Genomic DNA, 144,179 nt, shown 5'->3' on the forward strand with positions numbered 1-144,179 from the left:
TGAATGTCTGTATTGTCTGGAAGGCCTAAGACTAGGTTCTACTGTTGCAGGCAGCCTGGAGAAGAAAATCTTTGCATGACATTTTTCTGTGTGCTAATGCAGTAGAAAGTTTTATGCTATAATTAACTCTAATAAAGACAAAAGTTAGAAAAAAATCTTAATTGAGGAACTTGGAACTCAAGGTACTTGCCTGAATGATTTCTTAAGAAATTTCTGAATTAGTATGATAATGTTTTGTAATTGGTTTATAAATATTTTATAATTTGGGATTCATAAACTTTGCAACATGCAGAGTTTGATTAGAATTTTCATGGGCTTTTATTCTCTACTGGACGCGTGTTCAGATCCCAGATACTACTGGAGAAAGGCTTGAGACTGTTAGGTAATGAGTTTGCATGATTCATTATTTTGTAAAAACAAATTTTAGTCATTTTTTTGAATAAAATTCCTCTTTCCATCATTCTTCTCTGATAAAATAAATGTTGGTCAGAGTAAGAATTTCTTTCAAGTGAAAGCAAATAGCCGTTGACAGTTTGCTATGTATCTTTTTTCCTCTGGACCAAATATATAGTGCTACCTATAGCACAAAAAGAGCTGTAAAACAGTAGATTATAGTCCCAGAATGAAAAAGGTGTATTTGATGAAAATGAAAAAAAATCCTTGATATTTACCTAAATTAACATATTCTGCACAATAGCATCACTTTGAGTAGAAAATGACATCCATTTTGCCTCACTGTTCAAACCCATGCGTGTGCTGCCATTTTCTTCTAGGGATTCTGCCTCTACACTATACTAGACACAATTAGGCTTCGCATTAGGCTCCTTATGTGAAGTCATAGGAGTCATAGAAGTACCTGTTCAAACCAAGTCTGTTATCATCAAGTCATTCAAACCCACTCTGATTTCACTGACATAAAAAAAGAGTACAATGGGGAAAATTAATCAGAAATTCTCCTGATAAGCAAGAGAAGAGAAACTTACTCATGTAGGTAGGTCAGAAAATTACTAAAAGCTGGCATTTGAAGGGACTCCATAGTCTCATTACAGTTTGTTTCATAGCTGGTTTTGCTTTTTTGTAGTAGTGCAGAACTTGAGTAGCCCAAATTGATTTTAAGGTAAACTAATAATTTTTATTAAATATGAATGTTTGTTATGATGAGGCTGTTTCCTTTAAAAAGAACATCAGAAGGTGCTCACAGAAACTTAAATTCATGTGTCCTGTTCTCTAAAATGCACCTAAAGTGTGTTTACTGACTCAGGATTAGTAACACCATTATCAGACTAATGGTCCGTCTATCTATCCGTTATGTCTCTTGAAGCAGCCAACCGTAGCAGTCTGGAGCATAATAACAGGCCTGAATATTGTAGGATCTACTAATGTGTGAGCCAGTCTCCCTCAGACAGTTGTGATTTTTTTTTGACTTAATAGCCCTCAGTGTATATTTTTTTGTTAAATTGACCAATACTTTCTAGAATTCATCTTGAACACAGATGAACTGTTACCGTCCACAGCCTCCTGTGACAAAGAGCTTTTTGCAGTGTGTAAATAAATGTTTGTTTCTGAACCTGGCACCTGCTAGTTTCATTTGGTGCAAATAATATTTGTATTGTAAGATACATTAAGCTTTTGATCTTTATTCATTTTTCCATGTGGCCTATGTAGACCTTTGCCATGTTGGTTGTCTTTTCTGGAGTAAAGAGACATCATTAATTATTTCTTATATGGAAATAATCAGTTATTTTTATTGCTGTTTGTACCTTTTTCAGTTTTACTATATCCATGAGATGTGGGATCAGAATAATGCGTGTTCTAAAAGCACTACGAATCTATTTGGCAGTGTTGTGATGATTTTTCTCTCAAGAATTATTTCAATTCTTGACTGTGATTTAGCCTTGTACTAACTTTTTCATAGAAATAACAGTTGTAAACCAAATACAATTTGATCTGTAAATTCAATCCATCGTATAAGACTATACCAGAATAGGATGGCTCTTCAGACCTGATCTTTAAGGCAGATTATTGAAACCAGTGCAAGTCTGGCACTCTCCTCCCTCCGTACATTTTCTACTTTTGTTTGCTTTACCTCTCTGAGAAATGTAGAAAGACAAACTGCTATAATGATTTCGAACATGATTATATTTCTCATTATTTTTGTGCATAGAATGCAAGCTTAAGTCTGTATGTTAGGTCCATGATCATCTTAAACAAGTTTGCACACAAATAAAAAATGGTGAGTTGTTGAGGAGGCCACTTTTGCAAACATAATACAGATTATCTTCTATTTTAAATATTTTCCTTGAAACTATAGTTTGTTGTAAAACAAACTTTAAGATCTTGATAAACACGTCTTCTTTTTTCTTGGCTATGTATAGCTCATGGGCACTTAGTACCAGCACATACGTTGAGATCTTATCCACATAATATACTGGTATTTGTAGAATTATTCCTCACTCCCTTGTTTTTAATCACATGAAGCAGTAAAATAGAATATCGGAGAGGGATTAGTCACTGGGTATTATTATGTATCACAGGGTGTCCTGGTTATAATAAGGAAATAGTGGAATTATGGTGGAATCAATTAACAGTGCATAAAAGGTAGGTATTTTTAGCATTACATTCAGTTTTAACTAAGGAGAAGGAATTGTTTACATCTATTTATAAAAAACTTAATCAATTCAAATCAGCAACATGGCAATACTTGAGGCAAACTGGCCAGTATACTGCAGTTCAACTACACGTTATGCTTTCAAAACACTGTTCTTGCTTATGGAGTGCTTTTCTGCAAGGTGATCTTGGAAGGACCTTTAATAGGCAAACTCTTTCAGGCAGGGGAGACCAGTATGAAACCGTTTCCCTCTTTCCGTGGCCCAAGAAATTGATGCAAAACTATAACCTTTTTTTTAAAAATAGCCCATATTTAAAGTGAGTTTCTTACTTCGGTGCGTGGAATGCAAGTGATACAGCTGGTACAGCAGCCCAGTCTTTGTATAAGCCACACCTTTGACTTTATCTCACTGTGGTGGCCAGTAGAAAATGCTTAGCAAAAAGAACATGAAGTAGATCAAGTGTGAATATATACATACCGGTATGTATACATAGCCTCCAACAGTAATCCCAGGAGAATTGTGTGAACTCAGCCTGGACTTGTGTAAGAAGAACAGATTCTGCACCCAGGGATTTTGGTATTGGAAAACGGTGAGCAGTAATTCAGAGAACAGAAAAAAAAAAAAGGACATAGAAACAAAATTGCTTCTCCAGTTTAAGTGGTGGTAGGAGAGGTGCATGAACCCTGCTAGAAAGCGTAAGTTTTGAGCAAGGAATTGACTGTGAAATACTGTTTTTGTCCTTGCTGTTGGTGAGGCCAAAAAATGAGGTGTAGAGGATGCGGACTGCATATCCTGGGGATTACAAATGTAAGACTCTGTCTGTGTCAACACCAGAAATGTTCAGGAAGAGATTTCTGGAGATACAAAAAATGAGTAATTTATTCCAAGGTAGGCACATGATACCTTTTAATTCCTTACAAGGACTGGCCCATGTGACTCCAGCAAGAGTGGAATTTACTGCTATCACCTGGCAAAAGTTTTCTGGGGGAACTAGAGAAGACAGTAACGGTGGCTTGTAGCTTTGGTGTCAGTAGTGTTGACACATTGAATTCTACATTCTCCCCCTTTTTTTCCTGGTAGAATAGGGCTCAGTAGGCTCTGGTTCTCTTTGGATGGGTAAATTTGAGAGACCGTTTAGGGAGGATGAGGATGAGATGGACAAGGGTCTGTCATTCATATTCCCATGAGCACAAGGCATTTAGGAACATTGCTACCCTCAAAAGTGTGGTCTTTCATATTTGCCCAAGAGTAGAACCTATGTGGTCAAAATGTCTTGAAGAGCTAGAATTTTGCAGCAAAGGAAGTAATAGTTGTTTTTGTTCATTAGAAACCAGCCGACACTTGAGCCAAGGACTTTCTGGGAAAGGAAGTAAACTGTAAATTGGAGGATTGTGTAAGGATGCAGAATACAAAGGGTCAATTCCAAAAGGTGCACAAGGGCTGGTTTTTAGCTGTCAGCATGGATGTGTTGTGTAAATAGTAGCTGTAGACACCTTTTTAAAGTCTCCCCTGCTGCTACTTTACCTTTATTAATGTACATAAAGTTCAGTGCTGATATGCAGCCAAAAGACAACACTGGAAACTTTCAAGCACTTTTCAGATTTAATGGTCAACAAAATCTGTTCAATGAAATGGTGTGAACATACAACAGCCTTTCAGTTTTGTTGCACAATAATGTGCAGTCAGCAGAAAAGTACACAAGTAAATGCTACTTCTCCAAAGCACAAAGGATTTCATTAACCTTTCTTTACGTAAGAAGTGAAAATAAACTTGCTTTTAAAGGCAAGAAAAGGTATTCTTAAGTCACATAAGTACATGCACATACACCAGCAAAATAGTGGATATTTTACCAATATTAGACATAAATATGAATCAAAATAGAATGTTTTGTTTAACTGAAAAATTACAAGCAATATGGTTAATACTAGTACAGTTTTTGAGTCCAAGATAGTCTGTCTACATTCCCAACTGCAGCAGGTGTTTAATCAACAGAGATTGTTGAGATCAATGTCACCCGATTGTCTTGTCAACCAGCAGCATATGCCAGTCCTGTTACACTGGTCTAGTGAGACTCCAATAAACCAGTGCTTCCTGCAGAAAGTCCTTGGTACTTTCTTTTACCATAGCTCTCTGATGTGTGCAGTATATACGCTATGGCTCTTGTCCCCTTGAATGTTTTGCTACATGTCCTGGGTTCAGCAGTAGCAGTCATTTTTTCTCCTTAGTAGCTGGTGCAGCGCTGTGGTTTCGACTTTCGGCCTGGGAACAGAGCTGATAACACCGATGTTTTTAGTTACTGCTCAAATATTTAGTCTGACCAAGGACTTTGTGAGTCTTGTGCTCTGCCAGGGAGGAGGGGAAGCTGTGAGGAAGGAGAGACAGGACACCTGACCCAAGCTAGCCAAAGAGGTATTCCATACCACAGCACGTCATGCCCGGGATGTAACTGAGAGTTACCCCAAACGGCTGGTTCACTGGTCTGTTGGGCTGGGTATTATCGGTCAGCTGGTGGTATCGTATTCTCTTCCCTTGTTATTTCCCTTGTCATTATTATCATTGGTGGCAGCAGCAGTGGTTTGTGTTATGCCTTAGTTACTGGACTGTTCTTGTCTCAACCCATGGGAGTTACATTCTTTCGATTCTCCTCCCCATCCCTTCGGGAGCGGGGGGAAGGAAGAAGGAGGGGAGTGAGCGAGCGAGGCTGCGTGGCTGACTGAGTTTAAACCACACTACATGGTTCAGAATGCCAGGAATATTGCCCTTGTCAGCACCGGCTGCATTTTGTCTCTGTGCTGTGGCTGGGATGGCTGACCAGTATTCTGGAGTCTTAAGACTATATTGAGGCTTACAGCCTCATCAGGATGTAGATGATCCAGCAGGATCATACAAGGAATCCAAACACAGACAATGCAACTGCTGCTGCCATTGTAATTTACTAATTTGACCAAAACACACTGTGTCCATGAAAGGCCTTGTTTCCAAGTTGTTCATTGTATCTACATGATGGTTGCATGCATAGCTGTAGATATTGGTAAGCTCCTCTTGATCAGAAAAACTTTGATGCTTACTTCTCTCATGGAAGCCATTTAATGCAAACTAGTACCAAGCAGAGCTTCATTCTCCAGGTACAACCAGACACCTCACTTTGTCAGCATCCCAGGGGAGAACTCAAACTGCCCATGGGTTCTTTATTTGCTCATTTGGTGGAAGAAAATAAAGCACAAATACCATGTTTGTTGAGAATTATAGTTGTAATACAAGACATCTTATAGCAGCCTGATTGGAAAGTGGGTAAAAAAGGAGGAACAGGAGATCTTTGACTTTTGCACCCTTTCTGTACAAAAATGACCATGCCAGAGAAAGCATAAATCAAAATTTTGGTGAACATTTGTTACTCTGGGGGCATATGACTGTCTAATATGACAGCTTTTCATGGAAATTTGAGAACTCTGCAGTATGTTCTGCATGTGTGGTAGCTGCAAAGTTTCTCTTCCTTCTTAAGGGGACAGCCCTCCTAGAAAATTTTAGCTTGTCTTTAGTGAATTGCAGTGTGATTGAATGTAATTCCGAAAGTAATTGTAATGTAGCCCGTTCTTGCAGCATGCAACTTTGGCAGCTACAGGTCTCTGGCTTTCAGATTCTGATCTGTCCTCTGTTGGTGTTTTTTAATGGATCAGCAGGCAGCCTCTCCAGTGTATCCTCATTCAGTATAGAGTCAGATTGAAAAATGGAATGTGTGGGAGTGTTTAGCGTAACTGATGAAGCTTCCACCTATATAATACAGACTTCTATGAAGCTCTATTTCTTGCTCTTATTTCTATGCACTAATTAAAATCTGAGACTACTGTCTGTGTCTATAAATTATAGAACACTGCTTTCACAGGGAGGAAAACTGGGAAGGCTGAAAACTAAAGATGGTTTCCAAGAGAGCTTACCTATCCTTTAAGTGTCTATAAATTAATGTCGGAGTTCAACAGTTCCAGCTCTGGCTGCTGAACAATTACAACAATTTGGCCTTATGTAGTTCTGGAAATGTTTCTACTTGATCAGTGTTAACTTTCTCATGAGCTTCTGAAATGGCTGGTAACATGCTTAATGCTGATATGACTGAAAAATGTGTGGGATCAAGTAAAACTGTTTGAACTCTAAGTACTTCACATCTTTATAGTAGTTCATCTTTATAGAAATTATTTCTTTTCTCAGCCATGAATGCGTATGTCAGCTCGATTCAACTGTGGCACCACACAGTCTTCTGAAAGGATGTTGCCTTATGATAGAGCTGCGGAGTACACAGTTGCTAAAGATCATTAGCCTCAAACTTTAGCTTACCAGATCTGCAAAAAATAGTCAGCCATTGTGTTCTACATCTCTGGAGCTGACTAGTTATAATCTGGCATTTTGTGTATTTTCCTGTGTATTTTTCTTCTTATCACTAAAGAAGTCCACAGAATTTTTTCCTTGAAGGTGTATGTTGGAAATTACTCATATTTCTAAATACAGATTTCTAAATACAAATAGCTACTAAATTTATAAAACCAGACATATTTATTACCCTCTAACAAGTACCTAATTTTATGAATTTGTATAAGCTTTTATTAAAAAAGAAACATTTCCAAAAACCTATGTCTTATTATTTATCACCATAGTATTTATCATGATGAGTTTGTGTAAGGCAAGTAAGTCTCCCTTGTATTTAATTTTTTGTTTGTTTTAAAGTGCTTGTGTCTGCCTATTTGATAACAAAGAACTGGATTTTTTACTGGTAACAGTTAAATGGTTCACGAAAATAGTTTTCTTCTGTAACTACTTCTCATTTTAACAAATGTTCAGTTTTAGCTGCCTCCTGCTTTGAGACATCAGGTCTTGGGTATAAATGTGTTGATCAGTATATAATCTGGCAAGTAAACAATAACAAAACAGGCTAAGTAAACAGTAACTTCCAAATGTGTGTAGCCTAATTTGTTTGTATCACAATTCTTTGTTTACTATTACTGCTAGTGTTCTATCAGCCTGAAAGAATTGATATCTTGGAGCCTGCTGTCTCCTGTATTCTTCAAGGAACATGGGCTTCCCACATTTTCTTGTATTTGTTTCTTCACATTAGAAACAGATGACACATAAAGCTCTGCATCTGACAAGTTCTTTTACTTTCTTACAAGACTGCCAGAAGGAAGCTAAACGTCATCATCACTATACCCAGTGACCTGTATAAAATAACATGGACTCTAAATAGAAATTCCTGGATTGTCTGGATCATGTTTGGTGAGGAATTATTTCATTGCAAGTACATAAACAAGTGATGTGAGGTCTGCTATAAACATAGTTGCTTTTTGCTGGTTAATGGAAGAACTGCTGGTAGGGAAAATGGTTGTTCTTTGTCACAGGACATGTAGTCAAATGATTTTGTCTGTTTTATGACAGATTCTTGTACATTACAGTCTAGGGAATAGTTTAGAGAATAAGTGGGAAAGATGAAAACAGCACTTTCTATTCTGGTTGATACTCCTTGGTATGTACTTATTCTTGGTAGATCTGTGAAGGATGCAAGATCCCCAGACTTGAGTACAGTGTATTATCTGGTGACAGGAAATGAAAAACTTCAAACAGCAGCACATTCAGATTTATTGAGGCTTTTCAAGAACCAGTTCTGTAAACTGAGCAGCAAAAATTCCAGCAACTGTTAGTGAAAGCATGTGATGTTTTTCACATTATTTTAGCCTTAAGAAAGTTAAGCATGTGCAGGAAATTAAGAGGGAGCATGAAGAAATCAAATCGGTTTAAGAAAAAACTCTAAGATAAATTAGAGTTTAAGATCTCCTATTATGGTGAATAAGGTGGAGGTGAGTGATCTGCAGCGATTTTGTCATAAGCTGGTGGAGCATCAGGTACCTGTGGTAAGGAAAATGTGTGTGAAAGACTGAAAAAACAGGTAGAAGGAAATTATGACATTAGTTTTTGCTAGTATGGTCTTTGGTTTTCATTCAGATTAAATGAATATTGTTTGAATCATTCACCCAAAGAGAAAATTTTTAGTGTTAAAAGGACAGGAATCTTAAAGGATTTTTTTCTATTTTTTAATTGAAAATTTTTAATTAAAAATTTCAATTTTTAATTAAAAATAATAATTTAAAATTATTATTTCAATAATATTGAAACTTTAAGAGTTATGACACAGGTACATTGTCTTATTTCAAATAGTAACAACTTGGACAGCTTATTTAAAATTGGTTGTACATTAGCCTTTTCCCTATTCTAAAACTATTAAATACACCATTGACATATATCTTTATAAATTAAGTTACTTTAACTTTTTTAAAATTATGGGTTTGACTGTTCTTCTTTCCATAATGATTAGAGGAGCTAAAACCTTGAAGCTTTATAATGTTCCCTGATAATCTTTGTTGGGGTATAGTGTACCAGATACAATCCGTCTGTTGTTTATCAGAATGGCAAAGGGGACACCTGCTCGCGAGGTGTTTGTCTATTCAGTACATTTCAGAAGTGAGGTGTTACAGCATTCTAATAGATTGCATAATGATCATACAACTTAAGAATAAAGGTAGGTGAAAGGAGAGACTTTTTTAAAAGCAGAATTTTCCACAGTGGGCTTAGAAACCCCTTTTCCCAGTAAAAAAAATAGTTCACAATAATAGTACTTTTTAAGTTAATGTAATGTAGAGGCACTGAAAACCTAATATAGAGAGCACACCCCAAGAAATAAATCATTGTTTACTAAGATTGTCTCACCATGTTTTACTGTGTTGTAAATAAATGAAACTTACCACAGAATTAAAGTTTCTGTACTCCTGCAGAGCCATTTTGCAGTCCAGCGTTGTTCCTTCACCTACTGCGGTTCGTATTGTGCCCACGCCAGAACTTTTGCTCTGTGACAAATAATGAGGAAATACGCAGAAGATGAAAGAAAGAAGAAAATGTGAAGTTGGAGTAAATTATGCAGTGTTTAATACTTGACAGCACATTTACACTATGGATTAGAATCTAGGGTTAGGGATAGACATAGTGCCACCAAGTAAGAGGGGTTATCTAACTATCTGTTCTTCCTGTCTCTGCTGAGACATACTGTCTCTCCTGTATTATTCAATTGCATTGCCAGAAAAATAAGGATCAAACTTTTTAGGTCCAGGGCTGCTGTAGGAACTGACCTGCTCACATACCTGAATGCTATCTCCTTTTTATCCCACCCATTTCTTTCTTTAATTTCCAACCTTATTGTGTTCTATTCTTCCATCATTTCTTTTGTATCCATTCTGTACCAGTTCTCCCCTAGCCAAAAAACCTAACAAAAATTTGATTTTCAAAACCAAAAAGCAGCATTTTGCAAAGAGAAGGAATTAAAAAAGAGATTGTGTTTTTTTTCCCATGAGGTACAAAGCAGGCATGAAAGAATTCTGGTTTGCTTTTCAAAGGAGGTGGGTTTTTTTTCAGTATTACCTTCATTTTTGAAACATTTCATTATGAAAACTTATGTTTTATGTATTCTGCTAGTTGATACACGTTTAAGATAGGTCACTGGAAAGGTAATAAGACAAAGTTATCAGAAACAGCAATGAAATGGGTTTGCTGACTTAAATGAGAGGTATGATTTTTAATTCCACGTAGTCACATCTTTTCCAAAATATTAGAATAACTAAAATATATTTACTGTAAAATATATAATTGGATTAAAAGTGACCTCTCTTTCATAGTAGAGAGAGCAGAACTTCAAAGATAAAGCTTTGAGACTTCTAATAACAGAAGTTACAAGATGGATTGTACCTTTTTTAATATATTTTAAGAAGACACTAAGTAGTGTTTAGAAAGCAAACCTCAAACCTGCCCTGCTTTTTTGTACATGTTAAAATTGCATTTTGACTTTTATACAAATAATCATGCATTGCCCATACACTAACATAGTATTTGCTTACTTACCTGTAACAGTTATTTTTCTGCTTTGCTTCCCAGATTTACTCTAAATATATCTGTCCTTATTTAGGGGTAAATCTTATGAGCAGTGAATATGTTATTTTTATTTAAATGAAAATACACAGAAAACATCTTGGGTTTGTGTGTTAAATATAATACTACAATTAGCTGCATCCAGTGGTGTGTTGGGCAAAGTTGGGCAACTGGTATCATCTCCCTCTGCTCCTGCTTCTTCTTACCACTTTGCCTGACTGTCAAGTTCTTCAGGGCAAGCTGTGTTTCACATTGTGTTGTTTTACCTGTGTATATGTCAGTGTATATACTGCCTGAGACAATGATGTCCTATTACAGACTCGATGTTCTCAGCACTTACATAATGCAAACAACAATAATACATCAAAATAATAGCAAACTAGAACACAAACTGCCATGCTTACCCGTAGACTTTTGTAGCCACTGCGTCTTTTGTAATACCAGCAGCCAAAGATAAATAAAATTGCCAGCACCAAAAAGAAGAGTCCAATACCCAGGGCTCTGTTGGGAAAGCAAAACAAAATAACACCAGAACTAGGTGCATTCATCTGGGAGCAAGACTGATGGGAGCAAGTTTGTAGTTTGTATCAAGTATCCTTTTATCAGGGAAAGGAATGGAGCATAATTCACCTCAGAAACTGGACGAAATACCAATAACTTTAGCCAGTCTCTACATTAAGCAGTTAGCTTAATTCTCTGATATGTTCTTAAGCATTTTAAAATGAGGAATGCATTGGTTCAAAGATAATGGTGTAACAGTGACTACTGCTTCTAAAAAAATCCCTGCATTGCAATAATGGAAGACAATGTGAAATTAATAAATGCCACACCTGCAGAGGCACAGCTCATGTTCATTTGTTAAATTTCTCTAGGCAAAAAGTATTGAGAAATGTACCCTAATTGCATTATATTGCAACAGCTACTGGTGACCGGAGGGGTTTTTTTGGGTATGTGAAACATTACGCAACCTCAAAACCAGAGCAGGAAACTTTGAATTATTCATAGAGCTGTGTAATTCTTCAGTTCTTGTTCCATGACATGCCCGGCACAGTACCAGTGTCACTGGGTCATTTTAGGGAACTTAGGCTTTGCAAACTGTGCTGTAAGACATCCTTCCCACTGCTTACCAGGGACATGGGAGAAGCAGCGCAGCACAGTTCCACTATCTGTCAGAAAACAAGCTGACAAAGTAATTGCAAGTTTCCTAGTTACAAAAAAAACCTCCTCCTCCCTCGTAAGACATATGAAATTCACTCCCCCTGTTTTTTGTTCTTCACCTGTTCAGGAACAGAAGAGTCTGCAAAATGCTTAAAGGGAACAGAGGACAGTAAAAAAAAAAGACCACATGAGCTGGGACAAACCCTTCCTAACACACTTTTACATATCATCTGTTCAGTTGCCCTGCAGGGTGTATTTTTGCCAGGCTTTTCCATTGGGACTGAGGAGTTGGGTATGTGACTTATCAGAGACCCTCTATATCTATTTGCTATCATTTTCACTGACTCAGAGTCTCGTGAAGGAGTGATTCCTTGTGACCCAAGAAGCCTGAAAGGAGATGCAAGCAGATGGCAGAGCAGGCTGTTTCTTCATCTGAACTGCCCAACTGCTGTTTGAAGCATAAAGCCCCATGGACCCAAAGGGATTTTTCTTCTTCACAAATACCTGAATCTTGCAAGTTGCTCCTGCCCCTTCAAGACTTTGTGTTCATCTGTTCAACCCAAGAACAGAGCTCACGGCATCGACTTGCTTCCTGGTGCAGTTGTGTTGCAGCTGATCTTCAGACTTACAAGACTGCTCCACTGGTTTTGTTCCTGTCCCCAGCACAGTTAAAACTTGGAGGGACTGCTTCTCCAAGCAACTGCTGCCTTTCTTACATTCTACATCCTACATATACAAAGTGCTTTCTGCTTTTCACGTGCACTCTAGTTTTAGCTGTTCGTTAGCCTTTATCCCCTCCCCAGGATATACCTAATTCATGGAGTTGGTGATTCTAACTGTGTGTTTGCCATCTAACTCCTTCCTCACTTGCTTAAGAGGCTAGTATGAAAAGCATGTATGCAATTTCTTGCAATTCCAGTTAAAAATGGAGCTGTGCTATTAGGAATCTGTGCTTATATCTGGAATGCTCCTTTTGATACTGGGAAGAGAGTCACTTTTCCCTCACATACCTAGAAAATCTGCTTACAATTGCAGCCACTGGAATTCATAGCAGTTACAGGTGAAAGTGCTTAGTTTCAAGTGTTGAGACATAAGCAGCCAGCTTTTGGAGAGCTGAACTACTCTGAAAGCACTATGAGAGAACCTTCTCCTTTGTTTATTCTCTCTGTCTAGGGTTGAACATGGAGAAACAAGTATCTTGCTGTATGTGTGTGGCACAAGTCACCAAGTTTGGGGGCCACTAACCCACTAGCAGAAGCACATTTCACATAGACGTATCCCAAGCACATTGGAAATACTTATCTAAAATAATAATATATCCCCAGTGCCACAGTGTGTATAATAATCAAAGACCAAACATATTTTATTGTCAGACAAAACTAACAAAATATTAGCCTGAATTAGTTCTGCTTAAGTGGAGTCTCACCAAACAATTTACTGAGGGTCACATTTGTATGGCATTGATGTCTCCATCTGCTTTTTGATGATATTTTTCTGTTTCTCTAGGCTTTTCACTTACATGATTCTTTAGGGTGAGACAATGTCCCTTTGAGGTCCTGCAGAGAGGCATATGGATCTGGAGATAAAACTCAGTGAAAAAGATCACCTTGCAACAGCCTCAGAAGAAAATTCTGAATAAGTCTCAATAAACCTGGTAATTTTATTGTAGAGGATAATGACTTATCATCATATGATCAAAATCTAGATTCTTGAAGTCTGATTTTTCTTAACCTTTGAGGGCTCTTAATGATTCTGCAATGACAAAAATTACCGGATAGCTAAAATGTACTCCATATATATTCAACAGTGACGTTTTCTGATAATATTTTGTACATTTCTTTCAATGTAAATGTTTTTCACCAGCTTACATGCTAACATAGGTTTTGCTTTATGCTTACTCTTCTGCTGCAAGATAGCCATGTCCTTTCCCTCTGAAAAAGTTGCCATCCGTATGGTGGTTTCTTCCGGGCATGTTGTGAGCTTGGTCCTGCTCAAGCCTGCAAGATGGAAATACAGTGCCTCAGTGCAATGATAAAGCATATTATCAACTTTTTTGTTTTAATGGGAGCATTCTAGGGAGGCAGGACAATCGGATATCGTCAGAATCAAGTAGATTCATATACATATGCGACAGTCTCGATTTCAAACTCAAAACTGCAACTGTAGTCTATGTTTGAATAGCTATACTGACGTCAAGGCATTTGCACCTGAATGCAACAGAGAAGAATTTGGCATGGTTTCTTCAGGTACTAAGTGATGGCTGACTTCTGAAGTGAAATCTCTCAGGAATATAGAAAGAAAGGCAAATTACCCAGACAAGAAAAACTATTCAGAAGAAATGAAATTAAAATTGTCCTTTCAAGTAGTGGAAGTAGTTGTTTCTTTATTTCTGTTATTGCCTGTAAACGTTCCAAGGGCCACATTTTGAACCAGCATAAACACTCAGAGATCTGTTGTTTTTCAGATGGTTATACTAATTTGTGTCTGATGACAGTCTATAGTTAGATGTGCAGGGAATTTGTATTATAATCTTAATTTCCAGTCTTAATGTAATAATCATCCAGCTAAATGTCTGAACAATTAAAAATCTTATTGATCAAACAGTAAAGAAGAATTACAAAAATAATTTTTCTGTCATTTAAAGAGCAGAACAGATCCTACTTGATAGTATCCAGCTTATCTGCCTACCTTACACAAGTAAAGTACAAAAAGCGTGTTAAAGTATATAAAATCTAAAGGAAACAGAATATTTTCAGAGTTCCCTTAGAGGCAGTTATATCTCTTCTCAAGCACAGTTTTGAAGCAACACAGAAAATTTTGCATAGAATAAAAAATTACAAATCTCACCTCTTTCAGACGTGTATTCTGTCTGTTAACTGAAAGGCATGAGCAGCTTTCTTCTCCTTGACTTGCTCTGTTTTTTCTTCTTTGATCTGTTCTCTTATGACTATCACGAGTTTAAATTCCTCTCAATACAGCTTCTGAATGCATTAATTAGCATGAAAGAGGCAAGGAGACGACTTTTATTTTTTTTCCTAGAGTCTGCATCCTTCCCTCCTGACAAGCAGCTCAAAAAGTTTGCTATGTCTTCATTTATTACATATCCTCTAAGAAATGGCTCAACATTGTTTTACCTCCCTAATCAGTACAAGCTGCCAGAGTGGGTTGACTACTTCTAAATTCAAATCTGTTTTGATTTAGGGATGATTATTTTGTGGCAGAGGGCTGGTGATTTCACATGTTTAACTGTAGCTCTGTTTATGCACACTTTCTGCACTGTTTAGCACTGTGGAAACCAGTATAGTTGGGGCAGAACTCGTAGATGGATGCTGTTATTCATGATAGAAGTGTTTAGATTAAAGCAAGTGCAGTTTAATTCTGTACTGGTAAGCAGCTGCTGCAACAAAAAGAGAGTCTGCCCCATGAGCTGCAGAACTAACGAAGCCTGTGCTTCACTTTTGTGAACTGCCTGTGCTCATGCTGCAGTAATTCCATTTACAATACCAGGCAAGAAAAGGCAGTCTGTGACTAATTCTGAGTCTGGGTACTGTGTTAGTTACTGTCATATTAAAAAAAATCTAAAAAGGAGAGCCACGTTATGCTTGTCATTTTTCCCAATTAACCATTAATTTCCTGCCACTTTCTAGGGTTTTTTTAAGTTTGAAGGACTCAAACTTAAACTTTGAAGTTTTCATTTATTTTTGAAGCTGTGAACCTGGCTCCAAATGTGGTTGAAAATGGCTGACAGATTCAAAAGTTTACAGGAAAGAACAGAGAGTGTGAGAGATCAACAACCATTTCCCTAGGAAATCAAATGAGAAGTCTTGACATCAATGTTCTTAGCTAGTGCAGGGCTAGGAAGAGCCAGACCATTTATCTGCTTCTACGCTTTGCCTAACTATGGTAAAAATCTGATCTGGTTTTGGATATGTTTTCACGGTGGTGCCCAGAGTGACAGTGACAGGGCCAGAGGCAGTGGGTGCAGAGTGAAAAACAGGAGGTGCCCATGAACATCTGGAGACACTTTTTTACCATGAGGGTAACTGAAACCTGGCAGAAGTTGCCCAGAGAAGCTGGAGAGTCTCCCGCCTTTGAAATACTCGAAAGCTGTCTGGACATGGTGCTGAGCAATGGGATTCAATTGATCATGCTGGAGCAAGGGCTTTGGATGGCATGGCCTGCAGAGAGCCCTTTCAACCTCAGTCACTGTGTGATTAACACCAGAAGGATCTAATTGTTTTTGCTAGACCCATTAAAGTTTGAAACAACACATTTTTTGCAGAAGGAAAAATAACGGGAGGAAGAATGATAAACATTAGTAAGGAGCATAAACTTGCTCATTTGACCAAATGTTTGATTGTTGCTCTGATATTATTCCAGAAGAACTCAATAGAGTTTCAAAAGTGAAAGAAATACAGAGAAAGTTTCTGTAGATACCCATGTCTGTAAAACGGTAAGTGTATGCCATCAAGTCTATTAAGTTCCCAAGCAACAGTAACTTCTGTAGCACTCTGAAAATCCAATAGTGTTTATCATAAATCATCTGTTTTCCCACAGAAAATCTTCACTTCTGGGAGAGGATGATGGGTACCTTTTGTTCTTGTCAGAATCAAACTTCAGACCTAGAGAAAATCCATGTGACACCAGAATTATTGCCTGCTCCTTCCTGCCTCCAGCACCGGCAGGGATGGGGCAAAATGTCAATATTTTGTATTTGACTGGGTATTTTGTGTTCTGAATGACTCTTTTATTAATAGTCTAACAAGGAAGGAAAAAAAGATCAACTTTCTCATGGATATGCGGTGCCATCTGGTATGTAGATACACGATGATGCTATTGAAGAATTGGATGGAGAAGATGAAATATCATGTCCTGGTCCTGATCTCAGTTTTTTTTACAAAACCTTATTTCTCCAAGGCAGTGCTGCTAGCTCTGTCAGTGCTTTAATTTTGAGTTTTATGGAAATTTCAATGGAAAGGCTCAAGTATTTCAGTGCTAAATCTACATTAACAGTAACAAAAGTACTGTAAGATCGAATAATGATACTATATGTTTTCAGTTGGTGCTATAGATCCTCATTTCTCCATGGTTTGGTGATTAAAGTAGGTATTATCTGGCTTCCAGGGCAGACCATTTCTACTAGAGGTCTGATTTGGAGCTTTTTGAGAAGAAGTTGTTCCTCAAATTGCTGCTGCCTCAACTGAGGCACCTCCAGGAAGCAACATGTTGTCCCGTGGACTGCCTTGTACAGACACCTTTAATGCGTTACTGTGCTGAAAGCCTGGTTCACGAATCTAAGTTCCCCCTCAAATGATTTCAAAGTGAAACTGTGGTCCTTAGTGTCAGACCCATCTCCCTTTGCTCCATCTCTGAACAAAGTACAGTAAAGAAGAAGTGGTAGTCTTAATCCTCTAGTAGCTATGCCAAGAGGATGCAATGAATGCAATGGTGCTTGTGTTCCTGTATCTTGTTTTTCCAAAGAAAAAGGATTGGGTAGTTTTCTGGCAGTGTTTTTCTGCTGCTACTTCGTCCATGGTTGACTGCAAGTTCTGAGGCCAGCTGATTGTTCAGATTTATGGGACTATTTCCATGAGATGAAAGATAACCAATCATGGGTGTCCCTGCCCATGGCAGGGGGGTTGGAACTTGATGATCTTAAGGTCCTTTCCAACCCTAACTATTCTATGGTTCTATGATTTTATGATTCTATGGGTGAGAACCTTTTGGATGCAGTTGGGCACTATCAAAGTGAGGCACAGCTATGACTTTCCTTGCATGTAATTTCAGGAGGCCATTCAAGAGAATGATGGCTCTTTCTGAAGCCTCACAGTCCTGTTTAGCCCAGTGAGCATCTAACTGGTTTAGGGTCAGAAACTCCTTGCAGGTAAGCTGCTGATTTAGGTCTCTAAGGCAATCTCAGAAGCTCTTTGTTTGAAGAAACTGAATATAGGCAACACTGACTGACTACATCATTAGCAGCTTGGAAAAAAAAACAGCCCTTTGCAAATAATTCCTACAGCAATAGTCCAGTGAAGCTCAACTTGGAATATTGCTGAAGTAAAAGCAGTCCCAAAATTAATGTGAACACTAAGACTTCTTTTATGATATTAAACAGATACATAGACATCAGCTGACAAGAGTGACCGCATGATCAGTTCCATTTAGCAAAAAGGAATAAAAGAATGACTTTTTTTGTCTCCTTTCACAGTGTCACAGAAGCCTGTTCAGACTGGTGGGGTCCTGGCAAATTAATACTAACACTAGGTGGTACTTCTGTGCTATTAAACAGATACACAGCCATCAGTTGTACTTTGTCCCAAAGCAGAGGCACAGCTGTGGAGCAGAGAGGAATATCACCTCCCTTAATCTGCTGTATGTTCCCCTGTTCACACAGCCCAGGATGCCACCAGCCTTCTTTATGGACTGTGTCAGATGTCAGGGCATAGCAAAATACAGGGCTTGTAAATAACTCATGTAAAGAATTTTAACAGAAACTTGGAGGTGGAAGCTGCATCTATTAAACATCTCTCCATTTCTCCACCCTCCAACAATTCCCATTTCCTTTCACTTTAGAAAATGAAGAGTTATTTTAAATTTTGCAACACTGCAGAAGACTGGAGAATAATACTTTCTAGAAGAATCTAAGTTTTTCAATTAACAAGATTGAAAAATGTTTTGTCAGAAATTTCAGGGCCTTGTTATAAGATTTTGCCCACCCAGTTGTGTCCCTTCCAACATGTGTTCCACAATCAAACCCTTACAGTTAGTTGACTTATTAGTGGTTCAGTAATTTTCCTGAAAGTTAAATTAAATTTTTGAAATAATTGATACTCTTATGAGACAAAAAAAAAATATTTTAGGTAAGTGAGTTACATTTAAATTTGACTTCACATGTTAAGTGATTTAATGGTAAAAATTTCTGAAGTTCATAACTAAGGCAGCCATGGTATTTGTAATAGTTGCAAAGCTTTCAAGTGCTATGTTTTTTCCCTTTTACTGTTCTGTGTTGGTTTTTTTTACAATATGACCTAACCCTTTCTCTCTTCTACATTTTCTCTTCCCCCTGGTAAAATAAAATGAACCAAAACACTGTGATTTGGATACATACTTTTTTGAATCTCATAAATTGCATATTTGCTCAGAGAGCCTCAGGATAGCGAAATGTGGGACTAAAGAGGATCTCAGGAAGTCATCTAGGCCATCCCACTGTTCTGAAGCACAACTGAATATATTTAGATTCTCTCCCATATCTTATCTATTTTCTAATACCTCTGTTTTCATATTCTCCCTATAGTCTGTTTCTATGCTTAACAGGCTACAGTGAAGATTTTTCCCCTATTACACAACTTTGCTTTGCTGCAAATTCTATCAATTACTAATTACCTTAACAAGGAAAGGAATTAACTTTGTCTTTTTTATCTCAATTTATTATGGATTTGAAGGCTGTTCTCATGCTCAGTAAAACATTTGTCTTCTAAATCAGACAAACTTAATTTCTCACACTTTTTCTTTAGGCTGCTTCCTTAACCCTTCTCATTCTTATTCTGCTTAATTCTTTGCAACTTATATACCTCTTCAAGTTGAAGCCTGACAAGCACCATTATCTTCTCTATCTTACAATAACACAGGAAGACATTTACTGTTATTAATACAGGGTTGCATCTGGGATTCTTACTTGGTTTGAAGTCCACTGTAGCCTTATGTCTTCCTCTGTTTTTCATCAATCGTTCTCCATTTTATGCCTGTGTGTATTGTTTTTTAGTTCTGATACTTCTATTGTTCATGTAACTTTCCCCAATTATCAGGTTTACTTATTTTTCGGATTCCAGCTCTGCTCTGTAGAGTACCTGCCTTTAGCTCAAACATATTTTCATGTACTCTTGCTTTCACATCCAACTTGTTTACTGGAAGTACTGAACACTATTTCCCTACATTGAAAATCTGTGATGATGACACCTCTTCCTATTTGATAGTTATGGCTGCAGTCTGTGTTTGGGGTTTCTACCTGCTGCATATATGTGTCATGTGTTCATTTAGACCACAGTTTCCCTAGTTTGCTTATCACAGCCCTGGGGGACTGTGTTGAAGACTTGTAGTCAAAATGCAACTCCAACATCAAAATAATATGCTAATGGTTACTGGTGTGGTTTCCTTGCAAGCTAAATTATTTTCTTCCTCAGTTTCAAACATTCTGATCCAAAACTTCCATCATTTTATAAATCCGATTTATATTGAGTTCAGAGAAAATACTTCCGTATCTCCTGAAATGCTGTAAGATATCCAATACAGTACCACCACTACATCATGTTATTGATACCTTTTGGTTTGAAGTTTCAGGAGATGGAGGGTAGAATAGTGTAACATCGAGTTTTCTTGTTTAGTATTGGTCTGGGTCCCTTTTTCTTTTCTCTATTGGATCTGATCTAAAGTAACTAAAAACACAGCTGATAGGATAAGAGTTGCTCCTGCCATGTAGAAGCCTGCTCTATAATCTCCAGTCATGTCCACGATCAGACCTGAAAGAAACAAATAAGAGCAGTATGGTTGATAGAAAGCAGGCTTATGTGAATTATCTCAGCAGTGTGAACACATCCTCTCACAAAGTGAGTATGCTGACTACATCAGCTTTCTACATCAGGAGTGCATGGAACATTACCCCATTATATCGTTTTTAAATCTGAACACAACTTACATCTCATTTACTTTCCATATGTGAACTGCTACAGAAATAAAACACTATACAGTTTGAAGCACTTTCCAACCTAAACCATGGCAGACAATAAAGGCAGAAAAAAACTAATCATGCAGCTTTGTGTCTGAGTAGCCCCATGTTCTGTGGTGTAGCTGCCACCGGTTGCTATAATTTGGAACCATAACAGTACAGCATGAGAGAGGTTAAAGAAGAAATGGAGAAGCATCTGCTGGAGACACAGTTGGAGAGGTTGCCTGAAGCGTTATGGGCTTTCCTGTTCATTATTTTACAAAGAGTCACAGATGTTAATAAAATAGTCTGGGGTTTAGGTAGTTTTAAGCCAACCAAAATACTGAATGCAGTACTGCAGCAGTATATGTAGTAGAATTGACTGCTCTGTGGGTATGATGGCAGGTTCATTTGTGGGCTCATGAGGGCTGCTTGCTTGGTCTTCCATTGGGAAGTTTGTCCACATTAAGTGTATTCCCTAGTCCCCATTCCCCATTTGCCTAACATCAGTCCTGTTAGGCAAAGGAGCTCTGGATCCAAATCTTATCGATTTTACTTTTAACGAAGGGGAGGAGAGCTCAAGGAGCATTTATGATTCCATCCTCTTCCACACTTTCTTTTTAGCTTACTATATATACACAAAGAGGTCACAAACTAGTGACCAGGCATTACATAAATGTCTTGTTACTTTTGTATTTTATTCAGATATTCCCAACGTACTTCTGGAATTGCTCTGATTCAAATTCTCTATAAATCTTCCTGGGTTTTATTTTTAAAAGTGACTTAAAATGTTCCAGCATTCAGTCTAACCCATTTTCAACCCATTAGTGGTGTCATTACCACAAAAGTTACTGTAGTGCATGAAAAGTGGTCTTTGGATTAGAACTCAGATCCTCGTTTTACAAGTCACACTGGTAATTTTCCTGCCACATCATTTTGTAAAGTCTCTGCAGCTTGCAGCTTGTTTGTCTTGCTTTTTCCAAGATGATTTTGTTTCATTGCCAGCCCATAAATCCATGTGCTGTCTCATTGTCTGCTTTCTCTTCCCACTGTTTTTATGTGCTGCCTGCCCCATTTATTATATTGGTTAGCTCAAATGCTGCCTGAAAACAGCAGGCATCTTTGTAATATTTTCCTTGAGGCACACATAGCCTCATGTTTCAAGCTGTTCCACTTGACGCTCTGTAGAAACCCTCCCAACAATACCAGCATTTATGCAACATCATTAGTTTCAAATCTCAGTTTCTTCTCTGAAAATGTGGATCTGCTGCTTGTCCCAAGGTTACACTTTCATAGCAAGACAATGGGAGTCCACTAAATGGGATTCTGTGGGATTCAGAAAGCAGAAACACCACCATGTGAACTCTGCCATTTTTCCCTGCTTTATGTTGAACAGGTATCTCTAAAATCACAGATAAAATGGGAGAAAGATATTTTGGAGAGGAGTTAAATTGACTGTTTTTATACACTTTTTGGTCCACATAGTCCTGAGGTATAAAAGGGGAAAATTCGGGTCCAGATACAGATTTTTTCAGTTTGGGTCACCATTCCCCTTTCTTCTTGTAAACTGTATTTGGCAGAGTATCATCTTAACTTACCAGCAAGAGGAGGTCCCACAAAACCTCCAGTGCTTCGAATGAGCATGAAAAGCCCTAGAGCACTGTCAAAATCTGGCATGCCTACAACATCTGCTAGCACTGTAATATGAATGGCGACTGTTGTACCAAAGAAGAATCCATAGAAGCCAGTGAATATTGCCAAGGACAGGTAACTGTTAGCCAGTGGCAACAGCATCAGGGAAGTGCTGATCAGTGTAATTGTCACTGTCAGCAAATGAACAGTTTTGGTAACGTGGAGATTGGCGTACCAGCCGCAGAGCAGCCTGCCTGCAAAGTCCACTACAGCTAAAATGGATAGCAGTGATGCAGTCCATGAGTCGTCTATTCCGAGGCTGTAACTAAGTGGAACTAAAAATAAGGGAGGAACAAAAAAACTCATAGCAGCTAATATGCCAAAAATGGCATAAAGTACAAACTCCGTTCGTCTCAGAAGCATCCAGTTGAAGGTTTTGTTTGCGGTAGGAGACTTATCTTCTTTGTCTATCCTAGATTCGCCATTGCCAGGTGGTCTCTCAGTTTCATAATGTCTAGCCTCAAGGAGGCAGCTGCTTGCCAGGGGTCGCATCAGTATTCCACAGACACAGATATTGAGTTGGATGCCACCTATGATCAAGAGAGCACCTTTCCATCCATACTGACTTATCAACCACTGGAAAAATGGCCCAAACATGAATGCAAAGACACATTCTCCAGCACTGGCAATAGCACTGGCCAAAGCTCTTTTCTTGGAGAAATAATGGCTCACAATGCTAATGGCTGGTATCCATGAAAAGGAAATCCCAAGTCCTGAAAAACACAAATACAAATAGCAGCAGTCAGACACTGTTGAGGTATTTTGTGAAGGTGGAAATTAAATCAAGCAATGCTCCTACATTTGCAAAGTTGAAAACTGATAAAAGAAAAGCAACTTTACTCTTAGCAAGAGCATGAGCTCCATTGTACTATTTGTAAGAGTCTATTTGTGGTGTGTGTCCTATAAGAATACATTGTACACCCAAACAAAAAAGCAGGAGTATGAGGTGTACACTTCTATATTCTTATTATGAAAAAAACCCAAACAACATTAGCTTGACAGGTTTCCCACTGGGTGAGAAATCACATGGCTATGTCATTGAAACTAGATGGATCTCAGAGTGTCTGTGCTATCCTAATAAGGCTGGTACTAGATCAGATCACTGGGTTAAGCTGAGCTGTATTTAGGGTAGAAAGTGAGGGAGGATGTGAAGGAAGTTGCTGTGTTACCTCTGTTTGCTCTTCATTTTCTTGCCTGACTGCTTTGACCGTGCTTCAAACTTGCTCTAACTTACGCTGATTTTAATGGCTGCCTAGAAACTATTTGGCAGCCCAGGACTGCCAAAGGGCTCAAATTCCAGACATTTTCTCAGGCATCCAGCATGGAACTGGGAATGCTTTATTTTATTGCCTGCCAGCTTCACTTCCTGTTCCAGGAAAATCTGCTGGCTGTTGGAGACAACTTTCTGGCCTGTTTTTACCTATAGGAAAGAAGGGATTGGAATCAACTGAAAGCTTGGGGGTGTGTACAAAACAGATTATTTGATAGAAAGCACAAAATTTGGAATCTTTATGTTTCCATGTACTTCACCACTCTTTATGTTCTTTAAAACTTCACAGAATTCTTGGCTCTAAGTGAAAAATAAAACACTTTCAATTTTCTGATTGCATATAATATGCAGGTGAAATTTACTAACATTTGATTATCCACCTTTTTGGTCGTTGCAGGTTTATAGTGCAAATTCTTCTTTCCAGAGTGGGACATGAGAGAAATTACCTTTAAGGGGGGATATTGGTTCTAGTCACTCATAAAATCAAAATAGAAATCAGATTTTCAAACTCCTACCATTAGTACCCTCAAATGAGATCTCTGAGCTGCTGGTGAAAGAAATTCATAAAGCCATAAAGTCATACCCTGTAGGAAGCCAGTTGTTGCGTACATCCAGACCATGTTGAGTCCAAGAAATCCCAGTGTCATTCCTGAAAAAGCCAGGAATCCTCCAGTGATCACAACTGCCCGATGGGTGTAGCGTGCACAGAGCGAGCTGGCAGCAGGGGCTGAATCAGCAGCAAAATAGGAGAAAGATAAATATGTTAGGAACATTAGGGTGATCAACAGGACTGAATAATCCAATAAAGCTTCTGGAGGAGACAGGGGACAGGGGTGGTCAATCAAGACTTTAATATTGGATTCTTGCTGATAGCGGAATGACTGTCCCTGTGGCAGAGATTTTAAAACATATTCAAAGTATATGGGTGTTTTAAAGGGAAAGAGCATTTCAGTACCTTCATTGCAGAACAGTCCTTCTGAATTTCTGTAAGGACACAACTAACAACATGACAGCAGTTTGTGTAGTGTTTTAGCAGAAAGAAATACCCCGTCATAAGAATCTCCAAGTTAATTCATAAAACAAAATCGTTATTGATAGAGTATCAATGATATGGCTGGCATGAAATTTTCTGGAGAAAACTTTATCTTTTAGAGCTTTGAAAAATCATCTGTTCACAGAATTTCGAATGTTTTATAAAAGACAAAAATTGAGGTTTGTTTTTACTTTACTATTTAGTTTCTTAAATTTTTATTTCAGTGGTGGTTTCCCTGCGCAGACTGCAGGAACACCTCAACATGAGGGCAAAGTTGCACCAGGTACAGATGTAATCTGGTACAGCAATTCCAAAGCACTGGTGCCTAGGCACTGTCTGGAAGCACCTGAAACGTTAAGGATATTTTCGCATAATTAAGGACCAGTTGTACTGCCTGGTATTTTGCATCAGTGAAACAAAACCAAGGCCATCACCGAAAGGCTCTCGGCTCTGCAGGGATAGTTTCAAACTCCAAGTATGGGATGTTTTCCATGGCCATTAGAGGGCTCTCAAGAGTCACTTGACAGCACCAGTTCTCCGCCGGGTTTCGTGATGCAGAGTCAGCTCCCTGTTGTTTGTTAATATTATGGAAATTGGAGCTCGGGGATAAAATAAAATCCAGATAAAGAGGATCACGCTTATAAACTTAAGTAAGTGCGAAGACAATGAAGAAAAGGCCGTCAGAGTTTTTGTAGTCGTTTGTAGGGGCAAGTTGTTGTACATTCACCTGTGTTAAGATAAGCAGGAAGAGAATTTGGTAACTAGGACAAGTGAAACAAACCTGGCAGAGAGATTATTAACGTCTGCAAAATCTGCAGGACGTACATTGCCTGATAACAGGTAGCTGGCAGAAGTTATACAAATCCCAAAAGTGTCTCGTCAGCATTTACAACTAAAATGCAGTGATTTGGTAAAGATATAAAAAGCACAGTGGAATTCAGTCATGGTCTGCAAGATTAAGTGGCAGGAATGAGCCAGGATAAAGCATGTACAGTTGGAGAAACATACACCTATGATGAACAAAATGAAAGTAGACTCAGGAGAGATCGATGGAAGATCCTAAAGACAAGGGAAAGATCTGCAGCTGGAGCAGAAATACTACCAAAAAGCAATTTTTAAAATACAGAATGAGGAGAAGAAATAGTCAGAAATTGAACATGGGATAGCAGGAGGAATAAAGAAGCTAGCCAATGAACTGGAAATTGAGAAGATAGGTAGGGTGCAGAGTCTGAATGTATTAAGGGCAATATACAGAAAAATTATAAAAAAATGGAAAGGAATGATAAACACAGTGCAAAGACAAAGGTGATGGATGTACATCAACACCAAGAGAAGGCCTATGTGTGTGATGAGGAGAATCATTGCTGTGGTAAATTGATCAGCCTGTTGCAGGTGCAAACCCCAAAAGTAGAAGTATGCGCTCTCCTTCCACACAAGACACAGAACTGCTGTTGAAAGGATCCAAATGGGAAAAATTAGTAATTCACTGGTCATCCTTGACTCTGAGTCAAATGACTCTGAAGGTTTCCCAGAGGAACATATTAAGAAAGACTAAGCCAGGCCAGGAAAGATGCTCAAAGAACTGGAGGTTCCGGTGATCTTCAGCAGACAGTATTCTTATCCCTATAAATGAAGCAAAGGCAGGAGAAGATAAGGAAAATTAACTTACAACTTGCTAGGCAAATACAGTTTTGCTGGTTTATGGTTATTATTTCATATGCCTTATCCTTGATACATTCCTATGGATATGTATATGTAAACATATATTAAAACAAAACAGGACTTTGAGTTCTTTTATCCTTCTGTGTTGCCTTTTTTTTTCATGACGTTCATATGACAAAATAATATAACAGTAAGTCTGTGGTAAGTCTAATTTTTAAACCAAATTGATAGATTCCCATTTATTAATTTCTCTGTGAAAATTAATAAATCTGCAAAGTAGGTGAAAGATTAGGTTTTTCATTATTTGTGATGAATTATTTTTGTCAGGATGGATCAAGCTCTTATACCGCAAATTAAAGATACCAGTTTATGGAAATGACAATCTTTTCAAACCATGAGTTAATTTAGTTTATTACTTTGACTTTTAATTAACTGGTTTGCTCCTCTGAATACCTTTTTCAAAGAAAGATGAGTTTCCCATGGTCTTTGGAAGTACTGAAATTACAAGCAATAATACTGATCGGTGTGAAATGAGTAGGATGCACGTAATTATAAAGTGTATAGGCAATGAAGTGTCTTCACAAACAAAATTATTATAGCATTTATTATGTAAGGATACTTACCTATTACAAGTATGTACCTACATGAAAGTATGTAGACCAGACCTCATGAATTCTGTACAGCTCATGCCTGCATGTGTTTGGAAACCTCACCAAATGGTGAAGGACCCTCCGGTTTACAAGGGCACAAACGACTCTGTAAACAACTAAAGTAAGAATCAAATGCAGTATGTTTGATATGTTTCCCTGCTTCATTTGGTGAGGGAATTCATACTGATCCCATAGCTCTTTGCCTTTGATGGGGATAGTTCACCCTCACTTCTTACTCTCTGCTTGCATGGTCTTGTCTTCCTTATGCCATGAATGAACTGATTTTTATATTTTTTTAGCTCGATGAGGTTTCTGTTAGATCAGTCACTCAGAATATTTGTAAGCAGGGGGAAAGGAGAGCCCGAACTGGTGGTTCTGGAAGGAAGCGGGATCTTGGTGAAGACAAAAAGGCAAAGAGTGGGAAAGCAGGACTGAGAGTCACCGTTTTGGTAACAAATGGCTTATCTGCTAGGCAGAGTCACAATCCTTACATCTTAAAACACTTTGAAAAAGTGACAGTTGCTGTGAGATCAGTGAACTTGCACAAACTGGTTTAAGAGCTTGATCCAACAAGCCTTGCATTTCTGAGGATTATCTCCAGTGAGTTTGATTCAATGCCTGTGTAAAATTGAGTCATGAGTCTATGTACATGAAGTTCTTTAAGGCAATCAGGTTCCTGTGTATAACCCATTTAATGTCTGAGGCATGAATACACTTTTATGAGAGGAAGCAAATGCCAATTTTCTGTAGAGGCAGAAGGAGGAAGTATTGGCCTTACATATTTTAATTTTGTGGGTTTTCTTAAGGAAGCTCTTCAAAATTTCTTGACATTAAAATAAAGTGCTAGAGGAGCATTTCTACCTACCTCCTAAATGAAAGACGGTAATAGTTACTGATGTGATCCAGGAAGTGGTACTTGCAAGTTCATCAAAGTGCTGCTGGATTTCAACAAACAACAGACCGAAAGTCTTGAGGACAGCAACAGTGAGGCCCATCACTGTGAAGGCTGATGCTACCACAACCCATCCATAGCCACCATCTGGTGGATTGCTGGTTTTGGCCTGCATCTTTACTAATTCTCAGATCTTCTCTCAGGATATTTTGCTGGGGTGAGGGTGGTGAGTGAGGATTTTTAAATCTGCAAATCAGTAGAAGAACCAGTGTAAAAGAAATCAATTACAAGATTCCAGGAATGGCTTGCACAAGTCATTACCAAGTGAAAATGCAATATGCACTTGTGTGATTTGACTGAAAATATTATGTGGGAAACATGCCCCAGGAGACAGAAGGCAGATAGATAAGAAAAAAAATTAAAAAAGATGAAGGAAAAATATTCAGGTAGGGAGAGAAGAAAGAAAGAAGCATATAGACGTGGAAATAGGAGAGATGACAATGGGATAAGAGATTATGCAGACACTAAGATTTTCAAAACTAGTAACTTCAGGAACCTTATACCACTCACTTTTCAAACCAATGTATTATTGTAAACAACTAGAAAATTAATTGCCTGATAGGATACCACACTTTGTAACATTTTCTGGACACTGCAATAAACTTTATGAACTTTAAGCCATCAAGGCAGTTGTTTGTACCCATTAGCATCTTGTCATAATTGTGTCCATTGGTAAAGAATAATTACATTCACTAAGTTGCTCCTATGCATGATATCACTAGTGCGAGAGAACAAGAGGTAGAAAAATAATATTCCTAACCTGAAAAGGGTGGGAAATCTGTCAGTTTCAGTCTTCTGAATATCCACATAAATGGAAATAAATGAAAGCTACTTCACTTATCTGGAAGTTTAAACCTAGTGGGCTCCCCATTCCTGAAATAGCAGCCTTTCAAAGAAAGATTTCGCTTTCCGTTTGGCAAATACCAAAATGATATTTAAAACCAGAAGAATTCAAGTTGAAGGTACTGACTAGGGGTTCCTCACAACCTTGATACTCTAATCATTGCACAAGTTTCAGATATACTGCAAACCTGTTTTTTCTGTTTGTGCTTGGTCTCTAAAATCCCAGGTGGCAATTCTGAATAAAGAGTGGGAATATATAAATGTAATACCAACTCTTGTTCCTGTAAGCCGTGCTCTATTCAGAACCAGGACAATAATTTCTTAGTAATTCCAGTGTGAATAGGATGTGTGTAATATAAAAAAAATTGTATTCTGCATGAAACTGAATGTTACCCTTGTCTCTGAGGTGTGTATTAGAGAACTAGTATTAGACAGGTACTGGATGTCTGAACACTAGATGTACGCTATGGAATTTTGGACCTCCCTGCCATGTAACACTATGGATACTAAAAGTTTACATGGAAATTTTAGATAAATCTGTGATGTAAAAAACTACTGAGGATTACCAAATGGTTAAAATTGGTCCCTGGCTCAGGAAGTCTTCAAGCTGCAAGTAAGTCAGACACTGGGAAGTATCACTTTATGATTAGCCTAGTCTTAATCTTAAACATCCCCCTTTGGCCTGACCCAACATAGCCATTTTTATGAAGTAATTTGCAAGGAACGCTGCTTACAAATTTAGGGTCCTCAACATTTGAGCATTCACTTTCTTGGTTCCAACATTACAAAGCATTTTTACTGAAATGGGGCACATGCTTCCTTGTGAAGGCATCTAAATAGGCAAGCATATATTACTAAATGCAAAACCGAGAGTGTATTTCCCCTTAGAAGTTCTGTGACAAACTCAGAGTAATCATGCAGTACAGAGAGGATGTAGGATCTGGCTGAAGGAAGGAAACAATCCTACTCTTTTCTTGTTTCTTCATGGGCCTTAAATTCTGAACACACATGTTGTACAAAATGCAAAAGATAAAAAAAGACAGGAAGCAGTTTTGTTGTAAGAGGGAGAATGTGACCTAAAGATAGCTAAAGATGTACTATACTTAAAATTCCCTTTCCTGTAGGCAGGTGGGAAAAAGGGAGAATTAAGGGAATCCACAACATTAGAGATCATTCAGTACAAAGCAGCAGACACTAATCCCATGATTTGCTCCACTGAGGTACATGATCTCAGGAGGACTTAAAACACTACAGCACTGTGTGGGAAAGAAGCCATCAGAGCCTTGTAGGCATCAGAAGAAAGATAATTCTGCTGCTGTGTCTGGCTCAAACTCCAGACTAACATGTGGCACTGGACATATTTGCACAAGAGACACAGCCAGACAGGTTTATCAGTTGCACAAGGTCTCAGACAACTTTCTGAAAATCTTGAAATTCAGCCGCAAGAGACACACTGCCTTGTGGTTGATGTTCATATGGAGAAATCTGGTTTTTGTTCCTCCGGTTTCTGGGTGACTTTGAGAAAGTTGTTTGATCTCATTTGCCTCTGTTTTCTCAGTTGTCAAATGCAGCTAATACTTTCAAAATTCATTAATTTTGTGAGGCTGAAAACATTAATACTTGTATTAGTGCTCAGATACTATGAGAAAATACAGAAGCTAGATCAGGCAGTATCCATATCATCTGATATTGCTGGGCTTAAGTGGCATGGTCATAATTTGCTTTGAAGCAATGAAGAACGTAAAAAAGGATGCAACATTCAGGCTTAAAAAGCCTCCCTAGGCAGAGTGATACTGATACTACTACACTCTGCATGGACACGCCTGGGCAAAGGATTATGATTTCTGCCACAAAACAGATGATAGAAAAAATCCTGTTACTTACAAGGCAGCACCCAGACTAAACAGGCATGATAAAATCTGCTGTTTCCTGACACCACCCACCTCCCGTCATTAGACGAAATCTTCCCTAGTGGGAGTATAAATCAGGCCCTACCACTCACAAGACTTAAATGAACAGTCTTTCCTGACCACAAATAACATCTTTCATGTCACAGCTCAGAATTCAGCCTCTAGTCTCTTTTAATGATCACAGTATTACATGCAACTCCAAAATTAAATTACTATCTTAGTTGTGTGATTAATTAATGAGGTTATCTCCCTGGAGCCCTACAGATTTGAAAGCAGTGAAGCTACATTCTGTAGAGAAGAAAGCATAGATTTTGCAATGGGTGGATATGTTTCTCACACCATGCTCTGCCTTCTTCTGTCATTCACTTGCAAGTGAAAGTTTACTACAAACATGTAATTAGGCAAAAAAAAAAAAACACCACAAAAAAACCTAACCTGAAAAAAACACCCAGGATCTCTTTTCGCTCTTGGCTAAGAATAGTAGCAAATGGTAAGGTTTTAGTATCTTTACCCTCTTGTCCCTGAAACCAACCTTTAAAAGAACGAAGGAAAAACCTGTAGGGATACTGGCCTTCCTTTTGTGCTTGACCACACACAAGATCCCTCGAAGAATGTAAAGCCATGCCTAGAACCATTAGCATTCTGCCTAGCATCCCACTGCCTCCTACCTCTAAGCTTTCCCATGGCAGTTGGAATGAAGGTCCTTTGAAAGAGAGGTTTCAGCCAGAAAAGCCATAATGCTGTTATCTTTGCTTGGTGTGTGCATTAACAAGAGCAGACAGCTCTGCCAGCAGTATCACTCCCCTTACGGCAAAATTTGCCAGCAAGGACATGCAGGCAAAGTGTACCCTTTATCCTTGCACTTTCTACACAAGCTGCAAAGGTACTTTCTGTGGCACTGGGGGTGTTCCTCTATCCATGCTTTCAAGTTCCCCAAGCTATTTCTGCTTTTATCCATTTCAACATTGCAAGTTTTACCAGACAATAATAAAAGTAAATTCTATGAAGCTTATCTGACAGCTTGTATTTTAGGGTGCTGTATAAACTTGTGAAGACTGGTACTTGTGTTACTTAGTTCTCTTATGTTCCATGATCCAGTTTGCTTTTTTACAGAAAAGCAAATGAGTTTTATACATTTGCTGCACACTGAAGAACAACTTGGTGGTGGAATCAATAGAAGACTCATTACCATGAATCCGTGTCTTCTTGTTTTCATGCAACTCATACATAAGTCTTCACAAATAACTCTCTCTTATAGGCTGAGTGGACTCCCTGTGAGCTGGTGATATTTAGCACTTTGAAGAAACAGTTTCCCCAAGAAGACAAACTCAAGCATTACGTTTTTTCATGTTAGGGGAAGAAAGGTGACTTGTTAGTGGGGGGGTGGTTTGGGTTTCCACTACAAGCATGGTACTTTACCTTGCAATTGGATTTATCGAGTAAAAAAAAAAGAAAAATAAAAAAAAAGAAAAATACACTTGATATGCGCAAAGGCAAAAGGCTACCAAAGGCTGATAATGGAACAGGATCACCAACTAGACTACCTTGAAGTAGGAACCATGCAGCAAAATCAACTACATAAAACTAAACACAAAGCAGACCTTTAACAAATTTACAACAGATTAATTTAATTTTGGTTTAATTGTTGCATTAGAAGAAAGATGGAAAGAAACATGGAAATAAATTACAATTTATGCTGAAACTTCCTTTGCACATGTGCCTTGGTACATACCCATGGAACAGGTTTATTCCACCCAGATATCTTCTGGTCTTCATCTAACACTCAGACTAACTCTGCTGATGCTCTCATGCTTCAGATACAAGAATCGTGCTAGTTAATGGTCTTCAGACACAAACTCAAGGAAGCTCCTAATAAAATTCTCCGTTCAAACTTCATCAACATCATTTAGTAAGAGCCAGTCTAATGAATATGATCTATAACACAATTTACTGACAAAGCATGTAAGGATGGAAATGAGGGGCTGAATGCTCAGAGCAACCAGTTTGAAGTAACAAAAATAAAGTATTGCATAAATAAATTACCTTATTCAGGTAACCCAGGCTTGTATGAGATATGAAGCTCTTCTTTCACCTTCCAGTTATATTTAATTGTGCAGCGAACCACCAGGTCATCTTACTCATTTTACCTTGTATACACAGTCTATCTGAACAAACCAATCTGTCTCAGTTAGGATGCGTAAGCTGTCAGATTTTATAAGATTCCTCTCCTTCCCTCCCCAAAAATCATTTGACTCCACCTACATTCAGAAAAAGAAAGTTTGGTCCTGACTAGACATTAGAGAAAACAAAATTAGGGATGGGTGGGAGGAACAACAGAAGGAAGGAAAATTTTATAATATACCTGCACTGTACTTGTACCAGATTTGGACTGCTGTTCACAGTTTTTATTGAACTCAACTGCTGGGTCAACCAGAAAGTTCAGATGTGTCAGCCAACCTTAAACTCCAGTGTTCCGGGGCAGTTACTGCCAATGTTTGTTCAAATATTAAATTCATTTGTGGCTTCTCTATGATAGTGCTGTTGGGCAGACGTTGCCACAGCTGAGCCATCACATACCCTTGCAGCAACTACAGAAATAATAGGAAGCTTGAATATGCATTCCAGGTCCCAAGCCTGCAACATGGATGGTCAGAACCTTTCACCAGACCAGAGAAGTTCCTTTGTTGTGTGATCATTTTTTTAAGGGCCTCCAATCCCTTACATACCACTGGATCTTGTAAACTGGTAGTTAATTGTAACTGATTTTATGTTTCCTAACACTTTGCCTTGCACTAACATTGTGATGGCTATAGCTTGCTATTGTAACAGTCGGGGGGAAGGGTGGGTGGTTGCAGTAGTTTGTCACTTTCTTGTAATCTTTTTATTTTAATGCTTGTGATCTTACATGATGACTTGATCTGTAATCAATGCAGTTTGTGTGTGCTAAGGGGAAGTAGGAATGTATGGACTTGTAGTTGACTTGCATAACTAAGAAACAGATGTATTTCATATTTTTTGGCATTCCTGCAGGGGGAAGTCAGCAGGTTTGTGTGGTGACATTCTAATTTTCTTTCACTGGGAGGATTCTCTAGGACTGCTTTGTAGGGCTGGAGAAATAAAAGCATGGCAAAGAAAAATTATGGGGTAGTTTTTGAAGTGTATTTAAGTGTCCACTGCTGATAGAAAAGTTGCTGCCATCCTTTCCTCACCTTCCTGATACCATGTGGGCTTTTATGCACCGAACAAGACGGGTAAACTGACCTAGCTGGGCAAACATTGTGCTGAGGGAGTTCCTCAGTTCAGAGAAATTCATTGTGTGCCTTCACAATGCAGAAGGCAAAAAACCAAAAATGTCCAAGAACAAAAGTTAGCAGATGGGGCTGCTTAATCCAGATGAGAAATACACACAATTGTAGCACAATTACTATATTCACACACCCTGTAGAACTGTGAGCCTAGAAACTCTGTCTTCCAGACAAGTAAAGGTAGGTGACTAAGATGGTGTCAATGAGGAATGGTAACTGAATTGTGGACATAGTTTAAGACAAAGGTTCAGAGTAACTCTTCAGCAGTGACACTGCTCATGTCTCCTTTCCTCCTTCCTCCTCATGCTGGAGGGAGTTCCGTGCTATATGCTGCACAGCTTCTGAGAAACCTGGGAGGCTGTGAATGGAAAGATGTCTCTATGCCAGATTTTCTTATACCCTGATGCACATAAACTGGATTGGTATGTCTGCTTCTTTTACAGGCTTGCTTTCCCTCCTTGCCCTGGAAGCCTTTGTTACCTTCTGCAGCCCCACTGTTAAAAATTAAACTATGTAACAATTGTATGTGCACAGATGGAAGACACTAAGCTTTACTGTGCAAGACAGAGATGCATATGACAGCAACAGTGACAAATAAGACTACATTTCATACACAGAGTAGTAAACCGGATGGAGACAAACAGCAATCTAAATGGATTTTGTTGATCACAGCAGAGATGAAGCCTCTCCTGACAACCTGCACCCGTGTTGTACCACTCTGTCATGGTTTAAGCCCAGCTGTAAATCAGAACCATGCAGTCTCTGTCTCACTCCCCCCCTTCCCCACCCACCACCCCCCCACCCCACCGGCTCTCGGAGGGATGGGGAGGAGAATGGAAAGAATGCAACTCCCACAGGTTGAGATAAGAACAGCCCAGTAACTAAGGTATAACACAAACCACCGCTGCTACCACCAGTGATAATAATGATAAGGGAAATAACAAGGGAGGAGAATACAACACCACCCACCGATACCCAGCCCGACTGAGCAGTGAGCTAGCCCTTCTGGGTAACTCTCAGTTACATCCTGGGCATGATGTGCTGTGGTATGGAATACCTCTTTGGTCAGTTTGGGTCAGGTGTCCTGTCTCTGCTTCCTCCTGGCTTCCCCTCCTCCCTGGCAGAGCATGAGACTCACAAAATCCTTGGTCAGACTAAACATTACTTATCAGCAACTAAAAACATCAGTGTTAGTGCTGTTCCCAGGCTGAAAGTCAAAACCACAGCACTGCACCAGCTACTAAGAAGGAGAAAAATGACTGCTACTGCTGAACCCAGGACACACTCTCATTGTGGCTTCTTCCCCTAATATCTTATTTGAATTTTCCTTGCTGCGGCGTATGACTTTGTCCTTCTGTCATTTTCCTGTGACTCTCAATCGAAAGCAAAAGACAATTCTTCATAAGCCTTCTGCAGGCCTACAGAGGGTTCTGAAGACTGTATTCCCAGTTGCACTGAACTTCTGAAAATACTGCAGCGTAGAAAATGAGGTATAATGGTGAATGAGGGAAGAATAGTTGCTTATAACTGCCAATCCTAGGAGCTACTAAGTAAAGATATGCCATGTAATCAAAATTACAAGATTTCCATTAATAGTTCAGACCCATTTTTTTTTGTATTCATTTTAAATGCATGAGATGTGTTAGCATTTGGGAATCAGAAGTTACATCAGCAGTCCGTTGAGAAGAAGCCATTAAATGTTAACAATCTCAATGGCTTTTCTTGTGTCTGGTGAAATATATGGGACAAGAGCAGTATTCATTCTCATGAAGATCCCTGGAAAGACTTTGCTATTTTGAGTTTGTTACTCCTGAAGAATTTTTCATTCCACAAGTACTGTGTGGAACAACCAGTCAGACCGTCAGATTAGGTTTTATTATTCTGAAATTATTGGAGATTATGTGCAAAGGAATAATGTTATGGCCTGTCATGTCTGTGGCTTAAAAACAGAATGGTCTTATTGATAGTACACTGAATGTTCACTTCTTACAGTCCTTCCTAATACATATATTTAATCTTTAGTCATATTGTTTAGTTTGGGTTATCCAGAACTACTGTAACGAGCTACCACTATAGCAGCTTTTGATTAGCTGATGAAGCTAAAATATTATTTTCACAATTTTCTGTCAAAGTATGTAATCTTTATGCTACACCTGCAGTTTTGTACAATACTTCTCCCTGATCATCTACCATTTTTCTCCACATTTTACATTTCAAAATTAATTCTAAGCCTCCCTCATTTTTCCTTAATAAGAAAACAAAAACCCAACAAACTGTAGACTACACTTTTGTGAATGTTACTTACATTATTTCCTGTTTTGTATTTAAGCATTTTAGAATACTCTTTAAGAGAGCTTTCCATTCATACATTGGAGAAAACAGTTTATTCCAGGTGGCAAGAAGAGTCACTTCTGTTCAGATTTAGTTTGTCAGCTCAGCTTTCACTAAGTGCACAGGCTAGCTTCAGCTGTAAGTGCTTGAGTAAGCACAAAATATGTTCATAAGTACACTGCTACATGAATTACTTGGTGTGAACGAAAATGAAAATCTGCCTGGAACATCTGTACTTCAGAGAATAACAGTGATTCATGATGAAGAAGAGATTATGCTTAAATTCCATCCAACCAGGTCATAAAGAATTATTTAACCATCCAGGAGTTAGCTGTCTCTTGGCTTGCAGATCAAAATTGGCTATGTTTTAAACAGAGGCTGACTATACATGCTTTTTGAAATGTCTTTTTCTCAATAATCTCAAAACTGAAATTAGTGACTGTGTTCTCTGCTGCTGTAAATGGTTTCAAGTTATTTCAGCCTTTTCATCACCAGATAATTTTTCAGCGATTTCTCAGTGCTTCTCAGGGCCTCTTTTGAGGAAGATACAATATAGCTACCTACTGGCTGTTTATTATTATTGTAGCATATATTAGTAGTCAAATGTTACTGTCCTTGAACAGGCAGGGGTCACCAGTATCGAGGCCATATTGCTGAAATCGCAGCTGCGCTGGGCAGGGCACGTCTCCAGGATAGAGGATCACCGCCTTCCTAAGATTGTGTTTTACGGTGAACTTGCCACCCGCTGCCGCAAGAGAAGTGCCCCAAAGAGGAGGTATAAGGACTCCCTGAAACAATACCTTAGCCTTGGCCATATTGACTACCATCAGTGGTCCACCTTGTCCTCTAAACGGGAGACTTGGAGACACACCATACGTAACACTGTTGTCTCCTTTGAGAACACACACAGAATTAGTCTAGAGGAGAAAAGACAACGTAGAAAGAATCATGCCTCATCTATACCACCTAAGGAGACCTTTCGCTGTGCTTTTTGCAGCTGGATTTGCCTATCCCACAGTGGCCTTTTTAGTCATCAGTGAGCTTGTAGTAAGCGTGGGTAAAGCCCTTTCCAAACCTTCCCAAATCTTCGTTTCCAAAGTCAAGCCATCATCAGCACATATAAGATGTGGGAAACAAGTTTCTGGAATTTAGTTCATAATTAAATAACTGAACAAATGTAAAAGGCCAGACTGCCATAAAAAACAAAAACACAGAGAGCCTGGCAAAGTCCTGTAGCAGTCAGTTGTGCTCAGGCAAAAAGCTAGACAGCTTTCAAAACCGTGCCTCCTATACTCAACAGTCCCTGGTGATCACGCTTGTCCCTCCACCTGGAACTACCAGCTCTTATCACATACACACTCCAAAGCTTTTTGAGAGCATTATACAAACAGATAGTAAGGCAAGATAAAATATTGCCAGATTACATTTCTCAACTAAGAGAATATTTATTAACATGACTAAATCAAAATTACTGTATCTTTGGTTTGTGGTGTTAAATGATTGCTGATGTAATATGGGTAGCCTGAATATTCATCGCTGACATGTACAGTGGGATTGAGTGCACCCTCAGCAAGTTTGCCGATGACACCAAGCTGTGTGGTTCGGTTGATACACTGGAGGGAAGGAATGCCATCCAGAGGGACGTCAACACGCTTCTGAGGTGGGCTGATGCCAACCTCATGAAGTTTAACCATGCCAAGGCAAGGTTCTATACCTGGGTCGGAGCAATCCCAGGCACAGCTACAGGTTGGGCAAAGAAGAGATTCAGAGCAGCTCTGCGGAGAAGGACTTGGGGGTGTTGGTTGTTGAGAAAATGAACATGGGCCGGCAGTGTGTGCTTGCAGCCTAGAAAGCCAACTGTATCCTGGGCTGCATCAAAAGGAGCGTGACCAGCAGGTCAAAGAAGGTGATCCTGCCCCTCTACTCTGCTCTTGTGAGACCTCACTTGGAGTATTGTGTGCAGTTCTGGTGTCCTCAACATAAAAAGGACATGGAACTGTTGGAACAAGTCCAGAGAAGGGGCACGAGGATGATCAGGGGACTGGAGCACCTCCTGTATGAAGACAGGCTGAGAAAGTTGGGGCTGTTCAGCCTGGAGAATAGAAGGTTGTATGGAGACCACATAGCAGCCTTCCAGTATCTGAAGGGGGCCTATAGGGATGCTGGAGAGGACTCTTCATTAGAGACTGCAGTGATAGGACAAGGGGTAACGGGTTAAAACTTAAACAGGGGAAGTTTAGATTGGATATAAGAAGGAAGTTCTTTCCTGTTAGAGTGGTGAGGCACTGGAATGGGTTGCCCAGGGAGGTTGTGAATGCTCCATCCCTGGCAGTGTTCAAGACCAGGTTGGACGAGGCCTTGAGTAATATGATTTAGCGTGAGGTGTCCCTGCCCATGGCAGGGGGGTTGGAACTAGATGATCTTAAGGTGCTTTCCAACCCTAATTATTCTATGATTCTATGAAAGGACTGGGAGACTGTTATAGAAGACATAAACAGGCTGACATTACTGCCAAAACAGCTGACACATGATGTTAAAACAAACCAGGTATGAAATGTAGGTAAGTGTGGAGAGACTTGAGGTCTTCAAGGAGAAAAACTAGATTGATCTTGATGTGATTAAAGAAGAACCAGGGAGGTGACTCAGTTGCATAACTTCGTTAGGCTGATGGAGGAGGTAATTGCTGTTCTTGCATTTTATGAAGATAGGATAGCTGGAGTGACAGCTGGTAGGCATCAGAAGGGCTAGAGAAGAGGTAGAAATCAAGTGACTGATTACAGTTTGGCCCAAGTTGTCAGTCTGTGCAAGGTGAGATACTTAATATATAAAGGAAGAATAAATAGCTTACATTTGTACTGGATTCCAGTTATCCTATTATCAGCTTAACAAATTAGTATAAGGTGGACTGAACCTTTCCAGGCTGGGCACAAAGGAATTAAAAACCCTCTGTCCTGAAATCACAGCAGACATCACTCCCCTCTCCTCTCTACAGAGCAACATCATGCCCTGGCCTCCCTTTAAAATCAAAGGGAATGCTGAGCCTGCATGGAAAAGAAAGTAAAGCATCCACAGGAAAGAGATGGATGCTCTTGAAGCTCCTGAAGACTGACTTGGCTGTGACAGCTGTGTACCTCTATCTGAAGAAAAGTTGTTTTGTTTTTTGACAATCGTTGATTAATTTTCTCCATGTAATTATTGGTTGTGATTACAGCTCCCATTACAAAATAACAGGGTGAGAAAGAGAAGGAGCACAGAAAATGAGTACTGCTACACAAGGAAGAGGGAAAAGCACTGCTTAAGCTTATCAGAACAAAAGGTGAATTACAGTGCTGATGCATGCAACCGTCTGTGCTTTATCAATCTAGAATCTGTGGGTGTTCTTCCACTTCTAGTTCTGAAATGAGTGATCAGAATTTAATCATTCTCCTTTAATTATTGGACAGTGGTGGAAATGCCCAGTTCTTGGAGTGCTGATGTATTTTCTGTCCTTGTATCTTGAGGTCTAGACAGATATATTTGGCTAAATGAGCCCTAAATGTCCTCTGGTTGATGTCTGGGAAAGATTTTTCCAAGGATTCTGCTGAGAGTAGAGACATCAAGGGAGATAAGCTCATTAGGTTGTCTGTGGCATTTTCTTAAACTGGACTACCACACACAATGCCATCCATGGCTAAGTGCTGTATTGTGGAGTTACATGATGATGTGAGACAGCAATGACCAAGAAGAAGAAATGCAAACTTCCTTGACAGCATGAAGAGTGCCTGTGTAGGAGCATTCTCAAAGTGAAGAGCTGCTTATACCTGAAATAAACACAGGCTATGCAAAACTGTTGTGTTTTTTTACAAGGGTAGATTCTTGCACTGAGTTCTTACAGTGTTCTTTCTGGTTTCAGTTTTAAGACTATGACAGCTACAGGTAACCAAAAAGAACACTTGTTGGTTCAGGGCAATACTGAAAGCTTAACAAGTCTGCAAGGCAAACATTTTCAAGCTTACAGTATATAGAATCAAAGGCAGGCCATAGTTAAAGGAATGGGGACTGGATTGTGAGTAGTAATGACAAAAACCAACCTTGAAGATGGGGTAAAAAATTGATTCAGTATGAGCTTCCAGTTACAACACTATAGCTATAGGAGTGAGGTAACTGGTAAGTTTATGATCCAACACTGACTTCAGTGCAGGGAAGCTAGATTTTTCCATACCCACAGGTGTCACTAGGAAAGGTTGACACAATAGGCCCTGGAAACTCAGGATGTAAAATCTGATTTCTCCTCCTCACAGGCTTTCCTGCTCCCTGCTGAGTTTTAGTTTCCCTGAAAGTTGGTCTGGAAGATCCTGCCTCTGAGAGAAGCTATGGGACACTGAGTGGATGGCTGGAACACACTGTAGTGACAGAAAAAGATTTACAAGACAGCTGGACAAAACTGACAGTTCACAACTGTGGCAGCAGGTTTATGTTAAAGCAAACAAACTGCTCTGCCTCCCTGCAGGGTAGTGATTATTTTACCTTTGTGTTTGGCACTGGTGTGGGCGCTGGAATACCACTTCTCCTTTTCATTCAGCAATGCAGGGAGTTACTAAAAAAATGGAAATCACCAGAGAACAGTTAGTAGGAGGATGAAAGGACTGGACAAGTAACAGTTTCTGAAGCTCAAGATTGAAAATGAATGTAAGAAAAGTCTTCATCGTGATGTATTAGTAACTTCAGTGGACCAAAAATCTTGTAACAAAGGGATTTTCAATTTATCAGTCAATGGTATAAGAGGATCCAATGGATGGAAAACTGAAGCTAAGAAATGAGTACCACACATAAGTCACATTGAATGAGAAAGATGACCATGGGAACAGTTTACCGATCATTTGATGGATGCTTCATCATTGTTTATTTTTAATCAAAACTAAATACTTTTCTGAAGACAGTGTTCTAATCCTCTTACCCTGAATTGCTGATAGTGACCTTAACCTATAAAACATTCCCATCTGTATTTATTTGTTAAGCAAGAATGTTATCCTGCTACCATTTAACTTGATTTTGCTACAAAGTCAGAAAACAAAGCAGGCTCGTAGTCCCTGTAGATGGGTAATTGTTTTTTCACTTTTTCTGCATAAAAACTAGTTTACAAGTATAAGTCACGCTCAGTGAAGAAGGGATTTCCCTCCATGGTTAGATGACAGTGGATTAGACTAGCAGTGTGGATTGCAAGATACTAGGTTCAGAATCAGCCTTCTTCGCATAAAGTCAAACCATTCTATGCTGAATCATTTGTTTGGAAATTAGATCCAATTACTTTAAATCAGTCATTCCAGACTAAGAGAGCAATAAAGGGCACTGTATTTGTTGATGTATTTAACTCTGATGTTCCAGTCATGTCAAAACGTGTATATATTATACTTCCAGCAAAATCCACATCACGCAGCACCCTCCCAAATGTAGTGCACAGAACGGATGATAAAAGTGCTGTCAGTATTCCTAACATCAGAAGTCTTTCTGATCTAGAGCAGAAAATTACTTTTGAATTTTGAATTGACAGAATATTGAAAATGGTTTTGACCGGTAGAGTGTGACTGTCACAAACAATCAGTAGTCAGTTTTTTTCCTTAACTGAGGGGGTTTTAATGTTCAGATGTTGCTCAAAGAATGAAAGGGAGAAGACCATTGAGGATTAAACTCTTTTGCAGTTCTAATAAGTTTAGTAGTATAATCCGGAGTTGTAAATTATAAACTTTAAGCAGTCATCTTGTCTGCACTGGGAGTGCAGTATAACAAAGGAGAAAACTCACTAAGCCAGAATATGGAAATTTACTAAAACACCTGAGCTGTGCAGACAGCATAGTCATCACATTTTCACACACCACTCCTTCAGGCTTCTTCATGCCAAGGAGTATTGCACTCCTGTTAGGAAGCTTTCATTTGGCAACAGAGAGGTAAGAAGAAGCAACGTCCCGTGTTTATCTGTAAAACTGGGTATATTGAAACAGTTCCTCTGGATCGTGTCACCACATATTTTGTTTCCAGGTTATGCTACAGAGCACAAGAAACAAGTATCTTTTAGGATATATTCAGGAGTAGCCAGGTACATTGCAAAGCAGCGCGGTAAAGATAGGAAAAATGACCATCAAATAGCTCGGTCCCATCACTCAAAGGCACCACAGGAGCGGGAAGAAGCACGTTCCAGCAGGGAGCAGCAAGTAGAGTGCCGCAGGAGCGATGGTCTGTGTCACAGCTCAGGACCCCACCCTCACGGGTTCTCTCCGTGTCAAGACTTCACTGCAGGCTGCTTTCACCGGCATGTCCAGGCAGGCGTTCCTGCACTTCACCCTGGGCTACCTCGGCTCCAGCCAGGGCAGTGCTACAGCTACCAAATGCCGAAATGCAGTGTGTGTAAAGAACAGCAACGCTCGCACACCGCTGGCGCCTTGACTTCATGTCAGCGCGGCTCCACCACCCTTCACCTATGGTGTGGTGGTTGTGGTGCTCCCTACTGCTCCCCCACTGACACCATAGTTACTTGCGCACGCTTTCCCTTGTGCTTTAGTGTTAATAAAGAAAGCTTTAACAAAATGCCGTGAAACACGAAGGCCCCTACATCTTTGTGCGCTGCCCGCAAACTGGGGCTACCCTGGGCCAGGAGCAGGGTCAGGCCGCGGCTCGCCCCGGTGCTGTCCGCCCGAGGTCTCCACCGCTACTGGACGGGCACCGTCCACCGACAACCGCCGCCGAGGGCCCGAAAGTCGAAAAGCGACCACCACCGACACCCCGGGCCCCGTGCACATTGCCCAATACACCCAAACCGCCGGCGGGAGGAGACGGGGACAGCGCCCCGCCCCCGTCCCGCCGTGCCCAGCCGAGGAGGAGCCCGGGCTGGTTTTGACCCTCGTCGGTGTCCGTACCTCCTGTCAGCCCGGCGGAGCTCGCGCCGGCAGCCTTGACTGAGCGTGTGGCGCATGGAGCGCGGCGCGGCTGCCAACGTGTGGCGGCTCCGCGCGACCGGCGGCCACCGCGACCGCCGCCACTCGCCACCGCGGGAGGACGGCGACCGCGACATGGTCGGGAAGAAGCGTGGAGGGCCGCGGCGGCTGGCGCTGTCCGAGGCGCGGGGGGCGTCGCTGGTGCTGCTGTACCTGCTGGCGCTGCGGGCGCTGGTGCACGTCTCGCACCGGCGGCTGCTGAGCCAGCCGCCCGCCACCGGGCCCCGCGACTTCAGCGCCCCCCGCGCCAGGTATTGCGGGGGGGGGGGGGGGGGGGGGGGGGGGGTGCAGGTGCTCCGGGCGGGCGGCGGAGAGCCGGGCGGCTTCCCTGTGCCACGCCGTCCGCGGGGCAGAGTCCGCCCAGGTTACCCCGAGGGCGGCCGGCGGTGGCTTCGACTGCCGTTTGCTGTGCGCCGGCGGGAGGCTCAGCGGAAGCGGGCGCTGTCTCCGGGCGGCCGTACTGATCGGTCTGCAGCGACCCTACCGTGGTGTGGGGGCAGCGGGTGTGCGCTGTGGGGGTCCTGCGCGCCGGCCGAGCCAGTGCGGGCCTTTGCCGTCACTTGCCGGTCGTGTCCCTTGCGGAATGCTTGTGTCTTTCCCTGCTCTGACAAGAGGCTGGGCGCTTGTGTAAAGTAAGTAAAAATACTGCAAGTGTGCCAGCTGTCATATTGGCTGTCTCTTAAGGGTGCTATTTTAGGCCCGTCAAGCAATGCATCCTACATAGTTTAATTCTGGTACTGTTATAAAGTACTTGGTGTCTGGGAAAGCTTCTTTGCAGTTTTTTAGCTGGTGTAAATCTTGTTAAGAGTGTGCTTATTCAGACACCCAGGGAAGAGCAGGTATGCATATGCAGAACCTTGCTAAAGATAAAATCTTTAGCTTCTCCATTCACCCTTTTATTTCTTTTGAGGTTGATATGTACAAACCAGAAAACCAGTTTTTTGGTTTAATATCATGATAGGCAGGATGAGGAGCCCTCACTAAAGATCAGTACTATATGGCCATTGCCATAATGATCTTCAGCATCCTGACTGCCATTGCTAGTTGTTGTCTTTAGTCTCTTCCATATACAGTGAGTTTTGAAATAGAACTGTGTCCAAAAATGGTACAGTTAAGTCACATACTAAATGAATATGTTGATGCTGAATGTGTAATTTGTCTCTTCCAGGGGATATCTTGACAACATAACAGCAATTGGGCCCAGACCAGTTGGAAGTCCAGAAAATGAAGTTCTTGCAGTTAACTACCTCTTAGAACAAATTAGGGCAATAGAAAGAGAAAGCACAGGTGCTCACAAGATATCTGTAAACATACAGAGGCCCACAGGCTCCTTCAGCATTGACTTTTTAGGAGGCTTTACTAGTTACTATGCAAACATAACCAATGTTGTAGTGAAGCTGGAACCCCGAAATGGAGCTGAGCATGCAGTGTTATCCAATTGTCACTTTGATTCCGTACCAAATACCCCAGGTAGGTCCACGTGTTCATTCTGCATTTCTCTATATTAAATGAGCCACAGAGCTTGGCTTGCTGTCTTTCTCTATCAAGTAGCCTTATAAACCATATGCTAGAATACTGCATGTGTCGGTCTGCTTGATATCAGTGAGATTCAGTTTGGTTCTGAGAGAGCTTGGTTCTGTTAACGTGAGGATTTCACTGTCGCTTTATGGGAGGCAGCAAATTACAGACTTGCAGTCTAACTATATTTAGACTTCTAGAAAGTTTGGTTATACCTACCTTTCTTATAATTCCTTGCTTATGCATGTAGTTCATGTGCTGCTTCCACCTGTTGTTCAGGTCTTTCATATTTCCATAGTTGGGTACTGATTTAATCCTGGTTTTTCTTTCATGGGATGCTTTGTGCCACAGACTGTTCCCACCCTCACTAGTCAGACTGTATTTGCCCCTCCCTTTGCAGCTGTCATACTTTATCTCTTTATCTCAGATTTTTAGTGTGATAGCCTTAAGTTAAGCCTTTTTTTAATTTTTTTTTTTTTCATTCAAAGTTTCTGTCTCAAAAGACTGTAGTGATCAAAGATTAAGGTTCTGTTGCCTTGGTGGTGTCTACATCTTGCCAGTACTTCCCTATTGCAAACTCTCTTATACTTGTCCCTCTGCATTTTATAAATCTAATCATGTTATGTAATGATTGCAACAAGAGTGTGATACATGGTTTTAAGAGTACCAGAATGGTAGGGAACTGAGCACCACACGAAAATACCTCTTGTAACACTCAGCCACAGGTGTGTGCCTGTTATTGTTTAGTTCAGTCACTAACAGCACTGCTTGTACTGTAAGTTTCTTCATTTACACCTCACATGATGTCATTATTTTGACAGGTAAACCATTTGTTCTTCAGCACATGCAAGTAGTTTTTATTACTGAGAAAACAGTTATTAACTAAAGAAACAAACTCTATGCCTTTTTTTCTGTCAACCAGTAGTATGCAGAACTTCTCTTTCTCCTTGGTCATGTTTAGACTAGGTGAGTTTTCAAAGGAGGCTTAAGAACTGCATTGTTATTACACACACTCTAGGATTTATGAACCACAGAGATCCTAATTACTGTATTTGTAGTCTAAATATGGCTGCCTAGAATTGGAAAGAATATTGCACAAGCATAATACAATGATTATTGAAACTGTCATTAAATTGATGCCCTATGTAAATTGTGCATCTCTTTCTGTGGGTTGTAACACAGGATTATGTCTACATCAATTAGTTTCTTTACAGTTACTCAGACAGTAAAATACTTCACCAACCTTGCACAGAGGTGCCAAAGAATATTAGTGTTTTCTGTAGGATTATACAGAAACCCATGGAGGAGCTAGAAATCAGCCTGTATGCTTGCCCCTAATCACAAATCAGACTCACCTTTCACCACAACAGTGAGGAACTGGTCTTTCATTTTCTTAGTGCACATAACATAAGCCAGAATGTTTTCTGTTCTCCTGTATTTATGTAAGCTATTTGCCTACAGTTTTTTTCACAAAAAAAAGAGTTATTTAACCAGAATCAGCAGGACTCAGTGATCAATGTATTTGAAAATCAGGTAGTAAAACATAATCTGCTGCTGATGCTTATGCATGTAAAATAGTAAAGATTTTGGGTTTGTATATTTATTCTAAAATACCTCCATACAATAAGCTAAGGCTAAGATTTGTGTTTGTATCAGGAACATGACCTTTTTGTGGAAGGGGCAGATATGTCTGAATCTTGCCAAGTTACAGTCTTTGGAAGAGCTCATTTTTTTAATGAGTAAATCAAAGAGTTAGCAGCTAATAAGTCTGCCCTAATAGCATGCTGCAGCCTGCCCACACTGTCATTGACATCTCAATGCATGTTGGCATCGTATGCGCACCTGGGCCTAAAGGAATGAAGTTAAATTTCTCTGTTTGCTCTCAGATTTTGTGGATTAGAGTGGTATAGGGAGATGGTACCTCTTGCAGCAAAACAAGGGAAATAGGGAGAACTTGGATAAAATATGGATGCTTAATTAAGATTAAAAAAATAGCAGGATATGGGAAGTGAGAGTAAGTCTAGAAAACTGTTGCAAAAGAACTGTCGTGGTTTAAACCCTAGCCAGACAACTTGTTCACTCACTCCCAGTGAGTGGTGCTGGGTTGAGAGCAATCGAGGCCTGCCCCCCCCCCCCCCCCCCCCCTTCCCCCCCAGGGCTCTTCGCTTCCCCGCTCCCAGAGGAATGGGGAGGAGGATCGAAAGGGTGCAACTCCTACGGGTTAAGACAAGAACAGTCCAGCAACCAATGTACCACACAAATCACCACTGCTACCACCAACTACAACAATGGTAAGGGAAAATAACAAGGGAAGAGAATACGATACCACCGGCCAAGAAAACGAGTCCCACCCGGAAGCCCGTGTCCTTCCCGGTAACTCCCAGTTACCCCCCACCCCGGGCATGACGTACTGTGGTATGGAATACCTCTTTGGTCAGTTTGGGTCAGGCGCCCCGTCTCTGCTTCCTTACAGCTTCCCCTCCTCCCTGGCAGAGCATGAGCCTCACAAAGTCCTTGGTCAGGGTAAACATCACTTAGCAACAACCGAAAACATCGGTGTCACCAGCACTGTTCCCAGGCTGGAAGTCAAAACACAGCACTGCACCAGCTACCACGAAGGAGAAACATGACTGCTACTGCTGAACCCAGGACAATGAGGAACTTAGAACAGACCACTGAGCTCAGAGCAAAAGGTGTTTTCTGCAAAGAAGGGTGGTGGAAAGCATCTGATAGTGCAAATACCATATTATAATGTATTACTTGCATTTTAAGAATGTTTTAAAGGTGTGAGTTCAAAGCAAAGGTGTTTGCTTTATTTCACAATCTTGGCCTTACATTGCTCTGAGGTTTTGTCCACTTGGATGCTATAGTGGGAAGCCTTGTGGGCATGTTTATTTTTTTTAAACTTGTGTATGCTGGAAGTGAAAACTGTGCCCTTGTTTATTTGTATTGTTCTTAGAAAAATAGCCAGCGATCACTTTGCTTGCTTAGTGACCTGGTTAGTCTGCTTTTCTGGAACAGTAGTACTAGATCTGCTCAACTTCTAACATCATTTTGCTCTCTGCTGTTGCTTTTAACTAGTATAAACATAGGTTACAAGCAGTAGCAGAAAATATACTAAAGCTTGACATAACTGTATGTCAGATTAAGTCACTTAGAAAGCATAAAGCTTTTTTATACTCTTACTTTGTTGCAATTCTGTGTTTCTTGTAAGCCATATTATTCTGATTATTTTAAGGTGCCAGTGATGATGCTGTTAGCTGCGCAGTGATGCTTGAAATACTTAATACGCTTTCAAAATCATCAGAGCCCCTGCAACATGCTGTCATATTCTTATTCAATGGTGCAGAAGAAAATATTTTGCAGGTGAGAATATGCTGGAATTATAAAATATACATGAAAGCTGTGTATTAAGACTCTCACAAAGGAAAGAGTAACTGCAGGTATGGCTTGTATTTAATCTGTTGAAATATTAGTTAAATGCCAGTCTTAACAGTCTGAGGAAAAGGCATTTGCTTTCAAAGGGAAAAATGTATTTAGATTAATACTGACCATCTTAGCCTAATTGGAGGACTTGGATTTTCTGCATCTGAGTTGTAAGTGACCTGTCTGCCTTCTCCAATCTTGAGTTATGACCGTACGTGATAGAAAAATAGCACTTCAGCTGGTCTGAAAGATATTTGACCTGTATTTTTTAATTTTGTTTTCCCATCAAGGCTAGTCATGGCTTCATTACACAACATGAGTGGGCCAAGTCAATTAGAGCTTTTATTAACCTGGAGGCAGCAGGTGTAGGAGGAAGAGAACTTGTTTTTCAAACAGGTATGAGCTTGTGTTGTGTTCACTTTCTACACTGGGATAATTTGATAATAAATAATATAGAGTAGAAGGATTATTAAAAGTGACTCATAAGCAAAAGATGGGAGAACCTCTGTGCCTCTTTCCCAACCCTGTGTAGTAGATAAGTTGCTCTCCATATTTAGATGTGTGTAGGCTGAAGCACTGCCACAGAAGTTGCCTAATTGGTGGGAAGCCTTTGTAGAACTGAATGACAGAAATTGTATTTCCCTTTCACATCTAGGTAACAAGGAGAAAAAGAGATTTGGATATCTTGTGTATCTTGTGTACACATGCTTTCATATGCTTTATTTAATTTTCACAGCAGTTCTTTAAAGTTTTTGCAGGGAGGTGTTGGTATTAGATCTCCATCTGCTGCCCAGGATGCAGCAGTACTTCTGTGTTTGCAGGCTACATTTAAGTTCTGCTCCACCCTAATTGGACTGCAGACTTTCTTCTACTGCTGGGGCTGCTTAACTGTTTACTTGCAGGAATGCTTTAGTGCAGAGACTTTTCTCTAAACAGTTTTGAGGTGTGATACATAGATGATAAACTGGAAACTCTGCTAAAGATTGTGACTTCTTCATACTGGGTCTTTTTTGAGAAACAGCTGATCTACTCTGCCACTGCACAGACAAGGCATCAGTGTTGGGTTGTTTGGCTTTTTTCCCCCCAGTATACCTAGTTATTTCTCCCAAGTTTGAGTAATTCAGCCAACACAAGTTCACTTAGTATATCACCTGTGGGGCAACAGCATTTTGAAATTAGTGAGTTTGTTTGCATTACATACCTCTTACCATAAAGATACATATCTTAACTGAAGTTTGAAAAGTATCTGTTATGAACTTTCTGCTCATCTTTTGTTAGGACCTGAGAACCCTTGGTTGGTGCAAGCATACGTAGTTGCAGCCAAACATCCCTTTGCCTCTGTGGTAGCACAGGAAGTATTTCAGAGTGGTATTATCCCAGCAGATACAGACTTCCGTATCTACAGGGACTTTGGCAACATTCCAGGTATTTTACCAGAAGACATGTCAATGTGCATTGTGCAATCATTTATTTTAAGTTTATAACAAGGAGGCTGTTCTGCAGTTCTTGTGAAGGTCCACAAACTTGATTTGTCTTTCAGTTTGGGAGCAAATTTTCCTGCTTATTTTCTAGGGCAAGAGCCTTTAAATTTATTTTGTTGTGCAGGTTGTTAAGAATCTTTTTTGGAGATTGTTGTTTTCCAGAAAGTTTCCTGAAAATCCCGGAATTAACAGTATGCTGTCAAACATTCTGTTTGTAAACATTTTGATAATGAAGCTAATAACCTGTTTGTGGGAATTAAATGTTTGTATGTAATGGATAAACCAAACCCACTTTTTTTTAAAGATACTGACTTAGCAATGAGTGCATTTTCATAACTTTTATTTGGTCATAATCAAGCACAGGACAGCAGTTTTTTAGCTTTGCTAATCTGTTTTATAGTTTGCTACGAGTTCTGCAGAGAATTATCAGTGGAAGACAATATGGAGAGCACAGTACAAACAATTCAAGGGAATGTAAACTTCTGTAAATACTTGCTGTCTGGCACAGGTTGTTGATGTCTGTTGTCAGTGGTATCTCTGCAATGATTCTTAGAACAAAACTTGTTGGCATATTCTGTTCCAAAGAATATGCATGAACTGTTGGCATGAACTGTTCCAAAGTATGGTTTTAGCCTGAAAATAAAGTAACTGATTTTGTACAATGAGTTTTTGTTTGTTCAGAATCGTACCTGCATCATAAATGGTAAATGAATTCTCACTGACATCTGTTTTTTTTAAACAAATACAAATGAGGTTAGTGAGTTAAAGAACTAGTTTATTCTTCTTTGCTGATAGTATTGAGGTCTGATTTATTAAACCTCTGCAAAGTTGTGAGGATTCAGATGGCAGACAGCAACTTTTTGCATATGCAGCTGAAGGCATATGTGTTTGGAATACACTGAATGTATAATTAATTTTGCAGAAAACCTATTTTGGTAATTTAATTTGAGAATTTTCAGACTGTCTGTTTGAAAATCTGCTTACAAATGGGAAATAAAAATAACACACGTGGTATTTTGAGAAGGTGTTTCTATAGCTCCACAGTGCTGCTTTTTATTACTTTTCAGTGTGTATCCCTATTGATGTTTTACTAGTAAATGTTTGGAATCAACTTGTTCCTCTTCCCTGAAGCTGAGATGATTAATAATGTTTTTGTTTCTCAGTAAATATCAGTTTAATTTGCATGACATCGATAAACAGTACACTACAAAAGACATACTTTAAAATGCTTTTAAAGTGTACTTTTTTAAACACACACAGAATCCCAGTTAGTCTTCCTTCTGCAGACTATTTTGTCTATCTTTAGGGATAGTGAGTGGGCTGCAAAGTAGCACAACATTTTGTGTAAAGTATATCTGAGGCTTTCACGTTTGTTTTGAGGTTTTAGGTTACATAATTTCAAATATCCTTTTTCTGTCTCTATAGGAATAGATTTGGCTTTTATTGAAAATGGCTACATTTATCATACAGAATATGACACATCAGACAGAATTTTAACAGATTCCATTCAAAGAGCAGGTTGGTATTTCAAGAATTTGGTTATTTACTAAACTTGCTGCTTTTTCATTTTGCTGTTAAGACTATCAGTGCAAGAAATTCGTAGTTTTAATTACACATTTAGCACATGCTAGACATGTTCTTGAAGAACAAAGAATTAACTGAATATTTGTGTCTTTAAAATACAAAGGTTATATGTTAGCTCAACTTAGGAAGATAAACTTTTTCAGCACCCAGTAATGTTGTTTTGAGAGTAACTGTGGAATCTAATTAAGGTTAAAATCTAGTTATTGATACCTGATTGTTCAGTGGTCTGCGTTCCTTTTTTCTCAGTAAGTACCCTTACTGATTGATGTTCATCATGGGAAGCTTATGGTTAAGTTGGGGGCATAGGGACTTGATCTGCCAGCAGGGGGTTTTCTTTTAGAATGGATCTCAGTCAAACTTAAATGTAGCACATGGACTGTTGATAAACAGGACTTATTTTCTACTAACAGGTCATGCTCAGAGCAGGCTATTTGACATACTGCAGTAAAGAAAATTACAGCAAGACCTCTAGTTTCTCAGGAAAACTAATGTGATTCTAAGTGCCTCTGGTATTTTGGCCATTTCCCTCTTTGAGCTTCCAAAGAAGTCAGCTTAGATCTCCAGCATGAGTAAGAGTTTTAAACACTTTCTTGAAGTGCAAGTTGCAGGACAGAAAGTAACATTTTTAAATTTCCTTTGAAAGATGATTTTACTGGTCATGGTGGTTACATATAATATCTCTTGCTTAATGTGTCACAGCTGGGAAGAAAAAGAAACTTTTCAACTAATAAGCACTTTTCAGGTCAGAAGCAAAATGAAAGTTAAGGAACACTGCTGTTCTCATTTAAATACGTGTGGTTTTGCTGTACTGTGGGGGAAAAAAAGTTGTTTGGTACCTCATTCGCTACAGAGGAAACCTCCTTGTCTCCTGTCTTACAGTCATCTACGGAAATCAGGGCAGGTACTTGTCATTGAAACATGGGGGGGTTACTAATGGCAAGAAGAGGAGGAAGATTAGGAAATTATGAACTCCTCTGTGGGTTCACCATGAAGTCCAGTGCTTAATATCAGATCTCAAAAAAGCCAACCATATCCTGGGCTGCATCAGAAGGAGCATGACCAGCAGGTTGAAAGAGGTGATCCTGCCCCTCTACTCAGTTCATGTGAGACCCCACTTGGTGCATTGTGTACAGTTCTGGTGTCCTCAACATAAGGACATGGAGATGTTGGAGCAAGTCCAGAGGAGGGCACGAGGATGATCAGGGGACTGGAACACCTCTTATACGAAGATAGACTGAGAAAGTTAGGGCTGTTCAGCTTGGAAAAGAAGAGGCTGTGTGGAGACCTTGTAGCAGCTTTCCAGTATCTGAAAGGAGGCTATAAGGATGCTGGGGAGAGACTCTTCATTAGGGACTATAGTGATAGGACAAGGGGTAAGGGGTAAAACTTAAACAGGGGAAGTTTTGATTAGATATAAGGAGAAATTCTTTCCTGTTAGGGTGGTGAGGCACTGGAATGGGTTGCCCAGGGAGGTTGTGAATGCTCCATCCCTGGCAGTGTTCAAGGCCAGGTTGGACAGAGCCCTGGATGACGTAGTTTAGTAGGAAGTGTCCCTGCCCATAGCAGGGAGGTTGGAACTTGATCTTAAGGTCCTTTCCAACCGAAACTATTCTGTGATTCTATAACTTAAGGGCTGAAAGCTTCACTGCACCTTTCATTGCAACAGTGTTCAAATACATGGAGCTTCCCAAATACATTTATTTTCGTGACAGCTGTATAGGTGAACTCATGAAAATACAATGCTGTGTCTACCATTGAATACCTATTTCACAATAACCAGTTGTATACTCATGTCTTTGAGGATATTTCAGTACAGTTCTGGGTTTCTTTTTTCAAGAATGCTTGCATAAAAAAATTGTGTGTGCTGATATGTCACCCCTGATATAGTTATGTTGTGTATCCTCACTAACAAGGAGGATCTGGTTGAAGCAGTAAGGGTTGAGGGCTGCCTTGGTTGCAGCGACCGCGAGATGGTGGAATTCAGGATCTTGTGTGGTAGGACTAGTATAATACCAAGTAGAATTGCAACCCTGGACTTTAGCAGGGCAAACTTTGGCCTTTTCAAGCAATTGCTAGGGGAAATCCCATGGGCAAGGCTGCTTGAAGGTAAAGGGGCCCAAGATAGTTGGTTGGCATTCAAGGATTGCTTTTTCCGAGCTCAAGATCAGAGCATCCCGACACGTAGGAAGTCAAGGAAGAGGGCCAGGAGACCTGCATGGCTAAATAGGGAATTGCTGGGTATGCTCAAGTGGAAGAGGAGGGTTTACAGGTCATGGAAGGAGGGGCTGGCCACTTGGGAGGAATATAAGGCTGCTGCTAGAGGATGTAGGAAGGCAGCTAGGATGACTAAGGCCTCCTTAGAATTAAACCTGGCGAGAAGGGTCAAGGACAGCAAAAAGAGCTTTTTCAAATACATGGCAGACAAAACTAACACCAGAGGCAATGTAGGCCCACTGATGAACGGGATGGGTGCCCTGGTGACAGAAGATACAGAGATGGCAGAGTTACTGAATGCCTTCTTTGTCGCTGTCTACTCTGCTGCAGGCAGTCCTGAAGAGCCCTGTACCCCTGAGACCTTAGATGAAGTCAGGTCAATGGAGGGGTTTGCCTTAGTCGATGAGGAATGGGTTAGAGACCAGTTGAGCAATCTGGACATCCATAAATCCATGGGTCCAGATGGGATGCACCCGCGGGTGCTGAGGGAACTGGTGGAAGTCATTGCTAGACCACTCTCCATCATCTTTACCAAGTCTTGGGAAACGGGAGAGGTGCCTGAGGACTGGAGGAAAGCAAATGTCACTCCAGTCTTCAGAAAGGGCAAGAAGGAGGACCCGGGTAACTATAGACCAGTCAGCCTCACCTCCATCCCTGGGAAAGTGATGGAACACCTTATCCTTGGTGCCATCTTAAGGCATATCAAGGATAAGAGGGTTATGAGGGGCAGTCAACATGGCTTCACCAAGGGGAAATCATGCTTGACCAATCTCTTAGCCTTTTATGAGGAAATAACACGGTGGATGGATGATGGCAGAGTGGTGGATGTGGTCTACCTTGACTTCAGCAAAGCATTTGACACAGTCTCCCACAGCATCCTCACAGCTAAATTGAGGAAGTGTGGTCTGGATGATCAGGTAGTGAGGTGGACTGTGAACTGGCTGAAGGAGAGAAGCCAGAGAGTTGTAGTCTATGGGGCTGAGTCTAGTTGGAGGCCTGTAACTAGTGGAGTGCCTCAAGGGTCAGTACTGGGACCGGTATTATTTAATATATTCATCAAGGATTTAGATGAGGGAATTGAGTGTACTATCAGCAAGTTTGCTGATGACACTAAGCTGGGAGGAGTGGCTGACACGCCAGAAGGCTGTGCTGCCATCCAGCGAGACCTGGACAGGCTGGAGAGTTGGGCAGGGAGTAACTTGATGAAATATAACAAGGGAAAGTGTAGAGTCCTGCATCTGGGCAGGAGCAACCCCAGGTTCCAGTATAGGTTGGGAAACGACCTGTTAGAGAGCAGTGTAGCGGAGAGGGACCTGGGGGTCCTAGTGGACGACAGGATGACCATGAGCCAACACTGTGCCCTTGTGGCCAAGAGGGCCCATGGCATCCTGGGGTGTATTAGAAGGGGGGTGGTTAGTAGGTCGAGAGAGGTCCTCCTTCCCCTCTACTCTGCCCTGGTGAGACCATGTCTGGAATATTGTGTCCAGTTCTGGGCCCCTCAGTTCAAGAAGGACAGGGAGCTGCTGGAGAGAGTCCAGCGCAGGACAACGAAGATGATTAAGGGAGTGGAGCATCTCCCTTATGAGGAAAGACTGAGGGAGCTGGGTCTCTATAGTTTAGAGAAGAGGACACTGAGGGGTGACCTTATAAGTGTCTATAAATATATAAAGGGGGAGTGTCACGAGGATGGAGCCAGGCTCTACTCAGTGGCAAACAATGATAGGACAAGGGGTAATGGGTACAAACTGGAACACAAGAGGTTCCACTTAAACTTGAGAAGAAACATCTTCTCAATGAGGGTGCCGGAACACTGGAACAGGCTGCCCAGGGAGGTTGTGGAGTCTCCTTCCCTGGAGACATTCAAAACCCGCCTGGACACATTCCTGTGTAACATTATTTAGGTGTTCCTGCGCCGGCAGGGGGATTGGACTAGATGATCTTTCGAGGTCCCTTCCAATCTCTAGCATATTGTGATTGTGATCTCCTTTTTTAATAGGTGACAATATTCTAGCTGTCCTGAAATACCTAGCAACATCAGATAAATTGGCTAAATCCTTTGAGTATCGACATGGAAATGTTGTGTTCTTCGATGTACTTGGTTTATTTGTCCTGGTTTATCCTGCTCGTGTTGGCACTATCATGAACTATATTACAGCAGTTATTGCTTCTTTTTATCTAAGCAAGAAAGTAATACAGCCCAAAACCAGAGGTAAGTGTAGTTCTTGGGGGAAAAAATATGAAAATCAATCACATTACTCTTTAATGAATAACATTTATTTGATTAAGAAGTGTTCAGGTGAACTTCAGAAATAAATTTCAGGTGTGCAGCATGCCATAGGAGTTGCTTTGTATTTACATTTCTCAGCTGTGAATAATTATGAGTCTGTGATGTCTTATCACTTACAAATCATCATATCTCTTACCCTTTCATGAAGGTTAAAATAGAATCCTATGAAAGATCTGAAAATGAAAAAAAAAAATTGATTACGTACAGAAATTCTGTTAGCACAGGTATGGATGGCTTCAGAATCATGTTTCTTCAGGAGCAAATGAGAAAACAACAACTGGGGAAAAAGATAACAAAGCTTAATAAACGGTGTAAAACAACTGAAATCTCCCAGTTAGTCCTTTTGAGGTATGTGTAGAAACATACGTGCTAAAAAAAAAAAAAAATCTTAACTGAAACAACCACCAGCGTCTCCCCACGAAATCCAGTAAACATTTTTGGAGTAAGAAAAAGTTACAACAAAAGCAACTCAGATTTAAATTTTTTTTGACACTTTATAACTGTCAGAGTGGATCAGCTGGTTCCCCAGAGAAATTTTTACATTTGGGAACACGGTAATCCACATAATACACTGCTAGTCTGGGAATAAATCTTGCAGTGAGGAAAACTTAAAAAAGACCAGCAAAGAAATAGGCTAAATGATTTAGACTGTTGTTGAGAAATCTTCAGCGTGAACAACTCATGCAGGTTTATTTTTGTCATTACAGCAATTATACTGTGGAGTAACTACAGTCTTGATGATAGTCTGCGGTAGAATACATAACTGTTGAGACTTCTGTTTTCTTCTTCATAGCTATGCATAACCTGAAGAAATTCTTTACTGCATTTGGCTTAACACTGATAAGTTGGATCTGCACACTGGTGACAGTCCTTATAGTGGCAGTGTTTGTCTCTGTCATCGGACGGTCTCTTTCTTGGTACACCCACTTTTATGTTTCTGTGTTTCTGTACGGCACTGCAGCTGCAGCTAATCTCATCCTTGTGCATACACTAGCCAAGGAGTTCTTCTACAAGGTAGGCTTGACTTTGTTGCTAATGTTGAAAGGTAATGTAGTGTGTAATCTGCGGAAGACTTAGTCTTTGAGTTGATTAAAAAAGATACAAAAGGTTTTCTGTATCGGGCAGAAATATTTAAAATGTTGCTGTAGTAACTGCTTCACCTAAGCATAGGGATTGTTCTACTGAAACACAGAGTTACGAGCTTCATGATGTAAGGCTTTCTCCTTGTTAATGATGTTTAGGAGCTGCTTCAGGAAAAAAAGGCAAAAGCCTGGTATAATCCATTATAAGGCACTGTTTCTTTCCTTACCTGCACCATCACTTCTTGCCATCATTTCAGTGATAAGAGAGCATAGCAACAGTTGGAGAACTTAGTTTTTTTGATACTTTTCAGTGTTCTAGTTTGTGACCAGCAGGTCAGGGGAGGTGATTCTGCCTGTTTACTCCGGCCTCTTAAGACCCTACTTGGAGTACTGCATCCAGCTCTGGGGCCCGAACACAAGATGGTACCCAACAGAAGATAGTCTTCTAGAGCCGAAGTCAGCTACTTGAGCATGTTAGGTTTAGGTTTTGGGCACAGTAATATTTAGTCATTCTGCTTGCCATTACTTGTCTTCTTGACCACGTGTATAAGCTTTGGGCAAGGAAGTTGAGGAAAGCTGTCAGTCAAATACAGCTTAATGGAAGTATTTGAAGAAGTTTTAAGAAATTTACTGAAATTTGATTGTATTGTTGCTTCCAGGTGGATTGATCATGTCTTTATCTGGAAGTGGAGTTTTTTAATTGTTTGGGAAGGGAGTGTTAACTTGTGTATGTAGGTTAACAAACATGTATGTGGTGTTGTCCTTTTGCAGAAAAGCTCAGCCATTTATGAAATAGATGGAATGGTACCATTTTCTAGTCTTTTGGAAGAGCTGATGGGAGAGTATACTTTTGCTAACTGTTCAGTTGCTACAGACTCTGGATCTACTTCTTGCCTGCTAATTGTCTCATCAGCAGATCATCCAACTTGATATCATGAGTCTCTTTTAATTTTCCTGGATGCTGTATCTTGCAGTACACTGCACACACGCTGCATCTGTAATTTATATTATGCTTAAGAGTTGCATAAAAAAATTTTGAAGCTAATCTCTTACTTGGCTATCACAAACAATGCCTGGGTGTTTTCCATCAGAGGCTCAAGAACTTGTGAATTAACAAGCTTTTTGTTTTGAAATAGGTTTGGCTTTAGTTATGTTCCCCACACCCCCAACCGCAAAACTGAACAATGTGCTTTCCGATAGCTTGTCCATGCAAGCAGTTCTCTTTGCTGCTAGCAGAGTTCATAATAAAGAATCTGACACTGCAAACACTGGAGCATTTCCAAGGAAACTTAAAAAAAAAACAAAAAAAAACAAAAAAAAAGAAAAAAAAACAGAAACAACACCACAAAACCAAACCAGGTTTCTGACAGTTAAAATTCCTTCTGTTTTGAAAATGTATCTGGTATGATATGATCCATGCACGTCTATTCTTCAAAACATATAATATATTTCAGAAGCAGATTTCGGAAGTGGTAGCTGTGGCATGACATATAAGGCACCACATACATATTTGTGCACTAAATAACAGTCCTTGTCTAAGAAGCATATGAACAGCTGCAGTTAAAAATCAGGTTTAGAATCTGAGGAGATGTAGATACTTTTTTTCACAAATAAGTACTGCATAACTTTTCTATATTCTTCACAAATACTATTTTTTTTTTATAAAAAGGCCCTATTTCTTGTGTACCTGAAACATCAGCTTTCCATCTTACTGGTATTTTCAATTGTATGTTCCCTCCTCCCCCTACCTAGCCCATGCTCTTTTTCAAGGTATGCCAGAGTAGATTTAAAAAAACACCCCATGCTGTCATGGATAACTCTGAGTGGTCAGAGAATGGCGAGATGGTGCTTGTCAAAATTACTTTATCCAAGGAAAACAGTTACATTGTTTTGGGGGGTTGTGTGTGGGGTTGTTCAGCCTGGAGAAGAGAAGGCTCTGGGGCGACCTTAGAGCAGCCTTCCAGTGCCTAAAGGAGCCTACAAGAAATCTGGAGAGGGACATACAAGGGCCTGTAGTGACAGGGGAAGGGGAAATGGCTTTAAACTGACAGAGTGGAGATAAAAATCTTCACTATGAGGGTGGCAAGGCACTGGCACAGGTTGCCCAGAAAAGCTGTGGCTGCCCCATCCCTTGCAGCTTTCAAGGCCAGGTTGGAAAGGGCTTGGAGCAACCTGGTCTAGTGGAAGGTGTCCCTGCCCATGGCAGGGAGTTGGAACAACATGATATTTAAGGTTCCTTCCAACCAAAACCATTCTGTGATTCTATGATATACAAGATACAAGGATTTTTGTATGTGTTTTCATGAGAGGTTATACATGGAATATGCTTAGTAATAAGTATTTGCTTTTTTTTGTTACAGAATATGAATGAGCAGTACCTGGGAGATCTTTATTTTGACGCCTCTCTGATGATTTGGTCCATAGCATTGGCTGTGATTACTCAGATGGGCCTTTGTTCTGCGTTCATTTGTACATTATGGGTGGCATTTCCTTTACTTACAAAGCTGGTGATCCATAAAGAATTCAGCCAAAAAGGTATGAGTTTTGAGGGGAGGAGCTTGTATTTAGGGAATAGAAATCCTGAACTTGAATTTGAAGAGTAAAAGTAAGCATGTGATGTTTTTGGAACAAGAAGTGTTCTTGAACTAAAGACAGTTCTTTCTGAAAAATACACTGAAAAACATCCTCTCAGGCTAAAAAGAACAACTCTGTGTGGGGTTATTAATAAGTGATTGCATACTTTGCGGGACAGTAAAGATTGTTAGAAAATACTGTAATATTCAAATACTGGTTGGGACAGAACACCGGTTTATTTAGTTTGCTTTGGTTTTATATAATAATAGTTTTGTGGTGTTTCTGAAAGAGTTAACATTGGTACTGGCTTTGCCAAAAGAGATCCTTTTCCCATATCTGTGTCAGGGAGGATGACCAGTGTTGTGCACTGGGCCCTGCAGCAGTGTATGGATAGGTATATTAGTAAAGCTGTGTGTTTATGTCCTTTTAAGCTTTGGTGGGTTCTTTGTCTTCTTTTTTTTTTTCTTTTTCCTGTACTGTATAGGTGCCACAATGAAGTTTGTCACAATGTACATGCTCGGAATGTTTGTTCCCTATGTGTATATGATGTATCTAAGTTGGACTGTGTTTGAAATGTTTACACCTATCATGGGACGAAGTGGGTCAGAAATTCCACCAGATGTGGTGTTGGCAGGATTTATTGTGGTCATGACTATGATTCTATCATCCTATTTTGTAAGTAGAACTTGTAAATGTTGTTTGAAACTTTTACATTTTATCTAGAGTTTTTCTAAGTTAGCATTTGAAGTTAATTTGACAGTATCTTAAATGTTACAGGAAACTTACAGAAAATATGTCAAACATTCCACGTTTTGTGTTAGTCAGAGAAAAGTCATTGAGGCAGGGGTTACAAAAATACATCTTCCCTATGATAATGTAGTAAATATTGTTGTAAAACATGCAATTTAATGCATATTTAAGGCACTCATTTTATGTGAAGTTTAGTATGTGGCTGAACAATACATTCATTACACTTAAAAAAAAATCTCAAGCTTTTTTTTTCATGCTGTGCTTGCCACAAACGTTCTATTTTTTTGGTGGCAGATGTTGTTAAAACCAGGAAACTTTTGAAAGCTCAGGGAAGTACTAAATTTACTCCTTTTGGTTGTCAATACTAAGGTTACAAAGAAGTGTCTTGTGTCAGGTAGTACTTGCAGTAGTATCTTGTCAATGTTGTTTCAGTTCCGTAATTGGATTTTAGAGTTACAGAAATAGTGTCTTATTTCTTAAGTCTTGCAGTTTTATAACTGGTCTGTCTTTTTATTCTCTAGATTAACTTCATTTACCTTGTCAAAAGCACAAAAACGACTCTAGTAACTTTAACTGCCGTGTTTGTAGTCACTCTGATTCTCGTTTGTAGTGGAATCTTCTTTCCTTACAGTTCTGATGCAGCTAATCCAAGGCCTAAGCGTGTCTTTCTCCAGGTAAGAAAAGCACTGCATATCGTATTGCCTCTGTCAGTTGTGAATGTTTCCATCGTTCAATCTCTGTGTTCAGTTTATTTGTGTCAGAAGAGCAGGGCCTTTAAAAGGGGGTTTTAAGTGGGAGAGTTGAATAAGCAATGATAATTTAAAAAGCAGATTTTGTCAAGGTGAGCAAATACGTGCAGGCACAGTCATCTTCTGAATGTAGGTGGTTTATGCTATGTTTATTTCATCTGAGTAGTTCTCTCTATATAATCATAAATATGCAGATACATGTCTTGTGCACACTGAAAATGCAGTAGACCTTAAGGATTGACACAGAAGAGTGTTCAGAATCACTTTTGACTCTTGAGAACTGCACATGCGCCATCACCTTTCTAGTTTTGCTTTTGGGTGTTTTTTTGTTTTTTTCTTCTAGCACATGAGCAGAAGATTTCATGATCTAGACGGAAATGTGGTTAAAAGTGACTCTGGTATATGGATTAATGGATTTGATTATAATGGAATGTCTCACATAACTCCCCATGTACCTGAAATCAATGACACCATTAGAACTCCATGTGAGGAGCAGGCACCTTTCTGTGGTTTTCCTTGGATTCTACCAGTGCATTTCATGTTCCGGTTGGTGTGACCACTGCATCACTTGAGCACTTACTGCCAAAGCACATTGGTCATTTATGCAGTCTCACTCATGTAAGGGAAGAAAAAGTAAGGCTAATCTTGGTATAAAGTAAATAATCATTCCACTTCAGAAGACAAACTTCTGTTTAGGTGCAGTGTCTTCTGCCAGAATCTCTTGCAAGATCGTTAGCGTGCTGCAGAAGCTGTAGAAGTTGATGTGGAAAATCAGTGTCAGCACGAGTGGAAAGAAAGGTGAAGCGGGAGCTTCTAAATGGCAGTTCAGAGTAGGCGTGTGTATATCTCTTTTCTTCTTCTTCCCCTACCTCAGCTGACTGCAGAGGAAGTTTAGAATAGCTGATCTCCACAGGAAAACTAGCTGCTGTGACTATTTCTCATAGCCCAAGAATCTTGTGAAGAAAATGTAGCAGTATGAAGATGCAAATACTCTTTATTTTTGTTCTGTAAATTAAGGCATACAAAAGTAATGAACGAACACATTGTTGACTATTTTCCTATTAATGTGCCTTTTCAGTATCTGCCTGCCACAAGCTGCTAATTTTACCTGCCTTCTGCTAGAATCAGTAGCTTTGGAATATTTCATTTAGTAACAGCACAGTCAGCTATATTATGCAAAAACTTAACACTTTTCTTTTAAACACAGGAAAAACTGGTACCTTCCTGCTCCAGAAATTATTCTGAGAAGCCCAGTTCACTTCAAAGTTCTGTCCAGGGAGCTGATGCCCCAGAACTCCGTAAAGTTAACCTTTGAAGTATCTGGTAAGAGACTGAAGTTTCTGGTCTGTGATTTAATTTTCCATGACAGTAATAAATCTGGTTTTGAATCCAAGACTGCGGATTCTAGTGCCATTCCCAAGCTTTGTAAGATTAGCATGAATTAATGCAGTTTCATAACACACTAGAAGCTCTGGATGTTGTGTTGCAGTTGTTATAGGGGGCACTGATAACCTTGTCTATTTTGAGTAAGCCCTTGATCTTTTTACACCAAGTCTTAGTCGTTTATAGCTCTGTCCCTCTCTGTCCTGGGTTCAGCAGTAGCAGTCATTTTTCTCCTTCTTGGTAGCTGGTGTAGTGCAGTGTTTTGACTTTCAGCTCGGGAACAGAGCTGATAGAGATGTTTTGGTTTGGCCAAGGACTTTGTGAGCCTCATGCTCTGCCAGGGAGGAGGGGAAGCCGGGAGGAAGCAGAGACAGGACACCTGACCCAAACTGACCAAAGAGGTATTCCATACCACAGCACGTCATGCCCAGGATGTAACTGGGAGTTAGCAGGAAGGGCTGGGAGACGGCAGGGTTGGAGGAGGTATCGGTCGGAGCTTGGTCGGGCTTGGGGGGCGAGTTATCGGTCAGCGGGTGGTGAGGTGTTGTATTCTGTTCCCTTGTTATTTCCTTTATCATTATTATCATTGGTGGTAGCAGTAGTGATCTGTGTTATACCTTAGTTACTAAACTGTTCTTATCTCAACCCGTGGGAGTTGCATTCTTTTGATTCTCCTCTCTGTCCCTCCGAGAGCAGGGGGAGGGCAAGAAAGGGGGGGAAGTGAGCGAACGAATTACCTGACTGGGTTTAAACCACGACACTCTCCTATATGAATATCTCATTTATCTCACTGCTTATAAATAATTTAAGCTGCTTCTGTAGAGAAGACAGTTTTATCATGTTCTGGGAGACACTAGTAGTAATACACAGGTAACATGCTACTATGTAGGAAAGTAGATGGTTATTCTGCCTCTACCTGTTGATACATCTAGATACATACCCCTGTCTCTGCAGGTCCCAGTCACATGTCTCTCTATGTTCGGCCATACAAAGGCTCAACTCTCTCTACCTGGTCTTTGGGGGACGGTGTGCCAGTTGCCAGCTTAGGAGGAGACTACTTTGTGTTTTACTCTCATGGGCTGCAGGCAACACCATGGCACTTTTGGGTGGAGCTGACGGTGAGTATGCTGCTCCTGGGAACTGGCGAGCCTCTGCTGTGCCCTGGTATCACCATTGCTTCATTCTTAGGTGAAAAATGGCATAATAACTGTCTTAAGCTGTGTTTGATAGATCCTAATTCTATAGCTTTCCTCATTTACTTTGTCCCTGAACTTTACCTATCAGCTCACACATATTTTTGATGCTTAGTCAACTAACTTGCCAAACAGCCGAAGGGAAAATATGTTCATATCTCCATGGCCTTAGGTCAGAAGTTTGGATTTTTCTGATCTCAGCATCATAGTTCTTTATCTCTTACTGTTATTTCAGAGTTATTTCTCCTGTTGTGAATAGTTTCTTTTCCGTGTATTTTGTTTGCTTGGTTTTGGGAAATTACAGGGAGTGCTTGGTGGGAAACTCACCTGTCTTGAAGCTGAAGAGTTTTAAAACCTTTGTTTTGTAGTTCCTTTCACATTATTTTCAGTTGCAAGCAAGGCTTCCAGCACTGCTGTTCCAGTGGCACATATGATTAGTCCTCCCATCTCCCCCAGCCCTCCAGTGAAGACCTCTTCACAGTGCTGTATGATTCTTATTATAGGTTTAACAGGTCCTATTCCTTGAGTAAATATGACAGGAGTCTTTGAAAAGTTAGAAAGTCCCTTGTTCTTTCCTGGAGCAGGCAGTCTAAATGCTTAACCAAATAATACTGAGGGTACTCGATAAAGGCAGACAGGAATCTGCAGTGAGACAACCTATCCAAGATTGATAGTAGCAAAGCTAGGCAGAGGCTTTTCATCCTAAGGATTCACAATAGAAGTATCGGTATATAGACAGTGTTGGAGTCCATGTCTTGATTTGTCAGCAAAACCAATAGCTACAAATGTTGAAGGTAGATGTGGGAGAAACATAACATGTCAGAGGCAGTGTTACTTAAATACCTAGTTGCAAGTCCAGTTCAAATTGAACTCATTCTGTAATCAGACTGTCATGTTTGAAGATGAGTGCTTTAACGGGACAAAGTGCTTTAACAGGACAAAGTGCTGCAGGATAAAGTCTGTTGCATAGATAACAAAGCCTGTAGAAAAGTACATCTGTACTGATCCTGTGTTTAAAAGCCATAAGTAATCATAAGGATTGTGTTCTTTTCTCACTTTCAGGCTCCAGAAAAACATTCTGATGGAATAGTCTCCGTCGCCATAGCAGCACATTACTTTTTTGGGGAAGATCAAAAGTCCCCTCAACTCCATGCCTTACTGGAGAGGTTTCCAAACTGGACGTTTCCTTCTGGTTGGTCCTGCACTTACGACCTGTTTGTCTTCTAATGTTGACAGTAACACAGCACTAATAGGGTAATCTCTCTGATGCAGAATGCTATTGCAGCAAACACTTTCTAAGAAGATGGCAGAGACTTTCACAAGAATTTGGCGACAAATGGTGTTTCTTTGTCAGTTTGACTATTTGAAGACTACTGCTATCTTGGGGATATAGTGACACTTTGTGTCAGTGTGAATACAGCTCACCTTGGTTCTTCCACTGAAATGGCAGTTGAGGAGGTAATGTTAGCACAATATGGTGGCAATTGTAATGAATGAGCCTCATGGAATTATTTTGATGTTACGTAAAATATGCCATCCTTCGCGCACATGTGGGGACTGTTACCTGCCAATCCTATCCGTCCCATTAAAGCAAGATCTTCAGCTGAAAGATGTTTGTCCACATGGGGTGGGGGCAGAGGTGGCAAAGTCCTAAACATTACTTTTGTCACTGGATGAAGTCACTGAAAGTTATGATGCTCGTGTAGATTGCATTTCCAGTCCCTAGCAAATACACAATGCCAGAGAATTGGTGTTACGATGAAATGTGGTCATTATTTATCTAGATTATCTTTTCAAATAAGATAATTTTTAACCTTTCTGTTAAAAACCTAGCTCCTATCCTTTTGCCTCTGTTCAGTGTTAGAACCTGTGTAAGTTTGACCTAACTCTCATCTTATAGTTTTGTTCCTGTTGGGATCTTTCAGTATCAGCATAAAAGCATGGGACTTGCTCTCTTGTATGTAAGAGTGCTAAGTCCCTGCACCTTTACGTGGATGTCTTAATCTACTCTAAATTTCAAGTTACCTTCTAACTTATTACAATTGGCTAATTTTTGGTATCATCTCCTCTGAAGAGACTTTTGGTAAAGTAACAGACAGTACTGCACTTTGCTAATACATTTAACTGTTTCTTAAAATAAGGCTTGCTTTCCATAAGGAAAAATACCTAGAAGAGTCATCTTTAAAAAGATATCTAGTATCTTTGGTTTGCTCTTGCATTATTTCCACAGGATGGGTTTTATAAATGACTGATTTAGAGTCTCTGCTTTGTTTTTGTTAGGTTGGGTTTCTTTTTACTCCCACGTCTTAGTTAATGTTAGTTCCTGAAATTCAATGAACTCTGTGTATCTGAAGAAATTTCTTCATGCTTTTTTCCAAACTATAAGAGACATCAATACTGCGCTAAATATTACTCAGATCAGTATTTTGTTAATCTCATGAGTATTGCCAAATCGCACGCAAAGCTGATTTTGTGCATGCAGCATTTTGAGTAAAAGCATGCTAGTACTGGGAAGCTTGCAGGGCATGTGAAAGAAAATTGTGACACTAATTTGTGTGAGGTTTGGTGGACAGCAGCTCCCTGATCAGGTATTTTTCCTTCAAACTGTTCTGTAGTTGTGTGTGGTGGTGACAAGAACCAGTTTCATTTGTTGCAAGGTACATTCACAAAGACTGTCAACTGACTCATGGACTAGGGTAAGAGGTTTAATTACTGTAATCATAATGAACTGGTCTCAGTATCTGAAAATCAGTGTGTCTTCCTACATTAACACTTGAGTTAATCATCACTCACTTGATTGTATCCAGTTTGTAACTACAATTCCTGTATTATACTTTGTTGCGTGAAAAACAGAGTTTTAGTTCATGACTCTTGTGTCTTGAATCTCAACAAATGTTTTGTACTGTACTCTAGCTGATGCACAGCTAGTTAACTAAAGTTGCACTGGTAATTACTGCCTTCCTCAGTTGTGAGCTTGGTGTTTTGCATCTGATTTAATGGAGAAACTGCTGTGTGAAGGAATCGTACTGCAAGCCAAAAATATAAAATGCCACAACAGCCTGTTAGCAATTTCTGAAACTTCAGTGAAGCAATAACTTCTGTTAACTCAGGATTTAACCCTTATTAAATAATTTAATGAGGAGTTTGTTGAAAATTTCTGTCTCCGTAAATAAAAGTGAAACTTATTGAATGATGCTTGATTTTCAGTGGGACTAAAGGTGTATTTGATTCAGTTTTATTCATTCCACTAATGTTTAAGCTTTGGGTAGAAATATTGTTAAATGATGCTTGAGTTAGACGGCTAAGAGTTAGTGCTGTATGGAAATATGCATGACTGAAGAATGTAAAAATTATCTGAGAAAGGTCAGAGGACCTTAACTGCGGACACTGGCTGACTGCCTGGAGAGGAAGGTGGTTCTTGAAACTAGGTGTGGTATGGAACAGTTGCTGGTAGCAAAGCTAAGTATTCTTTGCAGAACTGATACTTGAGAGCAAATGTACTGGTTATCAAAGGTAGGCAGAAAAACAGGATGGAAGATTTTTCTGTTTCAGTGTCCATCTGCCTCCCTATTCACTACATGATTAGTCTTCAAGTACTGTGGTTCATATGTGTTGTACTCTGTGAAGCATAAAAACAACAAGCTGGTAGTTCTAAGGATAGAAGATAGAAGGGTATGGGAGTAAAGAATGTCTTTATTGTTAGTGGGGACAGTAACCAGCTAGTTGACTGGAATTCCCCTACATTCATCCAAAACTGTCTACAGGCACAGCCTTTTCTAAATTCCTCTACTCTTCCCTAATGCTAGAGTTCTTCCCTGATGTTTGATGGGTTTGAGAATCTGTTACGTTCTGTACTAACATACAGAGTACTCTATTATGTATCTGTAGGTGAGAGGGCTTCAGAAATAAGCATTTTATCAATTCAGGCATGTGGTTGCAAAGAATACCTGAACATGTTGTGGTTATACAATTGAATGCAGCATTAGCATGTCACCATACCTTCACATTGCCTGTCAAGTAGAAGCATTCGAAGAAAGTGTTGGGAGAATTTCAGCTATTACAGTCAAGGTTACGCACTGTTGAGCTCAGTGGAGCTGTTCTGTATTAGCAAGACCCGTCTGTTCAATCTAGGTTAGGCTGCAAGCCTGTTGGAAAAACACTAATCAAATAGACAAGATCAAACAAGTCCATACAGAGCCAGCTGTAGCATAGGGGACAGAGCTGCTGAAGGGTTTGCCTGCATGGTAATGCTGTTCAATCCATTGTTGGTTTCTGTTGGGTTTTCTTTTTTCCCCTTAAGGGCTAGATTTACTTAATCTAGTTCTTGATAATAATCAGGAAGGAGGCTGCAGGATGACCCATCTTAGAACTTGATATGCAATCTTAATGAGGAATGGATAAAGAGCCATAGAAGATCAGTAACCCTGTCACAAAAGAGGGTAAGCAGACAATGTGAAATTGCCTAAGTATGACTTCTGTTTTGAAGATAGAGCATGGATAAAACATGGATTCTCAGTCTTCATGGAAGTTTTTCAGTAGATGCTTATCTGTAGATGAAACCTATCATGGTAGGTTAACCTTTACTGGCTGCCAGGTGCTACCAAACTGCACTTCCAAGCCCTCTCCTCAGCAGGCCAGCAGGAGAACATAAGGTAAAAGAGCTCATGGATTCAGTCAGGGAGATTAGTCACCTGTTACTGTAACTGTACTGGCCTTGGGGAAAATCTAATTTATTGTCAATTAAAAATAAAGGATAGCAACAAAGAAAGAAAAAAACCCAACCCAATCTCAGCTTCACTCTTCTGCCTCCTCTTCCACAATGGTGCAGAGAGATCAGGGATGGTCAGCTGGGGGTCAGGTCATGGTCAGTCCATGCCAGTTTCTTTGCTTCTCCTTCCTCTTCACACTGTTCCAAAGCTCCAGCATGGGGTCCCTCCCATGGGAGTCTCTTGTGAACAGCTCCAGCATGGATCCTCCTTTGGATGAGGTAGTTCTTCAGGAACAGACTGCTCCAGTGTTGGTCCACCATAGGCCACAGCTGCTGCCCAAAGACCTGCTCCTGCATGGGCTCTCCCTGGGCTGCAGCTTCCTTCAGCTGCCCTGGTGTGGTGTCTACCAACAGGCTGCAGCGTGGCTATCTGCTCCAAGATGCTTCACCCTGGAATGCAGGCGATAGCCTGCTCACATGGTCTAAGCAACAGTAGCAAGATACCAGTACTAAAAATGTTACACGGCTCTTTACAAAACAATAGGTGGATATAAGTTCAAGGATGCACTAACAAGGAAATTTTTAACTTAGAAGCTTGTTACCTTGATGCTGTTAAACAGGCCATAGGGGTAGAGTGTGGCAAACTAAAGCTTCATCAGGTAGTTTCTTTCAGAGCTTTGTTTCTCTGAGACAACATACTTGAATTCTGGTAACTTACTATCAATGGCTTGAAGTTAGAAATAGGTATTTGCCACAGGAGTAACTTCAAGTAAAGTTGAATATATTTGTCTTTTAATTACAGGTATAACAGCAGTGAAACTGAAATACAAAATTAGCACATTAAGATTGCATAGAGAATTACTACTAAAGAAGTACAACCTTCCAAAACTTCACAAAGAAGAAGATAACTGCTAAACAACAGTAGCACAGTAGTAAGATACTAATGTTAGTGTATCAGTTAATGTATCGTTTTACTTGTACAGATCCAAAACCTGAACAGCAGAAAGCTGGTCAGGATGGGCTTGGCTTACATCATTACCACAGAACCACAGAAAAATATTAACTTGAAGCACAGTTTTTATTTAACATAGTTTAAGCAGGTTTTTTTAATAATAAAAAAGTATTAAGTATCCCCTTAAAACAATAATGGATTTTTGATGTTTGTTCAAAACAGGTATGTAAGTATGATAGACATTATCTGTAACCAGTAGCTACAGTGCAGACTAAGCTTAACGCTGGGACTCTTGAACCAGATCTCTTCCCTATAACGTCAGTATCAGTTCAACTCTTAAACGGAAATTCGGGCTATGCTCACTAAAATCTCCAGCGTTCCAAGTAATACTCGCAGTTATTGCACTTGTACTGGTTGTATCGGCTTAGTTAAGCCATTCTAAAGCCACATTTTAATATTTGTACATTTTAAAGCACTTGATCTTATCTACAAAAGAAATAAAACCACGATTTATTTTAAACTTAATATTCTTAATTTTCAAAGTTTAAATGGATGTGCATTTAGTAACTACACTAGAAAAGCAACAGATGCTGTAACTATTCTATGATGACTAGTTTGGTCCATGTCAGTAATCAGGTGATGTTATAAAAAATAAACTAGTTTATTTTGTATAAAATGAGTAATGTTGCATTTTTGTTCAGATTGCACAGTACAAACAAGCTAATATCTAAATTAATACTGTTACAGGTAGTTATTACATAGGGACAGCAGCTAGAAAAAATAAGTACCTCAAAGCAACAGACTTCTGCAGCCAGCTTTCCACACTGTATGAAAGTTAAATGTCTTAGTTACAAGTATGCATACTATAAAATGTTTGAAAAATGTTTAAGTATGAGCTGTTAAACTAAGTTCCATAGCAAGAGTATATGATGATTATTTACATTAAAAACCTCAATTTTTCAAAAAAGAATTTACAATTAAATAAATAACCTTCACCAATCCCTTAAATCCAACCACAAGATCTGTACGTTAGAGTAAAAACAGGAGAGCCACCTTGTGTCAATGTTAGGTCAGTAAAGTATGCCTCATCCAGAAAGAAGTGCAACTCTGCTTTAACTTTACTAGTCATCTAGAAACATGCACAGTACATACAGGTACCTTCAAATATGGTACAACCTTGAATATTTGTACAAGAGTATTCACAAAAACATACAATATATTTTACAGTCCTTTAATACAAAATATCAATATCAAACCGATCTGAACTGCATTGATCAGACATTTCTTAGGCAGGCAGGCAAGCTGCAAAGGATAAGAGTTTTTAAATTTAATTCCCTCTTTACCTTTTAAACTCAAGCAAGAGAGAAGCAGTTTCTCCAGAACACGTGTTGGTAATGTAAAGGTACTGAAGAATATTAGCTGAACCTGTCTCCATATGTATTTGCCATCTTTCAGCACTATTAAGTATCAAAACTTAAAGTTGCAGTCTGAAGATTACATTAAAAAAAAAATAAATCTTGACTCCTTTTGACATTATCAGATGAAACTGCTGCTGCGTTATCCCCACTGAAGATTTCAAAAGTTTGAAATACAGAAAAAAAAAAAAAAGAAGAAAGTTCAAATCTAAAACATGGAAGCATGTCCAAGACCTGGTTTGCTTCCTTTCACCCCTGATGCTTGGGAAGTTGTTCATCTTCCATTTAAGACACAATACAGTCATAACTGCCTTCCTGGAATGAATCCTCAACCTCTGTCTTAGACTTGTCCTCTTCATGCCTGCTTGCACTGATGTTGCCAGCATCGCTCTGAGGATTAGTGCTGTGGCCAGACAAAATCCTGCTTTCCTCAGCTCTGGGGTTCACTTGTTCAGTAACCTTAGAAGGATTCACTGGCTGAAAAGCTTCAGGCTGAACTTGCTCTTCTACTATTTCACTCAGTTTCTGGATCTGTGGTTTGATGATATTTAAAAATGGCTTGTACCCAGGGCTAGGAAAATAATGGTACAGAACACCATGAGTGATTTAAAAAAAATAGTACTTCAGTCATATGCCTGAAAAGCAGCTTTTCTGGGAGATGTTAGTAAAAATTGGTATCTTCTACAGTCCTACCTGTGCAGAAACTTTTTTTTTTAATAATTGTAGGAAAAAGGCGACCATAACCAAGTAACAGAAGCTGGAGCAGTTGGTTGGTCTGGACTTGGTTGATTTTTTTTTGATTTTTTTTTATTCCAGTTTGTTCACAACCGTAATAAGTGACTACCCTGATATTTTTTTTGCAAAAGTGCGTTTAAATAATTGTTTCAGATAGGGCTGAAATCATTAGTTACCTAAAAAAAAAAAACAATTCTGAGTTATCTACAACTGGAATGAAAATGAAGGTGGAAAATAATACTTACCAATCTGTAGAAGCCCATTTGTCAACAGCACATAGGCCAGTCTTGATATTCTGGCAGATTTCTCCATCAACATCAGACGACTGAATTATACTGAAAACCTGGTTGATTACTGATGATTCTCTGAGGATAAGGCCTATGATAATACACCAATCCAGACATCCTGCTTCCATGAAGATATGTAGCAAGTACCTAGATGGGAAAACAGTCTACTTATTTCTTTTTCTACCTTGGATACAAAAATCCCAGTATGATTCTGTAGACAGTGCTTCTTTCTCCTAATGCTGCATACTAGTAGTTTTAAGTTTCAAAGGCAAAGATTACGTTACTTACCGCAGCTGGACCTGTGACTTGTGTGGCCCTTTACTAGCCAGTTCCAGAGAGAGATGTTCAAGCTCTGACTGAGTTAAACTTAGACCAGAGAAGTTTTCATCCACCATGGTCCAGTCACCATCCACCATAGAACTTGTTTCAGTCAGGTCCGTTGCTGAGCCAATGCTGCATTCATCACCTATCAAAGACACTCAGAAACATAAGGGAAAAAGAAACTACTCACTTTAGTAAGACCCAAAATTTCTAGCTATTTCCTACAGAAACCGACAAATCACACAGTAGTGCTTTGCTGTTCATCACAGTGCCAAGAAGTTTCTTCAGGCATACTGCCCATCACACTTCAGCATTCTCACAGTATGTGGTAGAACTATTATTGCAGGAATGCAGCAGTTCTTCTGAGTCTAAGCAGTAATTCAGAAGAATAGTATCAGTAAGGAATCCTAAAGATGTGTTGGCAACCACTGTAAGAACACAGTGACAGCCTCTTACACCTTACAGTCCTAAAATTATGCTTTCCACAACAGCTCATGATCCCAGGTATAAGAAACCATGCAATGAAGGCAGCAGCCTGGCATGGCTTAGTAGTCGAGACCTGCTGGTTAAACAAAAGGGCAAGGAGAAAATGCACCAAGGCCTGTGGAAGGGATACCATCCAGATGGATTTAAACAAGCTTGAGAAGTGGGCTCATGCAAATATCATGAGGTTTAACAAGGCCAACTGCAGGGCCTTGAACCTGCGTCAAGGTAACCCCCAGTATCAATACAGGCTGGGGGATGAAGGGATTGAGGGTACCCCTGATGAGAAGGACTTGGGGGTCCTGGTGGGTGAAGAACTGTACATGACCCAGCAGTGTGCGCTTGCAGCCCAGAAGGCAAATTGTATCCTGGGCTGCATTCAAAGGAGTGTGGCATGAGGGCAAGGGAGGTGATTCTGCCCCTCCACTCCGCTCCGGTGAGATCCCTCCTGGAGTGCTGTGTCTAGCTCTGGAGTACTCAGTAAAGGAAAGACATGAACCTGTTGGAGAGGGTCCAGAGAAGGACACAGAAATGACCAGAGGGCTGGAGCTCCTCTCCTATGTGGAAAGGCTGAGAGAGTTGGGGCTGTTCAGCCTGAAGATGGGAAAGGTCAGGGGAGACCTGAGAGCATCTTTCAGTACTTAAAAGGGGCCTACAAGAAAGATGGCGAGAGACTCTTTAGCAGGGCCTGCTGCGACAGGACAAGGGGTGATGGTTTTAAACTGAGGGAAATTCAGGCTGGACATGAGGAAGAAATTCTTTACAATGAGGGTGGTAAAACACTAGCACAGGTTGCCCAGAAAAGTGGTGGATGCAACATCCCTGGAGACATTCAAGGCCAGGCTGGATGGTTCTGGGCAACCTGATCTAATTCAAGATGTCCCTGCTCATTGCTGCTTAGCTACTTAAATCTTTTTTTCCCAGTACAGTGGAAATCACATGATGCAGACACTGTTGAAAATACTGCTCTATGCTTGAGGACAAGTGGGAATAAAAAAAAAAAAAAAAAAGAAAAGGAAAAGAGAGATGAGTGGTCAGACAAACATTCAAACATTTCCTATATCTCTCTGTGGTCAGAAAAGATGCTCAGAGAATAAAATTTGCCTTTGTATTTTCACAAGCTGATCATACACTTGAGCTTTTAGAAAAACTGTTTAAAGCAAAAACATAGGAGAAAAGAAAACTATATGGGACTGTAATTTCCTCAGCTTCCTCAATAAAGAGTGCATCTAGTATCTTTCTAAAGAAATACAAAAGCACTACTCTGAAGTTCATGCATTAGAATAGTGCCAATCTGTGCAAGAGACAAAGCTAAAAAACTTACAACACTCTTCCAAGACTGTAAAATTACTAAATTTCAAGTTACCACCACACACATGAACTTAAGCAAATACCAATTTTATATTCTACTTTAAGTGCTTAAAGATACATTTTCTTTCTGTTGTACAAAAAAAACGCAAAAACAAACAAACAAATCAGTTCACTTTTTCAACAAGACCTCTTCCCCCTCCCTTTGTCTCCCTCCACTCCCCAACCCCCGAAATTATGGTTATCAGCAGTTAAGAAGCAACAATACAGTGGTTGCATGCAAATGTCAAAATAAAACTATGCACTTTCAGGTGCGTTTCTGCAATAAGCAGACAGCAGAGTGACTAACCTTTACTTAGCAAAGGAGAAAGGAATGCATCTTGCATGTGTGGTCCATGGGATGAAACAGTGTCTATCTCTCTCTGAGAGGAGCTTATAGCGCCAAGCCAGCTGCGACTCCGAGGTGTGTTTGAAACCCCTGTGTCTGTTTCCGTGTTTACAAAGGTGTCTACAGACTGAGATTTTAGCAGCTGCTCCCCCATAGCTAAAAAAAAGAACCCACCAAAGAAAAGTCATGTAATCATCAAAAAGGAAATTTGGAAAGTTCTCTCCAGGTATTTCAGGAAGCTAAAATTTGTATTTAAGTCAATATTCAGTTAGTTTGCTGAGGGGTGACCAAAAGCAAATGAACACAGCAAGTAAGTATTTTAAGAATTTCTGATGAGCTTTTCTAGTCAGCAGTGGCATAAAAAAAATACCAGCTGATAAAGTGTTAGCATCAATAGAACTAAATAATGGTGCTGTTACTATCACAAAAAGAAAGGCTTGGCAGCTAGTATCAAGCCCTAAGAAGATAAGCTAGTGAACTGAGAGATTAATAATACAAAGGAGGTTTACAGCAAGTCCTCAAAATTCTCACCCATTAACATAAAGCAAATTTCAAATGTGAGAAACATTACTTTTTTTTTAAGAAGCTAATCAAAAAGTCATCTAGATACTACATAAGAATGTTGATATAAGAAGGGCAATATCCATGTTCAACTCAACATCTGCACATCTGAGAAAAGCAAGGAACCAAAATAGTAATTAGACTACGCAAGAGATGCTGTCTGTGCTAAACAGAATCCTTTCAAAAAACACACCCTGTGTGAGGAAACTGTGCAGGTGGCAAGCCTCAGCCTGTTCTTTGCTGGGCTGAGGAACTAAGGACAGATTCAGACTGATGGGCACAGGACTGCAGGAGGGAAACCTAGTCTAAATCAATTCAGATTACAGCACCTGTCTTGTACTTTCCATTCTTGAAAGGTGAGGTAATGGATGAAGCTGGTATGACTGGCAATGGCCAGCGGAAATCCTTGTGGAGCTTTTTCAAAGCAAACACAAAATCCTCCACACGGGCAGCTCTGGCTCGTTCCTTGCACAGCCAGCCAATCAGCTCAAAGCCTAATTGAGCAGCAAAGCAACCAAGGTCTTTCAGCTTGATTTCTTCTAGCAGACGACGAGCATGCCGCCAGAGCATCATGTCAATATACATGTTCTCAGCACAGTCACTGTCTTTACTGCACCTGTAGACAGACCAGAGAGCAGTGACATTAAGACTGATTAAACAGCGTTGTGGCTGCTGGCCACAACCACAGAACATCAAGTGACCAGAGTAACAGTGGGAGCTTTCTATATACCAACAAAACCAGTTTCCACGATTCCTTGCTATGTGTGCTCTTTGAAGAATCCCACTGCTTCAACAGGTAAGTGAAATAAGGGAAGGAAGTTACAACAGCAGCAGTGTCTCTAGAGTACTGAACTACTAGCAGTGCAGAAAAGCAGTAAACGAGTGAAAAAAGGTAGATGTCATTGCCAAGTAACGTCTGAGAAACCAGTTTAGAGAACAAGTCAAGTATTTGCCTAGAACTCTTCCTATCAAAACTTTTAAGGCAGTTTTTTCCTATGGAAAATTACTAAATAAAAGCATTTGAATTTGTACTAAGATTGTTCTGAAGGTCTTACATCCGGGAAAAAAGCCAAACCCAAGATAATAATGAATCCCAGCTCAGTGCTGCTTCTGAACATTAATAACACAATCAATAGGAATTAATGACACAATCAATAGGAATTTTGCATACAGCAGTTTAAAAGGGATTCACCCCAAGGTATAAAAGGCTCTATTTATGGCTTGGCAACACACTGCTAGATCAGGATATGCATGCTATCACAGTGCAGCATATACTATGATGGTGCAGTACTGTGAGCTCTTCAAGATGTATCTTTCAGCAAAACAGACCCTTCAAATATAAAGCATGCAGTCTTACTAGCAATCATAAATTACTACATGTTCATCCAGTGGATTTCAAGGCTTTTGGACAGCAATATCCATGTAAGCGTGCATGTGTATCTACACATACAAACACACACGCACATAATTACATGTGTGAGAATATATTCTCCCAAGACTCAAAAGAAAGACACAGGTATTACAAGAGCTGGGAAAAGACAAATGCAGAAGGATGTGGAGGGAGGCTATGACAAACCTATCATATAATGCACTTCTATAACTCAAATTAGTGAGAGAGTACAGTATCTAACGAAGTGGGTTAGAAGAGGACATTACCACCAATTTACCTTTTTCCAGATGGGCCAGAAGGCATACTCAGTGTTTTTGTCAAATTAAATTTGCTATGGAGATTCTCTGCAGACTGGGACAAACTAATGCTGCGATGTCTGAAGAACTCAAAGCCACTACTTGAACTAGGTTCCTAAAATCAAGAAAAAACAAAGGAGCAAGCATGCTACACAAGATTAATCAAACAAGGCTGGATACTGGTATTTACTATTCTCCTCACAAACCTGAGTAGTTGGTGTTGCTGGTGGTGTCTCTGTTTCCCCAGAGCCAATGGCTTTAAGAAATCTGATCATATGACGACAAAGATCCCACTTTCCTTGCTCTAAGGCAGTATTAAACAGGAGAGTAGCATGTTGTCGGCTAACTGCTGGAACTTCCATATTCTGCAAGGAACAAAACATAATTCAGCCATTTGATTTTTGCCATCATGCAACAAAAGTCCTATTAAGTCAGGCCACACCATGTCACTTCCAAGTATACCAGAGATTAGAAGCAGCAAATTTCATGCTATTCTTTTTCTTTTTATGACAGTAAACTAACTACTTACATTGCATGATATTCTCCTCCCCCCCTTCATAACTGCACAATCTCAACAAAAAATTGTTACATTAAAAATTTAACATGCATAACTTTGTTATGACAAATTTTTAAATACTATAACATTGGTAAATATCACCCCTTCTGCAATGTATGCGGTATCATTACCTGTAGAATAATAAGGTAAGAGGCAGCTGTGTCCAAGTCCTGGGCCATTAAGCACTCTTCAAATAAGTCCTTTGGATTCCCAACAGCAGCAAAAAGGTAATTCCACAGGGCATATTCCGTCTTCCTAGCACAATGAACAACTGTCTGCAGGAAGAGGGGGAACTCTGTAATGAACTTCGCCACAGTGGGAAGCAGAGGGTCGGGAATGGGTTCCCGCGAGGTAGCTTCTTCTTCCAGCACTTCATGAAGCATCAGCTCTAGTACATGAGGAAAGTACGGTAATGTGGCACAGGAGTGGGCCAAAAGCAAGGCTTGTTCACCGAGGTTCCTAACCAAAAGCTGGCGTAAGATGTGATGGAGGTAGATCTGAGAGGTCCTCTCAACAATGGAGAAAGGAAAGAGAACCTCTAAGTGTTCTCTAGCACTGGTTTGAGTGTATAAACAGTCATAGAGCACAGTGTCATTAACAGCACCAAGAACCAAGGCATCCTCAAACAAAACAGCCAGTGGGTATATGTTGATGTGGAAAGGCAGCATGATCCGTCTTGACAGAAACGAATGCGGCTTTCGATGATCTCTGGGAAACAGGGGGAGCCAGACTTTCATACCTGATCCACCACAGCTGAGCCACAGAGCCTCCAGTAAGTGGCGCTTCTGTTTGTTGATCCTGGAAGTAGTCCACACATTTTCAACAGACTGGGCTAGGACAACTGGAGCACAAAAAGGCAGCTATGCAGGGGAGAGGGAAAAAAAAAATAAAAAAAAACCTGTTAGAATTCATTATTCCTTCCCCCCCTCCTTTTTTTTTTCTCCCAAAACATCTTACTAAGAACTCTTTTTTTTTTTCAAGTAAGAACTGCTCTCTTCCAACAAGTTACTCCTAACTGCCCCCTTGCACCTAGGAAAACACCACTTAACTTGCATTAATTCAAAAGACAATTCTTTCTTTTTTTTAAAGCTCCTTATACTTAGCCAGGAAGCTGAAGGAGTGAGAATAAGGGTGGAAAATAAAAACCTACTCTCTGCTTCATCAGTTAGCTCAAGAGTTCAATCTAGAACTGACAAAAGCCCTACAAACACCAAATTTGCTACTGTTTGAGCTGCAAACAACTCTTCATTGAAATTTTTCCATTTTCATTCTCACAAAGTACTTATTTAATGTAAAAGTGTTGCTCTTCAGCACAGAAAACTTGACAAATTCAGTCACTGATTTCTACTATTGTTGGTTTTAGGAATTTTGTAAACACAGTCTGGAAAGAAATTTTTAGGTTCCATAAACATACAGAACAGCTTTAGATAGATTGGAGATTTTGTGTCATTACTGCATGTCAAATTTTGCACAGGACCTTTATGCTTAAAACTTGTACCTTTCACTGCAATACAGGTAGTAAATACTTTAGTTTGACATCCACACAGTTAAGTACTCACATTTCAGATTTTTAGAGAAAAAAATAAATCACAGGAGTAGTGATTTACTTCCAGCCTCTAAATGCAAACTCTGCTTTGCATTATAGAACTCTCTTCCTCACGCCTGGACCACTCCTTCCTACAACTTCTTTACTGACTGACGTCTTAGAAGCCATATGCAGGATCCCACAAACATTTACTCACATGCTTCCTTTGATTAGGATTATTATCCTTATCTCGTATCTGGGGTCCAGATCGATCCCTTTGCAACATGATGAGTTGTCCTGCTAAGTTCAGCATAATGCTTTCAGCCTCACAAGCCTAAAGATTAAAAAGTATTATGCAACTTAAGCTTTTTGAACACATCATTTCACACATAACCACAACACAAACCAGGAATAAGCAGAGTAAATTAACTGTACTGCCATACAGACATGACTACACCAAATTCAGTGCAGAGTGACTCAGAAAAAAACAAGAATTAAAAAAACAAGAATTACCTACAGATTAATTTATGTAGTTATTGTGTAATAGAGTAAATAATAGAAGGTTTTACTGTTCACTAGACTCACTGAATGTGTTTATTAGACATGCACTTTTTCTAACTATGTATCTTGGCATGGGCAAGCCATCAGCCTTTTAAGAAAAATAAAGCTCTGTATTCTTATCAGTATCACCACTATGATTGCCAGTATCTTGACTTCAAAGACAAACACTGGTACAAAAGCCAAAAAGAGTTGAGCCAAAAAGAGTGTAGCCACACTTGTACAGCAACTAGAACTTTCAAGAAAGAGAAGTATTCTTTTTAAAGATTTATCTCACAGTTGCTTCATGTTAATTTTAAACCAAGTCACTGGAGTTAATAGCATACTGTATTACGAAGTTTAGTTTTAAAACACCTAGAGGTAGAGGTAGGTAGAGCACCTGTATGGTAACTGTGCAGCACCAGGGGTTAAGATCACTAACAGGTAACAACACTGCAGACAGATACACTTTGCTAAGTCAAACACATTGCTTTGTCTACAGTGCAGTGTCATATTGATTGTTAAAATTAATGCTTCTCTTTGATCAAATGGATTGACAAGGTTTGAAGATCCAGGTTCTTAGAAATAAAAGGGGTAGTATTTTTTTTTTGTCTGAAGCTGAGTTTAAAATGCTACTGGTCCTCTAAAATGTTTCAGCTGCTTTTTCTCAAAATTTGGAAACACTATAGGGCAGGTAGTTCAGGAATAAGGACACTGTCTCACTGCAAGATGGACGAGAAAACCACAAGCATGCTGCCTTTTATGCACTTGTCTAAGATCCTCCGTGAGTTTCAGAAAATGTATTCAACACTGTGGAACACTAAATGAGAATGAATTCAAATAAGGAAGCACAAAACTTCAAATTTTACGTCTGTGCTATTGCTTCCCTACCTGCCAGTGTCTTTAGCATGTGGAGAAAAAGATGCACCTTCAAATGTCTACAGGTCTGCCTCACAGACAATGCAACTTCCTAACTATCTTACGGTAGCTGCTCTAATAAAAAAAATACACACTCCATGCTGCAGTTGCTTAAATAGTTTGGCTTAATTTGTTTACACCATAGAGAGAGAAAAAAAAAAATACAAGTTGTCTTTGCACTGTGATTTCAGTGGCCTGAATAAATTTCGGAGTTTGGACAGGGCCTCACCTTCACACATTAGTCATTGTTTAGCTGTTGGCCTATCTCCTGAGTTACTAGTAACTAGTAACTAGTGGGAGAGATTTTCTCACTTAATTTTAGTGTAGCAAGAAATTCAAGAAATTGACTAGAAATAACCTTATATGGTCGTGGGTGTGTCGTTCCCCCCCCCCCCCCCATTTATTCTTGAGTAATGGACCCTGTGCTGCAAGAAAGTCATACACTAATGCCATGGATTATTCTGGTGTTCAACTTTTGATACGTAACAGAGATACATAGCCTTGACACAGTTAAATTTTGTTTGTCCTACAAGATTTGAATCCACACTTTACAAGATGACAAAACAAGATATGAAATAGAAGTAAGAGTCTGGGGTTTATTTCTACACATCCCCACCCTCAATTCATACATAAGATACCTATATACCAAGCAACAGAAAAAACATGTTCTGCATTTTACCACATGAAAGAACCACTGATCTATGATTCATTTACCAGTCAGGTAACCTTTGAGGATTAAGCTAAAAATTCCAGGCACCGATTCTCTTAATTTTGACCACTGTTACCTGCTGAGGCATCTTCAAGGTGATGCCAGTCTCTGTCCTCACTGATGTCAATGTAACAGACACTACAAGAAAAGGATGAGGAATATACCGAGACATAGACACTTCTTGAAGAACTTGGATACTGGCAGTAGGGTTAAGACTGAAAAAAAAGATTACTACACTTAGCAATTTTAACATAAAATTAGTATCTTGAAGTAAACCTAATGAAAATAAGCAACTTAACCTCAGCAAACAGTTCACTCTGCAGACCAAAATCACAGAATGGTTAGGGTTGGAAAGGACCTTAAGATCATTTCATTCCAACCCCGAGCCAAGGGCAGGGATGCCTCACACTAGATCATGTCACCAAAGGCTCTGTTCAACCTGGCCTTGAACATTTTCAGGGATGGAGCAATGACCTTCCTCTAGCCAGGAATCCCACAGGCCCACATATGTACTATACATAGAATTACCAAATTAACCTAAGCTGGGCTACTCCATCTTGATAGTTCTGGGGAATATAGCCATGAGTGTTCAGACATTTCAGAATAAGACTATTCACCCTTCAATAAGGGAGTTTCAGGAATTGGATTTTTGTGGAGTTTTCTTCGAAGAGCACTGAAAATATTTTACTCTGAAGTGGATAAACAGCTTGCTTTCTGATAAATGAAAAGGTCCCTTCTTGCTGAAATCAATGCCGTAACTGTAGGAAAAATAACCTGCTTGGGCACTTCAAAAACTATGTGGGAATCTCCTCCTTTAGTTCACTAACCTTAACTGTCTGAGTTGGCTCAGACAGTTGGCTCTTACATTGCTGCTGCTTTTGCCCCAAAATAGCTCCCCACAAATGAACTTCTCCTCTATCTTTGCTACGCCACCACCCCCCTCACCTGTTCAAACTTCTAATGTTATAAATACTTTTAATAAAAATTATTCAAATATGTGGGTGCCTTTTAGGAGCTTTTTACTTCTATTTACGTTCAGTTTTCAAGTTCCTAGAAGCTAGGACATATTTGTACAGACAGCTGGAAACATGCATACCTCAGTCACTGCCTCCAAAGCTAATGCGCATATCTTTAGGCATGCAAGTGACAACACTCATGAACTATCACTTCTGTGCACAGGTAACACTCAGACCTCTGTATTTTAAAAATCTGACTCCACAAGTCATCAAACAACTTTGTATTATAAGAATTTACTCAGAACAGATTTACCAGCGATTTTAAAGCATTTTAGTACTGACACTCACCCTTCAGGCCTTCTCTCAATACTGTAAAGGCAAATGGAACAATCTGCTCTGAACAATATTACCATGTCCCGGAAGACACTCAGTAGTAATGTGTCTGCTTGCACTTTGGTGATGTGCGCAAATGCATTGTCAAGATTGGATGTTCGCAGGTAGATTCTCAGCTACAAGAAAAAGAAGTAGTTTGAATACAGGTTCTGCCTACCCACAGACTAATAATAATTGCACATTCAATTACTTTCTTTTTCGCAGAATGGGTGTCAGGACACATTATTATGAGTCAGCAAGACACATTATAGGGTTTTTGTTTCATCAAATGTTTTGTCCATTGCATTATATTATTGCATCCAACGTGGTTAAAGAACAGCAGAGCCAAAACTGAAGTAATGAACAACAATCATAAGGAAGGAGTTTTATTCCTTAGTTTTAAAACGCAAAGAGTAAGCACAGCTCTTCTGCCCATCTAATTTAAAACCTTACAAAAGTGTCACAGAAACTGTAACTAGATACCTCAAACAGGTTTTGTGCTAACATGCAAAAATGTCACAAAGTTTTCAGAACAATGAGTAGATTCACGGTAGGTAGTCAGCAGAGAATTATTTACATATGAATGAATGATTTCTGAAAATGACCAAAAGCCACCTATGTATCAATATTTCATATTTACAATACTACTACAGAACACATCTGATATTCTAAACATTATTATTTTACTTTGAAAAAAAATACTTACCTCTTCCTGACGATCGTTTAAATTATAACATGCAAGAACAATGAAGTCATTCCACCATGCTAAGCCACCTGTTACCATCATATTTTGCTCCTGAAAAGAAAAAAGCACAAAAATTACATCTACATATATTTTTATATACTTATAGATGTACATTATACTTACAGACGTACATTCCATGGGTTATTTCCGAAAGCCATACATGAGCTATAGCTTTACCAATAACAGCAAGGTATATATGTATACATATATATGTATATATGAAATTTTGTTATTTTAAAAAAACAAAGTACTGAAGAATAACATGTGAAGGACAAATATTATCTTACAAAACACAGAACCACAGTTCCTTATCCTACTGGCATCCATGAATCAAATTAGCTTTCTGCTTCTGCCCAGAATTTACAAGCTTGGCATGCAAAGCTGTGTCTCACACAAACACGTAAGGCACATGGGAGTGTCTGCCTAGATGCACTCAGATTCAGAAACCTTTTAATAATGAGACACATATTATTGTGCCAAAGCCACAACATGAGTGTTTCTGACATTTTACAAAACACACATGCAAAACCAGCATCCCTAATCCCAACTGTGCCTACAGGTTGTTTATGTGAAAAAATATATTTTTGAATTTTCTCCAAGAGTCACATTACAACTAAACCAACTTTATTCAAAGTACTGTAACCACTGACCTGCGTAATGTTTCCAAACAGCTTCCATTTTTTGGTGAGTAAAGAGTAATGTGCAAAACCAAACTTGCCAACAACAGCTACATTCTGTCCAAGCTTGTCAATCGCTGAAAACTATAGAAAGAGATGGAACTTATTTAGAATATATATTCCATCCAAGTATATCACTGCAACGTAATATAATGTCAGAGTCAAAACCTGTAAAGTATGTGCCTGTTTTCTACTTTACTGTCCAAAACATATTCTTCTTTATGTAATTTAAAATAATGATTTCACCTTCCAGCACTCATCCAACCCTAAGGGACAGTTATAAAAACACAGTACTTTTAAAGAACCAAGAACATATTCTTAAAATAACTCACCCTTATAGGCCAGTTGCTCTCTAGATATGTACTATGAATCTAAATAAATCAAAAAGAAAACAAAAGAAAATGAAAGCCACATAACTATACCATTAAAAGCATTAAATATATATATATACCATAAGCACCGTTAAAGTAGTGATGACTTCTAATGTTCTAAAGTAATCTGTAAAACGTCCATGTTTTGCCAGAACACTGGCTTTGACATTTTTAATGTTGTGGTTTCTTTTTTAAATACAATTACTTCCCTCCTGCCCTTGGTCTGATACAGGGCAGAGAGGTGTTCTCATTACCCAGTCAGTGGCTGTTCTCATAGTTATGTTGCTCCCCACAGTCATTCCAATTGTTAGTTTTACTCCTACACAGAATGAGGATTTCCCCCTCCTATGACAGTTCCAGCTGTCAGGTCAGCTAAAGAGGAAATTCAACAGTATCTAGAACCTGACATACATGCCTAGAGTCAAATTCTATTTAATAATACTGACTCATTTACCATGTAAAACACAAAATCTTAGGACCTTTTGGAATCCTCTATTTAGAAAAATACATGCCAATTCAAGCATGGAGCACACACTAGAATTACAGATTAAAAGTTATTTAATTTTTCCTCTGTATTACAGAGAAGATAAAATCTGTCCCATTACTGCCCTTGGAAACACCATCTTCTCTGCAAGATTGATAGTGTGGTGTTCTAACTACATGTTTAAACAGATGCCACCTAAGACTGCTTGAAAATACAGCCAAAGTCTTTATTTCTCAGTTGAATATTCTTAAAGCAATTTGTATAAACAGCAGAACAAATCCCTAAAGGATTTCTTGCATATTGTACTTATTCTCCCTTTCAAAGCACAGGAAAGTAATTTAACCACTTCCTGAAGTTAAAAAGACATTTAGAATTTTATTTTTTTTATAACTGGCTAGGTTACAAACTCCCTGCCACAAGGCTGAGATTCCTTTACCAGTAACAAAAAGCTGTATCAGGAGAAACCCAGGAGGAAATAAAAAGACAATGACCTCATACTAAAGGAAACTGGTGACAGAGTGATGAGATCAGCTGCAAATTCCAGTCCTATAAACACTCGCAAGCAGAGAGCACATATGGGCAAGCAGCAACAATTACCTGTACAACATGCCAATGCCTATGTCCTAGTAAAGTGCTTAAACCCTGAGAATCTAAACTGCCATCTGAAAATGGGCCTCTTTCCCTGGTAGGCTTATGCTCAGAGTGTGAAGTATTTCTGGAACTCTGAGCCTGTGCTGCATCTCCACAGTTCAAATACAAGCGATCTTCTCCTTGAAGAAGGACTTGTTCCTGGTTACTCTACATTAAAACAAAACAAGAAAACAAAAGCAACCCTGAATTCCATGTACAGAAAACAAAGGAAAACACATGATAGAATAACAGGCTCTATATAAATACTATGAAAAATAAGCTTTAAGGCAGTTCTCAGTTTTTGTATCACTATGTACTAGTAGCTTTTATGTTACAGTATTGCATAGCAATATTTTCAAAGCATGATTTTAAGATTCTATGATAGAAAATGAAGACCAGCCTAATGGCTGCAAAAGAGACTTAAAACCTGCTAAGAGAGAAATTCAGAAGTCACCTGAAAACTGCTCTAAAGTAAAGATATATTTATCAAAAACTTACCATACAAGGATTAACAGTGAGAGCACTCTTGATGAAATGAAACTGAAGAATACCAAATTGGCAGGCTTCGTTATATGTATCTCTTTCAGGCTTGATGTTCGAAGAAGAATTCCCATCAATAACCCACAGATGATACCCTTCTGATCCCCAAGTCTGAATATAAAAGAGTAACAATAATAAAAACCCACACCAGCACCATATATTCTCAGAAAATAAGAATTACAGAAACTTACTGTAACTGATCTTGCGATAGACATGAGTCTGGTAAAAAAACACTTAGTGTTCTCAAAGGTATCAGAGGAATCACAAATAACCCATAGCAGTAAAATCCACTAACAATCCAGCCTATTTTTTTATATTACAAGTATTTATTAAATGAAAGTAACTGCAAGACATCCACACAAGTAATTAAGACTGCTTAGTGTGCAGGTTAAGGAACTAAAAAAATCCATAATTCAGAATCAGGTATGAAAAGATCTTTATCCCCGAAGTCACATTGGTGGTTTATTCATTAAATTCAATAGTATCAGAATATCTGGGGTTTTAAATGGCACATTGTACTGTTCTTGCAAATATATATATAAATATATACATATATCAAATTGGGATTCCAGTTTAAAATTTATTATCTTCATAGCAAATAGGCTACACATTAAACAAAAAAAATCAAATGCTTTAAAATTATTGTAAATAATTAAGCATAATTTGTAAAAGAGGTCTTGAAGATTGCGCTTGATACTTATTACATCTTCTGATTTGACAGACTAGAAGGATTTCTCAGCAATTACTTTGTATTAAAACAGCAATTAAGTTTCTCTTGAATTCATATTCTGAGTTAAGCTACTTCAACGCCAAAGGTAAACTAGTAATTTTGGGGAAGTAAGTAAGTTTACAGTTAGTGTTTTTCTCTGTCTCACTGTACTCTGAAATACAGCATGAAATTAAAAAAAAAAAACAAAGAAAAAAGAAAACAAAAAAGAGACAGATAAAACAAAACCAAGTGTTCACTGTTAGCAGCAAAAGCAAAACCAAGAAAATGCATGTCATGCACACTTCACAATCAGGCACATACATGGCAGAGGACATAGGGAAAAATCAGCTGTCCCTTTTTTCTTCTTCCTTCAATACAATATTTTTGTGAAAAAGTGTAGTAAAGGCATCTTACCCTTTGAAAGTAACAGAGCTAAAGAAAGCCAGTTTGATTTTCTGAAAGTGTTTTACTAATAATTTTAAAATTATTAGCCATCCTATTACTATTTTTACATTCATAGTTACCATAGAACTGATCTTTAGAGGATCCTTTTTGGCACCATCAGACTGATACCTTAAAACCAGAACAAAACAAGTTTGAGTTTGGAAATAAATTAATCAAAATAAGAAATTACCTTCCTATCCTTATACTGTCAAATGGTTCAGTACTGAATCTCACCTGAAACTATAAAGCGTGTTTGATACATGACACTGCATAAAAGGCTATGCTAGACATCTGACAATTGCATTAACTGTTTGAGTTGTGATCTCTGGACGTCAGCACATTTTCAGCAAATATATACTAGCACTGAAGTAATTTTAGTATTTGCCTACTAAACCCTGTCTTTAGGGTAATCTGCTTTTATAGCCAAAAAGATGACTGCAAAAGAAAATACATTTTTTTTATATTCAAATGATTCCCTCCTAAATATTATTCAATTATTCCAATAGCTAAGAAATTATAATGGAAAAGGATTTTAAAAAGCTAATTCAGTGAATTAGTTTCTAATTAGCAGACAGTGATTAAAAAAATAAAAATAAAGGTTTCTAATAAAATATGTTACAATTTCATTAAAGATACTCACGCAAAATCACCTCCTAAAGTACAGATAAGTTGAGCACCAAAAACACTCCATAAGGACAAGCCTCCACATTCCCAGGTCACCATCACAACACAGCTATCAGGTGACCATCTGATTAGTTTAACAGGTCCTGTTTTATTCCAAATATCTGTTTAAAAAACAGACAAAAAATTACATATGAAAAAAATAAATGCCCTTGAACTGCTTTCACCATAAGAGTAGAGACAAAAATACATGGAAGTATGTATTTCATTTTTCAATTAACTTTTTTGCTGGATTCATCAAACTGACCATCTCAAAATGAATAGGCAACAAATAAAGAATTCTTATTTCCTTTCCAATACATGTTTGGTTTCATAGGAAACTAAGAGTACATAAAAACAGACCAGAAATAAACTGTGCTATGACAAAACTACAGAAGTGTAATTCCAGTAAAATGATTTTTAGGACAAGAGAAGATTTTCTATTCACTCTTGAAACCTCTTCCTTTGCCACTTAGCACAACTATAAAGCTCTGTTATTTACAAATTTGAATTTTCTGTTGAAACCTAACAGGCATATATATTTTCAGTTAAGGATGCAATTCACCCACTTTGTATGTTCCTCACTCAAAGCCTGCAATACTCATCACTATTGATGAAAAAATCCTACTGAGATTTTGTTCTGCAGTTGAGGCAGGGATTCCTCAATTTTTTTCTGTACCCTACATGGCAATTGTTACAAGTTAATTCCAACCTCTATTATACTCATTATCAGTTTTGACAATAACCTCTCATTTTCTCAGGTGAATAATGGAAATGTAATGTTAAGACTACATGTGGGAACTACTAAGATGCGCACCGTTTACAAACCAGAAGCAGCACTGCTTGTAAACTGCTAACTCTGATTCAAATCTAGAAAAAATAACAATCCCAAACCAAAACAAAAACCCAACCCCAGACCCTCACATATGGAACACATCCAAAAGTCAGTTAAATCCAGGCAGCTGAAAGAACAAGGGCGCATTACAGACATGCAGGAGTAAATACTAACTCCATTAGTGATAATGCAAACAACAAATAGTTGTTACCTAGCCAAGGATAAAAATATTTTTTAATACCCTAAGACCAGCTGGAAAATTCTAGCAATGAAAGTAACTCACCAGGATATTGTTTTGGTGTCAGCTCCAATTTATGAGAAAACTGCATGGCGCCAGTGGTGGTATCTACAGTATAAACCTGCACAGAGCCGCTGGAAGAGATTACACATGCTTTAGACAGCAGCCCATTTAGATTTCTCATCAGTTTCAAGAGATTAATAAAACTTGCTTTTTTTCTCAACAATACCAAATTTATTTAGAACAGAAACATTGTGTCAAGTAACACTCAAAAAACTCTATGAAGCATATTTTTAAGATACTTCACAGAAAGCCGTGGAGGACCCAAAACACGAGCCCTAAAGTAACCAATGCTCTAGGACTGTTTCATTCTCTGAAAATACAGATACACACACAATTCACATATATTTATGGCTTCCAACTGCAAGACAGCCAATGAGAAAAGTCAGTATTTGCTCAGTGCTAAAGTTTCATTAGGACTGGACTAATGGATACTAAGAACAATGAATTACAGTAACTATTCTGTTTCAAACACCAACACACTATATTGTTACTACAACTATTTTGCAACCAAGAATACTACTTATTAAGAAGATAGTCAAAGACTAAACTACCCAGACCTTTTTAAATGCTCTAAAAAACCAAATTAAGACAATTAAAAACAAACAAACAAAAAAAAAACACACAAAAAAAACCACCTGCACTCTAGACGAGCTAAAGCAGTATTATACAGGAGAAACTATCCTGAGGAGCAGTAAGCAAAACAGTGCAATTAAAGGCACTTCTGCAACATTTAATTTCTAAATACAGTTATTCAAACAGGCAACATTTTTCCTGAGGAAACCAACACTTCACAGATCATTTTCTCAGTTGGGTGTGAGAGTGCTGATTCTTGCCCATTATTATTAACTGCTTAAAACCAAATTTATAATCCTGCTGTGAGATTAACTGGGACAGCAGCACTTCCCAACCCTCACCACTGGGCCATCCACCTTTTTATTTTTTCCCAAATGTCAACAGCAAGCGTCAGTTTCAACTGCAGTTCAAGTAAGCAATAATTTCTTTCCTTTCCCCTCCTACCTTCCTGACACATCAGATTATACAATCTCTAGAAAGGCTGATCATTTTCATCTTTGCAGCTCTTGCCTTACAACTTCATAAAAAGACACTGGTATTTAAGCTTGACAATGAAATAATTTTTTCTCCCCATTGATCCAGACTTACAAAACTTACTTAGCACATCCAAATGCCATTAGCCTGTATTTGTTATTTACTGCCACGCAAGTTCCATCAATCACATCTTGTGCCCAAACACCATGAAGCTGCTGTAAAGAAAGGAATTCATAGGTTTTCTTGTGGTTTGTTTTTTGTTTTGTTTTTTTTTTTGTTGGCTTTTTTTTTTTTCTTAAACAATGCTTGGAAAAGATTCATGTAAAACAAATCCTGAAGTATGCTTGTCATTATGAGAAAAAGTAGACTTGATTGTGGCTCAAAGGTAGAAATAGCTCCTATGATACTCTGCCATAGGGGAAAACACTTCTTACCACCTCACTTATAACTAGCAACACAGGCATTCTGTCACAGAAACAGTAAGAAGATCTAAGAACTACAGTAACATTTTGAAGCAATAACCGAAAATTAAATTTACTTTCATAGACAGGGACTAGCGCTAGAGCAATCTAGTTCAAAATTTGGTATTAAATATATAGTCTTGTTTTATGCTATCCTTAAGCAGCTGCTAAATTTTAGTTACCTTGCAGCTGAACAGAATTTAAAGTAGAAAGCTAAGTGAAATGCAGAGACCAAGTAAAAACACATGTAATGCAGAGTACATGATAGAAATAGTAAAGGAAATATACCTCAGCAGTTAATCTACTTGACATTGGTGTAATGAAACCAACTCTGCCATCATTAAAAACGACCGCAAAACCATCAAGCGTAGCACAGTATTCCATATCTCTGATATAAACATCTTCAAAGCCCAAAAATGAACCTGCTGAGAAAATACCAGTAATTTAAAAAATTGAACACAGCAATATTGCAAACCCAGACTTTACAATTGTTTACTTATTACTTCACAGGAAAAAAATTTAAAAGGCTATTTTGTTCACATTTACAAAAGGCTTTTCTTATCCTGCTTGAGAACAGAGGTAATATTTTATATTAGACAGTATTTCACTTATAGTTAACTACCATAAGCAATAAAACCCTCCAAAACCTACCTCGAGAAGACTGCAGGTCCACAGAAAATGGAACTGTACACAGATTGATGGCCTTCCTCCCATTGGTCATACCATCCCAATGAACAAGATGGAGAAATCCATCAGCAGTAGCAACAAGGAGATCTTCTAACATGGACTGCAAACTAACAAACATACTTGTCATTCTCAAAAAACCTGCATATCCTACCAATACCATAGAAAAATCAATTAATGTAATAAACACCGTACTACTCCCTCCTGTCTCAGCAACTCCATTAAGAAGTTACATCAAATAAGTTTCAAACTAAGTGCCTAAGTCCTCTAGACAGTAAAGGTACAAAGCTAACAAAATATAGTATGCACCTCTGTTTTTCTCCGGGAACCAAAATTCATGAACAGTTCTGTACTGTTGCAGTAATTGTTTAACTGGGATCTGAACTACTTTTGAAGAACATAAGACATTACTGGCAACAATTCACCTACAAAATTACTCATATTGCCTAGGTTGTAAACAATCCACAACACTTTCTTACCCATGGTCTAAGATCACTGATGAAGCAAAAATTAGACTTTTCCTAACTCCTTCCCCAAACACCTCCAAAATTCTGAAAACTACTGTTAATCTACCTGTGTGCAGGTAAAAACCTGCAGCTTTTCAGGAAAGCTTTTTCCAGTATATACATTGATTTTCTCCTATGAGGCCTCTTCCCATACTGCACTGTGTTACTTTTCCACTCCACCCCAATGCTATAAGGTTTCACAAACTTTTCACACGCAACTACTTAGCATGTTCAAAGCTTACTTAAGGCAGAGAGTCACCACAAAAAAAAACCAACAAAAACCAATAGGTAAAAAAAAGCTTTTTCAGGACAAATAGGACCCCTCTGCAGGCAACTGGAGAAATGCTGAAATGCTACATACAGTTTTGCTCTTATGCACCTATGTCTCCATGAAATCTCTAATCCATACTTTGAGCCCAAGTACAAACACATTTATAGTAACATAATGAATACTTGTATATAGCACATATAAAATACCAGTACAGCCAAGCACAGACAGAATTCTTACACAGCAATTTACTTTCTCACCTCCTTACAATTACTTTCAATAAGTATTTGTCCCTAGTATGAGCAGGTCTAAAAATTTACTAAAAGTTTACTCCATTCAATTTTCCCATCACTTTTTAACAAGTACCCTCTACATTCAAAAAAACTCTTAACATGTAACCAGGGAACATACCACGTGATAGAGGCTTGCAAGTCCAGCACTTTCTTCATTTCTAGACTTAATGAAGGAGCACATTGCTCTTCCTTATAGTGTGGGGTTCCCTTCAGATGTGGGCTTCCTCTAAAATAAAAAGAAAAATACTGCACTTGAAAAAAGATGTCCCTCAAAAAATACAACAGTAACAGACTTGCATTCCCATGGCTCCCTGCCACACCCCCCATATATATACATATATATATATATATATATATACACACACACACACACCCTAAACATTCATGCACAACCTGCCACAGGCAGCACTTGGTATCTAGGATATAGTTTTAGTGCAAAAAGTTTCGTCTGCCAATATCATCCTATATGCTATAAAGAGTATGTATACAAAATAAGACAATGAACAGAGAATGAACAAACCAATAGCTGTGTAGCCCATGTTAAGAAAATAAGTGATATGTATTCATGCAAATTCTGGTACAACAGAAATGGTATTCAACTGTTTCCGTTAATTAAATAGGTATTGAATTTTTAAGGATCTCCAATTAATTCTTTACCCAGGTACATTACAGATATTATAACCTCCAAAATGTTCATGTTCTTCAGTTCCTTTTGCCAGATCAATATTTATATTACTAATTTAGCATGCATAACCCAACAGGTACACATTTATTACAATAATTCTTAAGAATATATGTCCCTATAGCAAATTAACAATAAACCTAAGAATTGCTAAGAAAAGAGATGATTGAGCACATTCCTTCACATAGACCATAACACATTATCATTTTATAGCAAAACACAAATATAGTATTTGTTAATTCTTTGATATACACCTTATGCAGCAAGAACAAATATATATATATAGCTAAGGTAGGCCCAAGGCAACCTTTGACATTCTGCAGTTAGCAGATGGAAGTAGTACTATCTTTCCAGAACAAAGCCATGGTGACTATGCAGGATTGTAGAGAAAGATGAGAAAAAACAGTGTAAGGCTAGTTAATCTGGCATCCACAGAGGGGGTAACCTGTATAAACATTAAATTATTAAAATGTTTGGTAATTACAAAATATGGCTGTCTTGGGAAAGAACAGGCCTTCAGGTAAGCTCTTGCGGACTGACAAGAGGCCTGAAATAAAAAGGTGACTAATACTAGCACTGTGGGTTGTTTTGTTTGTTCGGTTGGGTTTTTTAACAGTAAATGAGGCTGCATTTCTTAAAGTTCACGAAGCCACATCCACCTGATTTGGCCTGATATTTTTTTAGAGTCAGGGATTTCAAAGGTAAAAAAGTATAAAAAAAAAATCGTTCAGGATTAATTCCTTCACTATCTGCAAAGCAGTATCACATCCTAGGGATGAAACACCTGCAAAGCCCCAGGTGCTTGGAGACATGTCTTTCAAGCCATGTAGACATACAGGTCCTGACGTTATGCTCCTAGATAGTAGAGCAAGATGAAATGACTCTGGAATCAGTGATAAAACTGAATCCTGTAAGCAAACAATGAAAACTGAGAGTAAAGAGGTTGTTTAATGTCTATGCACAAACAACACACTATGTAACATGCCTGTTGTAACTGACTGAGATACATAACCAAGCATAAACACAGTTTCTCCACAGCTCAACCTTTAAAGCCAGAATAGGAACAGCAGGGTTTAAAAGATATCTTTTCCTGGAAGAGAAATTTCAAGTCTCCATGTGAGTAGGTTTCTTTTTCTTTTGACATGCTTGATAAAAACAGTTTACAAGAGTAGTTGAATATTTGCAGTTTCATGAGCTAGGGGCAGCAATTTTTTTACCACCTGCAGAGCCACCATCATCATGATTGAAACTCCCAAAATATCAATATGTTAATTCACTGCTTGTGACTACATCAAACTCGTCAATTCAAAAAGAAACCCTTACTATGGGTGCGAATGAGGCACAAAAGCACACTCCATACACAGAGCTCACATCTGTATGAGTCAGCCTTACTAGTTAAGTTACTTTGACCTTTAAATGAAGAATGTACACCGCTGACGAAAGCAGGAAAGAATGTTTGGCCTGGGTTGCCACATCAGCATCTGCTACACTTGCAGCCAAACTTCAAATAACTCATTTTTGCACAAGAATTGAAAGAGACACATTCCAACAACCAACCAGCTGCATGTCAAAACAAATACAATCACTTCTATTCACACAGCATCTGTTACGGTAACTAAGACTGTGAATAAAATCTCCTAACACACAGCACTGAGAGTATCTCCCAGTGCATCTGCAATCCAAGAAAGCCCCAGTCATGGCAAGATTAGGAATGCCAGGCTGGTTTTTAAAGGTAGAATACAAGTGTTATGGGGAGGTTCCATACCTGACATTGAAGACCTAGGTGTAATTTTAGTATCACCAGTTCATTCTCTGTTCCCTATTTAGCATGTCATTACTGATAAGCTTGTTTGCATAAAACAGCGCACTATACAGTGCAACAAAATGTCTTTCATGTGTTGAAAGCCTACATAACTGTAACACATGAATCACCCTTTAAACATGGGTAATCAGGAATGGTAAATATAAGTCTACCTGTCCTGGGTTCGTAGCAGTCATTTTTCTCCTTAGTAGCTGGTACAGTGCTGTGTTTTTGACTTTCAGCCAGCGAACAGTGCTGATAACACTGATGTTTTCAGTTGTTGCAAAGTCATGTTTGCTCTGACCAAGGACTTTGTGAGTCTCATGCTCTGCCAGGGAGGAGGGGAAGCCGGGAAGAAGCTGAGACAGGATACCTGACCCAAACTAGCCAAAGGGGTATTCCATACCACAGCACGTCATGCCCAGTATATGAACTCGGGGGGAGTTACCCAGAAGGCCCAGATCGCGGCTCAGGTCAGGCTGAGTATTGGTCGGCAGGTGGTGAGCAGTTGTATTTTCTTCCCTTGATATTCCCCTTATCATTATTATTATTGCTGGTAGCAGCAGTGGTGTGTGTTATACCTTAGTTACTGGACTGTTCTTATCTCCACTCGTGGGAGTTACATTTTCGATTCTCCTTCCCATCCCTCTGGGAGCAGGGGAAGGAAGGGGAGGTAGGGGGTGAACAAGCGGCTGCATGGTTCTGAGTTACCAGCTGGGCTTAAACCACACTACCTTAAACAGCTTGCACTCTTTCTCCGAACTCCCATTTGCTCAGTTTTCCTCGCATTATCCCTTTTCTGCTGTTCAGTTCTAACCTGATTTCACCAAAATGAAAGAGGAGCCTATAAATGAGTGAATTGTCAAAATTCTTAGCATGATTTTTTTTTTTTTTTTTTTTTTAAATTCATTTGATCTTACAGGGAAAGATCTTGTTCTGGATGCAACTGAACCTGTTAGAAAAAACTGCAGGTTCAAACTATGATGCAAAATGCAACAATGAAAAAATGGAGAAGAGTATTTAAAAACCCCAATAAAAGAAAACAACCTAATAACAAAAAACCCCACACACATTAACCCCCACTCTCACCAAACAATAAATCTAAATTCAAGTAAGACGTACCAGCATGCCAAAGCGCAGTCAGCTAACCTCTGCGATACAGATATGAAGAATTTCCTCTGAGTGTGTTATCTGGCATGGGAGAAGGTTGAGGGAGGAAACAGGACACCAGCCAGCTATTTTTTGTAGCAGCGTAGTACTGCACTCAGGTCCTTCACTACACGCACAGTGGTTAAGTGATACAGTATAATCCAGTCAAAACTCAGCCAGAAATATCATTACCAGACATAGTCTTTGCTAACAGAAGCAACTAAGAAATACTTACAAAGTTAATTACAGCAGAATCTGAAAGGATGTATTTAAGGACTTCTTCATAATTTGTAATTAAAGTATTTAATCATTTAGTCTGTTCCAAGAAATTCAAAGTAATGCTTTGGTTTTTCAAAATAATGCATGCTGTTTTCTGCTTATCACTGGAGAATTCTATTCAAGGATCACCTGCTACAAGCTCAGGAGTGTTGTATCCCAACCAGAAGGAAGTGCAGCAGGAGGGCCAGGAGACCTCCTTGGATGGATAAGGAGCTCCTGAGGAAAATTCAGATTAAAAAAGAGGCTTATAATAAGTGGAAGCAAGGACAGGTGGCATGGGAAGAGTACAGGGATCTTGTCTGGGAAGCTAGGGACCAGGTTAGGAAAGCTAAGGCTCAGTTAGAATTAAACTTAGCTAGAGGTATTAAAGACAACAGGAAGGGATTCTACAAGTACACTGCAAATAAAAAAGACTAGGGAGAATGTAGGCCCCCTCAGGAAGCTCTCAGGAGAACTGGCTACACAGGATTTGGAGAAGGCTGAGGTTCTGAATGACTTCTTTGACTCTGTCTTCACTGGCAAAGGCTCTGACTGCACCACCCAAGTCTTGGAAGGCAGATGCAGGGACTGTGAGAATGAAGACCTTGCGCCCACTGTAGGAGAGGAACTGGTTCGAGACCATCTTAAAAATCTGAATGTGCACAAGTCCATGGGTCCTGATGAGATCCACCTGCAGGTCCTGAAGGAGCTGGCGAATGAAGTTGCGAAGCCACTGGCCATCATATTTGAGAAATCGTGTCAGTCAGGTGAAGTTCCCAACGACTGGAAAAAGGGAAATATAACCCCCATTTTCAAGAAGGGGAAAATGGATGACCCGGGGAATTACAGACCAGTCAGTCTCACCTCTGCCTGGCAAAATCTTGGAGCAGATTCTCCTGGATGGCATGCTAAGGTACATGAAAAACAGCAAGGTACTTGGTGACAGCCAGCATGACTTCACTAAGGGGAAATCCTGCCTGACCAGTTTGGTGGCCTTCTATGATGGGGCTACAGAACTGATGGACAGGGGTAGAGCAGTTGATGTCATCTACCTGGACTTGTGCAAAGCGCTTGACACTGTCCCACACGACATCCTTGTCTCTAAATTGGAGAGACATCAATTTGATGGATGGACCACTCGGTGGATAAAGAACTGGCTGGATGGCCACACACAAAGAGTTGTGGTCAATGGCTCAATGTCTGGCTGGAGACCAGTAATGAGTGGCGTCCCGCAGGGATCGGTGTTGGGACCGGTCTTGTTTAACATTGTCATCACTGACATGGACAGTGGGATTGAGTGCGCCCTCAGCATGTTTGCCAATGACACCAAGCTGTGTGGTTCGGTTGATACCCTGGAGGGAAGCAATGCCATCCAGGGGTACCTTGACACACTTGTGAGGTGGGCTGATGCCAACCTCATGAAGTTTAACAATGCCAAGTGCAAGGTCCTACACCTGGGTCAGAGCAATCCCAGGCACAGCTACAGGCTGGGCAGAGAAGAGATTCAGAGCAGCTCTGCGGAGAACAACTTGGGGGTGTTGGTTGATGAGAAAATGAACATGGGCCAGCAGTGTGCGCTTGCAGCCCAGAAAGCCAACCGTATCCTGGGCGGCATCAAAAGGAGCGTGACCAGCAGGTCAAAGAAGGTGATCCTGCCCCTCTACTCTGCTCTCGTGAGACCTCACCTGGAGTATTGTGCGCAGTTCTGGTGTCCTCAACATAAAAAGGACATGGAACTGTTGGAACAAGTCCAGAGAAGGGCCACGAGGATGATCGGGGACTGGAGCACCTCCCATATGAAGACAGGCTGAGGAAGTTGGGGCTGTTCAACCTGGAGAAGAGAAGGCTGCATGGAGACCACATAGCAGCCTTCCAGTATCTGAAGGGGGCCTATAGGGATGCTGGGGAGGGACTCTTCATTAGAGACTGTAGTGATAGGACAAGGGGTAACAGGTTAAAACTTAAACAGGGGAAGTTTAGATTGGATATAAGGAGGAAATTCTTTCCTGTTAGGGTGGTGAGACACTGGAATGGGTTGCCCAGGGAGGCTGTGAATGCTCCATCGCTGGCAGTGTTCAAGACCAGGCTGGACGAGGCCTTGGGTGATATGATTTAGCATAGGTGTCCTGCCCACGGCAGGGGGGTTGGAACCAGATGATCTTAAGGTCCTTTCCAACCCTAACTATTCTATGATTCTATGATTCTTATATATATTCTTATATATACACATACATACACACACACTGGAGAATTCTAAGAGATAAATCTTAATCTAATGCTATGTTTAAGTTTCTACCCTAGGGTAATCATAGTAATACAGGGAGCTGTTATGGCTGTATAATAGTTTAGAAGAGTTCAGAGATCCTTTCGCAGCCAACAAATACCTTTATAGCAAATACTTTACACAAACAAGGTAAAAATTTTTATATTACTCTGCAGCTACAATATTCCTAACTTTTGCTGCTAAAGTAGTTTCTTCAATAGTACCTTTTGGTAAAAAGGGCAAAAAATCCCAACACTTTGATGCTTCCACTATTAAGAGCGTTATATACGAGGAGAACTGGGCAAACAATTGTTTCTAATGAATTTACACCCCCAAGAACTCTGAGTTGCTTTCCTTGAAGGCACAAAAGCAAAAAGCTGACAGCTGCCATTGCTGTCGGATTAGAAAAATTACACAGTGTTTATCAACCATTTAAAAATAATTCCTTCAGTTTGTGAACTGCCTGTACATCCGAGGACTTTTAATACCTGATTCAAAGAGTCTCTAAACATGTGATTCTTCACAATTTCCTACCCACCACGCTTTTAAGGAATGGTTCTTAAACAAGTAAAACAAGTTATAATATAAGCTTTGATTTCCATGCAACTAGCATTGTCTTCTCACTGCAAATATGCTGCAGGCAGTCACCAGCTGAAGATGAAATATGTCCAGTTGGATCCAGAGCTGTATGCACACAGATTGGCAAGAGCTGGGCAAATATTTAATGAGAGTATATGGAAACAACTATGAAGAATGAGTAAGGGTTTAAAAAAGCAATTCTTAGTACAGCCTTTTCTACCCAATTGAGTAATAACAGGTTTCTGTTGTTTGAGAATGGAAATAACTAGCTAGCCTATTAATCAATTATTTATGTAAAAGATAAATGTTTTACTGAATTACTATTCCACTTGCAAAAATTTCTTGAAGAGATTTTAAACCTACTGAACCACAACAAGGGCGAGCGAGTGCCATAATGGTTTACAAATTCTACAACTGACCTAGTTTTAAAAATACATTTTCCAACAAATGCCAATTTACAGGGAAAACCACACTGCTGAAGTTTAGCACAAGCTTAACTCCAAACAAAAATTATTCAGTAAGTTAATTAACTGTATACCTCATCAGTTACCCTTGCAAAGTTTGAAGTTCAAAACTTGTGTACACACTAATCTTAGGTCTGCTGAATCAGGAAAAAAATCCTGATTACTGATGAGGTAATTTATGGCACCTATAAACCACGTTGCTATTGAAAAGGAAAAAGCTTTGAAAAGAGCCAGAAAGAGTAAGACATGAATACAGTAACCAGACATACAAGCAACAATTCAGCATTGTTAACCAGGATATATGTGCCCATACTGATCAGAGGAAAAAAAAACAACAAACCACCAAAAACCACCAAACGTGAAAAAAAGCCACAGAAAAATTAAAGCATTTTCAGGTACTTAGCCTCCAGCACTGAGGTCTCATTCTAAATTTACACAACTTTCTTATCACTTCCCTGAACTACACATCCCAAATAAAAGCTCCACTTGAGGATATGAAGAAAGCTGAGGCAAAAAAATCACCACATTTAGCTTATCAACCATGTAAAGTTCTTCAGGTTTTGTCTTTCTTAAAGGCAAAAATATCCTCAGTATTAAGTTACCACATGATGTCTCTACAAGTGACAAATCTTAAGTTGCTTTCCTTGCCAAAGCTCTTAGACAGAAATAACTCCCAGTTTTGCATAGGGAATCCTCTACTGTGATGGCGTTTCACATCTCTTCACTGTGGAACAACGAAATACCTGTACAAATCCCTTTGGAAATTCCTCAAAAAATATTACCATACCTTGCCACAATTTACAAAGCTACAAACTTACTTGTATGCACTGCCACTTAAGTGCATCACAGATGGAGATTATTATTTTACCACTCTGTTATCTTTCTATACATACATTTTCTTCATGTTTTACCTTGTAATGACTTTAGCAATATGGAGGTAAAGTTAGACTGAACTAATAGAAGCAGGACTTTGTACTTGTGCTCACTGCAGGAAAATATCCCAGGATGTGGGCTAATGGCCACTACTGATTCTCTTCCAAGTCTGCTCTGAAGTGGAGGAAAGTCTTAAGAGCTGAAACGAAGCTGCAGACTACTCTGTCTCAATTCAAAAAAAAGGCACAGAACAAACAGAAAACAGAATTACTGCCTCTTTTCCTGTTTTTAGTATAAGAAATTAAGCAGGATAGTTTAGGCTTTCATTGAGCATGAACACCTGTTCACTCCAAGAACAGACTAGCAATTCCTGGCCAAGTATCAACAAAGCCATAAACATTTCCTCCAGTGGAACAACAACTCGACATTCCTGAAATACTACAGTTTTAACAAAAACTATTAATTGACTCCAGCAAAAATAAAAAAAAAAAAACAACACAACAAAAATTTATAAATACTCAGAATTCATGACAGAATGCTGTGCTCATGATATGAGCACTTGTTTTATCACATGAATTTAACATATTTTACATTAAATGTGCATAATGCTGAACAGGTCAGTTCCACTAACCCTTATCATATCTACACAGGTATATTTTAAACTGATTACAACTCTGTAAGTATAAAATAACTCACTTTGAGGTATTTTGTTCAACCTGTACCAGCAAAAAGCTTTTGCAAGTGCAATCACAGTTTATACAATAACTGTATGCTAGAATAGTTCTGTTAGCAGATCAAATACAGGCAAACTCTTTTAGATCGTCTTGCTCAACAGCCATATATAGTAACAAATCTGTGTAATTTCAACTATAAACTGGAAGGACTGCACCTTTCCTTCACAAACAATTCTCATCTGGACAAATCAGAAGTGATTTTTATTTTCAGCAAGTTTTTTTGGTCTTTTTTACTCAAATCAAGGCTGAAACATTATCAAGCAAATTTTAAAGCAGTTACTTAAAAAAATATAGATAACACATAAAGCTGTAACTTTACTGCAGACATCAGTGTCCCAATCTGGAAGACTGCAACAATAACTGAGGTCAAGAAAGTGGCTGTCTCTCATATACCCTATTACCTACTTTTCTGACATGCTTTTTTCACTTACAGTAAAATATAAACTTTTCACTTAAATGACAGCTAGGCTGACAGGAGAATTTGAACACAACCTTCCTCACTGTTTTCACTTGTATGGGATCAAACCAAGCTGCAAGATTCAGGATACTGACTAAACTAGAAAATACTGCACCAGGATTTTCATGGAGCTGAGAACGTTACTGGGGTGTACTCCCAGTTGCACAACCCCCTCATTATGCTGACTTGCACTCTTAAGAATTCTGTTCAGACTGAAGTTGTAGTAAGGATTTTTATTTTTGTAGTCACTACATCGAAATGTTATGTTTCTGTTGCAACTGGACATTATGATTTAAAGAAAGAGTAGTAGAGAACAGGCTTCATTCTGCTTACAAAAAGTCAGTAGATATGGGCAGTTCAACAACATAAAAAATTAGTCAATAATTTTGAAAAACAGAATAAGACTGGGCGTTTAGGAGCACTAACAGAAATGTGCTCACTAGCTATTAAAACCAAACCAACTCCCTAGCAAAACACAAATCCCACAGTTGATAATATTCTACATCTCTTAACTTTCTGAAATGCTGTGCAGGTGTCCAAGGAGAAGAACGGTAAATAAAAAATTAAAAAATCCTTTATCTCAAAAACGCAGTTTGGAGACCCACTTTTGAACCTGTTGCCCACCCACTTCATTATTTTTACTAATTTGTTTCGAGCTGCTGTCCCATCACACCACTAACTCAAGAACAGCCTTGTATCTTAACACAGCAAAAATCACCACCCTCTCAGTCAGTTTGCCTAACACAGGTAAGTAAGCACATAAAAGAGAGCTGGACAAGTTGTAATTAATATCTGCATGAAAGTTAAAATGTTGTGAGGAACTGCTTTATCATGAACTATCACAGGAGAATTGTCACACAAGTATCACTGAGCAGTCACTCCATGTGTTTATATTTCCCAGTGCTTTTACTTGGTGCTACTTCAAAGTCACTATTTTCTAATGCCAGCCTTTTATTATATGACACCTTGCAAAGTAAGCTACTGGAATCCAAAGGAGGGAACAGGGAAGGGCAGGAGACAGGCATGTTTAGTTTCTTCATTGTGTTAGCAACCTTACTTAAAACACAGGTGCATAATTACTCCTGCCAACATAGAGGAAGGAGCCAAGAACACATTGTTATAGTGGAAGAAAACACTAATAAGTCTCCTTTCAAGCATAAGTGAAGTCACATATGGGACCTTTCACTGATTTTTTTTAACGGCTTCAGAGTTAACATAATTTATTTGGTACTTTTCAGCCCAGCAGAAATGAAATCCAAGATTTCAGTGAAGTAATGTCTTTGGAAGATGAATACACGCCAGAAGAAACTTAAAAGTTTCAAGTCTGGGTATTTGGTTTAGTCTGTCTGTCTGTTTATTTTGGGTTGGTGGGGTTTTTTGTGTGGTTTGGTTTGGTTTGTTGTTTGGGAATTTTCTGAATACTTGATCTACAAAGCATTAGTGTAACTGTCTAAAGTCAATACACTGTATTTGCACCAAAAGAGTTTATTATAATAGCATACGGAATAATTTAATGTTTATCACAGCACGCATGTTTCACACACAGATGCTTGTGTCTTTCTTTTCATCATTTCATTTTTCAAACTTGAAGGCTAAATATGGAAAGACAAGGAAACCCAGTAAATTCAGTGAGATCATTCATCTTCTTAAGTTAAGGACACGCATTAATCTTAGACTGTGAGCAACCTAACATGAACACTCTAGGAACAAACACCTTGTTTAGTCATCCACAGAATCAGCATTATACCCTTTTAGGCTATACAAATATATCTTAAAATCCTGGCCATTCCACACACACCTAACAAAGACTTTTTCATGGTTGACAACACAAATTAATTACCAGTGTTTTATATAAAAGTTAGACTGGTGAGCCATTAACTGCCTAATAGATATTTTCAAACTTTCCTACAAGTGACATGTCTAAATTAACTTTCCAAAGCTTCTTTTTAATTCGTACTGTATATTTTCACACATTTCCATATATTTTCATTTTTTTAAAATAATTAAAAAAAAAAAACACCAACTTTCCAAACAGAACAAGAACATATCACAAACTATTGTTTATTCTTTTACATTATGTACAGCTAAAAATACAGTATGCCCCTTCTTTCAAGAGACTGAAGTAACAGCCAGCTTGAAAAATATTAGTCAGGTTTCAGAAAAGGCAAGTAAATTTGTCTGCATCAGTCTTAAATTCTTGGAAAACAGGCAAGTTGTAACAGTAGATTCCATTTAGTTCCAGAGCTTTGAGGGCTACCTCAGAGGCAAAAAGATGTATTATAGCAGTAGCACAAAAAAATTTCCACTCAGTGAAGCAAGAATTCACTTTGAAATCGTTTACCACCTACTGAGCCATTTCTTCCTGTACACACTTGTAAAAGAATAGAGGTTTAAAATTTAAATGCTCATGAAGATCTGATTTAATTTTTTTAAATGTTCATGGTTCAACAGTTCTACCTTAAAAAAAAAAAAAATCATCAAAATGTTTTCCTCTTACATGAGCTTACATCATAGGTTATCCAAAACTCCTCATACATGTCCACTTGAAAACATCTACCAATCAACTAACTCTTTTTATGAATATGAAAAAGCTTAAATTGACTAGCATTATCATACTGATGAAGGTATATATAAATAGATGAACTGAAAAAAAAACAAGACAAATTCAGTTTCTAGCAACTAAGAAATCAAGAGTGTTTCATTATTCCTATGGACAAATTTGGTTCAACCCATGACTACAGATTCTGACTAAACACACGCAGACATGCATAAATACATCCCTCAATGTTTTAATTTGACCTAAATATTTCCCAATTCCACCAAATCCAAAGTCAACTAAGTCAACCGCAAATACATCCAATAGACAGTCACATTTTAACACATAAAATGTATTCTGACATTCACAATAAGATGATAATGACAACATAACACACTGCAGCTAAAATATTGTATATTCTTACCAAAAATTATTTGTATGCTTTCCAAAATATTGAGAATTTATTCCACATCTGTTTCAAAAATCTCTTAAGTTATTACAAAGTTGGGGGGCAGAGAGGAATCTTTTAAAAATTGCACCCTAATAGTTCCTAAGAAACATGACTTATTCAATTGAGTTACTCAAAAGGTATTATACAAGCTTGTTACAGATCATTAATTCAACAGACTACCTCAAATTATAAAATTAGACAATTTTAACCCTGCTACTTATGATTTTGAGAGCTTGTAAAATGGACCTAATGAATCTAATCAGTGGACAGCAAACCAATTAGACCAACTTCTCTGAACTAGCTATAACTCATAGGAATGATGCTTCATGTACTCATGGATTTCAAAACATACATTTCTTTATTACAAAATTTGCTTAGGATTTCTCTAGTCTTTTTTTTTTCCACACCAGGGATGCAAATAAAGTTTAAAACACTTACTTGGGATACATGGGCTCATAAAGATACTTGTCTCTTGTTGATGGGATTTCGAAAAATAAGATGTATCCATTTGCAGTCTGAAAGAGAAAAACTTCTAAGACATTGCTAGTATATGTGCATGAGTAAAATCTATGAACTTTTACAATTTGTACGTATGTCTCATATATCATACACAAATAAATACTCATACCAAGTTTCAGATACATTAAAACCCTGTATGTTGAAATTTATTCTATGTAAAATCCATACAAAGTCCACTGAATAGATTGCTCGGTAGAATAATGGAAAAACACCACTGTTGCTGTATGCATCCTGCAGAAACCTTCCTCTGATTAATGTAAATACAATAAATCAGACAGATACATCAGATGTTTAGAACCTGGGCACCTAATTCCCACCAACTAAGAGAATTAATACAGAAACCATGTAATAGAAGGTAGCAAGCCTTCAGAACAACACCTCCAGGTGCTTCAACACATATGGACGCTACTGACTGCAAAGAAGCTAGGCACTGCCTTTCAGTGCTGGTCACCCCGGTAGTTTTCAAAAATCATTATGTCATGCAGTGTTTTTAGATACCACATCACCTCTTCAAAATTTCCTACTATAATTCAATCCCAAGTCATTCTGTCATTCTGGAAGACTGACTTCCAACTATAAGACTATTCAGAGAACAAATATAAATCATTTAGTTATCAGATGTTCCAGTCATGGCTAGAAGCTGATCCAATGCTTGTATGAACACAAGAGAGGCAGATGACCAGGTTAGTTGTTCAAAGAAGTATGATTTCTTTAAAGCACAAATTTATCATTCAGGGGAATCATTAAATGAATGTTGGTTAAACAGTTTTCCATCCAATCATTTTACTGTGTGCTGGGCATGTACCCAAAGCACTATTACTGGAGGCAAGAAGTGCTGAAATGAATGGCTTCACCCTGCTTTGCAAGGTTGGCTTCCTTTTCTTTGAATAAAGGAAAAAGTAAGACTCTTGTTAGCTTAGTTTATCAGTTCACTGTGTTTTCCTACAGTCAAACATTTTGCTTTATGACTCGCCTTATCATTAAAAAAAAATTGTGTTTTGGCTTCAAAGTCTAAGAAAAGCAATTATTCTCGTTCAAAGTGAGTATCTTTCTTGTGCAAGAATAAAATCAAACCATAACTGTGAGCTTCAGACAGGCTGAAATAAATGGAAGTTTTTCTATGTGCAGCAATATCATGTTCAGGTATTACGGTGTAAAGAAATGCGCTCATTTCTAACATCTTTACAGGTTCTTTCCATTACATCATTAAATATTTAACCTGAAAGTTATCTTATCCTGGAAGGAAAGGTAAAACAATACTCTGAAGTATCTTTATACTGGTATTAAGGGACAAAGGGCCCTACTGAACACTATTCAAAGCACAAAGTTGCTATTATTACAGGTTCATTTTTAAATAGAACCTCAAATTCCATAGAGCTGGATGAAATGCAGAAGCATTCAACCAGATGCTTCCCGCAAACTGATTGTATTAGTTCACTCAGGTTTCTACATTGCTTTAGAAATGTCTGTTTTGCATGAAACTTACTAAAGTAACCATAACTGTAATCCATTCCCTGATCATTCTCATCTCTGACAGTCAAAAGCGTAGAGTACCATGCAAGGGATTTCACTACATCGTTTCTCATATGCTATGGTGTTTAACAAAGCTCTGTCTCAGGTATGGGAATGCACACGGAACAGCAGTCTGTATTGGAGGGCTGCCTGTAGCAGGGGAAGGACTAAAATGCCTTGTATATTTCTGTATATTGAAGCATCTTGACCCAATTCACAAGTTTGTTTAACTATGAGAACTAGCTACTTTGGATGTATGTAGTAATACAGACAAGAAACAAGAAATATTTACCAGTAACACTGGAACAACTACAAATGCAGCACTATGAGAGAAGAAACTACAAAATATTGGGGAAAAAAACAGATGATTAGTTTAAAAAAAAAAAGTTCTAAAACTTCAGCAATAGAGGGTACTAGTAGTAAAATAAGTTAGAATTGCTAGGGGATGATGACAGTGTGAGAACTGCTTAATTTTGCTTAACTGCATACCATTAAAGCTAACTGAGGTATTTTATAAAGCTTTATCTGCTACACCAAAGTTTGCCTTCAGTACAAATTTTATTTCCATGTGAGAGACGTTTTTATCTTTACCTTTAAGACTCTTTAAGAGTTTGTATCATCTATCACTGCCCTTGTTTCTGTGTTTTCAGTGCCTTGCAATTTTTTTTTTTTATCACCAAAAGATACTGCACCTTAATAAAGCCACAGCTTCATTCTCTTATGATCCACCTTTCTGAAATATATGTATATCCTATTTATCAAGCTAAATATGTATACATCATCTAACTCTCAACTATTTCTTTCATTCACAGGTCTTTCAATTCCCTTATTCTTCATGACCAGGTTATTGAAGTAGTGAGATGCTGGATCACCCCTCACCAATTCATCTAAATTTTATTTTAATATAAAGAACTGCAGTTCATTCTTCAGGGGAAAAATGAATGAAAACTAAAGAAAGCTTCTACCAAAAAACACCCCAATACTTAGTATTATTATATGTTTCCACAAGATAAATATCATCTAAGTGTTTATACAATTGAGTTTGTATAAGCACAAAAATTGGTAACAAAACACTTTATTTGCAATAGTTTAACCAGAGTAAGAAGTAAAACCCCTACTTACTGAAACAGCTATCATGGTGCTGTCAGGTCGCCATTCTGCTTGTTTATAATGTCCAAACTGAGAAGCTGCTTTTGATAGTTCCTTGTAGCTTACAATTAATACACTAGGCTGGAGGGAAAAAAAAAAAAAAAGGAAAAATTACATCTCGTCTCTAGAATGAATGGGATGTCTGCTATACTGCAACACTGCAAACAACTATGTACCCTTAACAGCAACAAGTTTCCCTTAAGAAGGGAGGTTAAAAAACAAGGGCATGTCTGACAATGCATCATCACACCATAGTGCTTTCAAAGGGAGTTTATGCAGAACTCCTGCTACACGGTCATTCCTAATCTCACACTTTCAAACCCAGGATATTCAAATTTGCCCAGAAAGGAGAAACAACAGAATACATAAGGAGTTTCAAGTTAGATGAAGGGTGACTGAAGCAACTCACACAGGCTCCTATAATGAAAACAACTGTCAAATTAACTAGGATAAAATATTCTACAGAGTATTTGGTTCAATCCATTTCCTAAGATGCTACTAAATGGATGGGCCATTGGATTTAAGAGACTTATAATCAGGAAATCTGATTTGTATCTCTTCAAGAACATACTGCCAGAAAATCCACCTCTACAGTTTGATGAAAAGATTTTTGCATATGATGAGATGCACTCAGCATCTTTCCTCCTAGGAATGAAGAAGAGCTTTAAGGTCATGAAGGCCAGAAAAAGCTACCATAGGCACTAAGCATTCATTCCCTTTCATAAAAGCACTTGAAAACTGTGACACAAAAAACCTAATGGAAAGTTACCCACCCCTTCCTTGCTCCAGTGCTTAGAATCATTCTTCCTCCTTAAATATATTTAAGAACTGTTTGTTCATTCTTGCTCTTTCAGCTTAGACAGGTATTGCCCCTTCTGCTACCCTCCACCACTGGGAGGTGGGGATGGAGAAATTTGTATATATATATTAGATGACAACTTTATTTCCTCAGCTTTCAGCTAAATTTACCCAACCACACTTTTCCTTCTAAGTAAAGGAAGTTTCTCCTCATCTTCATGACAGGTGCTCTCCCTAACTTTATGAGGGCCAGTTTTTCCTTTAAACTTGTAGCAGCAAACTGAGCACACTCCTCCAGTTCCTGGAAGTGAACCAAAAGGCTGAACAGGAATCACTCTTTTGACTGAAATCGTTAAACCATTTGGTAAAGCTTGTCATCCATCACTAGGACCACTCTACATCCTGTAAACAGCACTTCTACTTAAATTTCACACCCACATAGAAATGAATTTCAAAAAAAAAAAAAAGTTAAATATTTATATCGTAAGGTATAACAAGCAAACTAATCTTTAAGAACTATTTATAGACTCATAGAATAGGCAGGATCAGAAGGGACCTTCAAAGGCCATCTAGTTCCCCCTGCAATGAATAGGGGTAACTTGAATTAGGTCAGATTGCCCAGAACCACATCCAGCCTGGCCCTGAATGTCTCCAGGGATAATGTATCCACCACCTCTCTGGGCAACCTTCTCTAGTATTTTACCACCCTCATTGTAAAGAATTTCTTCCTTACATCCAGTCTGAATCTCCCAGCTTTTTCAATTCATGTAGCTTCCTTTGCAGATATTTACAAGTCAAATTATCTAACATTAAATAAGTAATTATTCTTAACAGATTCTTACTGATTGTTCTCACGAACTACATAGCCTTTCACTACTTTGCTAGACCTACCTTAACTGCCTTATATATACAGAGGAAAAAGTGCCCTGTGACAGTACAATCTTGGTAATCAACATTGTTAGTTTTAGATTTGGAGAGTGATTGTAAGGCATTTCCATGCTTCAAACATTTTCACAGCAGGCAAAAAAAACATTTTAAAAGCTCATTAATAAAAAACAATTTTTTTCCTATATTGCTGCTTTTACAGAACATGATGACAGTATTTATACTACAAAGTTCTTGTGACATTTGTTCATAAGAAAGCCACTACTCATAGAATCATATCATAGAATCATAGAATCAAACTATTACACTTTAGAACCTGGAGGAACGTTCTACATATACAGCAGATACAAAATTAATACAAATTGACCTCTTAAACTAATCTTATTTTGTGACTTACAGATGAGGACTACAAGCATTAAGACTGCAAGCAATCATTTTTACCTTTTTGCGGTTAAAGTAACTTCTTTCTGATTAGAAATCAGACCCACTTCTAAGTCAATAGGTCAAAGGTTACCTAGCTAATGGTTAAACCATAAATGTTTCACTGATAACAATTTATCTCCACATATCCCGCAACTCAAACGCGTTATTGCATATGTGAGGAAAACCTTAACATACAAACTTCATCCCCCTGTTTATAAGCTTCCCACTGAAGTGTGAAATGCTACGAGGGTAACAAAGCTAGAATGCCAACTCAATATCCTGCTCTGCTCATACAACAAAGGGAAATAGTAATTTTACATCTGAAGTCATTTATTACATCTGAAGTCACCAAAGATGTTTAATAGCACAGGAGTATGTTCTATAAACAGGGGTATATTGGCCTAATTTTAATTATTTCCCCAAGCAGAGCAAGCCATCACATACACATTTTTACAAAAGAAAACACCTTCAGTTCTTAAGGAAGAGACAACAAAAGGCTAAGGAAGAAAGGTGAGTAAGCAAGCCTTCACTCAAATTGCAACTTAAAACTAGCAAAAGCTTACCAAAACATATAAGAAGCTTATCTGGCATTTTACAGTCTGCTGCAGAGAAAATCTAGCATTTCAATATATTTTGATTTTGCCTCTCAGTAGGAATGTACAGTCAGACAAAACAGATGCAGAACAGCAGAGCTGGATGCTCACAAGATAACAACAATTGGGAGGAAAGAAAGATAACTTTAAAAATAATAGAGTTGTATCATTACCAAAGAGTAAACAAATCCTCCAGCGCTCTAGTGAATGCTACTGAAAAAACCCAAACAGACCTTCCTGATCCCACATTTCGATACACTTTATCTCCTTCCCTTCTTAGACATCATTCAACTACCTTGGCTTCACAAGAGCCCCGTCCACAGGAGCTCTTACGCAGAATCTTCGTGCTTCAATAGAGGAATAGCACTATTTATAAAACAGAAAGGTAGCAAGCTAGCTTCATGAACAAAGACACCTAACCAAAACTACTTTAAAACTCACTTTCATTTCTTTATCAATTGCTGTACATTAAGAATTCCTTTGGATGTTCCACTATGACAGATGAGCTACACGTCACCATCAGGACAAAATACCTAAGCAAACAACCACAAAACAAAACAGGACACCAAACCCATGGTGGAAAAACTTGGAATTGATACTATTTTACTTAACACTACCTGATCAAATACAACATCTTCCCGATTTCCCTTTTCAAAGCAGCAACTATGAGCAGCATAAGTAGTCTCAGAACACTGAACCATACAAACTAGTTTTTATGAAGAAATCTATCAAGATACACAAACCCTGCAGCAAATTCTCTCAGCAAGCTTAGACATGAAATACTATCACTTCACTTCTCTAAACACATTCTACTACAGTTGATGTAAAATGCAAATCAAGTAGACATTTAAATCCTAAAATAAGATGTGAATGTTGCTCTGAACAGGCCATTTTCAAGTGAGGCAAGCAGTACAGACTTGAACAGCAGCCCTCACATGAGCAAGTGTCCTAATTGGGATGTTTAAAGGGCTTTGAAGAAATGATATATTAACCAACTGGAGAGAGGTATAACAATTGTTTGATAGAATATAAAATAATGAAAATTTGAGTTTTCCTTAGTTTGGATTCTGTGGTTTGACTGCTGCAGGTTAAGGATAAACATGCAGTTGATTTAACAAGTTAAGTAGGTCACCATATACAACGGAAAACTACTAGACGAAGTTTGAGAAGTAAACACCTAACAACATGTATGCATCCAGACACTGAAACTTCTTAGCACTCCCTTATTTTCAGTTGCTCTCTTATCATTAATTCACTTGAACCTAGGAGGAAAGACAGCAAGACAGGAACACTGACATCTCTAGTCACCCAAAAAATTACTGAAAATATGAAGTAATACTTTTGCTCAGGAGTATTATTTAGTTAAGACACCAGCACACCCATGACTTTCATGCAAAACAAAACAGTTACTATATCTGCATTGAATATGAACAGCAAAAACATATCCTTGCCTGAATTCCAATAATGTTACATCAAGCAACTGATACAGTGGCATTCAAATTCTTACACAGTGCAAAAAGTTGATTTTTTTTTAAAGACTTATAAAGTTGCACTGAATCTCACTATGCTCAAATAATATGCAAGAACACTGAGTTCTGAATGTTTTGCCTAGCTTATCCATAGCCAACATATTCAACTCTGAACTCTGGTTTCTGTTTTGCTCTTTTTATTGTAACTATAAATCTAACTTGAATTTTAAACCAAATTAAATTTCACAATCCTTAATACTTTCTTCTCTCTTTTAAAGGATTCTCATCTTTAATGTCACTAATTCACTATTAATAATTTACTTTCTAATGAATTTTTTACATTTAACTATGGCTTTCAGAGACTGAATATCTGGAAAACTGTCTTTCACAAGTATTATGTCCATGAAGAAGATTCTTGTATTTGCTGAGAGCAAGCAACAATATTAGCAGCTGACAGCATAGTATTATGTATGGGTTTGTTTTTTTTTAATTTAAACAATACACAAAGCTGTATGGCTGTAGAAAAGTGTTAAAATCCAAATATTCTTATCCCCTAACAATTTAGTATTCTAGACATTAAAAATTAATCTCATTTAGAATCAAGAGTCAATTTCTTTCAAAAACACAAATGTTCTGTTTAGTTTTCATAAGACAAATGCTTCAATGCTTCATTAGGCTGTAGGCACAAGACAAGACTCAAAAACAAGCTGTTCTGATGAGCTTATGATCTAAGTGACAAAGGCTGAGAGAAAATAGAACAAAAGTCTGATGCACTTTATTTCATCATTAGATAGTCTGTGTTCCACTTAAAAAGCTGAAGCTTTATAGGTTTATAAACTAAAAATCAGAAAGGTTAGATGGAGAAAAGAAAAAACATGCATGCATAAGGAAGGGGAAAGCATATTTGTAAAGACCAGAAGAGGGGAGAAAAAAAAAAAAAAAAAATAAAAAGAGTACCACAAAACCCCGTTTTGCCAGTAGCAGAGATACCAGATAGCGCTGACAGAATTTTTAACAGCAAGGTTAACTACAACAATATAACACCTTTAATTCAGTTTTAAGGGCATATGGAAAGTTTAGACTCAGCAGAGAATCCATCCAACAGACACAGCACAGTTCCCAACACAGTGGTCCACATAAACTACTGTGAAAAGAGTTCAAAAAAACCAAAGTGCATAAGAATTGTCAATTAAACCTCTCGCATGTGAAAGTTTTCAGTTAATCTGCTACTCAGAAACACCGCCAATAAGAAAGACCATATTCTACAGATTATTGCTACTCATCAACCTCATGAATTGCTAAATGCTTAAATTTGGATTAAGTGGAATTGCATGTGATGAAGAACCTCTAACCTCATCTCTGGTCTCATACTGGCAAACAACTCTTATGTGCAACTAATCGGATAATCAAAACTCATTCTGAAGATGCCTTTCTCTTCATGCAAGTAATTCTGACAAGTCGTTCAGGGGTCATCTATTTTGTATTAATACAGGAAACACCAAAAACCTGGCTCAGGCCTACTGAACACTGAATATTCCCATAAGAATTCTACATTCAAATGATAAATCCATCAGTCTAAGAGGTATTTCTCACTTCCCTAACTATGTAAGCACAAATTCATCTTTGCAACAGAAGCAACAGCACAACATTACTATTATTGATATATAAAAAGAAATGGCCTTCTCAGACAAATGTCTGATGGATATCAGTAAGAGGTTGTACCTCAGGGGTTAAATTACTAAGGAAAAAACACAGCAGAAGAGTCAAGACATCTCAGTTTGCACTGATGCTATCTGTGTTATATCATTCACAATACAAAACCATTTACACCATTATCAAGTCTTCTGTTGCCCATTTTCCAATCAAATTCCATATAAAAATGATATAGAGATTGTATCTAACCCTATCTAGAAAGAGGGCCATATACAATAATTCAATAATTATTCTGCTTACAGTTCTGAGATGAAAGCATTATCCTGAATACATGGTGAAAACATTTCATTTTTTTAATGGCCTGCTTAAATACTGCTCTTTTTTGGTATATTTATTCATATATCCTATAACCATGAGCACTAGTGCCACAAGTAACTGCAGTTATATCATGCCAAAATTCCAGGTTACAGAGATCACTTTCCTTATCAGAAGAACAGTCCCCTGGGTTTTTTTTATTTAACTATCATGTATGCTTAAAGCATGAACCAAATCCAACAGCTAAAGACTGAAATGCATGCAAGAGTTATGACAGCTTTGCTTCTATAGACTTATTCAGCATTTAGAATGAACACAGAATATTTGACAATGTAATTTTCTGAAATGCATGCTTTTCCATAAGCTTATAGTTCATTTAGGTGATCTGATTCAGCATCAGATCATCATAAAAACAAAAAAAAACCAAAATACCACACAGGGAAGTTTAAAAACATGGATAAGTTTAGTGTAAATCATAAGCTGATAAGCACTTAGGTAATTAAGAAATGCTCCTCAAAATGAATAGTTGAAGCAACCTTGGCTTCAAAGAACTTACAAAACAGGGTTTGACTGCAGAGTTGTAGCACATAGTCCAACAACCTCCAGGGGTTTTCATTAAATATTCAAGGCCTGTCATTATTCCTGCCACTGCCACAAGTTTTTTTAGGTTTGTCCTGGGTTCAGCAGTAGCAGTCATGTTTCTCCTTCTTGGTAGCTGGTGCAGTGCAGTGTTTTGACTTTTGGCCTGGGAACAGAGCTGATAGAGATGTTTTGGTTTGGCCAAGGACTTTGTGAGCCTCATGCTCTGCCAGGGAGGAGGCGAAGCTGGCAGGAAGCAGAGACAGGACACCTGACCCAAGCTAGCCAAAAAGGTATTCCATACCACAGCACGTCATGCCCAGGATGTAACTGGGAGTTAGCCGGAAGGGCTGGGAGACTGTGGGGTTGGAGGAGGTATAGGACGGGGCTTGGTCAGGCTGGGGGGGGGGGGGGGGGAGGGGGGGGGGCGAGTTATCGGTTGGCTGGTGGTGAGGTGATGTATTCTCTTCCCTTGTTATTTCCTTTATCATTGTTATTATTGGTAGTAGCAGTAGTGGTTTGTGTTATACCTTAGCTACTAAACTGTTCTTATCTCAACCTGTGGGAGTTGCATTCTTTCCGATTCTCCTCTCTGCCCCCCTGGGAGTAGGGGGAGGGAAAGAAGGGGGGGGGAATGAGTGAACGAGTTAACTGACTGGGTTTAAACCACGACAGTTCTTTTTGGCGCCCAACGTGGGGCACGAGGGGTTGAGATAACGACAGATCTGACTGGATTAATAGTCACTCGTCACAATGCTGATTTATTGGCTATCAAGGTTGTTCCTCTTGATCTCACAGTTTCAGTATATCATATCTTACATCCATCCGGTATTGGCTGTATTAGTGTTTTTCAAGTGTGGGGCTTGGACTAAGGTTTTTGTCCCATTGTACTTTATGGTAATGACTTGTAATACAATAGAATCATTGATCATGAAACTGATCTGGCTTATGTTCCCAGTGTGGTCACCACCTTTATACTTTGGGAGGTGTGTAACAGAAGTGCTTAGCAATTACACATCTTTTTTCTCCTTCTCAGGTGCTCAACCTGTGAAGGAGACATCCTTTTACCCTCCCAGTCCTCCCTCCAGACCATTTACATTTGAGAGTTTAGAAGTTTTTGAATGGCCTTTTAATGCTGTTGAGACTTGTTTGCTGATTGCGATGGGGATCACCATGCTGGCACGCACACACAGTGTGTTTTGCCCACGACTGATTTCAAGAGTTAAGCAGAGTCAGGTTTGGGTCTTGTCTGGGGTTAAACGACAAAGTAGGAGGACCAAGAGATTTTCCCTGAGGCTGGACAGCCATGAGTGGCAGGGTGTGTGGGATAGTATGGGCAAGTATCTAGGTCAGTGGGCCCCTCCAGTACTTTGGAATTTCACTACCGAACAACTGCAAAATCCAGAAGAATTAGTAAAACACTTAAATGAGGTGTGTGGTCATTCTGGCCATACCAGAGATGGACAAATCATGGCAACGTGCTGGGGCTTAGCCTATGCTTACAGGGCCTTGTTCAACACTATCCAGCACCTTCAAAAGGAAAAGAATGTCGGCGGATCTGAGGGCAAAGCAACAGTCGCTACTCAAACTTTGGCTGCAATGAACAGCACAGCTACCCCAGCGGCAAGTACAGCAGCTGCTCAAACTTCGACTGCAACAGACAGCGCGGTTACTCCAGCTCCAAGCACAGCAGCTGCACCACCCCCAGCAACAAGTACAGTTGCTACTCAAACCACAGTGATAATCACTGCAGCCAAAGCAGAGGACCAATTCGTACCAATATCGGTTGCCCCTGTACGCAAGAGAACAAGCAAAAAGGAGGCAAGAAGGGTGAAGCGAGATGAAGAAACAAGGAATTCACCACCCGGTCCAGAATCTGATCAGGAGTCATCATCACATGACGAAGAAGAAGAAGAAGAGGTAACTTCTCGACCTCGGACCTCAACCGAGCTGCGGAATACGCGAAAAGATTTTACCCGTCAACCAGGGGAGCACATCATCACCTGGTTACTCCGATGCTGGGACAATGGGGCCGATGGTCACGAACTAGAAGGTACAGAAGCCAAGCAGCTGGGATCACTTGCTAGAGAAGGGGGAATTAACAGAGCAATTGCAAGAGAGAAAAAGTCCCTCAGCCTTTGGAGGAGGCTCTCGGCAGCTGTGAAAGAAAGGTTTCCATACAAGGACGATGTTATGAGTCGTTCGGCCAAGTGGACTACTATAGACAAAGGCATCCAGTCTCTGAGGGAATCAGCCATTGTAGAGATGATCTATCACATCAAGCTGAATAACGGGGATACACCCATAGATCCAGATTAAGTTGAATGTACACGACCCATGTGGTGAAAACTTACACGGAATGCACCGTCATCATATGTCCATTCATTGGCAACGCAGAGGTAAACCCATCTGGGCTGCTGCATTGTGGAAAGATATTGCTGCTCGGGTGCAGAACCTGGTGGTGAAGTACGTCATGTAGATGCCCATGTACCCAAGAGTCGGGCCACTGAGGAACACCAGAACAACCAACAACTGGATAAAGCGGATAAGATTGAAGTGGCTCAGATGGACCCATGGCCCATGGCACTTCAGGCCATCAGGGCAGAAATGCAACACAGAGATGGACTCATGACTGAGGGGTGGACTTAACAATAGACACTATTGCCCAGGTTATTCATGAGCGTGAGCACTGCACACAGTCTCTCCTGCTCTGGAAGACTGTTACAAGAGATGGAGCCTGACATCATGGACCAGATGGACGCAGCAGCTTTATAGCTACTGGTCCATGAACTTAGATAAGAGTGATGGTATATTGAAAATGTGGGATCTGAACATGACGTGAATGGTATGGAATAAGGGGTGGATAATGTCCTGGGTTCAGCAGTAGTAGTCATGTTTCTCCTTCTTGGTAGCTGGTGCAGTGCAGTGTTTTGACTTTTGGCCTGGGAACAGAGCTGATAGAGATGTTTTGGTTTGGCCAAGGACTTTGTGAGCCTCATGCTCTGCCAGGGAGGAGGCGAAGCTGGCAGGAAGCAGAGACAGGACACCTGACCCAAGCTAGCCAAAGAGGTAGTCCATACCACAGCACGTCATGCCCAGGATGTAACTGGGAGTTAGCCGGAAGGGCTGGGAGACCGTGGGGTTGGAGGAGGTATAGGACGGGGCTTGGTCAGGCTGGGGGAGGGGGGGGGGGGGCAAGTTATCGATTGGCTGGTGGTGAGGTGATGTATTCTCTTCCCTTGTTATTTCCTTTATCATTGTTATTATTGGTAGTAGCAGTAGAGGTTTGTGTTATACCTTAGCTACTAAACTGTTCTTATCTCAACCTGTGGGAGTTGCATTCTTTTCGATTCTCCTCTCTGTCCCTCTGGGAGTAGGGGGAGGGAAAGAAGGGGGGGAGTGAGTGAACGAGTTACCTGACTGGGTTTAAACCACGACAAGGTTAGAGAAAGGAAATTATGAACTATATTTACACATACAATTACATCATCAGACCATTCTTGTTGCACACAATTCACTCTTCATCACTTACACAGGAAACTCCACTCATCTATCATACCTCCTTCCTTGGTTGCCTACATCTTCCTTTAATATCTATAGACCTGTGGGTGAATATCTAGGAATCCCTGTACTGTCTCATGCTCTTATTTCATGAGATAACCAAACCAATTTAAAATTAAACACCAGTACTGTTAAAGGAGTAACAATTTCAACAAGCCAACTACAAAGCTCCTTTGATCCCTTCATGAGCAGAAAAAGCAGGCTTCTATTTGTTCAGCAAGCTGAACAACCCTGCGAAAACCACCACTTGTCCACCATGAGAACTGCTAAAACACAGGTGAAAGCAGGAAAGCTCACAGCTGCCTTGTGAAACTTCACCTTTAGTTGTCAAGTTAATCTATTAAACATCAATTATCTCATTCTAGCATTTCAGAAAGTTTCTTACAGGAACTGAAGTTTCTCATTTCAAACATCCAAGTACATAACATCACCATAATTAACAACATTGACTAACTTTCCAATGCTGTCAATGAGAACAGTTTCATTGGCTCTTAGCGTCAAAGACTCTTCTCAGATACCTGTGCCAAAATGTCTTCTGATTTAAGAGAAATACTTGGAACAGTAGTCTCCAAAGTGGGATGCATTGAAGACAATCTACTGGAGTGCAAGAAAGTACTTTTTATACCATAAATAAATAAAGTAAAAATTAAAAAAGTGTTTGGTTTAGCCTTAACTTCTTTTTAATTAATTTTCAAATATTGGAACAAGCTTCCTAAAGAGGTGGTTGATGCCTGAGCCTGTCAGCATTTAAGGGACATTTGGACAATGCCTTTAATAATATGCTTTAATTTTCAGTCAGACCTAACTTGGCCAGGCAGCTGGGCTAGATGATCACAGTAGGTCCCTTTCAACTTAAACTATTCTATCCTACTCTATTTTTTCATTTCTATGTTGTGTATGCTTGATAATGTGCATATTAGTACAGTAGCATATGCATATATTTTATAAGTAAATGTACACATTCACCAATACTGGTACATGATCAGAAATATTCACCACTGTCTAACCACAATCCAAAATAACATGTAAAATATTCAAGTACTTTTTTGCTCAAAACCATTGACAGAATTCTAGCTGTTCTTACCTACAGCATTTACTCCAGTTTCTAATCTTAATACCTATATTGTTTCCAAACCAGAAAACAATCTGCACTCTAGATAAACTTTGTTTAGGTCCATTAGTTCTTAGCACACAGTAAGTGAAGAGGAGCTTTAAACATCACCTGAAAAATACACACACATAAACTCACACACCTGGAAGTATTTTAAAGAGCTCCCTGTTTTAGAAAAATTCAAAACAGAACTTCAGCAGAGTCATGATCTCATTCTTACATGAAACTTCTTATATTGAGATAATAATAAGTCTAAAGAAGAACATTAGCCAGAAGGGTATTCTACTTAATGAAATTTAATTTGTTCAACCTGACCATATCTCAGCCTTGTTCCAAAGATACTTCTGACAAACAAAAACATAGAATGCAATAATTTTAGTATGTTTTACAAAAGTTTCACATTCAAACTAAGCAAATATCAAAACCAAAAAGCAACAAATAAAAATTCCCCACCCAAAACCCCAGCTATAGGTATAAAAATAATGCAAGATACTGTCTTAAAAATGCTGTTAACAGAAACCTTTGCCTTAGAGGAATTTTCTATAGCTGGATGTCCACAGAGGTGGTGAGAATGTAACCTAATTTTTACTCTAAGATCGGGCAGTGAACAAGCCTGACAAAGTCAGCACCTTCCTCAAAAGCACTCCTTACATACTGAATTAAAATCATAGAATCATAGAATAGTTAGGGTTGAAAAGGACCTTAAGATCATCTTAAGTTCCAACCCCCCTGCCATGGGCAGGGACACCTCACCCTAAACCATGTCATTCAGGGCTCTGTCCAAGCTGGCCTTGAACACTGCCAGGGATGGAGCATTCACAACTTCCCTGGGCAACCCATTCCAGGGCCTCACCACCCTTACAGTAAAGAAATGTACTTTTTAAAAAAAATGACCTGTAAGTTTGCTCAACCTTTCTGCATCACGTGCATTCTTTCCATGCTCTGTCTGTAGCCAGTTATACAACATTTAACACTTGAAAACAAGTCCAAGCATGTAAGTTAATGAACATCATCTTGAGGAACAGACCAGAAAGTAAACGACATTGTAGACAATAGGGCACATCTCTAGGGCACATCTTTATAACTATTCTACAAGTCTGTTGTTTTTTTATGTATTTTCCTGGAAAAGGTGAGCAGTTGTGCTCTGTTGATGGACTACACCCATGGGTTCAACAACTGGCAAAAGCCAGAAGAATACGCACTTTATCTACACTATGTGCACAAACCTATGAAAATATAGGCCACGTGATGATGTTCCCGCAGCATAGTTGCTGGGCTGGTATGCCCTAGTTGGATACTTGCACAGGTTAAAAAACACAGCATCAGCACCCCACCCAAGAACTAGTGAACAGCCATGCAGAGCTCAAGATATTGTAAAGTGATGAAATCGCAGCATAACTTAGAACAAAAATTCAAGGCTATTACTGTCATTTGACACCTTCCAGTATCAGCTTTCTAAAATTGGATTGACAGTTTTCTCCTGTAATCGGAGATGAACTCTATAAATTCTCTGGAGTTGGAGATATTTATGGACAGATTTAGGGTCTAATCTAGCTGCTGTTTAAAAGGATCCAGCATCAAAATTTAAATTCAGAATCACAGCTGTTTCATTCACTGCACCAAATCAAACTGAGAAACAGCATTTCTGTTATCACATTAATTCAAAGTGAATTACAAGTAAGATATTTAATGTCAATTATTTAGTTAGTCTCAAACTGGATGTTGCTAGCACAGCAACTTCCATGCAAAAGCTGTAACACTCTGTTTAGGACCACAACACTTTGCAGCTTTTCATGAAAAGTTTGTGAACTTCTGTGCTATACCATTACACAGAATGTTACAGTCTGTTTTTCCATAAAAAGTTTTGTTATCTTCATGTTCTTTTACATAAAGCATACAACATATGAAGGCAGACAACATGAAACTTATTTGTAAAATAAACATTGCTACAAACACTCTTTATATTAAGCTTAAGCACTATTTAAAATCAAAATAATAAAAAAAAATGGGTAGAATTCTCTTTTTCAGGAATAATCAGTGTTAACTCCAAAGTTGACTGACCTTTTTTCTTTACACTACATTGCTATGAGTAAACACTGTGGCTTAACCACTGTGATTCACAAATAATGAAGCATTCTCTAAGCTTCAGTCCCAAATTTTACAACCCTTTCTCACTTTACAGGTAAGGGGGCTTTTCAGCTGGGAGAGCTGGGTCTGAAGATTAACAGGAGGATGAATACTTACTCTGCAGTACCAGACGCTTAGCTGAGATGCGGATAACACTGCGAAGAAAGCTCTCTGGGGATCCGTCTGGATGTAAAGAGGTTGCTCCAGGGACTCCAGAGGACACAGCAGCCTCTTGGGCCAGCCGCTGAGAAAATACATGGCTGCAGATTTCCCTTTTCCCGAGAAGCGGGGTCTCAGCTTTCTCTAGTCTAGGCGAGGGACACAGGGGACATCAGCCGAAGGAAAGAAGCAGAAGTGCTCGCTAGCCGCTCGACGGCCTTCGCAGGAAGAGCTCTGACCAGGGGACCTGGGCCGACCATGCATAATCACCGGCTAAGCGACAGGACCCCTTGGCACACCACCACCGCCCCGGAGGGAGGCGACTAAGGCCTCCCCGCCTCTTGGGGCTATGGGCCGTCGCCCCTAGCAGCCGCCGGTGCGCCCTGCAGGCGTGGGGGCGGGTAGCGCCGCAGCCGCCGAGGGCAGACACGGAGGCAAGTCCGGGGTGGGGCGAGAGCCAAGCGTCCCACGGCCTGAGGGAGGCAGAGGGGGAAGCGGCCGGTCAGTGCTCCGAGCGGGCCCTCGGGAGCTGCAGCGGCTGCAGCGCAGGCTCCTCCCTCCTGCGGGTGCCTCGCCCACCCGCTCTTCGCGACGCTATCGCCGCCGAGGCCCCCGTCGCCATCTCCCTCCTCCTCCTCCTCCTCCTCCTCCCCCGCTACGGTGAGTGAGCTTCCCGACCCCGAGCGCGACGGCAGCCCCGCGGCGAACGAGGGGGCAGGGCCGGGCCGGGCCGGGGCGGGGCCGCGCTCACAGGAGCCCATTGGCCCCGGCGGCAGGACCGCTCGGAAGTGACGTCAGCAGCGCCAGAAATTCCCACCCCCGAGTGACTGTGTCAAGGTTCCGGGCGAAAAGACGCGCTGGCCCGCCGGAGGCGGGAGCGAGCGGCAGCAGCTTTTGCGCATGCGCAAAAGTGGAGAATGGAGGCTAGGGCTGTTCTCCGCATGCGCACAGGTATCCTTGCCGCCCTCGCTGGCGGTGTTGTGGCGATGTGCGCATGCGCGGGAGGGCCATGAGGCGGGGAGCTAGCCGTTCTTCTCGGTCGGCAGTGTGTGGGGTTTGTGGCGACCCCGGCGGGAATAGGCTGTGAGGGGTCCGCATACTGTGTGCGGGCTGGCCCGTACGGCGGTGAAAGCCTGTTCCGAATAGGCTGTGGCGCTTGGGTGAGGCTTGGCCTCTGGCTCCCGCCGCCTGTTGGTAAGCTGCTCACGCCTCGCAGCGCTGCGAGACCACGGCCTGCTCCGCGGCTTGGTGATTTGGGGCCTGTCCACAAAATAAGCCCCTTTCGCATTCAGCCTGCTACCTCGGAGATGTAGAGGTGCCTTAGTGAGAGAAGGGTGCCGGGGAGGGCTGCTGAAGGTGGTGAAGGCGTGTGTAAATGAGAGTCCAGTGAGTCGCCAACATGGGACGTTGTCGTTGTGGCTGTGTTGTGGGAATGAGGTGAGCGCAGGCACAGGGAACAGTTGCACCTGCAGGCGGTTGCCCAGATGCTGTTATTTGCATATTAGGGAGCAGGAGCCTGAGCTGTGAAGGATGAAAAGAAGCTAAAGCTATCGCTTTGGAGGTGGTGAATGAGCTTTTTAGTCTCCTCTGGTAATTGAAAAATAGAAGGAAATGAAAGAGAACCAAAGGTAGATGCCTACACCATTGTGAGAGCGGTGCCTGTGTTGGAAATGGCAGCTACTCGAAATCATCAGGAAAGCTTACTGAACCAGTTAGGCAGCACTGATTATAATTAGAGGAGTTTCTCTGGACCAAGCTGTCTCAAAACAGGTCTTGCTGCATGCAGATGACCCAGTTCCCTTCAAATAACATGTTCTGCCCCCACTCCAAAGGCCTGCTGTCTCGCAGTATTTGTAGTAAAAAATTGTTGTTACTGTATAAATACCACATTCCCTCTGAAATATCTCCATTTGAATGTAAACACTGAAGTGAGTTGTAAGAATGTGTATATTAGGCTCCATAAAAAAACATAATATGCCTTGGAAAAAAAATTGTATAAAGGAGCAAGATACCAAGGTATTTTGTACCTAGACTTTTAAGTGAGCAACTTGGAAATGCCATACCATCAAGTTTCCTGCTTTCAGGTAGATGCCACTCAGTGCTTCTGCTACAAATACCCTTTTTACTATAGGTGCTTCTCTGAACCCTTTTGGCTTGCTTTTTTTTTTTTTTTCTAGCTAGGCTTCTAAATTAGGAAATGGAAATAATGCTGAATGTGGCGCCATCTCATTAACTCCTTTTCCTGGTAGTACAAAATTAATGGCACAAAATACCGTTTGAAGAATAGGCATTACTTTTGGAATCATCCTTTCAGGTTAATTACATTTTGCCAAGTTCATCTTACTTGATGAAATTTTTCAGGAAAAAAAGCAGTAAGGGACCTGGGTGTCAATGCTACAGCATCTTAACACATGTGTAAGCATAAGAGACAAAAATGCTTCCAGCTCCTGCTGTTCCTGTGGAACAACGCCAGGTTATGTGCTGAGAGCAGCATTAATGAAGGAAACAGCTACTCTGTTCATAGCAACTACATTGTAGGACTTTGTTGTAAGTCTGCATTGTGCAAAGTAAAGAGACTGACGTCTTTGCAATGTTTGTGTTGCTGCTATTGTTGCTTTCTTAGTGAAGAGGAATGAGGCACGTATTTAAAATTAGAAATCATGATGGTGCAGTGTTCTGTTAAGAGTGTGACTATCAAAATCCTCACATCAGTGATCTGAATATGATCTGAACTGTCATTTTTGATACCTTTTTGAGGGCTGAATTAAGAACATACTTAGGTGCCTAGAATGGTAATTTGGTAGTAATTGACCTTTTTAATCATGGGCTGTTTGTACTTGAGAAAATAAACATAAGCATGTTTCTCAGTGTTTTCTCAAGTGTAGCTCGTAGTAGTACCCTAGGACTCAAAATTTGTGTAGAAATGAAATGCGTGCAGGGGACCAAGCTCACAGTTTCTTAACAGATCTGGCAATAGCTACCAAGGCTCAGTGACAGGACATAGCAGCGAGGCTATGATAACAAAGCTCAACAGAATTGTTAAAGCCCTTTGTGCACAGAGGTCCAGTTGTCAGTTGTCATCAAGTTCACCTAGCTGAAGGTAAGGCTTGCTTGCAGCTGCCCGCTTGGTGACAGTCGTGTTTTGGAAACCTCACTCTTAAGATAGCTGTGTCCTGGAAAGAAAGCTCATGCAAAGCCATGGAAACACAGAACATCCAGGGACTATTGGAATATTGTAAACCTTGATAACTTAAGTCTTGATATTAGCAGGCTAGTGAAAGGAAGGAAGGAACACTGCTGGTGGTGAAAGAAGATCCAGGATGAAAAGGTTGCAAGAGGGCAGATATTCTTCACAGTTGCCACTGTTAAGAGTCCTGGCATCGATTTGCAACTACTGTCATGAACTGTCATTTAGATTGTACAGCTAGCTCCCAATTTATGTTATACGGCAGCTGTTGCATGAACAAGTATGGAGGGTCAACCCTTTTATGTGAAATCCCAGTATTGTCACAACCAGCAGCATAGCTCAAAGCGAAAACAAAAATTTTACAGAAAGATTGTTAGTGAGGCATGGTCATAGTCAATGGCATGAAGTTTTTGCCATGCTGCTTACAAATGCAGGCAGTATGTCATATAAACCACAGCACACCTGTGACAATGCATAAGCATCTGTGTTACATACATCAAAACATTGAATCATCTTGACTTCTTAGAACTGGTTATGTAACAGCAGATTTCTACTGCTGAAGTGTGAAGATTACCACAGCTTAGCCTGTTGTAAAAAACTGTCTATTATACTTAGTCATGTTTTGACCAACCAAAAGAACAGAGCCACATAAACAGAACAAGACAGGGCAAGTGTTCAACTCAGTTTCCTATAGACCATCCAGAGGTGATTTCAGTGTGTGAATTTTAGTGGTTGTTACCATCCTTAAAGATGGACTCTAATGAAAAATCAAAATAATATCAGAAATCAAAATTAAAAAGCAGTAGAAGTGATTTGCTATAATACCACAGGAAGATCTTACGTATTTTAAGAGGAAAAAAAAACAACCAAATAAACAAAAGGAAAAAAAAAAACCCCACAAAAAAACACCCCACCAAACAGATAGTGGATTAAATACTAAGGCTAGTCAGCTGCAAAGCCATGAGTTTTAATAAAGCACAGAGAAAAATCACTGGTTATTGCAGACATTTTCTTAGTTTAGCCAAGAGAGATGGAAGGAGTATCCCTGTGAAGAGACTGTTAAAAGGAAGGGGAAGGATAGTTTGTTCTATTGTTAGTGCAAAATCAAAGTCAGCATTCTGTGCTTATATACAGTGTATGACCCAAAATACTGTGACAATACTTACTTCCGATAGCTACGCTCTGTCATTTTACCACACAGAACAATCATTCTGGAATAGACCAATATAGTTCTTTTGGATTAATCATCCCATATGTGCACACTTCCTGTCAATTATTTGTTTTGTTTTGTTTTGTATCCAGCTATGGTTAAGTAGAATAAAAAACTAATTCTGAGCAAAAAAAAATCCTAGTAATAAAATTAATTGGATACATTCTACCTGGTTTTATTAGCAATCAAATATATTAATAACACAGGCCTAAAATTTGCAAGTAAATCAGTAAATTTGCTAGTGAATTTTGCAGTGGAAATATACATGGGTACAAATATTACAATGAAGTTGTACTAATAGTTTAGTTAGGGTAGAAATCAAATAAATTTGGGCCAAAAATACTTTCTTATGTTTACTTTTCTCTGATAAAATAGAAAGGGAAAATAAAGCAGAGCTCTTATGCCCAGACACAATCTGTAAAGCCAAATATGAAGGGAGAAAAAGATCTGAAAGTTCTGAAAGCAACCCGTATCACTTACTGGATCAGTCATTGTCAGCATCACTAAATACATGTGCCAGAACATGGACTATCAGATTTAATATAGCTACTAGAACATTTGCAGAAGGTTTGAGTTCTTTGGAATAAAATTGGTAGAGAAACAACCCTGAGGACTCCAGTTTGTTTTTTGTAACTGCTGTGAATTCAGTAGGAGGTTAATCTTTTTTGAATTCTTCTACATCAGTGAAAATATCCTTAGAAATACATTATCTTCTTTCAGACTTTATCATCTGGAGTTCAGTAGCTGCTGAATATGCTCCTAGTTTTGTGAGTAGCCTGCAACTGAAGTGTTTGCTTTGTGCACACAATGACTTTACTAAAACCCACTGTGGTTTCTCAGTATGTCTAGAGAATTGCCTGCCTTGAAGGTGTTTGATATTTGATGCTAGGAAGCTGAAACATCCAGAATCACAGATCATTTTTAAAGTCTTGGCTTTTGGAAGTATGTTTATTCTTCTAGATTCTGGAACACACAATGCAGTCACTTAAGCAAAGCACCAACATTATTAACTGCAGATCATTTAACTGGATTAGATCATCTCTGATTAATAAAGAGGGTATATATATCGCTTTCCAGGAAGAAACGGGGGTAGTAGAAGGAGCTAAATTACTCTTCCTAACATCTTATTCAGTATAAACTAGGGATGGAAAAACATTTTCTATTTGCTGTAAACAAACTGACCAAAGAACCATACAAGCTGCCATTAAGCTTTTTTGGGATGATGGCTGCATGTTTTCACCAGGTAACATGAAGGATGGTGTACACAGAACAGTTACACTTTATTAAGTGGATGTGGGAATTCTGTGCAAAACAGTTGGAGAGATAGGAGCTCTTGCATATGGAAGTATTGGTAGATAGGATGATGAAGTCTCATAGTATGTTATAAATATTTGGATTTACTGGGTGTTTCTAGGAATTTTGTGAACATTTTGCATCATCTGGAACTTGCAAAAGTGGTGTTGAAGTGTATTGCCATACATATTACATTGATACATGTTGTGCATAACACAGGTGTTACGGATACAGTATTATCTGTAACAGATCACACCCTGACTCTTTTGTTTGAGGGAAGAAATGGGCTATGCCCAATCCAATGTGAATCCAGCATAAGACCCTTTATTGTGACAAGTGCATATTTATATCATTCTACTTCCTTTACATGGGATCACGCATTCTTTGATTGGTCGCCTCACACCCCTTTTATAGTCTACTAAGTGCTAAGCAGTAACTTTCCACTCTTTTACTCCCTTATCATCCCGATTTAGCAACACTACTAAGGTTTACAAATATTCACGCTGTTTGGTCTGTCTTTGAGATGCACATCCTGCTTTATCTTGCAAACCCGCTGCTTTGTTTTGCTAACCCATCTTTACCCTTCATAGTTCTCTTTACAGTTCCCAAGGCTTAAGCCCCAGTAGGGCTTTAACACCTGGTGTTTTCTTCACGGTTCCCAAGGCTTGAGCCCGTTCAAGGCAACAGCACCTGGTATTTTCTTTACCGTTCCCAAGGCGTAAGCTGGGCCAGGGCGATAATGCCTGAATCCATTTCATTAACTATTTCTGTCCGTCACCCACAGTTGTTGAATTTGGAAAAGAATGTTTTCAATCTGAAGATTAACAGTAAAGGAGAACATACATATTGAAGGTAAGAGTCTGATCTGGTAGGGTGTTGAACATCATCTGCAGCATGGGACACCATCTCTATCCTGACTTAAAGGTGTTAAGATGCAAAACACATTTGCAAGTATATTCTTGAGCAGATACAAAGGACAAAATAAATAATTAAAAAAAAAAAAAAAAAAGAAACCAGGGACTTTCTTAAATAAGATTAGTGGATATTAACCTTAGTTTAATCTTCTGTGTCTCTTCATTGTAGGCACTTGTCCGGACTGAAATCCCTTAATAACCTCTGACAGTGTGTAAGTGCCTATAGCATTAGAGCAGTGCCCTCTGCAGGCTTTTACGTGGTTACGGGGACGGAGCAGATCCAGGCTTTTTTTGATTACATATTTATAGTGGTTGAGCTAGTTATTTTTAAATATTTTGCTAAGAGAACATCATCTAAACTTTGTGATTTTATTCCCAAGCAGCTTGAAATGAACACGAAGTTCTGTAAGTGAGCATCCACAAAGTGCTATGCAAACAAATTACATGCTTGTTTCAAGAGCCTGATTTCCTATTAGTTTGTATGTTACAACCATACAGTATCTTGGGCAAAAGGAATTCCCAATGTCCATCTCTCTTCCCCATAGGAGCTCATCTCTGTCTATTCTGACCTGGCTGTGTCTGAAAGAAATGGTGATCAGTTCAGTTTTTAGTTCTCTGTAGTCAGTGGTAAACTGTTTTATAAGGGCCCTGTGTCAGATTTAGCCAAGTTGATACTGAGGTAGAACTGTCCCAAATACAGCTAAAATACAGCTGCAAGTACAGCTGAAATTGTCGCTGTTAGAGAAAGCATCATATTTTGAGCTGTTTCCTGTTGAAGTCAAATGTAAAAAGTTATTTTCAAACTGCGTTTTGTTTTTTTTTTTCTGTTTGTGGTGGTTTATCTGTTGTGCCTTAAAATAGCTTCCAGTTGCAGGATAAAGCTCGGAAACCATTTATTGCTTTGTAAATTACATGAAAACTGATTGCCCATCTGAAATCATCCCATTCAATGCAAGAATGTCATCAGCATAAAGTGGAGCCTTTTCATTACTGTATTTATGGGCAAATTGCTCTTCCTCCTGCCTGTCTCCTGCACATCAAACAAAACATGTTTTCCAGTCAGGAGGCTCAGAGCAGTGAGGGCAGTTACATGCCGAGAGTTCTAACTGCTGGTCTGAAACCATGCAAGGAAATCTGTATCATCTCTAGGATGCCACCTAAGTCTTTGTTGTTAAAATCTTTCTAATAATATGAGCCTCACCAAACCATTGTGTGTGTAAATTACTTAAGGAGACAAATTCCAAGTTGTTTGTCAAGCAGGAGTTTGTATTTAGTTACTTCAGCTGAAGATTTGAAGGGGCAAAAGATGCAATGTCAGAACTAGCTGGTAATACATAAGCACACAAAAAGTGTGCATATTGTCTGTTACATTCTTAGATGGACCTCACAAATATTAAATAACATACCAGAAAAAATAAAACCCTTAAAGGAGAATGCATTAGAAAAGTTACAGAGGGTTGGTTGACTATCCACATTTAGAAAAATCTTGGAACTATCGTGTGGCCTGTTTAGAGATTTGATGTTTGTAAGTAGGCAGACACTGGGTGGCGATGTAGAGCTTATTCTCCCGGAGATGTAAATTCGGTATCATCAAAGCAGCAGAATAAAAGGGGAAGTGCTATATGAACTTCTCTTTTAGGCTACACTCCAGTAGTCACATTTTTTTTGTCACTGAACCATGACAACCATTTAGGAGTTCCTTGATAGAGTTAAATAGATCTCTTCTTATATGTAATCAAAGGACTTGGTTTCAGTGACAGGATCTTAATAAAAAAGAAGAGAAGCATTTCAGCTTTTTTAGACCATACCCACAAAACTACTGAGTAGAAAGCAATATGGCTGGAATGCTAGCAGAACAAAGTACAATTCTGTACCCTGACACGTTTGGTAAGCATGTTATGTATCACTGGATGCCAGTTTTCCAGCTTGGATACTACTTTATGACTTGGCTTAAAACTTATCATAAATAAAGGAAAATTAATGCAAAATAAGGATATGCTTAGGCAGAAATGGTTCCTTTAAACATCCTTTTGGAATTGTGTGATGAAACATAGCACCAATTCTTCTTAAACTGTCCTGGGAGACACAGGTCTCAGAGTGACTGGCGTATTTACAGTGTTATTAAAAATGATTACTAGGTTTTGTTAAGAATACTTCCATATTAAGAATTATTTTTCCGTTTATTTATGTAGGTCAACAAAAACTGCTGGCCAACCCTGAATGTATTGAAATAACCTTTGTTGCTGAAACTGCACATGCCTGATACAGGACAGATGCAGCAAAATGTTTAGTCAGAAGATTCTAGTTTAGCAAGCATTTAGCAAGAAATGCCTCAGTGACTCACACTGGCTTCAATGGTAATTAAATCTATTAAACACTAGGGATTTCAGTGTGCCCTACTGTAAAGATGAGAGGTTTTTATTCACACATTGAAAATTAATGCATGTTTTTAATGCACTCCTAAACCAGGGCTACAATATTGACACTTTTTTAATCACTGATGGCCCTAACAAATGCCAGCTCAGTATTACTTTACTGTTGTAAGAACAATATTTTATTTGTATGTGAGTTCAGGGTGTTCTTGTCACTTGAGCACTGTGGCTGTTCTCACTCTTTCACATCAAGAAGGGAATCAAAGGCAGCAAGAATGATCAAAGGCCTCTCAGGACTGCAGACTGCTGACTAGGACCTGACCCAGGGTTAAGCTCAGTGAACAGGATGTGTAAAATTACTATACATGACCTGAAAAGGATTGCAAATGTGAATGTACGTGTAAGATATGTGAGTGAGTGCCACAGAAAGTGTATGGACTCAGTCAGAGATCAGTATGATCAGACAAAACCCATTTATTGCAAAGCCTTAACTCCTTATATACTATTTCTTACATGCACTTACAGTGATTTGGCATATTATGATTGGATACATGTCTTGAAGACCCTTAGCGGTTAACATATAATTGATTAAGCACAGGTGTGAGAACTTGACCTCAAAAGCTTGCCAACAGTCCACAGTTCTCATAACTCAGTGAATTCCAGCTGCTTCTTATCTTGCTTGCTTAAGCTTCCTCGGGCCTCTCATGGCCTTGCTGTATCTTTCAGGATTATTCACAGTTCATGTACCAATTATCCATTGTCCTGTGAGAGCACTGTCTCCACAAGCGAGGTCATGCATATGTTTCGCTATTGATTTCAAGACTGACTAGCCAGAGGGGAGGAACTGCATCAGACCCACCTCCATGTCTGTGCTTATATGAGTGTGGTTTGTGTATACATGGTAATCATGGAAAGAAGGGATGAGGGGGAAACACTGCAAAATCTATGAATCATGTGATACTCTTAGCCTTGTGAGACTTCTGTCTTGTGATCCTTAAGTTTTGTAACAGTCCTTGAAATACTGACGTTTCATCCCTCCTTCCTTCATGCTCCCACTAAGGGCTGGATTTCAAAATATTATACAACTTCCTGAGACAGCAAAATAAGATGCTCGTGTTACAGACTGAGTCCTGTGCTGTGTTGCAAGGATGGCTGTAAAGGTGAAAAGAGGAATTAAGCTGAATTTGTGCCAGTAGAAGAATGCAAGAGGTGCAGAAATGCAAGAGGTGCAGAAATGCAGGAGGTACAGAAATAAAGGATTTTGCACCAAAACCAGGACAATATAATTTCATTATTAACAAAAAAAGTGGAACCACTTAGCAATGTGGTGTTTCAATACATAAATGACAGGTAAGAATATAAGCTTCCATCATGTCAATAGCAGTGTTAGGTGCCATGGTTATGCATGTTTGACAAGGGCTAGGTGTAAGAACACTAGAGCTGGATTCCAACTCTCTCTGTTACAAAACACATACATGATGCTAATGCAGAGCAAATCATTTGGGGGGGGGGGGGGGGAATAGAAGAAAACATCTCTCAGTGGTATTTTTGTTTTTCTTCAATGTTTCCCACAAGAAGCAACTCAAGCTGTTGTTCTTGTGGCATTCAGAAACAACCCTCATACACCCCCAACATCCCTGGCCAGAGCACAGTGCTTTAGGCATCAGACAGCTTGTCTGTTTGAATTTGTAGAGTTTGACTTGAAATGGCACCTTAGTCAAATAGCATAAAATACACCTCTCTTTGTAAAATAAAACCTTTGGAGACTTAGCAGCAAAAACGGATTCTTGGGGACATCAGTCTGACAGTGGTACTCTGACTCAGTTGATGTTATGTAGGTAAAAATGTTAATAAATGTGTTGGTTTATTTTTGCTTTTTCTGTGGCTGTTGGCACATACAGCTCAAGAGGAGTTTGAAATATGAAATATGGAGAGGAGAGCATGGGCAGTGGAGAAGAGCCAGTCAGAAAATAGGACTGAATATCATTACTCCAGCACACAAAGATACCTTCACCAATTTTTCTAACAAATTCCCGATTAGAGACCCCCATCAAAATCCTGTTTCTGTCTGAGACTCACGGTATGTCAGGGTTGTGTGCTCAACAGCCAGGACAGGGCTTAAATGACTGAACAGTTTGCTTAGCTATGAAACTATTCTCTTTTCACATCCTCAGGGCTGTATGGTAAAATATTCTTCAAATTTTTAGCAGCCTATTGCCTGTTTTGGGGGGGAAGGGGAGAAGTATCATAGTCACCACTTGTCATTGTCTTTGTTTAATAGTACTTGTTTTGTTCTTGCACTTTGCCATGTATTTTGTGTTTTGTTGTTGTTTTGTGTTTTTTTTTCTGTAAATGATGGGATGTTGTTGTGAGGTCTTGATTATAATTCCCTGTTACTGTGTTTGTTATTAGGCCTTTCTGTGCACTTGAGATGATGATTTATTCAACTGAAGATAACTTTGCTACATACCATGATACTTTGCATAATGCTCTCTTTAAGGTAAAAGGCCTTGCCTGAGCATGGTTGTTCAGTAAAGGCAGAACTAGCGCAAGGAAGGTCTCTGTCACTTGCTATTGCTTTATTAGCCTTACCAATCTTGTGGTCTGCTGTGCTGTGAGAAGTAGCAAAGTTTCAAAGTTGTGCTGCGAAGCTGTTGGAAGCAGCCCTGAGATGGCATCTTGTTAGATTTAACCAAGTTTGTTTTGAAAAAGAGAAAAGTGAACAGGTCACTAAAGCATGTAACCCATCTGACGAGATAAGCAGCATTGTGGTCAGCTCAGTGAAGCTTAACTGTAGAGAAAGTGGACAACCTTTGTTTCCTGATTACTGTCATATTTTCTGGGAGGAAAGTCCATTTGAGCATATGGAGATTGAGTTGATTGTATTTCTGCTCAGTTTGCATATCTCTGCTTGGAGCTCAGACCTTGGAGCTCAGACTATCTCTGCTTTCCCAAGGAACAAAAATTGTGCTCCTGTGCTGTGGAGACAGTGTTCTTATGGGAGAATGCATAATTGGTACATAAACTCTGAATAATCCCGAAAGATACAACAAGGCCATGAGAGGCCCGAGGAAGCTTAAGCAAGCAAGGTAAGAAGAAGGTGGAATTCACTGAATTAATGAGAACTGTGGACTGTTGGCAAGCTTTCGAGGTCAAGTTCTCACACCTATGCTTAACCAATTATATGTTAGCCACTAAGGGTCTTCAAGACATGTATCCAATCATAATATGCCAAATCACTGTAAGTGCATGTAAGAAATGGTATATAAGGAGTTAAGGCTTTGTAATAAATTTGGCAATCGCTTGATCACATTGATCATCTCTGCGTTGTCTGTGACTCCTGCGTCAACACTGTGCAATGAAGAACAACTGGAAGTTAACTGACTTAAATCTTTTCTTAATAGACATTCATAGTTGATTATGATGTAATAGCTCTATGAATCTATGCTTCCCTATTGCAAAAAAAAAAGTAAAATCCTTTAGTGTTTAAAAATAGCAACATGCCGGACTGTAGTTAAACCTAACAGTTAAAGCAGAAGCATAGGTACTGCAGAAGTATCTGCTCAAAGAGCAGGAGTCACAGGAGATATCCTGCTCTTGTACAAAAATGATTGCTATTAGAAGTAGTAATAATGAACATGGGATATTTTACAGAAAGCAACAGATTCCTCATTGCTAGGGGGTTGCGTGCAACAGTAGGCTTTAGCTGCCCTGGCCAGTCTTCTCAGTGACCAGCTGTCTGCCCATGGGCTCAGAAGCCCTATATGCTCATGTCCAGTCACCCAAGCCTTGCCTTAGCTGACCTGTAGGAAGGTCTGTGCCCAGCCATGACCACTGATGTCCTGACTTAACTGCTTTTTCCTGGCTGGACTGTGGCCCCTGCTGCAGACTGTCCTCTCTCTAGGCCTGGTTGACTGTACCTAACCTGATACCATGTGTGGGTCTTGGACTTGACCCGTTAGCTTGGCTGGTGAGCTGTTTGAGAGGCTGTGCCACCACCCCTGCTCCTGCTTAGGCACCATGGGGCTGTGCCCAACCCTTGAGGGCATAGTGCCGAGGTTGCTCTGGAACTCCTGGTTTGTAGCTCCTCATGGGGCAACCCTGCACTTTCAGCTCACTGACACTTAGTTTGCCTTGCAGAGAGAGTAGAACTAGGTATATGGGGTTGGTGGTGAAACCTGAAGAGGTTTGGCTTTTATTCCTCGGATGTCCTTCAGTCTGTTTTTATTAAAGTACGTGATTGCCTTCTCCATCAATAAGATAGTATGATGGTGTTTAGACATGTTTGGAAAACACTCACTGACTCTCAGATAGGAGATAACCATGTTGATGCTTTGCTAGCTTACAAAACCATGAACTCAGCTAATTAAATCCCTTTCTTGGGAAATTCTGTGCTTTTTATGAAATAGATCAGATGACAAATAGCAAAATTCAGTACAAATAAGTAGTCGCTATCGTTAGTCTTCTTAAGTGAACTGATACCCAGGATAGAAAAAGGGGCCAAAATAGGCCATCTTGTTCCTTCTGAGAGAAGGTGTTGAAAGAAGCTGTCTAAGTTTGAAAGCAGTTACTGCTACTTTTTTTTTTCAGTTATCTTGCTGGTGCTTTTTACAGTAACTGTTTCCAAAGTTACAGGTTCAAATAAATATGTGACTATGATGCTGGGGTCTATGGCCTGCTGTTTGGATAGACACCTTATGGAAGCAGTAGGTGCTTCCCTGCATGTAAGTGTGTTTGCTGTGGTACAGCCTGCTGTACTTCAGCAGGCTTGTGTAAACGTATCACATCTGCTTATACAAAGCAGTGCAGCAGTGAGATCTTCAGTTACCAGGTTTTGGAGGAAAACAAGCACAACTTTATCCTGTGGTCTCAGGACAACAAAAAGCCAGTGGAGGACTATCTCTTTTCATGAACAAAAGTGGATTTTTAAAAGACAGTTAAAACACTCATAAAAAGAAAAGTTCAACTTAAATCTATCAAAGTGGAAAATTTCAAAGAAGTAGGCTGAAAATACAAGCTGGATTCCCTAACTCATTCCAGGTTTGTTTCTCTTAGCTCCCTGTGAGTTTTTTGATTTAATTAACCATCTAAATGGCACTCAGGGATGTTCATAGTCACGAGGAGGGGTTTAAACTAGGTTGTGTCACTTTTGCCCCCACAGACTTGACTAGCATGATTAGATTCAATGCTTTTGTAGCTACTCTTCACAGAGCATATCTCAATGGCACAAAGCCCAATTCTGCCAGAAGCCATGCCACGTTGTGCCTCTGTTAGCTGGCCAGTGCCTGCAGAATGGGAGCAGCAGGCAGAGCAGTAACTTGTACCTGTGCCCTGTGCGAGTGCTCCCACTGTCAGACAGCTATGAAGTGAAAAGCTTGCATGGAGCAAGCTTGAGCATCTACCTAGACTTGCAAGGACTAGCTCACAGCAGTTACCAGATAGGACTGAAAAGTAGCTTATCTTGTTCCTTATGCCTACTGTGAGGCTTTTGGTGTGTTAACCTGCCCCAGGCCCCTCTACTAGAGCATTTACCTCATGACACTGCAAGATGAGGGCAGTTTCTCACGACAAGTAAGGTTTTGATGTATATGAAAACAGAGCACATGTTGTGAAACCCCAGATTTTAACAAGTGTCTGGTCAGACACCAAGGGCAAAACTTTTTATTGAAACAGATTTTCTATATAAATACATATATATATATATATATATATATATACACCTAAGCAATTGAATCTCTGAGTAGGAGCTCAGTAGTGAATTGTTGTTACTTGTGTTTATTTTGTGGGGTTATAAAGGAAAATTAATATAGGCAACACTTAAGGGGTGAGAAACATTGTCTCAAAAGTTGTAACTCCAGGAAAGCTGGTGTCCTCACATGTATAGACCTCATCATGTAGTTAAAAGGGTTTGTGAGATCTTTAAGACAGGAGTGCAGGATTGGAGAAGGTCTCATGATTTACCATGTCCAGAACCCTGATGTCAAAAGACCCAAGCCATAAATCCCCTCCATAAACTGATAGAGCTCTAGCTGTAAATAAATCTGTTTTTTTCTCTACTACATTCACTAAAAAGCTGCTTCTGAACCTCCCTACCTTAAAACTCTCAGGAAGCCTAATCTCAACATTCCATTTAGCACAGAGCCAATTAATTGTATACCTTTTTTTTCTATGCCACTATTGACATTTAAATAAGTCCTTTCCATCCTGGTGGACATTCCATTCCTTCAGTAACCTAAGAGAGATTATTTTTCTTTACAGCAATACTGTCTTCCCTCTCAGGCAGGCAGGCAAGCAAAATCCAGGAGTACTTAAATACTACAACTATGCAGGAAACAGGCTCAGAAACAGGAAGCGTAACTTATCTCAGTTAAGATCTTGTTCTGAAATAACACGTCAAGGAGCAAGTGATACGTGCAGCCCAGAGCTGGTGTTAAGTTGTGCTGCAGGAACTGACAGGTACTTGAGGCAGATCACTTAAAGAATGAAGCTGAAAAATATGCAGATCAACAAAGGATGCACAACTTATTTTAAGACTTAGCACAGAGAAGATGCATAGGTTGATGACTTTTGAATTGAGAAGATGCTGGGCCCTCTCCTATGTGGGACTGTGAGTCCATCTGTCTAGTTAATCTTGCAAATCCTTTCCTCACAGTGGAGGTGACTGGGGCTCTAATCTGTTCTCTTGCAGCACCTGTCATACACATTTTCAGCTTTGGAAAACTGAAGAGCTGTGTAGAGATGAGGTTTGAAGGTTGTTACAGAGAATCTGAAGAATGTGTCAGAAATTGTAACATAATGGCAATTAAAACAACTGATCCAGTGGTCTTGTCTGAAGTTGAACTATTGAATCTGTCGTCAGCAGAATGTATGGGAAGGTGGAAATAGTTTCCATTCACAGCATATACTAGCCTTCGCCCAGCTCTGTGAAATTTAGACTCACATGTAAGTAAGCTTCTCAGCTGAGAATTCACCAGATTCTCTAAGTTTGCTGAAGCAGATTCTGTTCCTGGCTTTGAGCATTTAACTAGTCCAGAAGCAGGCTTTATCTCTGACATCTTCCCCAGTATCTCAGAAGGTCTACATTCTGTGGTTTACATTTTACTTAATAACTCTTTAGGAGCATGAGTATGTGCACGGCAAACAGAGAAAATCAAAGCCTTTGTGTGGAGGTCTGAATATGTTGCCTTTGCTCAATAAATTTACAGCTGCTTTGCTGCCTGTTTTCTCACCAGTCTAAGATAGCTCTGTGGACTAGGACTGCAATATTTTGGAGATGTGCAGAAACACCCCTAAGCAGTTCATGGCTTCTTCCATGAACCAGAAAATTCTTTGAGCTTGCAGTGCTTCATCTGACTTTAACAATTTTTATTTCAAGAGGGACACAGAATTTTTGTGAGAATGGTAATCTTCTCCTGTTCACATTTCCCACTGAAAGCATCTCCGTTCTCAGTGACATTGTCACATCTGTATGTCTTTTCTCTGATATCTGTCTTCTTTTTTCTGCCAGGTTTCACTTTACCACTCAGAGAATACAAGGTGGAGTAAGTTATTTCACCATTTGTCACCTTTAAATTTTGGTATAACTGTTAGCCACCTGGAGTGTTGTTGGGACAATAGCTGTCTATTTTAGATCTCAGAAGAGTATGTTCATCATCTCACCTGAAAAAAAGGTTGGATTTCATAAGCAAATGCAGTCATCCAGTAGCACAACATGCTGGCAACATATACCTTGCAATTAGAACTCAAAAATTCGGACTAGAGAGATTCTGCCCCTCACCACAGAAGGCCCTGTCTTCACTAGCTGATACTCATGTAATCAATCAACTTGCCTCACTACTTGAAAAATACATGTGTAAGGAATGCACTTAAACCCACGCTTCAAATTTCTACTGCATATTGGTTGTTTTATTTCCTTATGTAAATACACACTTTGCATGAAAGACATTTCACTTCTCACTTGGAAAAGCCCATTGAGGAAAGAGGGTTGCCAGTAAACAAGCTAACTTTAACTGAATCCATACCTTTATAAAGTACGTCAACAGGCTATTGCTTGTGATATTCTTCTAACTGGGACAAACATATGGAGATGAATAGAGGAAGTACATGTCAGAAAAGATCATAGACATGCAAGGTATCCACCATACCACTCTAAAATGACAATTGAGAGTGTGAGTTTTAAAGTCAATCCCTACAGACTAATCTTTATATTACATCTAAAAGTGTTTAATATTTTATGATCTAACAATATCAGTGTTTGACTTACGGTAGGATTCAGAACTGTTAAAAAAAAACAACAGCCAAACCCGTCAGATATTTTACAGACAATTTATCTGTATCTGAAACTCTTATTTCAGCTGCTTCAAGATAATAGCATATAAAACAGTAGCTGAAGCAGAAAGAAGAGAGACACATAATATCACTCCTCTATCATACGCTCAATGGTTTACAGTAAAGAATAACTCATGCATGATTTCACAGACACATAGAGACTGGCCAAGGTGCTGACAAGCTTAACTTTTGCATACTAAGATGTCACAATCATCCTGATTTATTTTAATGGTAGTTTAGAAGTGATAGGTGGTAAAAATAGAAACTTGCAAACCAAGATACATTTCTGGGTACTGTTATGGTTGTTACAGTAAATAGTCCTATTGTTCCTTTCATACAAAATGGAGTGGGTAGGGCATGGGATTATTGTGCAAAGCTGAGCTGTCTCTGCCTGCCATGTGAAAACTTTCAGGGTACATATCATTAAGAGGGAAAGCAAAGTAGTGTTTTCTATGCCTATAAAATGGGCAGGAAGTACTGCCCATGCCTGTTCTTCCCTGCCCACGCCAAGGCAACATTTACTCAGCAGCATAAGGATGACTTTCAGTTCAGTAAGGAACAGTGATAACTACCATTATCTGATTTTGAAGGCTGTTAGGTCCTATTTGTGCTCATCCATACAAATTCAGTTTTAATTACTCCTGTTTCATGATTACATGAAAAAAAAAGTAGAAAAATGCAAAATTAAGTCCTTCCAGGAGCACAGTAGGATTTTTCACCATGGCTGATAGGAGGGACTCATAGCTGTCAGTGAAGTACAAATCTGGCATGGGGAGAAATTGCTAGACCTTATGCACTGACCTTTAAGTATTGCTAGATGGTGCAAGCCAGGGCAGACCCCAAGCTGCTGTTGCATCTGAAGCTAAACAATGCCTCAAGAAGCTGCTTCTGATTCTCTGATATCTGCCTGATTTGCCATGTCAGCAAGGACATAGCAAGTCTGGTGCAGCTTTGTCTCAGCTGAATCCAGTGACTATAAATGCATATTTAAAGGTTCAATACATAGGTATTAAAGTAGAGGTGATGACAGAGGTTAGTTTTTCTCTTCCACAATTAAAATCAACAGCAGCCCTGCTATTTAAAATAGGCTCTCCGGGTGAAAAAGTAGAGGGTGTAAATGCTGTTTTTTTGGTCTCACAGCAGTGCTGTAGGTCCAAATTGCTGCAGTGTGGCACTGCAAAAGCAGCTCCCATCTAAATCCAGAGTAAGTGCTATAAAGAAAACCTTAACATTGCTGACAGGGTATTTTTCTGTGAAATAGATAGCACTCTTCTGAGAGCAAGATAATGACAAAAGTAGTTTCCATGTGAACACCTTTCTTCAATCTTGTTACCTCTATCATGGGAGAAAACACAGCTGACCACAGCCAGTGTTCTTTGAAAACAATAATTCAAATCCTACCTATTGTCCTTGACATGATGAATATCTGTGATGCAAGGTTGTTTCCTGTTTGTTGTTTTTTGAAATCGGGTACTGTAGAAGCTACGCGCAGCACACAAGCATATCTGGAGTTGAATGAGCCATTTTAGGCATTCCAGTAACAGGAAGTAAACCAGATGAGTGCCTGGCATGGAAAAGACTCATCTTTTCCTCTGAAAAAAGTTAAAAATACTGTTGAAAAATAAACGGTGGCTGAGCTTCATTTTCACTTTCGCTTCCAAATTCCTTCTGAAGAAAATTCTGTTGAGTAATCAGTTCAAATGTAGCATAGCATCATAGTTTATGGCTTTTTACCTGACTTACTTAATGGGGATTTACTTAGAGTGTGCATTAAAATGCTTTTCTGTGACATAATATTCAAGAATCACCTCCTCCAAGCTCAGGAGCAGTGTTTCCCAACAAAAAGGAAGTCAGGCAGGAGCACCAAGAGGCCTATGTGGATAAAAGAAAGACCTGGAAACTACAGGCCAGTCAGTCTCACCTCAGTGCCCAGCAACATCATGGAGCAGATCCTCCTGGAAACTATGCTAAAGTACCTGGACAATAAGGGGGGTGACTGATGACAGCCAACGTGGCTTCACTAAAGGCAAATTGCACCTTACAAATTTGGTGGCCTTCTGTGAAGGGGCCATGGCACTGATGGATAAGGGAAGAACAACTGATACCTTCTACCTGAACTTGTGCAAAGCATTTGATACTGTCCCACACAACATCCTTGTCTTTTTAAACTGGAGCAGTATGGGTGTGATGCATGGACCACTCGGTGGATGAGGAATTGGATAGATGGTTGCACTTAAAGAAGTGCAACTTAAAGAGTGGAGGTCAGTGACAAGTGGTGTCCCTCAGGGATCTGTGTTGGGACCGGTCTTGTTCAACATCTTTGTCAGTGACATGGACAGTGAGACTGAGTGCACCCTCAGCAAGTCTGCCAGTGACACCAAGCTGTGTTTTGTGGTCAACACACTGGAGGGAAGGGATGCCATTCAGAGGGACCTGGACAGGCTGGAGAGGTAGACCAGTGCCAGCCTCATTAAGTTCAACAAGACCAAGTGCAAGGTCCTGCACCAGGGTCAGGGCAATCCCAGGCACAGCTACAGGTTGGGCAGAGACTGGATTGGGAGCAGCCCTGAGGAGAAGGACTTGGGGATGTTGGTTGATGAGAAAATGAACATGACTCCGCAGTGTGCAGTTGAGCACAGAAACCAACTGTGTGCTGGGCTGCATCAAGAGGAGCGTGACCAGCAGGTTGAGGGAGGTGATCCTGCCCCTCTGCTCTGCTCTCGTGAGACCCCACCTGCAGTTTTGCATCCTACTCTGGGGCCCCCAAAACAAGAGGTACGTGGACCTGCCCAAGCAAGTCCAGAGGAGGCCATGAAGATGATCAGAGGGCTGGGGAACCTCTGCTATGGAGACAGGCTGAGAGAATTGGGCTTGTTCAACCTGGAGAAGACTCAGGGGAAACCTTGGAGCAGCTTCCAGTGCCTGAAGAGGACAATAATAATTCTGGAGAGCGACTTTTTACAAGGGAGTGCAGTGACAGAACAAGGGGGAATGGCTTTAAACTGAAAGAGGGGAGGTTTAGATTAGATATTTGGTAGAAATTCTATACTGTGAGCTGGCACAGGTTGCCCAGAGAAGTTGTGGCTGCTCCATCCCTGGCAGTGTTCAAGGCCAGGTTTGACGGGGCTTGGAGCAACCTGGTTTAGTGGACAGTGTCCCTGCCCATGGCAGGGGGATTGGAGCTGATCTTTAAGGTCCCTTCCAACCTGTAACATTCTATCATTCTATGATTCTGTAATGTTGATCTACTCTGTTGGTTTTGGGAATTTTTTTTTTTTTTTTTTTGTCAATCCTTTGATTTAACTTCAGCTTCTAATTGCTTTTGTGATAGGAAATATCTTCCATATATTGCCATGCTGGTGGGTACTTGTGGGAATTTCCAGTTTAATGTGTTGGAAAGTTTGGAAGTCAGATACAGACATGTAATGATGGCTGCACCTGAAAGATGACTGTTTAGACCTAAGGTATCATGTATAGCTTTTGTTCAAATTCCCACAAGATGTTTGAATCCAAGCACCATTCCTGAGACTGGAACATGTAATAAAGACATTCTTAAACATAAATCCCTTGAGCAACAATAAGCTCAAAAGCAAAGTGTATCAGAGGCACTCAGATAACCTCTGCACAGTGGTAAACCACATTTCATGACAGCATAATTCTCAGTAACTTCAAGATCTGCAGAGACATCCATTGCTGCAGTGCCAATAAATCCCCATGAGTTCACTGTTCATCGTAAGGCTAAAATGCTGTAACTTTCCTTTGAGGTCCCCAAAAACAGATACAAAGTAAAAATTATGGCATATGAGATGAAGAAATTTCAAGGACTCCCACTGTCTCTTGAGGCTTTGACAGTTGGCAAGTATAAAGCCTCAGTCTGAGAGTTCAAATCATCTCCTTAAAGAAAGGAATTTGAATAGTATTATTTTAAAAATAAATTAAGCAAATAAATAGCCTGATTTTAATGACTGAGTTGTAAAGAATGAAAGCCCTGTTTTCAGTTTATGCAAGCTTTTCTGGGCCATGCTGGTTACAATGGCTCCTTAACACTGCCAGTAATTACAGACATGCTCCTCCAACCTCTTCAGAGGGAAGAATTCTCTCTCTGTCTAATCTGTGGTCCAAATTCTGAATTTCTGCATCAAAGCTATCACTATCAGCTGTGTAAATGAGACAACAAAACTGAAATCAGGTTAGATACATCCACGGAAATGCTTGTCAGTAAAATCTGTGCATCTATATGAAAGTTTGCAGAAGTGGGACTTCAGCGATGAGGTCAAATGTCCTGCCTTTCCAGTGCTGATACATCTTGATCTGTAAGTTAAAATGATAACATGAACAATCCTTGTTCCTGTAACCAGGGTCATGTGGGTCATTTCCAAGGCTCTCTGGTAAAGTATCTGTGGCTTTTTATGTTCAACTGCCTACTCATCATGGAAAAAAGGTTCTTTCCAGTGTTTCTTAAAACTGTATGATGCTGAGAAATAGAAGTGTTTGTCATGTGACTTACTACATGTTGCTTCTTTACACAACATAAAGAAGCAACATGCAGTAAGTTCATTTTCGATCATTAAAATGAAGAAGTAAAACAAAACCACAAAAAGCAGTTACCTCTAATTTCTAAATTTCAGTAACTGCACAGAGGAGGCTAGGGCCTGCAAAGTGAAAAAATTCTCCAACAGTAGTACAAGAAGCCATGGGAAGCTACACTGAGCTCACACAAGTAGCACTGGAATTATGTCCAGACATGCACAAGCACTGTCATCCAGATTACTGACTGCTTTGGGCTTTTGTTCATTTGCACATGGCGTATTTCCACTGATGTTTCATAACATCTTGTGAAAACAAGAAGGGAACTTTAATTGCAGCAAGGGCTGATATCTGAAAGGTGAAAGTGTTCTTATGAAAGTGTCATTTTGACTGTAACATTTTCTGATGGCAGCGGATTGGACAGCTACAGGTAAGACAAAACCATTACGTTCTGAGCTGCTATTGAAATCAGTGAATTCATGCACTCTCCATCCAATCCCTAGTTTTCATTTCACCCATGGAAGTTATGTTTTAAGCTGGCGACTTCCTGGTGATGGGTTTTTTTTTTAGCAGAGAGAAACACAGGTGGCTTCTCAAGTAAATCCTGTCCTCGGAAAAGGCCAAAGCTGCCTATGTGTCCAGAAACTGCTGTGTGTTTCTTTAGGCCGCTCAGTAAGCTGCATCACAGTTTTGCTACAGTTTTGTTCCTTAGGGAAGAATCTTTCATATTCCTAGAGCACATCAGGCAGCCTTGGGGCTGGCCTCAATACAGTGTGTAAGGGTCTGCCTGACAGCTGAACGTAATAACAGGGCCCAGCCTCTCTCCTGACAATACATTAACCTATCAGACCTTTATTTATATATGTAGGTATTTTAGGAGCTTTGTTATCAAATTGCATTTTAGTTTTCCATGGTGCTTTCTTTTTTCAGTTCAGTTTTAGAACAGGACAGTTGTATGTATCTGATGCTTTTCTAGGCATTACCTTCTCTCTGCAATGTAAAAATTCTCGGATGTCTAGGAAAGTCACATACTCATGAGATGAGAAGGGGCCCAATGGGTGATATAATATTCCAGATTAATGAGGTGTCATTTTATTTGTTGTCAAAAACTGTGGCCTGAGCCAAAAGAATACGGACTATTGCCACAAAAACAACCAGCTTTCTGTGTGTATCCTATTCAGCTGAGGCTACTAGAACTGCAGTTAGTGTACAGGGGTGTATACCAAGCTATGTATGCAAACTATCTCTACCTCAGTGAAAGGGAACAAACATTTATGAATTTTTACATCACCTGTAAGAAAATCCTAACATTAGATACTGCATTTTTAGAAAAATGAAGAAAATTCTTATATAATCCAAAACTAGCCTCTGTAGTGATGTACCATTATTTAACTTGCCATCTACAGAGTTACAAAGGTTTTAGCTGTAAGACAGAAAAAGCTACAAGTATAAATATAGAAAACCCTATAACTTATTGTTCTTATCTTTCAGGTTAGTGTTCAGTTTTCTTTTCACATCTGTTAAAAGTAAATATTTACAAATTTAGCTTAAACATTTCTAGATTTGAAAAAAAAACCTTAGATAAAAATTAACTTTGAGCACATGTAAGTCTATTATTAACTCACACCAACTTCTGTACACTTCTTTTACAGACTTCGAATCAAATTCTGAAGTCATTAATAGTAAGACTTTCATTTCATGCCAATAAATAAAATTGTCTGAGTTTATTGGAACCTATTCATATGTAAGAAAAGACTATAATAATAGCCTGTTTTCTTTATTACTTTTCCACTAATGCACTTGCAAACAAGGAAAGAAACACTGTTTGTAATAGCCCAGTGCAGCATACCGTTTTAGTTTTACAGCCTTAATGGAGAGCAGAAATCAAAGTTCTC

At 39.5% G+C, this 144,179-nt stretch overlaps 4 protein-coding genes across 9 annotated transcripts; 1 reads left to right on the plus strand and 3 right to left on the minus strand.

Annotated features, from left to right (window-relative positions):
• Window positions 1-8,429: 8,429 nt before the first annotated feature.
• Window positions 8,430-15,538, minus strand: MLANA (melan-A). Its single transcript, XM_061473102.1, has 5 exons — window positions 14,571-15,538; window positions 13,622-13,720; window positions 10,970-11,066; window positions 9,392-9,493; window positions 8,430-8,498 (listed from the first exon to the last, which is right to left on the minus strand). The coding sequence occupies exons 2-5, from the start codon at window positions 13,693-13,695 to the stop codon at window positions 8,430-8,432; spliced, it is 342 nt and encodes a 113-aa protein (XP_061329086.1). The 5' UTR covers window positions 13,696-13,720; window positions 14,571-15,538.
• Window positions 15,539-19,990: 4,452 nt separating this feature from the next.
• Window positions 19,991-27,952, minus strand: LOC133279415 (monocarboxylate transporter 13-like). The gene is given in 4 exon segments (XM_061473104.1): window positions 19,991-20,239; window positions 22,023-22,829; window positions 23,970-24,113; window positions 27,597-27,952. Coding segments are annotated over 4 exon segments (1,362 nt in total). The 5' UTR covers window positions 27,799-27,952; the 3' UTR covers window positions 19,991-20,030.
• A 15,055-nt stretch (window positions 27,953-43,007) lies between these two features.
• Window positions 43,008-64,727, plus strand: ERMP1 (endoplasmic reticulum metallopeptidase 1). The gene is made up of 15 exons (XM_061473069.1): window positions 43,008-43,291; window positions 44,209-44,510; window positions 47,797-47,924; window positions 48,275-48,380; window positions 49,263-49,409; window positions 50,891-50,983; window positions 55,260-55,472; window positions 56,344-56,564; window positions 58,993-59,167; window positions 59,691-59,881; window positions 60,478-60,630; window positions 61,049-61,251; window positions 61,913-62,028; window positions 63,043-63,206; window positions 64,344-64,727. The coding sequence occupies exons 1-15, from the start codon at window positions 43,017-43,019 to the stop codon at window positions 64,506-64,508; spliced, it is 2,652 nt and encodes an 883-aa protein (XP_061329053.1). The 5' UTR covers window positions 43,008-43,016; the 3' UTR covers window positions 64,509-64,727.
• Window positions 64,728-68,759: 4,032 nt separating this feature from the next.
• RIC1 (RIC1 homolog, RAB6A GEF complex partner 1) lies at window positions 68,760-121,095 on the minus strand. Of its 6 annotated transcripts, none has more exons than XM_061473078.1 (27): window positions 121,033-121,095; window positions 120,412-120,602; window positions 106,754-106,861; window positions 104,039-104,115; window positions 91,472-91,579; window positions 90,254-90,396; window positions 89,891-90,027; window positions 89,265-89,356; window positions 88,077-88,165; window positions 86,939-87,083; window positions 86,379-86,427; window positions 85,104-85,256; window positions 84,573-84,773; window positions 83,453-83,491; window positions 83,094-83,204; window positions 82,405-82,494; window positions 81,675-81,835; window positions 80,447-80,585; window positions 78,424-78,540; window positions 76,813-77,541; window positions 76,332-76,490; window positions 76,107-76,240; window positions 74,769-75,055; window positions 73,840-74,034; window positions 71,667-71,844; window positions 71,337-71,525; window positions 68,760-70,927 (listed from the first exon to the last, which is right to left on the minus strand). In XM_061473078.1, the coding sequence occupies exons 2-27, from the start codon at window positions 120,550-120,552 to the stop codon at window positions 70,642-70,644; spliced, it is 4,257 nt and encodes a 1,418-aa protein (XP_061329062.1). In that variant the 5' UTR covers window positions 120,553-120,602; window positions 121,033-121,095; the 3' UTR covers window positions 68,760-70,641. The 6 variants fall into 6 exon arrangements, with proteins under 6 accessions (XP_061329062.1, XP_061329061.1, XP_061329063.1 ...); XM_061473077.1 differs by having other exon boundaries at window positions 120,693-121,092; XM_061473079.1 differs by having other exon boundaries at window positions 89,891-90,024; window positions 120,412-121,092.
• Between the last annotated feature and the right edge of the window lie 23,084 nt (window positions 121,096-144,179).

The sequence above is a fragment of the Pezoporus flaviventris genome, unplaced genomic scaffold (genome assembly GCF_033815535.1).
Source record: "Pezoporus flaviventris isolate CSIRO_AGI_PZ_B2104156 unplaced genomic scaffold, CSIRO_AGI_Pfla_v1 ptg000076l, whole genome shotgun sequence".
NCBI lineage: Eukaryota > Metazoa > Chordata > Aves > Psittaciformes > Psittacidae > Pezoporus > Pezoporus flaviventris.

What these genes read in the sequence shown, in the direction of transcription:
- MLANA (XM_061473102.1), bottom strand. Translation starts at nt 13,695, where the DNA reads ATGCCCGGAAGAAACCACCATACGGATGGCAACTTTTTCAGAGGGAAA. An exon ending in GTGGCTACAAAAGTCTACGG is followed by an intron (nt 9,494 to 10,969) that starts GTAAGCATGGCA and finishes TATTTGTCACAG; the next exon opens with AGCAAAAGTTCTGGCGTGGG. An exon ending in ACAGAAACTTTAATTCTGTG is followed by an intron (nt 8,499 to 9,391) that starts GTAAGTTTCATT and finishes TCCTTACCACAG; the next exon opens with GTACCTGATGCTCCACCAGC.
- ERMP1 (XM_061473069.1), top strand. Translation starts at nt 43,017, where the DNA reads ATGGAGCGCGGCGCGGCTGCCAACGTGTGGCGGCTCCGCGCGACCGGC. An exon ending in AGAACTTGTTTTTCAAACAG is followed by an intron (nt 48,381 to 49,262) that starts GTATGAGCTTGT and finishes ATCTTTTGTTAG; the next exon opens with GACCTGAGAACCCTTGGTTG. An exon ending in CTAAGCGTGTCTTTCTCCAG is followed by an intron (nt 60,631 to 61,048) that starts GTAAGAAAAGCA and finishes TTTTTCTTCTAG; the next exon opens with CACATGAGCAGAAGATTTCA.
- RIC1 (XM_061473078.1), bottom strand. Translation starts at nt 120,552, where the DNA reads ATGTATTTTCTCAGCGGCTGGCCCAAGAGGCTGCTGTGTCCTCTGGAG. An exon ending in GGCATTGGCATGTTGTACAG is followed by an intron (nt 83,492 to 84,572) that starts GTAATTGTTGCT and finishes TGATTTATTTAG; the next exon opens with ATTCATAGTACATATCTAGA. An exon ending in TTCTCCTTTGCTAAGTAAAG is followed by an intron (nt 71,845 to 73,839) that starts GTTAGTCACTCT and finishes TGTCTTTGATAG; the next exon opens with GTGATGAATGCAGCATTGGC.